We start from the raw sequence: 144,179 nt of genomic DNA, 5'->3' as shown, positions 1-144,179 counted from the left end.
TTATTATGCTTCATGTGTTCCAAGATCCATTTTAAATTATATTTAACCTTTTATATTTATTTTCAAATCTCTTGCCTTCTTTCGATTTAGTATGATTAAACTATTCGCTTTTGTTGTTGTGTTGTTTAAATATGGTTTCAAAGTAGTTCATAGACTATGCCTTGGACTGAGTAGTTCTTAATTTTCATATCATAGCATAGTTTCTCAAAATTTATACTACAATAAATTTTAAAAACTAAAAATAGAGAAAATGTTTGAATAAGAATGACAACCCCAAAAAATTGGTGTTGAGATATCTACAATGTTTTATCTAATAGGTAGAAGTTTATGGGGCTGAATGACCCACAATATGGGGGTTCCTCCATGTGGTTCGTAGATGCTCAACTAAGCTTGCGATTCTACTTGGATAACCTTATATCATGTGGAGTTGAGTTGAAATTTTTCTTTCCTTCCTTTTTTCCTTTTCAACAATCTAAATTTCTTCATGATATTTATTTTTTCTTTAGATAGTTTTATTTTAAAACAATTTTCTCAATGTTTTTCGAAATACATGTACATGTTTTTAAAATCAAGTGAGTATTCCACAAGCATCTATAAATAAAGAAAACCATTTGGTTTTTTTCTTTTTAAAACCAAAACTCTAATAAAAGAAAATTGGAAGATTTAAGAAGAATCAAATAACTCATTATTCTTTTCTATATATCAAATGACTCATTATTGTCTTCTATAATCTCCCTTTATTCATCGGTTTTTGAGTTAAATATATGGTTAAATGGTTACCATTTAAGAGTTCATTTTTAAATGTACTCTATATGCACACATACATAATGCTATTATGAAAGAAATTGAATTGATAATGCCATTTTTTTTATATTTCTATTCTATATTATTGTCAAATAAAATAAAATAAATTATATATGTCTCTATGTATACAACCCTTAAGGCCTGCCTACCTTCTTAACCTTTGTGAAAAGGCATAGTCATGTTTTAACTTGGTTTTGTTCAATCCACAACTTTTATGATATTCTAACATGCTATTATTGTTTAAAATTTTCATTTGTTGTTTAAAATTTTTCTATTCAATGGAGATGACCTCTCATTCTAAATATTTGGGTATGGGTGCTTCTAGGATTGTAGCATCTTCAATAGGTAAGAATTCAAACATGCTATTATTGTTTACATTTCTCATTTGTTACTTCAAATTTGTCTATTCAATGGACATGGCTTTTCACTTTGAACATTTGGGTGATTTCAGAATTGTAGCATCTTCAACGTGTAAAAATTTTGTCTTGTTTCATATAGTAATCTTTAAATCCCAATAGGCATCAAATCATGTATGAGCATACATCAATGCACTACCCCTTGGATGGTATGCCTCAAAGTTAGTTCAGTTAAATGTTCTTAATAAATTTTAAAAATCTAAGGAAGGACATCCTATTTCTGATTATGCTTCATTGGTTTGAAGGTCCATTTGAATTTATATTTAACCTCTTATATTTATTTTCAAATCATTTGCTTTTTTTTTTTTTTATTGAGTATGATTAGACTGTTTGCTCTTGTTGTGTTGTTTGAATATGGTTTCAAAGTAGTACATAGATTGTGCCTTGGTCTGAGTTCTTAATTTTCATGGCATATCATAGTTTCTCAAATATTATACAAAGCTAAATTAAACAACTAAAAATAGAGAAGATGTTTGAATAGGAATGACAAGTCCAACAAGTTGGTGTCAAGGCATATATAATGTTTTATCTGACAAGTAGAAGTTTATAGAACTGAATGACCCATGACATAGGGGTTCCTACATGTGGATCATAGATGCTTAACTAGGCTTGTGATCCTACTTGGATAACCTTATATCATGTGGAGTTGAGTTGAAATTTCCTTTCCTTTTTTCTTTTTTTTTCCTTTTCAACAATCTAAATTTCTTTATGATATTTATTTTTTCTTTAGATATTTGTATTTTTTTAAAAAAAAAAATCTCTATGTTTTCCAGGGAAATACATGTACATGTTTTTAAGATCAAGTGAGTACTCAACAACCATCCAAAAATAAAGAGAACCATTTGGTTTTTTTCTTTTTAAAACCAAAGCTTCAATAAAAGAAAATTGGAAGATTAGAGAAGAATCCAATAACTCAGTATTTTGTTCTATGATATCAAATGACTCATTATTATGTTCTATGATATCAAATGACTCAATATTCTCTTCTATAATCTTCCTATGTCGACTAGATTTTTGAGTTAAATCTATGGTTAAATGGTTACCATTTAAAGTTTTTTTTTTCAATGTACTCTATATGCACACATACATAACATGTTATTGTTAAAGAAATTGAATTGATAATGGAATTTTTTTTCTATCTCTATTCTATGTTATTTTCAAAGAAAAGAAAAGAGATTATATATGTTTCTATGTATATAACCCTAAAAGCCTGCCTACCTTCTTAACTTTTGTGAGAATGCATAGTTATGTTTTAAGTTGGTTTTGTTCAATCCACAACTTTTATGATATTTTAACATGCTATTATTGTTTAAATTTTTCCTTTTTTGTTTCAAATTTGTCTATTCAATGGAAATGAATTCTCATTATGAACATTTGGCATGGGTACTTCTAGGATTGTAGCATCTTCAATAGGTAAAAATTCTAACGTGCTATTATTGTTTCTATTTCTCATTTGTTGCTTCAAATCTGCTTATTCAATGAACATGGCTTTTTACTCTGAGTGTTTGGGTTCTTTCAAGATTGTAGCATCTTCAACAGGTAAGAATTCTATCTTGTTTCATATAGTAATCATTAAATCTTAGTTGGCATAAAATAATGTATGAGCATACATCAGTGCACCATCTCTTGGATGGTATGCCTTAAAGTTAATTCAGCTAAAAGTTCTTAGTAAATTTTAAAAATCTAAGGTAAGGATGTCTTGTTTCTAATTATGTTTCATTGGTTCAAAGGTCCATTTGAAATTATATTTAACTTATTGTATTTATTTTCAAATCTCTTGTCTTCTTTTGATTGAGTATGATCAAACTATTTGCTTAATATGGTTTGAAAGTAGTTCATGGATTGTTCCTTGGTTTGAGTACTTCTAAATTTTCAGAGCATAGCATAGTTTCTCAAATTTTATACAAAGATAAATTTAAAAACTAAAAATAGAGAAGATGATTGAATAGGAATGGCAACTCCTACAAGTTGGTGTTGAAACATATATAATGTTTTATCTGACAAGTTAAAGTTTATAGGACTAAATGACCCATGACATTTATGTGGTTCGTAGATGATCAACTAGGCTTTTGACCCTACTTGGATATCCTTACATCATGTGGAATTGAGTTGAAATTTTCTTCTTCTTTTTTTTTCCTTTTCAATAATCTAAATTTCTTCCAAATATTTTTTTTTTAGATATTTTCATTTTAAAACAATTTTCTCTATTTTTTTTCCAAGGAAATCCATGTACATGTTTTTAAGATCAAGTGAGTACTTAACAACCATCCATAAATAAAGAGAACCATTTGGTTTTTTTCTGTTTAAAAGCAAAGCTTCAATAAAAGAAAATTAAAATATTAGAGAAGAATTAAATAACTCATTATTCTCTTCTATGATATCAAATGATTCATTATTTCCTTCTATAATATACCTTTATTCGATAGTTTTTTTAGTTAAATCTATGGTTAAATGGTTACCATTTAAGAGTTCTTTTTTCAATGTACTCTATACGCACACATACATATCCTATTATTGTTAAAGAAATTGAATTGATAATGACATCTTTTCTATTTCTATTCTATGTTATTGTCAAAGAGAAGAAAATAGATTATATAAGTATCTATGTATAAAACCCTTAAGGCTTACCTACCTTCTTAACTTTTGTGAAAAGGCATAGTTATGGCTTTCACACTTACTACTTCATTAATAGCATACAATCAAATGAAGGACTACATCAGCCATATGACTTCTTTGTTTGTCTCTTTTGTTTTTTTTTTTCCCGGCATTTCTAAGATGTTCCTTTTATATTATTACTCATTAAATTGCATGGTAATAGGAATAACAACTCCAACAAGTTGTTTCTGAGACATAAAATGTTTTCATAAGCAACATTTGTTGTCAACAATCCTATTGATTGGGGAAAGGAATTCTGGTATTTTTTTAAAATCTTCTTTTCCATAATATGGGCCACTTAGTTTGTCTTTGAACTCCATATGATAATTTTTTGAAATCGTCGTGACTTCAAACTCCCCTAAAACATATTGCCCTTATTATGGCTTCTTTAGAATGTATTTTCAACCAGAGAACTATTCTAATTACCATATGGTTAAAAACAATGAAAGTTTGTTGATATTAGTATGGGGCACTTGACAATAATAAATCCTAGCAACTCCATTTACCTTCAATTTGTTGGTGCATGAACTTCTGATGCTAGTTGGTAGGTGGGGTGAGCCCACCAACACCTTGCTTCGATGATCGTGTACCAACCAACTGACTTCGTTAGGACAAACTCCTATGCACAAGGTAGTTAGGCTCAACCTCTATGCAAAGTGGAGAGCACGAGGTTGAGCTTGGGAGTTAAACTAGATGACTATAGGGGAACAAGTGGGGTTTCCTTTCCTTGAGGATCAAGTGTCTTTATATAGTTTCTATAAACCTAACCATGGTTTGTTGGCCACCACTAGTTAATAGTTGCTTGGTTGTAGCTCATGTAAATAAGGTTTAAGTTTATTGGTTACCTCTTATTTCTTCAAACAATGTCAAGGGCATTTGACCTTGGTCATTATTGGTTGATCAAACCTACCTCTTATCTTTCAAGTATAGATGTAAACAAAAGTGTATGATAAGTATGAGTATTAGTAACTTTGTCCATTCAATTGCTTTTGAATCATCTTGAGATTATAATGAACTTGTCATCAATCTACATACTAGAACTGTATTTGTAATACTGTTGAGCTATACATACTTCTTAATTGCTTTGTCTCGCAAGGATATATTATCAGTGGTTCTGGTAAGCAATGTATGGTCTTAAATGTTTTAGCTTGATTTTGTTCAATTTGCAACTTTTATGATATTCTAACATGCTATTATTGTTTAAATTTTTCATTTATTGTTTCAAATTTGTCTATTCAGTGGAGATGACTTCTCATTTTGAACGTTTGGGTATGGATGCTTCTAATATTGTACCATCTTCAATAGGTAAGAATTCTAACATGCTATTATTGTTTACATTTCTCATTTGTTGCTTCAATTTGTATATTCAACAAACATGGCTTTTCATTCTAAACATTTGGGTGCTTTCAAGACTATAGCATCTTCAATATGTAAGAATTATATCTTGTTTCCTATAGTAATCTTTAAATCTCACTTGGCATCAAATAATGCACGAGCATACATCAATGAACCACCTCTTGGATGGTATGCCTCAAAGTTAGTTCAGCTAAATGTTCTTAATAAATTTTAAAAATCTAAGGTGAGGATGTCCTGTTTTTTATTATGTTTCATTGGTTCCAAGGTCCATTTGAAATTAATTTAACCTCTTGTATTTATTTTCAAATCTCTTACCTTCTTTTGAATGAATATGATTAGACTGTTTGCTCTTCCATTGTGTTGTCTGAATATGGTTTCAAAGTAGTTCATAAACTATGTTGTGGTCTGAGCACTTGTTAATTTTCATAGCATAGCATAGTTTCTTAGATTTTATACAAAGCCAAATTAAAAAACTAAAAATAGAGAAGATGTTTGAATAGGAATGGATACTCTAACAAGTTGGTACTAAAACATATATAATGTTTGATCCGACAGGTAGAACTCTATGGGACTAAATGGCCCATGATATATGCTTTCCTCCATGTGGTTCCTAGATGCTCAATTAGGCTTCTCATCCTACTTATGGGCTAGCCTTGTGTGGATCTGATTCATTTAGGAGGCTTGTCTCATTTATTGCCATTTATTCTTGGAAAACAGAGGAAAAATATTCATCCATTGTTTTATTTTTTTTACATTGAATCTAGAATTAGCAAATACGGTCTTATTTTTGTACTAAAACCACATTTGCTAAATCTAGTTTCACTTTTGAATTGAAACTACATTTATTTAACACAATTTCATTTATATATATATATATATATACATATGTATTATTTTGTCATATTTATTTGTATAACTTTATTATTTAAGATTATTAATTTATTAATATATTATTTTCAAAATAAGTGTGTACATGCATTACTTTCTTTACTTCCCTTTTCAATTTTTCTTCTACAAATTCTTTTACATTTTCTTTTAGGTTTAAAGCTCTTACTATTTCCATAGTTTTATTGTTAAACTATTTGGTTCAAAATGATTTATTTTTTGTTTTGTCCTAATTATTGGTTTTTTTCCTAAACTAAAATTTTCAAATTGTTTTAAAAGGTTGTTCAGTTTTAGTTCTTCTGATGCACCTACCTTTTTAGCTATTTGTTCCAAAAGTTTATCTACTTTTTGGTTAACTTTTTCTAATATTTCTTTTAGGCATTGTTGTTCTAACTTTATTTGTTTTATTTCCTTTCTAACAAATTTTTCTTCTTTAACTATTTGTTCTTTAATATAATCTAGGTTATTTCTTAAAAAATTATGGTTTTTCATGTGTAAAACGTTTTACAAGGTCGTCATATTTTTATATATAGTATAGCATAAATAAAAAAAATAAGTTACAAAAAAATGAAATAAAAACTTTCAATTATTTGTAATTAGAAACAAATCATTATATGTTCCATTGTTAATATTTTACTATAAAAATAATTAATTATTTATATTTATTAGATAAATTAATCATAATTAAAATAATTGTATCTAATTAAATTTTTTTATTTATTATTTAATAAACAATCTTATAAGCCTTTATTGGTAAGTATGATTAAATTGGAAAGTATTTCTTCTTAAAATGTCAGGAAATAAAAAAAAAATCTCTCTTTTTTAAATAGGATTTCGTTGGCTAACAAAGGGAATTAATTAGTGCTAAGGGTAATAAATTGGTGTTAATAAGGAGAATGAATGAAGAATGAATATGAGGAATAAATCAGCGTTAATAGAAGGAATGAATGGAGAATGAGTTAGAAAATGAATTAGGAGTGAGCAGATGTTAATCGGAGAAATGAAGGAGAATGAATTGGTGTTAACTTCTTTTGGGGAAATGAATAGAGAATGAACCCTTATTAACTTGTCATGAAAGGCCACTATGGGTTATGAACTAAAAAGTCACAATGGATAAGGGCAATGAACTTTTTCTAAAGGAAAATATAAATGTAGACCCTCTATTTTGTCCTCTTGGCACATTCCATCCATGATTGATTTCTATATCATCCATTGACCTATTATGCATTTGTGGTCATTTTCGAAGCCGTCTTTGAGCTCTCATTGATGGTCCATTGAGACTATATCGATCACTAGTTTTTAGATTTTCAATGAGATATTTTCGAGAGATTAAGTGGATCCCAACTATGTCTACAGTAACCCTTATTTCTTAGTTTAGGACTTTGTTTTTGATTGATTCATAGCATATTTAAGCTTGTTTAAATTTTTAAAAAAACTTTAATATCATAAGATAAATTCATGATTTGAATTAATTGATGATAGATTCATTTTTTTTAAAAAAAAATGTACAATGAAGGTTTGGTATTGAATTAAAAAAGTTTTTTTTTTATGAAAATAATTTAATTTGATTCAATTATTTTTGTTATCATCATTTTATAAATTATAAAAATCAAGATGGTTAAATGGGTAAATTGAGAATTAATGTATTAGGATTATTGGATGCATATTTTAAGTTTTTATGCTAAAATGATATTCTTGAACCATAAAATTTAAATTTAAATTCAAGTTTATTATAACTACTAAATTCATAATTCAAATATAAAATAAGATATATTATTTCTCTTAATAATAACCATATTGAGATAATATTCTCAAAAATTGTAAATTAATATAAGAGTTTGAGTTTTTATATTATTATTAAATCTATGCTTAAATAATACCAAAATTAGTTATTTTTTTATTGATAACAAATATATTATCTATATTATACTTGTAGATTTTAACAATAAATTCTTTCCATTTCTTATATGATCCTACATATTTTAAATAATGAATTTTGATTCGATCATCATGCAAAGTCTATTATCTATCAATCCACCTACCCATAATAACCCCATGCATTCCAAGACCATATTATTCAAGTCTACATCACACCAAAGGCTCATTTTCATTTTTTTTCTCCCAAAAACACACCTTCTCTCACCATCAATTATTCTTTCTTGCTACAACTCATATTTTAGACCACCAAAAACACACTTTAACCGACACAAAACTACCCTAACTTATTTCTGGCATCCCACAGCAAATATACACAAAATCATCAATGGCAAAAGAAGTGTCACAACCCAAATTCCGGATGACCCAAAATTTGGCCCATGACCCCAAGTCAAAGGTTTGACCCTAAGGGTTCCCTACTCCACGCTGGCAGTCAACCAAAACACTCTGAATTTTTTTTTCCACGTATAAACCATACTAGAGTTCTCACCAACTAACAATATTTCAAACATTACTCAAACGCATCAAGATTTAATAATTATCATTACAGTCCAAAATAAAAGTTCATAGTTAATTCACTTAATCAAATTAAGGTCTCATTACACATCCATAGTTCACAATTTATTAAAACAAGTCCCAATATCACAAACGCAATAAATAAGACATGTTCCATTAAACCGCTCCAGGGGCATCCAAAAGTCCTCCCTGTCCCACCTATGGATCCTCAGGAGTGATATCTGCATCTAAAAAGATGTAAAAAGGAAGGGGTGAGCATTTCCACATTGCTCAATAGGGTGTCTAACACCCAAAAGGTTAATAGGAATTACTAAGTTTCAAAGAACACAAAAGAAACAATTCAACAGTATGAATCAAGTCACACAATTTAATATATAATATTATACATAATTCCACAACATTCAACCATTAAATGAATGTATACGAACGTGTGACACACAGTCATACAATGCACTATTGTTCTCGGGCTTTCACTGAAGGATACGCGTCCGCACCCAAATACATTCCCCATTCAGAGTCTTCCTGGGGTAAACTTTTGGGTCTTTCACTCTAGGGATCTCTCTCCCTTCTTAATTCGCCTCACACGGGCTTTCACTTTTCATCACTATTTCATTTTTTTTTTCTTTCTTTTTCCATTTCATACACTTTTCACAATTTTTATCCTTTCTTCACAAAACCATGATGCAAATGAATGCCACAATTCCAAAATTTCTCAATAATTTCAACAATTTCAACAATTCCAACATTTCCAATAATCCAATAAAATAAATTTTCCACATTAAAATATCCCAAAAAAATTTTAAAAATTCTCATATCAATAAACGTGAAATTGTACCACACTTTTGGAATTTTACAATAATTCTAATAATTTCCAATATTTGAGAATAATTAATTTTCCACAATAAAATTTTTCGAAAATATTCCAATCAAATTTCAAAAATTCACATATCATCACTAGACTTGAAATTATACCCTAATTCCGGAATTTTCCCACACTTCTAATATTTTTTAACAACCCAAAATAATTATTTATCAACCAAAAAGAATTCCTGAAATTACAAAAAAAAATCCAAAAAAATTCCTACAACACCAATATTACCTACTTAACTCATAATGACAAGGTTTATAATTTTTTTTTCAATGAAAAACTCATTTAATTAAAGTTTTAGGGTTGGGATCCCCTACCACAAATTTAACAATTTGACCGTTAAAATCACGATCAACCATCGTAGAATTGTTCCTCTCGTCGAATAGAACACCTCCTCAAAATTTGGGCCGAAACGGACGTCGTTCAGTCATCCAAACAGTCGATCAAAGTTCCGACAACAATGAAGAATCTCCACAGTCTTGCAAGTCTCCTTTGCCACTTTTTTTTTTTTTTTTTAAAAAAAAAGTCCACCCTTTCATCCAGCCACCACCCAACCCATGGCCCAATATCCAAGGCCCAATGAAGTAATTCCCTTTGTTTTAACAACCCACAGCTCATGACCCACTATCTAACTTTTTGATTTATTATTTTTTTTCTTTTATTTATTCTCATTTGCTTATTTTTCATTTCCAAATTCTTTTTTTTAATAACATACAATTTAATTTATTAAACGGAAACCCAAAAAAAAAAAATTAAATTTTCCCAATTTTATTAATACTCAATTTAATTTAGTTTTTACTTAATTAATTCTAATTAATTTTAATTAATTCACTTTTCATTTCCGTTTTCGTTTTTCTTTTCCGAAAATTCTCAATTTCTAAAATCCTAAGAAAATTTTTATCGTAACGCTGACGTGGCACAAAATTTTCAACTCGCCTAATTGACCAACACAATAAATCGAATTTCACCAATCCAAAATTTACACGTGTTCTCCAAACACTTTTCTTTTTTACTTTTCAACCACCACACAAAAGAAGATTTTTCAAACTAAAATTTCCAACGTGGCCTAAATTACCCAGTCATTACAAGAAGTGAATGCAATGGCTTCTTCAATCAGCTTTTCACTCATCCCAATCATCAACAAACTCCAAGACATCTTCACCACATCCGGTGGCGACCTCTCAAAATAGCTCACCACTATTGAAAGCATGCTAGTACGTTTATTGAAAGCAATGTTCATCGCGACCATTACAGTCCACCGATACTGAAAAAAGACCATCGGGCATTCATTTTTTTTGAGTTCCAAGATCTTCATATTCAAATATGGAACCCCCATTTTCCCTTGGATATCTATTTTTCTGAGGAAACAAGAGATCGCACCTGCATCACTGCTCTTCTCAACGTCACGGGAGATTTCTTTTTATCATTCCAAATCTTTGCTCACCATTTATTCATCCTCATCTTGTTTACAACTAGAAAGATCATCGATCATACACCTCCATTGGCAAACTTGGATCAAACTAGCAGAGTATCACCGGTCATTTTATTTTTTATCATTATTCTCTTTTGTGGAAAAGACATGTTAGAATTCAATAGAAATAAAATATATTGATTGAATTTTTTATATGGAAATGCAAGTTAAAATGTGATAGAAAATGAGATGTAGAGATTGATTTTTTTTATGGAAATAGGTGTTGGAAGTCTAATAAAAAAATGAGATACCATGACTTTTTTATGTATAAATATTGGAATTTAATAGAAAATAGAATAGAGATATTGAATTTCTTTAATGAAAATTTATGTTGAAGATAATGAAGAGTGATCCACTGAATGAAAAAAAAAATTTCCAATGATCTTATTGTCAACGCTTACATGAAATTTGAATTAATAATATGAAGATTATTGAGAGAATTAGTGTTTTGTTCATATAACCACACATGAGTGTTGTTAGAATATGATATTTAGGAAACTAAGTGATTAAATGCGAAGTATTTGATGAATTATGATTGAGATTGAGTTAATTTTTTCTTCAAATTTTCTTTTCATCTAAGTAAACTACTGGATAATCATATGGCAATTGCCTTTGAATAAACTCTCGTGATTTTGATTCATGGAAATTTGATTTATCTTACTTTTCTAAAATAATTCACACATGTACACTTACAATTTTTTTGTAATCCAAATTTAAAAATATTTGTGAATCGTTTTTCTTTTTTTGAAAGTTGATTTTATACCTCATTCATAACAAAATCAATCTTAGTCTTTTTTTATAATGAATTGTTTTTATATTTAAAATCTATCTTAGTCTCTTTTAAGTATAAAATTTCAATTTCTAAAAAGAATAATGCTACCCATTTTATTCGGTATGCAACTTTGAAAGGTTTTAAAAATGAATTTTTGTTTTAAATACACGTGAATTAAAATTCATAGTTCTAACTAATGGATTCTTTGTGGATGAATTCATGTAAATTAAAATGGGATTTAATAAATACCCACATACAAAATTTTCCAAAAATAAGATTTTCTATAGACACCATTGACAACTCACTGCATATTTGAAATTATAAATCATAATCTGACCATTTAGAAGCTCTTTAAAATTTTTATAATTATTCCATGATATTCTAAACTCTTCAAACTTAATTTTAAGATTTTATATTACTCAAAAATAATTTTTCAATTAGAAGATATAAATCAATCTTTCAAAAGATTCAGCTTTCCTTTTGTTTTTGACACTCAGTCTTATTCTGCAAAATTAAATTACTAAAAGATTTCTTTAAATTGATTGAATATTTTTTTCTTAATCTATAATTCCTAAATTTAATTTTTGATGCATAAAATATTAAGAAACGATTTTTGAAAAGAGAGATATATTTTATTTTTTCTCTTTGAACCTACTGCACCTGTGCTCTCCTGGAGCTGAAAGACATTCACTTCTTTTTAAATGTCATAAATGTAATATTGACTTGAGATTATTTTTCATTCAAAATAAACATGTTTTGATAGTTGAAATAATTTTTGTATGATTTTAGGACACCTCCAACTTAATTAAAAAATCAATTGTTGAATATTTTAGCAAAATGCCCTGTTCAGGACCTACTGATATCATTATGAAATCTGGTACTAAATGAGAGCTAGTTAATTAATTTTATCACTTGGATGATAAACTAGACATATAGAAGATATTCTCTGAAATTTTTCATGATGAAACTTAACTTCTAGATATTTGTTTTAGATTTATTTTGTAGAATCCTCTGTTTTGACCACTTGCTGATTTTTTTTGTAAAGAACCTCACTTGCAAATAAATTTGACATTGATTATAATTCCTTTTTGAATTCATTACTATTATTTGTGAGTAAACCTCATTTCTATGAAAGCGCTTTAAAATGCTAAACCAGGTACGCAAATCTTTTCTTCACATTTATTTAAATCAAAACTTGTGATTGAATATTATCTATTAGTGCTTGCTAGTTATATTGAAATTGTATGACATTAGATACGACTTGTTATGGAGTATGTGATTGTTTAAAATGTAATGTTATATTATTGTTTGCTATTTAAAATTTTTGTGTTTTCTGGAAGCACTTGGAATGCAAACTAGGTACGTCTTTCTCTATTAAATTAATGAATTGTATTGATGTGTTTATTTAGTTCATAGTATCCATGAATCAACCAATTGATCTTCGCTATTATTTCAACTTACGCAATAGAGACCTAGCTTCTAGGGCTTAGAGGGCTGTTACAGTTCTTCACTGTACCTTCCCAATTAGTAACCTAACCCTCGAACTTGAACTCGGGTTTTCAAAGATAGGCATTTCTAAAGAAAAATGAGTCATTTTTAGGTATTTTTCTTTCTTATTTTGTTTGCCCTTTTAAAAAATAAAATGAAAATAAGTGGTGACTCCATTATTTATAAAATTGGTTTTCATAAACAAAATGAGTCTCGCCCCAAGTGGGAACACATGTGAAAATGCGGGATCACAATAAAATAAATAGATAAAAATTCTTGATATTTATTAAAGTAAACAAGTATTAAACTTTTACAAAATAAAATTAATCATCTATCTAACAATATTTAATTTTTTACTTTAAAATTATTTTAATTTATAATGATTATGGTAATTTTCAAAACTTTAAAAAAAATGAAATGAAATGAAATTAATCATGTATTTTTTCACCATAAATTTCAATAATAATATTTAACTTCTCTGGTTAAATTTATTCTACTAAATTATGATTTTTTTTTTTTAAGAAAAACATTATCTAAATCTTTATAGTATACTTGAAAAAAAAAATATGAAACATTATGTCCATTATTTAAATTATAAAATGAAAACTAATCATTGTGGTATATGGTATAATCGTGATTTGGAAGGAACATTTTTGGTATGGTATAATCATGATTTTGGAAGGATCATTCTAGTATATGGTATAACTATGATTTGGAAGATATGAATGGCAAGGAATCCAGACTATGCCAATGTAAGTATCAAATTAGTCAACAATTTCTTAAAATAATTTTTTTTTTCTATGTATAAAACCCCTATAACACTGAAAGTTATACATATAGAGAAATATAGAGAAAACTTCTGCATTGTTCTCCTAATTATTTTTATTTCTCCGGTCACCATTTTACATGGTATCAGAGCACCGATCTTGGTGACCCTTGAAAACTAAGCTTGCTCCCCTATGAACATGACACAATTGAAGAAACAAAGATCGTAGAAACAATGATTTATGTTTAGGATCCTCTTGTTTTACCTCACTCAGACCATCTAGGAATTATTTTAGTCTCCAAACTCTTGAAGGTTACAACTATGGGCAATGCAATTGTGCCATGCGTTTTAGTCTTAACGCAAAGAACAAGATCGGATTCATCAATGGATCCATTAAGGACCACCATCTATAGATCTAAAGTTTCCCATTTGGTGGTGATGCAATGACATGGTGTTGTCATGGATCTTGAACTCGGTCCAACTCGACATAGCCAACAGTGTTATTTACACCATGACAATTGTCAAAGTTTGGAACGATCTCAAAGAAAGATTTTCACAAGGAACTGACTCCAAAATTTATCATATTCAATAAGAAATTATTGAACATAGATAGGAACAACAATTTCTTTCTGTTTATTATACCAAGATGAAAGCACTTTGGGATGAATTGGCCTCATACCATGATCCCCTGCCTTGCACTTGTGGTGGACTAAAGAACCTTGCTAAATGAGAAGAAAATGAAAAAGTCATGCAATTCCTTATGGGACTAAATGAATCCTATGCCACTATTTGAGGATTAATTATGATGATCTACTTATGGAAGGTCAACGTATGTCATCTAATGCCCATGCCTTGGTGCTTCAACAAGAAAGGCAAGCTAATGTAGCCTCCCGACGAGAGCCCAACATTGACCATCATGCAATGCAACTGACTCATTTGTATTAGATGACATAAGTCAACCTTCCACGATGCAAGAAAATGGGACTCCAAGAAAACAACTTAAGTGCAGTTATTGCGATCGAAATGGCCACCTCATTGATCGTTGTTTTTTATTTACATAGGTTTTAAATTGGTCACAAATTGCATGGTAAGAATGTGAAGCCAAATAAACCAATTGCACACAATATTCACACTAATACAATAGAACCAATCCAAGGGCCAACTATAGGCGCAACTACATTTACCACTAAGGAATATGATCTACTCATGGCTTTGCTTCGAATAGAGATGGTAATAATCAACCTTTTGCAAACACTACAACTATAACCACATCCACTTATAATAATGCTCAATATGGTTAACATTCAACTTTACATTAGATTGTGGATAGTGGTGCAATCGATTACATATCTAAGTCACCACTGTCATAAAATAAGTTGAATACTAATCATGATTTTGTGGAATTACCTGATTATGGTCAAGTTGAAATCAAATCGACTGGTCTATTAAGTTGTCATCTGACTTGATTCTTGATGGGGTGTTGCATGTTCCAAAATTTCGAGTTAATTTGTTGTCAGTTAGCAAGCTTACTCAAGCATTGAGATGTAATGTGACATTTTACCTTGACTTTTGTGTGGTACTGGACGTGTCTACGAAGAAGATGATTAGCTTGGGCAAGCAACATAACAAGTTATACTACCTCACATTCAACCAGAATCCTCACCTAGCTCACAATGTCAACTGTACCTCTAAACATTGACATCAACGATTAGGGCATCCTTCATCCACACCTCTTTAGGCTTTATCCAAGACCATTCTAGAAATAATTTTTTATTCTTAGCATGTTTGTGGCATTTGTCCTTTAGCCAAACAAACATGTTTACCTTTTTTCCATATTTTAATCTCACCTAATGCACCTTTTGATTTAATTCATTGTGATATTTAGGGACCTCACAAAGTCTAATCTCATTCTAGGGCACTACATTTTTTAACTATTGTGGACAACTTTTCCCGTTTTACTTGGATTCATCTCATGACTTTTAAATCTGAAACACAATCATTGTTAAAATCATTTTTCTTTTAGGTTAAAACTCAATTTCGTCATGATATCAAAGTTGTATGTATTGGTAATGGGAATGAATTCACCTATATGCACTTTTTTTCTTATAGTCATGGCACTATTTTTCAACATTTTTACACATACACACCTCAACAAAATGAGGTTGTGGAGCGCAAACACCATCATCTCTTAAATATGGGACATGCCCTTTGCTTTCAAGCAAATTTGCCTATAGAGTTTTAAGGAGATAGTGTCTAAACAACTTGTTATCTCATTAATCGTCTACTTACATCTTTGTTGTCTCACAGGTCACCATATGAAATTTTACATAGAAAGTCACCTACTTACTCTCATATTCGCATTTTTGGATGTTTATGCCATGCAACCAACCTCACACCCATGCACACATTTGACATGTGTGCTCATCGATGCATTTTTGTTAGCTATCCTGTTGGGCAAAAAGAATACTGTGTATATGATCTTGATACTAAGAAATTTTTCACTTCTCGACATGTTTTTCATGAACACATCTTTCCTTTTTCAATCTCACCACCCAAAAATCAACTTGATTATCCTATAGTACCCATACCACTTAATGACTTCACAACCTCGATGCCATCAGCCATGGTTGACTCTCTTAATTCTCCTTCATCACTTTCCCAAGTCGAACCCCCATCCTCTATGGAAAGTTCCATTCCTATTGAATCCATAAAAATTTCATCACAACATCAGTTCCCCCCCACCCTTCATCACTCCACTCAATTTACCAAAGCCCCAGCTCATCTTAGAGAATACCAAGTCAACCATGCCTTGTTGCTTGACCAAGGTGTAGTCCCTCCTTCCTCGTCTAATACATGGTACCGTCTCAATTGGTATGTCATTTACTTTAACTTCTGTACTAATCATTGCAAATATGTGCATAATTCTTATGAGTAGACCTGACATGATCTTAAGTGAGTTGAAGCAATGCAAGAAGGACTTTATGCTCTTAGAAATAACAATACATGGACCATGGTCCCTCTTCCTCTAGTCATCGTCCCATCAATTGTAAATGGATATTCAAAATTAAATATAACTATGATGGAACTGTTGAGCGTTATAAAGCCCGACTAGTTGTTAAAGGGTTTACACAACATGAAGGCATCGACTAAAAGGAAATTTTTGCTCCAGTTGCCAAACTAATCACTATGCTTTACCTCTTGATTGTTGTCATTATTTGAAATTGGCATCTCCATCAAATGGACATTCAAAATGTTTTTCTACATGGGGAACTCTATGAAGAAGTTTACATGCATCCTCCACTTGGTTTTCGTCGACAAGGGGAGCAAGTTGTATGTCAACTCAATAAATCTTTATATGGCCTCAAGCAAGCCTCTCAAAGTTGGTTTCATAAGTTCTCTTCTACAATCCAAAATGTTGGTTTCAAACAATCAAAGGTAAACCATTCTTTATTCACCAAGGTTCATGGTGATTCTTTCACTAACATATTACTATACGTTGATGGCATGATTATAATAGGGAACAATGAAGAGGTGGTTAGTGACCTTAAGAAGCATCTAAGCACTTCTTTTCGGATCAAGGATCTTGGACTTTTGAAGTATTTTCTTGGGGTTGAAGTTGCATGCTCCAAAGCTGGAATTTTCATTTGCCAATGAAAATATACTTTGGATATATTATAAGAAGTCAGTTTACTTAGTGTGAAGCTTGCCAAATTTCTAATGGAACAAGATTTGAAGCTAACTCCAACTGACGATAATCTTCTTAAGGACCCAACCCATTATCACAAGATAGTTGGAAAATTAATTTATCATACCATCACAAGACAAAAAATCACATATTCAATATTCACTCTCTGTTAGTTTATGCAACAACCAAGAAGACCACATCTCAATGTCATACCTTGCATCCTTCATACCTAAAAGATGCACTAGGCAATGACTATTCTTCGTGTCACATGGTCAATTGAAATTAGTTGGCTATTGTGATGCGGATTGGGCTAGATGCCCAACTACATGAAAGTCAATCATAAGGTATTGTATATTTCTTAGTAAAGCACTTGTGTCTTGGAAAAGTAAAAAGTAAACAACAGTGTCTAGATCTTCAACAAAAGCCAAATATAGGTTAATGGTAGCAATCATGTGCAAACTTACTTGGCTAAGATATTTGCTTCAAGACTTACATGGAACCTGCAAGGTTGTTTTATGGCAATCAAGCAACCATATATATCGTAGAAAATCAGGTATATCATGAATGCATTAAACACATTGAGCTGGATTGTCATACGATTCATGAACGAATTCAAAACAGTGAAATTGAAACGGTTTATGTGCAAACGGGGAAACAAGTTGTCGACATATTCACAAAACCGTTATGACAAATAGCTTTCAAATCCCATCTTAACAAGTTAGGGGTTCTTGACCTTCACACTCCAACTTGAGAGGGAGTGTTGATACTAGAAATGATCCTTCCAAATCATGATTATACCATATTCTAGAATGAAATTAAATAATAAGTAATATCAACAATTTATATCTAAAAGAGAAAAATAATATAAATACACTCTTCTAAGATATTTTTTTAAAATAAAAAATATATATAATTTTCTATTATGTCTCCTACATAGTATGATAAGATTAGGAAATTTTGATCCACTCTTTCTTCCTTTTCTTTTTCTATAAATAATTTCTTTATTTATATAGAATTATAAATAAGAAGCATAGATAATCACTTTTTAATTAATTTATTTACATGATTATAGAATTCATATAAACAATGCAATTTTTTTTCCCAAAATTAGAATTTTCTCATAATACATTTTAAGAGTGGAAAATAAAGAAATTATATATAGTTTAATCATAAAAGAGTTGAAAATTTTCCTAATTATGAATTAAGATATAAACTTTTCGTAATCTAGACTGTTATTTTTATTTTCAAAGAAAATTTTCTATTTATGAAATTAAAAATAAGAAAATATCAATAATTTGTTATATTAATTACGATTGCAACAAAACTACAAAATTCTATCCAACTCTTTTCTCTTTTTCTTTTTATTTTATTTTATTTCTAACTAATTTCTCTATTTATATAAAATTATAGATAAAGGATACATTGATTTCAAAATTCAAATAATTACTTGAATTTAAAATTTAATTTTTTAAAAATTTAAAACATACTTATTTTCTAATTACAATATGTGTTACACAATTAAGGCCAAGTTTTTTTTTTCAATATTTATAAATGTCCCCACTTTCATACTTAACTTTATTAGGTTATCGAAAAAATTATGATTAAAGTATACTTTCCTTTTGTTTTAGTTTTATAAGAGTTAGAAATCTTATTTCAATAAGATTATTATTTTAGTTTTCAAAATTTAACAAATAATAAAATATGCTTGTTTTATTAATAAAGAATAAATTACATTGATTATAATTATATTCATTATGATTAATTATTTTAATAAAAATATAATAATTACTTTTTATGTAATGTCTAAATTTTTTATTCAAACTATTCACATTAGAACATATGTATATACACATGTCATAATCCTTCTAATTTCAATATTTTTAATCAATCATTATATATTTGATCTCATATTTAAATTTATTAATAAAAAAGAAAAATAATAATAAGAACAAATATAAAAATAAATAATAAATTTATTAAATTATTATTAGACTTAATTTCAATTTTGAATAAAGTTAAATATTAATAAAAATAAATATAGAAAAGAAATAAATAATTTATTAATTTATTATAAAACTTATTTTCAATTTTAATATAGATTGTACATCATTAAATTATATAACTTATTTCCAATTTTGATATGAATTGTATATTATTAAATTAAAATTTGAAATATTTTTTTTTTCAATAATGAATAAAATTTAATCTTATCATCTCTTCAAGAAAACAAATATGATTTTACCTATTAATATACTTATTTAATAAATATAAATATTTTAAAATAAAATATGTTCAAATATAATCATAAAATAGCTCAAAATTAATTTTTATCAAATAATTAAATTTAAATTTAAATATAAAAAATACTTTACTAACTGATGGTTCACATGTCTTGCATGTGTATCAAACCTAGTTATATCTTTATCCTATAAAAGCTAGAATGTGAGGTTTTTGTTGTAACTTTGCTTTCCCTTTTTATCCTTTTTTTATTTAATATTCACCAAACTGCCATTCATGCTTTGCTGGCAAGTTGGATTGTCGTTGTTGCAACAACTGTCCCACTTCATATGTTATCTAAACACCTATACACGCTCCTTAATATTTAATTGATTATCGTTGTTTTCTACCTTACCTTTGTCTTGTTGCACGTACATTTTCTTTTGTGCTATTCTAGGTTATTTTTATGTTCTTTGTTTAAATTGTTTAGCTTTCTGATGTTGTATTTCCCAACAAAACTCAGCCTAGAAACTATTTTTGTTTGAAAAAGGTAAAAAAAAGAAAAATTAAGAAAAATAAAAATCTTCCCTTAATTTTCTCGGCAACCAAATAGGCTAGAGAAAATAGAAATCATGTTACTAAGAATCCCTTGTATAGAAAAGCACAAAACTGTAAACCCTAAAAAGTACAATCAACAAAAGTTTATGGAATATATATAAAAAAAAAAATGGAAATTCAACTTGCACCAAAAGAAACAGAAAACCCTTAGGAGGACCTCCAAAACCCAATAGCCAACTCCTTCGTTCCCCCAAAAGGCCGAAAACTGAAACCCTAGAAAAACCCATATGAAACAGTAGGGATTTGAGCCAAATGAGTAAAACCAGAGATATCGAACCTTCAACTACCTAATCATCTAATAAAGAGAAAAAAAAAATCGAGAGTTGAAATAGTGAATGCAGTGGAGGAGAGACAATGAGAGAATAAGCGTTGATTGTGGGGGGAGTGGATCATGGGAGTGATGAAAGAAGAAAGAAAATAATGGTTGAGAAGAGGAGCGTGGAAGTGGCATAGCAAATAGGTAGAGAGCATTTTGAGGCTTAAAGAGAGAATTAGGCGTTCTAGATAAATAAATTAGATTAATCAAAATAAGTTTATATAATTATTTTTTATGTCTTTTACCAATCAACTATTGACCTATGTGTTGAAGTCTAGCGTCACCGGGGTCCTCGCGGGCACCAGATGGATGCTCCCCCTCAACTAAAGATGATTCATGCCTCAGTCAACCTGCAAAAGATGTCCAGACAGGATGTCCGGGCACACCCTCCGATGGTTTTGTCAGTCATCGTTCTGATGATCAATATGCTCATTTTGCCTAAGTCGGAAAGCTTACCTCCCTCTTCGCATGAGGACCCTTTTATAGTGTTAGAAGCTCTGTCTCCCTTTAATGGTGGGAAAACTTTTTGACTTGTCATGATGGCACTGAGGCAGTGGCAGAGTCATCATCGCTCTACAAGTGGCTGTCAGAAATCATGGGAGATGACTTGCCGTCATCCCTGTCTTTTCGCTCTGCAGACGGCAGAATGCGGGCTGTGACAGGCTGTCTGAAGTGACTCAGTATGGCCCGCGTTTTACGGCCAAGGCTTCCTGGGTCCGGACAACATATCCGGACAAGGGAGAGCACCGTCCAGATATAGGATTTTGAGAGTGTCGTGTGCCCCCTTGAGGGGACCCGGATAGAGAGCTGGCATGCCACGTGTCGCCTGGGGGGATGTCGTGCAGGGTTGTCACATGGGCGTCTGGGGGTGATCCCTACACTATGTAGAAAAGATTGCTCTTTCATGTAACTTGATGCTCTTATTGATCTCCATATTTATTTCTTGTTATTTAAATTTACTTTTTTTTAAATTTAAAAATAGCTTATTTTTGAATTATGGTAAGTGTCATAAAATTGGGTTTACCTTTTTTTATTATAAATAGTACCACTTTCATGCCTAGCATTAATACTTTTTTGGAGAAAATTATGATTGAAGTATAATTTCTTCTGATTCTAATTTGAGAAGAGTTCAAAATCTCACCTAAATATGATTATTATTTTTTTTTTAAAAGTTTAGAAAATATTGTGTGATTAATATTTTTTTATTTTTTAAAATTTGAGAAAAAAAAAAATCTTATCAAACAAACCTTATTTAATTAGATCATATTTATCAACACACGTTTCAAAAAATAATAAGATATATTTTTTTATTAAATAATAAAAAAATTAATTAGATATATTTATATTAGTCATAATTAATTAAAATTAACTATTTTTTTTTATTTGATATGTAGATTTTTATTAGAAAATAAATATGTGCATAGAGTTATCATGATACTACAATATATTTTTAAACCCGAATATTTTAGAGTTTACAAGTTTTATTTCATTTTTTACTATAATATGTTTTAAAAATTTTATTAGATAGTCATATTTGAGCTCATTCTAGCTTTAATATTTTTTTAAAAGAAAATTATAATTAAAGTGTAATTTCTTTTGATTCTAATTTGACAAAAGTTGAAAATCTCATCTAAATATGATTATTATTTTACTTTCATAAAAAGTTTAGAAAGTATTGTCATTAATATTTTATTAATTTTTGAAATTTGAGAAAAAATCTTATCAAACAAATCTTATTTAATTAGATCATATCCATCAACACACACTTCAAAAAATGATAAGATATGCTTGTTTATTAAATAGTAAAAATTTAATTACACATAATTATATTATTTATAATTAATTAAATTAATTAAAATAATTAAAAAAATTTTATTTGATGTGTAGATTTTATTTTTATTTTTTAAAAAAATAGTTAGTCATATGTGAGCTAATGTAGTTGTAAAGGAATGAATGAGGTAGAAAAAAAAACCAAAAGTGAAGCTAGAGGGCATTTCTAGGGCATAAAAGACCAAAAGGCATGGATCTTGAAATCACACTAGCCATGTGTAGATGAGTGGACCCATGATTTGAACACACTCTTTACAAATAAGGCTTTCTAGAGAATTTTGTGATAAATTAGAATAGGAAAACATGCAAAATATATATATCGTTCATCATTATTGGTCATACTCAACTTGTCAAAAACTGACCTTAAAATAAAATTCTAAAATCAACACTGAACTCCAATACCAATAACTCAAAACCTTTAAATATTTTCTTTTTGTTATAATCTCTTAGTAAATGTTGTACAATACATACATGGACAAACCTCTTATTCACCAATATGAGAGAAATTAGGGCCCACTCACTTACTCCTTCATAATTAGTTTTTCATTTGAATTCTTTTTTATCAATTAATAATCAATATATAGTTCATCCCTTTTAATAATAATATGTTTTGCCCCTTGTTATTTTCATAATGATTTGATACTTTGTTGATTTTATTTATTTCTATTAGATTGCATTATTTTATATTACTTATTTGTGAAATATTGTTATATATTTTTTTTTGTAAGATTGTCTGATTTATAATAAGTTTCTTTTATTTACGTTTGTTTATTTGTTTAAATCATTTAATGATTCCAATACATTAACAATTAATTTGCAATTTATTTTCTTTTACTACACTTTGTGTTTCATTTTTTTTATGTTCTTTAATTATTATATGGCTTGTTTCTATTGTTTATTCTTATGTATTTTCTTTTCAAATTAATTCTTTATAATAATGCAGTTTATTCATATCTATTTTGGCTATTTTCTTGTTTTAGGATCGATTTATTGTCAAAGAATATGAACCCAAATTCTTCACAAAAGAAAGATTTAGAAAGTAAAAGAAAAAGTTGGTAGTCAATGTTATCTGAAGCATATATATATGCCGAAAAAAATGAGAAACATATGCTAAAAAGAAGTTGAATGAAAACACATATGATAATATAATAATAATAATAATAATAATAATAATAATAATAATAATAATAATAATAATAATAATAATAATAATAAATAAATAAATAAATAAAAACAATATTATGATTAATGATATAACATGACAGAAATAAGGTATTAACATCTAACTGTTTTAACATTTTCATTCATCTAATACAATCTATTTCATAACATGATTACATTATTTATAGGAATTCCAACCATGAGATTATGATTGAACAATTGATCAAGAAAGGCAAAGGCAGAAAAATGTTTTTAGTACTTTCTAATAGGTAAGATATATGCTTTAGTCAAAATAAAAGTATTATAGGCCTCAACTCTATATATAAAATTAATGAATGTTTCATTTATAGGGTCTTCATCATGCCAAGACGGCTAATATGTTGATAGTTGTATATCCAACACCAAATATAGCAAGTAAAAAGAATTCCTAATAAAAAAAAAGTAATATGGTTCAATTTTTAAATTAATTTTTTATATATTGCAGATACTAATTGTCATAAAGAAAAAAAAAAACAAGATCTATTTTAGAAAATATAAATATTGGGCCCAATATATTGGCGAAAGTGTCATTTTGTAAATCATGTCATGCTAAAAGGTTTGAACATGAACCAAAAGGATTTTGTTGTTTCAATGGAGAAACATCATTAGTTACAAATGATGCTTCTGACAACTTTATGAATTATTCACCTTCAATTCTGAAGAAGCAATTGAATTCCAAAAATATATTAGAACTTATAATAATATTTTTGCTTCCACATCTTTTGGTGTTAAATATGATAAAAACTTATCTAGAAGAAACAAAGGCATATACACATTTCGAGATCACGGTCAAGAGCATATCATTATCGTTAGCCCAAGGTTCTCTAATCATGTTTTGATGATAACAAATCATGATTAAGTTACTAATTGGTTTGAATTATAAAGAATTTCAGGTGTTAATTTGGAAATTCATCAAATGACCTAATGGATGCAAAATCAAGACTTTTGGAAGACCTTTAATCATGGGAAACATATGTAAGATGAATGCATGGATGCACTTAGGATTTACATATCATTTCATGCATCTTTGAAAAACTCGGTTATGCTTTAAAGTTACATTTCCATCAAAATCTGAGATCTATCAAATGAACCTTAGGCAAAACTTTCAAAATTGGCATATAATTTCACCTAAAAACCTTGCCTAAGTGCTAGAAGCAAAAGACCATAAAAAGATAAGTTTTAGGGCCAAAAATGGTGAACCAATCGAGACATTGGCCAAACCGGCTCAACCGACTTAGGTATCAATCAATCGGTTACCCCTTCCCGGTGAGGTCCAATCGAGAGGTGCAAAAAACACTTTCTCTTTTCCAATAGATTTTCTTTCTCAGTCAAGGTATTTGTCTTCCCAGTCGAGGTCCGGTTGAGGGTAACGGTCCCCTGCCAAGCATTAAATGCTCCAATGGCTAGTGAACCAGTCAACGCCAACTCAATCAATTGAGGCTGCTTTTTGGTTTTTTGGATCCCGAGGTTAGACAACCTATAAATAGAGAGTTCCACTTCATTTATGAGTAAGAGAACACTTGCATTTATTTGGTTTACCCACTTGTTCTTGCCTTAAAAGCTCTCATTCTTTTCTTAGTGCATTAAATCTCTATTTACATACTCTTTAGCGCACCTTTGTGATTCATTCTAGTCTTGAGTTGTATTTGAACCATTGTTAAGCTAGGTTGAGAGACTTAAACTTATTATTTGAGACATAAAGCCTTCAAGTGAGTTGAGACTTGAAGAGATTGTGTAGAAGCCCATTGGAACTAGAATCCAAGTGTAAAGGTGATTAGAAGCTTGGTTGAAGCTTCAAGTTAGTGGAACCCTCACTAGGTTAGGAGCTTAAGGAGAGTGGATATGGGCAAGGAAGTGTCAAACCACTATAAAATCTGAGTTTGATTTCTCTAACCTTATCTATTTTAATTTGCTCTTTTTATGCTTAAATTTGTTCTGTTTAAAAAGATTTTTTTTTTTAATCCCAATTCACTCCCTCTCTTGGGTGTTTTCTCTTTTAAGATTTAGCTTTTATTTTCTTAATTGGTATCAGAGCTAGGCCTTTTGTTTAAGACTTAATCATCTAAGATGAAATGGCTAATCCATCAAGCTCATGTCACATTGAAAGTTTTGCAACCAATAAACCTTCATTTTTTGTAGGAACTGATTATCCCTATTAGAAAACTAAAATGACTTGGTTTTTACAATCAACCGATTTAGACGTATGGGACGTCATTGAAGATGGCCCAACTTTTCTTTCAAAACTAGTTGATGGAGTCATGGTTCCAAAACCCAAGCAAGAATGGGATGAGTGTGATAGAATAAATTTTCAATTAAATGCTAAGGTCGTTTATACTTTGCAAGGCCTTTATAGATAGAAATGAATATAATAGAATATGTCAATGTAAATTGGTTAAATAAATTAGGAGATTACTTGAAATAACTCATGAAGGAACAAATCAAGTTAAAGAGTCAAAAATCAATTTACTTGTTCATAGCTATGAATTGTTTTTTATGAAAGATAATGAAACTATTGTTGAGATGATCACTAGGTTCACCGACATTGTTAATGGTCTTGAAGCCTTGGGAAAGACCTACAAGGAATCCAAAAAGGTGATGAAGATCTTGAGGTCACTTCCATCAAAGTGGAATACCAAGGTCACCACAATTTATGAAGCCAAAGACTTGACTAAGCTATCTTTGGAGGAACTCATAGGGTCATTGATGACATATGAGATCAATTTGGCAAAGAAGCAACAAGAAGGTGAAGATAAAAAAAAAAAAAAATCATAGCTCTCAAAGCTACAACTAAGGAAGAAGAAGAAGTTGAAGAAGAAAAACAAAGTGAAAAAGATGAATATTTAGCCCTCATCACAATAAAGTTCAACAAATTCATGAAGGGTGAAAGGTTTAGAGGAAGAAGGTTCACTTCTAGAAGAGACTTTTCTAAAAGGGAATCTTCATCTCATGGTGACAAGGAAAGATGAGAAGAGAAAAGAGACTTAGTGTGTTTCAAGTGCAAGAAACCGGGACACATTAAATATGATTGTCCTCTCTACAAAAGTGAGGCTAGAGAAGAAAGAAGAAGGCAATGATGGCCACTTGGAGTGAAAGTGAAGATGAATCCTCCGAAGAAGAAAAGAATAAAGAAGTGACAAACATGTACTTTATGACAATAGATGAACTTGATGAGGCAAACTCTAACCTTGGTGATGAAGATATACATGATGCATTTAAAGAATTGTATGAGAATTTTGAAAAACTTAGTTTGAAAAATATTTCTCTTAAAAAGAAAGTTCAACAACTTGAAAAAGAACTTGGAGAAGTAAAAGAAAAATTTTCAAATGTTGAGTTTCTAAAACTCTTCTTGAAAAAGAAAATGAGATTCTAAGAAGAAAAATGAATGTTTGACCTCCTCTCTTTCAATATTTTCTGTGGACAAAAATCTTTTGAAATCGATTCTAGCTAGCCAAAAATGTGTTTTGACAAACAAGGGCTAGGATTCAAATCTTCAAAAAAATCAAAGTATTTTAAAAACTATTTTATAAAGGAATCCACAAGTGCAAGTCCTTCCACTACTTGCAACTTTTATGGAAGAGGAGGCACATTAGTGGTACATGCCCTTTAAGAAATGGTTCTCAAAATAATTCAAATGTAAAAGCTAAAAATATTTTGATTGAAAAATCCAAGATCACTAACCCTCAAAGACCCAAAAAGATATGGATACCTAAATCAACTTGAGTTTTATGTTGTAGGGTTCAAAGAAGGATAAGTGGTTATTGGACAGTGGATGCTCAAGACACATGACTGGAGATGAATCCAAGTTTGCTTTTCTTACAAAGAAAAAAGGGGATATGTTTCCTTTGGAGACAATGCAAAAAGAATGATCATTGGTCAAGGCAACATTGGTAATGGCACATCCTCTCTCATTGAAAGTGTTTTATTAGTAGATGGTTCAAAACATAACCTTTTAAGTATTAGTCAACTTTGTGATAAATGATTTAAAGTGATTTTTGAAGCATCTTATTGCATCATCAAGGATATTCAAAATGATAAAACCATTTCATGGGCTATAGATGTGATAATGTTTACGCATATACATATTTCAAAATATGATGGTCATGATAGATGTTTTTCAAGCATGCATGATCAAAGTTGGTTGTGGCATAGGTAGTTGGACATGCTAACATGAACCTCATTTCCTAACTCAACAAAGATGAACTTGTTAGAGGCCTTCTAAAAATAAATTTTCAAAAAGATAAAGTTTGTGAAGCTTGTCAAGTGGGAAAGCAAATAAAAAATTCTTTTAAAACAAAAACTTCATTTCCACATCTAGGGCACTGAGTTGTTGTATAGATTTATTTGGTCTTCTTGGACACAAGTCTTGGATAAAAGTCTTATGCATATTTATTGTGACGACTTCTCTATATACACATGAGTCTTATTTTAAGTAAAAAGAATGAAGCCTTTTATGAGTTTTCAAAGTTTTTCAATAAGTCAAATGAAAAAGGTTTTGCAATTACTTGTATAAGAAGTGATCATGGGAGAGAATCGAAAATATCGATTTTTAAGAGTGTTGCAATGGAGCATGGAATTGATCACAATTTTCGACTCCTAGAACTCCTCAACAAAATGGGGTAGTTGAAAGGAAAAATAGAACTCTTCAAGAGATGGCAAGAACCATGCTAAACAAAAACAACTTACCAAAATATTTTTGGCCGAAGTGGTTAACACTTCTTGTTATGTTTTAAATAGAGTATTATTGAGGCCCATACTTAAGAAACTCCTTATGAGCTTTGAAAAAACAAGAAACTCAACATTAGCTATTTCAAAGTCTTTGGATGCAAATGTTTTATATTAAACACCAAAGATAATCTTGGAAAATTTGATGCAAAATCGGATGTTGAAATTTTCCTTGGTTACTCAACTTCAAGTAAAGCTTTTAGAGTTTTTAACAAAAGAACCATGGTTGTAGAAGAGTCATCCATGTATTTTTTATGAATCTAATAATTCTCTCCAAAAAAGAGAGAGTGTTGATGATGATTTAGGTTTGGAGACCTCGATGGGAAATTTCAAATTGAAGATAGAAGACAACAAGAAAAAAATGGAGAGGATCCCAAGAAAGAATGATCACCATTGGCACCACCCCCTCCTCAACGAGTGCAAGGTGAATCAAGTCAAGACCTTCCTAAAGAATGGAAACTTGTCATCAATCACCCACAAGATCAAATTATAGGTAATTCATCTAGTGGGGTAAGAACTAGACCCTCTCTTAGAAATATTTGCAATAATCTAGCTTTTATCTCTCAAATTGAGCCTAAAAATATAAATGATGCTTTAGATTATGAAAATTGGATGATTGCTATGCAAGAAGAGTTAAATCAATTTGAAAGAAGTGAAGTATGGGAATTAGTACCAAGACCTTCAAATCAAAGTGTTATTGGAACTAGATGGGTCTTTAGAAATAAAATGGATGAAAATAGCATAATTGTTAGAAACAAAGCAAGGTTGGTAGCCCAAGGTTTTAATCAAGAAGAAGGGATAGATTATGAAGAAACCTTTGCCCCTGTAGCTAGGTTGGAAGCCATTAGGATGCTACTTGCTTTTGCATGTTTTAAAGACTTTGTTTTATATCAAATGGATATGAAAAGTGTTTTTTTAAATGGTTTTATAAACGAAGAAGTATATGTTGAACAACCACCCGGCTTTCAAAGTTTCAACTTTCCTAACCATGTTTTTAAACTTAAAAATACACTTTATGGTTTGAAATAAGCACCTAGAGCATGGTATGAAAGATTGAGTGAATTTCTTTTGGAAAAAGGTTTTAAAATGGGAAAAATTGACACAACTCTTTTCATAAAAACCAAAGAAAATGATATGCTCTTAGTTCAAATATATGTTGATGATATCATTTTTTGTGTTACTAATGTCTCTATTTGTGAAGAATTTTCTAAGTGCATGCATAGTGAGTTTGAAATGAGCATGATGGGAGAACTCAACTTCTTCCTTGGACTTCAAATCAAGCAACTAAAGGAAGGAACCTTCATCAATCAAGCAAATTATATAGGAGATCTTCTCAAAAGGTTCAACATGGAGGAAGCCAAAACAATGAAGACTCTAATGAGTTCATCCATCAAGCTTGATAAGGATGAGAAAGGTAAATTCATTGACTCTACTATGTATAGAAGCATGATAGGTTCTTTGCTATACTTGACCACTAATAGACCCAACATTATGTATAGTGTATGTTTATGTGCTAGATTTCAATCTTGTCCTAAAGAATCTCACTTAAGTGTCATAAAAAGAATCCTCAAATATTTGAAAGGGATAATGGATATAGGCATATGGTATGCTAAGAGTGATAACTTTGAATTAATTGGTTTTTCAGATGCCAATTTTTTCGGTTATAGAGTTGAAAGAAAAAGCACTAGTGGCACTTGTCATTTCTTAGGACACTCACTTGTCTCATGGCATAATAAGAAGCAAAATTCGGTATCTTTGTCAACGGTGGAAACCGAATACATAGCAATCGGTTTATGTTGTGCACAAATCCTTTAGATCAAACAAACACTTAGTGATTTTGATTTATCTTTTGAGCATGTGCCTATTAAATATGATAATACTAGTGCCATAAGTATATCAAAAAATCCTGTGAAACACTCTAGGACTAAGCATATAGAGATTAGACATCATTTTCTTAGAGATCATGCACAAAAGGGTGACATAACACTTGAATTTGTAAGCACTAAAGATCAATTTGCCGACATCTTTACAAAACCTCTAAGTGAATAATAATTTCTTGGTATTAGAAGACAACTAGAGGTGATTTCTTTATGATCTAATGTTTGCTTAATGAATTCTTGATGAATATATCTTCTGATTGCATGAATTTCATGTCATATGCACCATATAGACATATACTTAGATAATGATCAAATTTCGACCAAAAATCAAAATTCCCTTGGCATTGAGCATAAAAAATTGGGGATTTCAACTGAAAAGGGCAAGAGGATCATAAAATGAAAAAAATGCGCAAAATTGAAAAGTCAAAGTCATTGACCACGTTGACCAGGCGGTCGATCAGTCCTCTTCCAATCAACCAGTTTGTCGGGATATGGGGATATTAAGGGACTCTTACGATTCATTTTCTGCACCGTTCTCCTCCATTTCTTCAAGGTTCTTCTGGTTTTGGCTTCTAGAGATTGATTTCAATGCGTTTTGGACCGATTAACCTGATTTTAGGAGAGTTTTAAAGACTTTGAATGCTAAGGTTTCCGTTTTTAATGGTCTTCTCTTCCTCTCGTGCGTCACAGCTAGCTCAGGCTTCAATTCCTTTCCATTTTTGCATGCCTAGGGTTTCAGGTGTCTCTCTCTCTCTCTCTCTCTCTCTCTACTAGCCACCACTCCTTTACTCGAGCTTCTTATTCCACATGGTAAGCATCCAGCTAAGCCGTCTCAGCCAGAGGACGTCGAAAGGCGAGGTTTGACACTGCCTTGTTCAGTTCTGTGGAGAACTATCAGCGGTATAAACAACACTTTGCTCAGATACAAGTAGTTCTCGGGAGAAATATTAATTTTCCCCGACTTCAGCACTTCAAATTCGATGGCCTATTCACTAGGATGGGCTGGTTGCTTGTGGTCACTGTTTTGGAGCCAGTTTTCCTGACTTTGGTGCGAGCTTTTTACTTGAGGGTGACTTACGGCATGGGTGGCTTGATCATTTCTACTGTTCGAGGAGTTGAGATCCGTCTATACCCGAAGAGCATCTGTCGTATCTTCGATATTGCTCTGGTTGGACTCAAAATATACGAGTCCAAGATGCGGCCCACTATGCTAGGATTTGAGCCTAGAGAGGCCATTTAGAGGATTTGTGGACTTCCAGATGCCCAGGGGATGGGCAAACCCTCGACATATAACTTGACGATCATCAGTAGAGTGTTACACCATATATTGTGCTCTATCTTTTTACCATGGGGTGAACACCAAGATGAGGTCTCTTATTATGAGACATTCCTTATTGACTCCATTCTGACTGGGAGACGGATTCATTTGGGGTACTCAATGATGATGCACATGATCTCATGTTGCGAGAGCACGACTCACATACTTCCCTATGACCACTTCCTTACTAAAGTATTCAAGGATGTCGACGTTGACTTGAACAGAGAGATGGACTTTGAGGCCCCCAGCACTTATGATACGTATGATGATCAGTCCATAGGGAGGTGAAATTTGAGAAAGCCCTAGATGGTTCTTAGGTAAGGAAAGCAAAGAGAGCGCCAGCACAAGCCCAAGGATAAGGACAGACACATCTCGGAGTTGAGGAGGAGGCAGAGATTAGAGAGATAGAGAGCGGAGTAGACCCTCAGAGTGGCTATCAATAGAGAGTGCTCGAGCTTGGAATTCCTCTACTCCAGTCAGAAGGTCTTCAGTTTGAAGCTACCTTCTCTGAGTCGATTTTTTCTGAGCCAACTTTTACAGCGGGTCCATCTACTCAACCGTCATTCACTAAGCCTTCCTCTAGACTTGCATTAACTAAGCCTCCTCACACTAAGATACCACCTTCCCAAGCACCTCTCGCTCCTAACCATGCTCCATAAATAGATTTATCTGCTCAGATTAGCTCTCTAGGCACTCACATGGAGGAGCTTGCTATGGTCAGTGATACTCATTTCTACTCCATGGAGGATCGTATGGATCAGTATCAGACTAGCTTCACTTCACAGTTTGAGTATCTCTAGCAAAGGATTGCCTGGAGCATTAGCATGAGGAGATGATGGTTTATCTGCACTCTATGTTTCCACTACCACCTCCTCAACCTTGATTCCTTAGAGACCCCCTTTATTCCTTTTTTATGTTGCCAAAAGAGGGAAATATGTTAAGATCTAGGAGTTTACAAGAGACTTACATGCATATCATTGTCATATCATTGTTTGGATTGTACATATTGGATAGTGATACATTTGACTTATATATGTTATGCATATATGTTTGATGACTTACATTGTTCCTTATTGCAAATTCTTTTTAGCATGTCTTGATTTTAACTTCGTAAATTTTGATTATTGACCCATGATTGGTTTAAGGGAGAGATTTTTCTTCTCCTAGATAACCAATGTTTGTCATCATAAAAAAAAAAAAAAAAAAAAAAAAAAATGTTAGCCCAAGGGTTCTCCTAATCATGTTTTGATGGTAACAAACCATGGTTAAGTTACTAATTGGTTTGAATTATAAAGAATTTCATGTGTTAATTTGGAAATTCATCAAATGGCCTAATGGATGCAAGATCAAGACTTTTGGAAGACCTTTAATCATAGGAAACATATGTAAGATGAATGCATGGGTGCACTTAGGATTTACATATCATTTCATGCATCTTTGAAAAACTCGATTTATGCTTTAAAGTTACATTTCCATCAAAATCCAAGATCTATCAAATGAACCTTAGGCAAAACGTTTTAAAATTAGCAAATAATTTTACCTAAAGACCTTTCCTAAGTGCTAGAAGCAAAATGACTAGAAAAATATAGGTTCTGGGGCCAAAAATGGTGAACCGATCGAGCCATTGGCCAAACCGGCTCAACCGATTAGGGTACCGGTCGACTGGTTACCCCTTCTCGGTTAAGGTAAGGTCGAGAGGTGCAAAAAACACTTTCTCTCTTCCAGTAGCTTTTCTTTCCCAGTTGAGGTATTTGCCTTCCCGGTCGAGGTTTGGTCGAGGGTAACGGTCACCTACCAAGCATTAAATACTCCAACAGCTAGTGAACCGGTCAACCCCCAGCTCGACCTGTTGAGGCTGCTTTTTAGTTTTTTGGCTCCCGGTGTTCGCAACCTATAAAGAAAGAACTTCACTTCATTTATGAGAAAGAGAACACATGCATTTATTTGTTTACCCACTTGTTCTTGCCTTAAAAGCTCTCATTCTTTTCTTGCTGCATTAAATCTCCATTTGCATACTCTTTAGTTCACCTTTGTGATTCATCCTAACCTTGAGTTGTATTTGAGCCATTGTTGAGCTAGGTTGAGAGACTTAAACTTGTTATTTGAGTGATAAATCCTTCAAGTAAGTTGAGACTTGAAGAGATTGTGTAAGAGCTCATTGGAGTCGGAATCCAAGTGTAAAGGTGATTAGAAGCTTGGTTGAAGCTTCAAGTTAGTGGAACCCTCACTCGGTTAGAGGTTTGAGAAGAGGCAAGGAAGTGTCGAACCACTATAAAATCTAAGTTTAATTTCTCTAATCTTATCTCTTTTTATTTGTTCATCTTGTGCTTAAATTTGTTGTGTTTAAAAATAATTTTTATAAATCCCAATTCACCCCCCTCTTGGGTGTTTCTCTTTTAAGATTGGCTTTTATTTTCTCAATTATATAAATAAGTTATTACCATTAGATAAACATTCATCATACTTACAACTATATTTTTATGAAATAGAACACGAATTAAAAAATCGATTATTTGTTTCAGATAAAATGAATTCATCTATCTTAGAAAAAAATAATTGATATATTGAAAATCAACCCATATAGTAACTTCTTTTGTCCTTTACAAAATATACCTGATTTAGAAAATTATAAGATCCATATAAAATCAAATGTTGGATTAGATCAAAGAGTATATAATACTCCTTCAACATCACAAGTAGCTACAATATGGGTTGAAAATCATGATTTTGAGGAAAATTCTTTGCAAGAAAAAATAAAATGAGAAATTATTGTTTATAATCATTCAACCTATTGTCATAGAGTGGAATACTATTACAGTTGTTACGATCCTTTACAATATCCTTTATTATTTCCTTGTGGTGATATCGATTGGCATCAAGGAATTGAAAGAGTGGATAAAAGAATTGAAGAACCTTTTTGCAAAGACAATTTGTTAATAAACTCATATAAGACGACTTTTGTCGACAATTTATTTGACAAAGAAATTAAAGGTCCGAATTAAAACAATTCCTTATTATTTATTTACTTTAACAATATTAATAATTTGAATCTTATATTAAATTTATTTATTTATCTGTTTTGTACAATTTTAAAAGGCCAAAAGAAGATAACAGAGGTCCCTTGTCCAGAGTATTGTTGTTACAAGTTACAAATCAAGCTATCAGATAAATCAATATTATTCCATGCTAGTCATCCTTTACAATAATATATAGTAGATATGTATATCAAACTGGAAACATTGAGATTAGATTATTTTTGTAACAAATAACATGAGATTCAAGTTGAACTATACCAAGGAATTGTCGATAGTATTCATATTGGTGAAACACAAGGTAACAAAGATATGTGAAAACAACATATGGATGCAATAGCATTAGTTCAATGATTTGGAAAAGTAGATATCTTCCTTTCAATGACATGTAATCCTAATTGGCCAGAAATTAGGGAAGAACTAGAATCAAATCAAGAAACGCAAAATATACCTAATTTAATTACACGTATATTTAAAGCAAAAATAGAAGAATTAAAGATATAATTATTCAAAAAAACAAATATTTGGACCTATAGTTGCATATGTATATGTAATTGAGTTTCAAAAAAGAGGTCTACCACATGGTTACTTTTTAATTATTTTGAAAACAAATGCAAAACTAATTGCACCTGAATCTTTTGATAGAGTTGTTTGTGCTAAACTTCCAAATAAAACCACATATGAAAACTTATATTTAGTAGTCGTAAGACATGAGTTCCATGTTCCATATGGTTAACTAAACTTAAACAATGTTTGTATGAAAAAAAATGATAAATGTAGAAATGACTATCGTAAACCTTTTTGTTCTATAACTACCCAATGGAAAAATTCATATTCAAAATATAGACGACATAATGATGGTCAAAAAATAAGGATAAGAGGAGTTGATTTAGATAATCGATGGGTTGTACCGTACAATCCATATTTACTTACAAAATTCAATTGTCATATTAATGCATAAATATGTTCTACCATTAAAGCTGCTAAATATTTATATAAGTACATTTATAAAGGACATGATCGAGTTGCATTTATTATTAGTTGTGAAGAAAGTTCTGAAAACATTGATGAAATTAAATACTTTCAAATTGCAAGATGGATTTCCCAACCTAAAGCAATGTGGAGAATTTAAAGTGTTCCATTAAATGAAATACAACTATTTGTGAAAACAATACAACTACATCTTGAAAATAAACAAGTTGTCACTTTTTGAAAGTCATACAATTTAGATCATATAATAAGCAAAGATTTTTCCATAAAATCTATGCTTACTGAATGTTTCTTAATGAATAAAATAATTGATAGAGCTCAAACATTTTAAATAAGCAATTTCTAGAACATTTTGTGTGGAAATCAATAAGACAAAATATGGACTATACAAAAAAAGGTAATGTCATTGGTAGAGTGGTGACAATTAATCCTATTGATGGTGAAAGATATTACTTGTGTTTATTATTATATCATATTAGAGGTGTAACATCATTTGAACACTTGAAAAACATAAACGACATTCAAACATCATCATTTCATGAAGCTAATTTATTACATGGATTATTAGAGGTAGATAACAACATAGAATTATCTCTAAAAGAAGCTTCTGTGTATCAAATGCCATATACTTTGCGTCATTTATTTGCCACTATACTAATATACTATAAACCTAACAATCCTCGAAAGTTATGGGAAAATTTTGAAAAAACGATGTCTAATGATTATCTTTTATTATACAGCAAATCAACTGACATAAGATCAAAAGTATTAAAGCATATCAGTTGCATTCTAGAATCAATGGGAAAATCTATGGATGACTACCATGTAGTATATTATAATATAAATTTAAATAATGAAGAACATACATTCAAAGAAATTAATGAAGAATTACAAAATTATTGTTGATGAAAATGACATTGTTGCCACAAAATCACTAAATCCTGAACAAAAATATACATACGATTAGAAAAAGTTTTTAATCAAGAACTAGGAGCATTTTTTATTGATAGACCTAGTGGAAGTGGAAAAACATTTTTATATCGAGCAATCCTTACAACCATAAGATCTAACAATTTAATTGCACTTGCAACAACATCATCAAGTGTAGTTGCATCCATTTTACCTAACGAACGAATAATATTTTCAAGATTTAAAATTCCACTTAATATTGAAGATTCAAGTGTTTGCAATGTCAACAAACAATTTGGATTAGCTACACTTTTGCAACTGCAAAAATCATAATTTTGGATGAAATATCAATGTCAAAACGACAATCAATTGAATGTTCAAATAGAATGTTGCAAGGTATAATGATTGTAATATTTTATTTGGTGGAAAATAATCGTACTTGGTGGTAATTTTCGGCAAGTCTTACCTATTGTTTCAAAAGGAACAAGAGAAAAAATCATTAATACAAGTTTACTAAAATCATATTTATGATCAAAACTTAAAAAATAAAATAAAATAAACTCAAAACATGTGAGCTCAACTTGACCCATCATTTAGTAAATATATATTACGAATTGGTGATGAATTAAAAAAAATGTTATAATGATTGTGTTAAACTTCCATCCACTATGATTATACTTTATATAAAAATAAATAAATGTACTAAATATCTTAATAGATAATGTCTTCCCTAACATCAATGAATATTCTAACAATTTAGATGTTATGATAAATCGAGTTATTTAACTCCAAGAAATGATTACATTGATGATATAAATAACTTGCTTATATACCAATTTCCAGGAAACATTACAAGATATTAAACTTTCGACGAATCCTTAGATACAACTGAATATAGTGTTCATGAAGGTTTCTTAAATAGTTTAACACCTAACGAATTCCACCTCATGAGTTAATATTAAAACCAAATTGTCCTATTATACTATTATGGAACATCAACCTTTCAGAAAGGTTATGTAACGACACTCATTTGATTTATCGTAGATTTGATCAAAATGTAATAGATGCATAGATTAGTACTAGTCATCATCATGGCAATAAGTTTTTTTTATCTTTTTTTTTTTTACCTAGAATACCATTCATACCTATTGAAAACGAAAAACATATCTTTCCATTCAAACGAACACAATTTCCAATTCGCCTAAGCTTTATAATGACAATAAACAAAGCTCAAGGTCAAACACTAGATTATGTGGGGATATATTTACTGGAACCCGTATTCTCTTATAGACAATTATATGTTGCTTTATCTAAAGCAAAAACATCAAACTCAATTAAAATTTTGATTAAACTTACTTTTGTTGATAAATCAAATTGTGATTGTACAAAAAATATTGTTTACCATGAATTATTAATGTTAATCAATTCTTATTAACATAAATCAACCTTAAATTTTTAAATTATTTCTTTAATTCTTTACTATATTTCATTATTATAGGTAATTAATGTCATCTTCAATGTTAACATTTCTTCCTCTGAAAATATGCATTTGTATGTGTGAATATCTCTTACATTTGATTCAATGATTTGTATTGAATTTATTAAAATCTTAATTTTAAACACTAATTCTTTATTTTTATATTATATATCTTTTTTTTTCTTTTTTTTTTATTTGTAGCTACAATATGAGGCAATAGTACAAATCAATCAAAGAAATCAACCCTGCTAAAAAAGCATGGATAGAGAAAGTCATCGTTGCTAAAAAATCAATGGCACGAACATCTTGATATAGTACCACAAAATATCAAAGACTTGTATTAATTGATTCTGAAGTAAGCTATTTTTATATTTTGTTGTTTAAAATATTCTATCTACTATGAATAAATGTTTCATAAAAGAAAAAAAAAACAGTGAAAAAATACTTTCAATAAATCACTTTTGAATTTTTATATGTGGATATTTCTACATAATCATTATTTACTAAATAATTCCTATGTAAATATAGGATACTAAAGTACAAGGTTGCATATTTGGAGACGATATTTTGTTATTCAATGACACTCTTAACATCTTCGAAAGTTACCATATTACCAATACATATGTTCAATCGATCAAACCAAAATATCGCATTGTAAATAATGAATATCAATGGATTATCAATGAAAGAACATTAGTTGAAGAAGTTGAACAAGAAGATGAGATGTGATTATCAATTACACAACTTTGTTGTTTTCAATGATCTCCCGAAATATGTCAATTGCATTGCTGAAGTTGGTAAGATCATATATATTTTCAATTTGTTTTTATTTTAAAGAATAAACTATTACAAAAATATCTATTATAATTTGATTGTAGATATTATTGCAATTGCCCTAGATGTGAAACTAGCTAAAGAACTGTAGACGAAAAATGGGTCATCTACAATCCATGAAATCATCTTGATTGGTGAAGGGTATAAACAACTTAATTTTTTCCTTTTTTTCATTAAATAATTATTAGCAACATTTCTATTGAATTATAATTTGTTTTTCACTAAAAAATCATGATTAGGCTATCTAAAATTTTTTAGCACTACTTTCCTGCTTTCTTTTTCAGGTTAAAGCCTTTGACTTTAATCATGTGGGATCAATTCGTGAACGACAAATGCATTCTCATTGCAAATATTATTATCGCAATGCCCATCATTATCGGAATGCATCTGAAAGTGATTTTGTGTAATGGCATTTTTTATATAATTCCAACATTATTAATTTATTCAAATTATCATTATTTAATAATTATTATTATGTCTCTTTTAGGTATATCATTGTCGACAAAATTATTGAGCTCCTTCATTATCAACCCAAATAGTTCAAAGGGACTCGCTTTACATACTTGGTAAATTGGATATCATTTTTTTACTTATTTCTTTAGCTTGTATTTTTTTTTTATTTAACTTCTCCCAACTCAAATACTATCTGTTAAATAAATAGTCATAACCAAATCAATATATTCTATTAAAAAAATTATTTAACAATTTTTTTTCTTATATTTCATCATTAGTAGTGTAATGAGAATTAGATGGCCTAAATGAAATCATTGCTCAAAAATCATATTTCGCTTCTTCATCTAACTCAACACCTTTACCCGATAGTAGTGTTCTACAAATTAATGCGATATCAAATTTAATCAACACAATAAACTTTCTAAATTTCTATCATTCTACAATAACAGTTTTTTATACTAGCATATACAAATGTTGCCCTGTCTTACCAATCAACTTTTGATACACCAAATAACCTTTTGGATTAAGGCATCAATTTCCATTCCAAATCTATATCAGAAGTTTTGGCATATGGATTGCAACAAATGCAATAAAGGCACCGCTACTGTATTTGAACAATCATTTACTTGCATTTATTGCAAAGATCACGACACTACTACTACCCCAAGGTTATAACTCTTACATATTTTTTACATTTTATAAAACAACAGAATTGATATTATTATAAATTACTTAGCAAACTCATAATTACTCAATATATTCAACTTTTTATATCTTTGATAATCTGCAATTATATACTATCAATATAGGTGGTGTGTCGAAGTCAAACTCTCTGATAGTTTTGGATCATTGCTTGCAACTTTATTTGGAAAAAATGCAAAGAGGGTCCTATCATGTTTTGCAAGAGACTTAATGGAACATACTTCTAAGGTAACACTTATTTTGTTTTTAATTTTCATTTCTTATTATCTATGCAATTTAAAATTTAAAATCTGATGTTCCTTTCCTTCTTACAATAGGATGAAATCAATAATATAAAAAGTTTTGCTACATTATCCAATGAGAAAACTTTTTGATCCATGTTCCAAATCTGAGTTTTGTGGAAACACCATATGTAGGTTTAATATCGTCTATCTTCACAAACATATAGAAACAACTACTCAACCTGCAAAAAAAGTTGAGTAATTAGTTAAGTCTCTTTTGTAAAACAATGAAAGCAAAAAATGAAAACTATATGTAATAGTTTTACATATATATATATATATATATATATATATATATATATGTAAAACTAAATAAAACATTTTGATTTTATATCTTTTTTGAGAAACTTAATGTTATCTTTTGTAGAATATATCACTTTACAAATTTGCTTATGAAGCTTAAAGATGTTGCAGACTATGAGAACATCTTTGGAAGTCTTCTCTAGAAACTTTATTTTGTATTTCTTTTGAGTTAGGGTCATAGTCACTGATCTTATCATGACTAAGGTCTTGGCATGATTCTTTTCACCTACCTAGGGTCCCAAAGATTAGTCATATTCTTCAAAGGCATTGACTTCGTGTCCAAGCTTCATGTAATTCTAATGCTTTGGCCCTTCAATGAATGATATGATATATATGTTTGTTTGGTACTAAAAAAGAATTTCATAATGGAGTAAGAGAAACCTCTATGTAACAATAGTGTGACAATGTTCAACTCTGTAATCCTATGGCATCATTTGCATCTTTTTAGGGCATGTTGCATTAGAATTTTAGGTTGGGTCATCCTAGGTTATGGGTTAGAGCCAAGGTTCTACACATGCAAGGTGTGAAACTAGCAAGTACTGCAGAAATGTGCAGTCCTCAGGCCCATTCAATAATCTGCTTGAGATGATTAATGAGGTTAGGGAGGAGTTTTGGCTTAGCCATTTCCAACCTCCCAAGCTAGTGCAAATGCAAATTGATTTTGTAGGAGCTGCTTCAAGGTCTTCCATGTTGGCTTGACCAATTAGTGTGGAATTTGAGCATTTAGATGTTGAGGCTTCATTCAAAGATGAGAATCCAGGCCTAGCTAATGAAAGGAGTGTTAACCAAACTTTCATAAACTTTATGCGGAAATAATTATTTTTGAAAACAATTTTGGATACATAAAACAAAATAAATGGAAGTACTAAAGTAATGATCATATTCTTACCTTGATCCATGAAGTGAGATTGAGTCACCTTGTGAATTGTATTGTCAAGGTCTTCAACTCACTACTCTCATATAGTAGATGGGTCACTTGTGTGGTGTATGTTGTTAAAAATAAACAACAAGAAAGAAAAAGACATAAGAATGAGAGTGTGGCTTGGGACCTCAATTTATAATAAGTTGTACATCTCTTAGTCTTCCCATCAAAGATTATATGGGAGTTATACTCATTATTTACACCCATTATGTACAAATTAATGGGTAATGGTGGGTTATGAACTTGAATACATCTATATAATTGCATAGGTTATACTTTTCCATTTTCCTCCATTACCCAAACATAATGTACAAAATAAATTTCATAATGATGGGGTTACAAAAGTTGTAACACCACATTCATATAAAGTAAATTTTCTAATTCCACATTTGTAATTTGAGTTTTCCATACATAAGACTCTTGGATGCCCAATCAATTGATTCACCTACCTATCAATTGATACCTTTAAATAATATTCATATAAATATAATTATATATGGCCACACATTATAGGAAAAAAACTAACAATCTCCCACTTGGCCTACATAATTATATTTGTAATAGATTAAAACATAATATGGTCATAACAATTTCTCAAAATAGGCATCCTTTACTTTAAGATTATGTTTCATGGAACCACTAACACCAAATCATTGAAATGATTGGATCACGCAATGATCCAATATTCTTCAAGGATTATAGTACTAGCACTTCCATTAACATGAATCAATGACTTTTATGACATTAGCAACATTAAGATGATAATGTTATTTCATTCACATAATGGTCCCATCAACTTTTAAACATCTAGATAGTGCACAAAAAAGATGTATAAAAGTAACATAATAATCATCAATGTATCATAATCAAGAACTTTATTCTCATTATAATGTGATCACATACATTATACTCTCAATTAATCTAAAATTGACAAACTTGCCACCAAGCCCATGCGCGCAACATAATCCATAAAAAGCTTAAGTGGAAGACCTTTTGTCAATGGATCTGCCAACATGAGTGTATTTTTAATATGTTCAATAGAGACAACTCCATTTTGAACTTTCTCCCTTACAACCAGATACTTAATATCAATGTGCTTTAATCCTCCTGTAGTCTTATTATTTTTAGAGAATCCCATAGCAACACTATTATCACAATATTTTCTCAATGGTCTCATTATTGAATCAATAACATGAAGCCCTGAGACAAAGTTTCTCAACCATATTGCATGACATGTGGCTTCATAACATGCTACATATTATGCCTCCATTGTAGAAGAAGCTATCAATGATTGCTTATGGCTTTTCCATGAAATAGGTCCATTTGATAACATAAAAATATACCCAGATGTAGACTTTCTAGTATCCTTACAGCCAGCATAATCAGAATCAGAATAACCAATAATCTCCAAATTATCTGTTCTTTTGTATGTAAGCATGTAGTCCTTAGTCCCTTGCAAGTAACGCAATACCTTTTTAACTGCTTTCCAATGATCAATACCTGAATTACTTTGGTATCGACCAAGCATGCTGATTCATGCCTAATTGGTGTCTCAGCTGATTCGTGTCCAGCTGGTGCTCCTTGATTGAGGGATTAATCAACAAAATTTATAACCTATTACACCATATACTAGGGTAGCAAAGACAAAGCTACTATAGCATAGTGGCTCTAGGATCGTTCACTGGGATGGGTTTTCACTTCACAAATGATATTAATTCAAAGTTGAATTGGTGCCTTTTCATTTCAAGGTTAGCTTTAAAAGAAAACATAAACTTTGGTGGAAAAAGGATTGGTTTTAAGCTAACCAAAAATAGTAACTGATTTTAATTACAAAGAAAAGTGTTTCTTGGAGTTTCAGATCACTAGGCTCAGATTCCTCATACAAAAAAGGAGTTCCGGTCGCTTGTTTCTTTTCCTCGCATTAGAGAATTAACATATAGTTCCTTCTCCAACCGGTGTTGTATAGATGCTTCCCTTTAATGAGTTCAAACACTAAATCCCTCTCACTGATGCACTTTGCAATGGCTCATACCTCTCACCTAGCACTTGCCATTCAAGGTGATCTTTAACCTTGGATTACCCGTCAAAAGCTCGCAAGAGATAACTAATGGATGTCTCCTTGGAGTCCAAAAGCTTACCAAGTGTTGGCTATTCTAGAAAATCCTACCTTCAAGTCACCTCCCAGAGGCTCGCAAGGGGTAAACTAGTGAATCTCCATGGACAGAGATCACTTGCCTTACCAAGTGTTGGCCCAGGTGATTTAAAGGCGTTTTAAGTTAACTAAAAAGATAAAAACCATTAACGGGTCACACTTTCTCTTCATTAAACACTAAAATAACAAAACTTCCAATTTATGCATGTGGAAACTTACCCGGTTACCTTAGCTCCAAGAGACAAAGAGTCTAGCCTCTCATCCTCTGAGGAAAAATCCTCAGAGTTTGATTGGCTAGAAAGAAAAATAAAGAGAAAACAAAAATATATATGAAAAGCAGAGCAAGTGCTCTGTATTATATATTCCTTCCCAAAACTGTACAAAGGATGCTCTGTAACCACCCTCTCAAGAACAAGCTCCCTAGAGATATATATAAAGAAAATTACAAAACAAAATATCTGAGGTTATTCACCCCTTTTCCAAACTTAATAACTAAGGAATCCTATAATCGGTGGGATATAAGGAGAAAATGGGGATTTAGACATCAAAAATCTGAAGAAAAATATCTCTAAGTGTCGGTTACAAATATCGGGAAGCACTAAGGACCATTTCACATGTGAAAATGAGGTCTGCGAGATTTCGCAGATGTACCAAAAGGGCTGCGAAATTACTTCACAGCAAAAGGCTGGTTCCGCACCGCTGCGAAGTTGGCTTTCATTTTGTGGTGTTTGGCTTCCATCGCGGTGTGAAACTTCAGGGGAAAACCATAGCACTGTGCAAAAAGGCTGCGAAATCATTCCGCAACAAAAGGGTGATTTCGCAGCACTTTTCTGAATCCTTCCTTCAGCTTGAATCAGTTGTCTTCCAAAGGCTGTAACTTCCTCATTTCAGCTCCAAATCATACACGGTTTGAAGCATTGGATTCTTGACTTCCTGAGCTTTGAAATGGTATATAGAATGTAGAAAATGGACTTCGGGAAGTGCTCCAAAAGTGTGAAGGAAGACTGCAGCTATTGTCCTCTATTTTCTTCACTCTATTTTTTCCTCTTTGCTTCTCTCCTTGCATTCCGGATTTGCTTATGGCAAAGGACTTCAAAGATTTGGTTCTTCATGTTTCTGAGCTCTTCATTGCTTTGCCATGGATTCCAAATAACTCTCCTCAATCTCGGATTGCTTTGGTGATCAAAAAGCTATCAAAACACCAAAACTTAACACAATTTGATTAGAATTGATTGCAAGGGTCCTTAACATGTTAATTGGGTTAAAAGGCAATAACTACTACTCAAAAGTGTTTAAAAGAGTTAATTACAAGCTATAAAATAGCACTTTTTGAGTAGTAATCACATGCCTACCACATAAGCTATGTCTAGTCGAGTGCAGACTTGAGCACACATGATACTCCCTACTGCAGAAGCATAAGGAATTTTGTTCATTTGTTTTTTTTCAAGATCATTTTTGGGACATTGAAGTTCACAAAATATGTCCCCTTTCACAACAGGAGCAATACTGCTATAACAATTTTTGCATCTTGAATCTTTTAAGAACTTTTTCAATATAGTTCTTTTGGGATAATCCTAATAATCCACGTGACCTATCTCGATGAATTTCAATTCCTATCACATAGGCTTCACCAAGATCTTTCATATCAAAATTCTTGGATAAAAATTGTTTGGTCTCCAAAATCATTCCCATATTGTTGCTAGCAAGCAACATATCATTAACATACAATACAATAATACAAATTTTGCTCCCACTGATCTTAAGGTATATACATTGATCCACTAGATTCTCTTTGAAACCAAAAGTGATGAGAATTTCATGGAACTTAAGATACCATTGTCTAGAAGCCTGTTTTAGACCATATATGGACTTTTTAAGTTTACATACCATATGTTCCTTGCCTTTATCCTGAAAACCCTCAAGTTGATCCATATAAACCTCTTCATGCAAGTCACCATTCAAAAAAGCAATTTTAACGTCCATTTTATGTAACTCTAAGTCAAAATGAGCTACTAAAGCCATGACAATTCTTAAGGAATCTTTCTTGGAAACAGGAGAAAATGTTTCCTTATAGTCGCTTCCTTCTTTTTTAGTGTGTCCTTTTGCAACTAACCTGGCCTTGTATCTTTTGACATTGCCCTTAGAATCATGTTTGGTTTTAAAAATCCATTTGCAACCAATAGTTTTAATTCCTTTAGGCAATTCTACAAGATCCCAAACTTCATTATCTTTCATTGATTTCAACTCTTCTTCCATAGCATAAAGCCATAGAGTTGAATTTTCACTATTGATGGCTTGATTATAAGAAGTAGGATCACTTTCCAAGCCAACATCATAATCACACTCATTAAGATAAACTTCGTAATCATTTGATATAGCAGGTTTTTTCTCTTTTTGTGATCTATGTAAAGATAATACTTCTGTAGTTGGGACATTCTCATTTTCATTACGAGAAACCTCTTGAGTCACACCATATTCTATCATTGGTGTTGATGCTTCATCAGAGGTCAACTTTTTAAGCTCAATTCTCCCACTAAAATATTCATTTTCCAAAAACACAGCATGTCTAGTTTCAACAATTTTAGGGCCTTGACCATGACAATAAAATCTAAAATCATTTGATATTTCAGGATATCTAATGAAATTGAAACTTATGGTTTTAGAATCCAATTTCTTTATTTGTGGGTTGAAAATTTTAGCTTCAGCTAGACATCCCCATACATGTAAATAATTCAAAGTTGGTTTCCTACCCACCCACAACTCATAAGGAGTTTTGGGTATAGCCTTACTAGGAACACAATTGAGAATGTGAACAACAGTTTTCAATGCTTCACCCCACAAAAATTCAGGCAAGGTTGAGTTACTCATCATACTTCTCACCATATCAATTAGAGTACAATTTCGTCGCTCTGCTACACCATTTTGCTCTGGTGTTCCAAGCATTGTGTAGTTTGCAATGATACCATGCTCTCTTAAAAATAAGGCAAAAACACTAAGATGTTGACCTGATTCAGTGAACCTACCATAATATTCACCACCTCTATCAGATCTTACAATTTTAATTTACCGATTGAGTTGATTTTCAACCTCAGCTTTATAAATCTTAAAAACATCTAATGCTTCAAATTTTTCACGAATAAGATACACATAAGAATACCTTGAAAAGTCATCAATAAAACTAATAAAGTACTTATGTCTGTTGATAGTTGGAATTGAATAAGGTCCCCAAATGTCAGAATGAATACATTCTAACAATTCAGTAGCCCTTAAGGCACCCTTTTTCTTAACCTTAGTGTATTTTCCCTTTATGCATTCAACACAACTAGTAAAATCAGAAAAAACAAGTGAAGTCAAGATTTCATCTTTAATAAGATGTTCCATCCTTTCTCTTGAAATGTGACCCAATCGCTTATGCCACAATATGGATGAATTTTCATTCACTCGATTTCGTTTTTTAGAGAATTCATACACATGATAAGATAAAAGAGACTGTGAATATTTGCAATCTAAATTCAATGAATAAAGATTACCATGTAAAGTGCCAAAGCCAACCAAACAAGAATTATAGAACAAGGAAACTCCTTTATTTCCAAACTTTAATTCATAACCATAAGAATCAAGTCTTGGAACTGAAATTAGGTTTCCAATAAAAACAGGAACATAAATTGTATCTACTAAATCCATAACGAAACCAGTATCCAAAATTAAACGAAAAGTGCCAATAGCCTCAATTTCCACTTCTGTTCCATTTCCCAAAGTAATGGTTCGCTCTCATTTACTTAGTCTCTTGCTTGTAAGGTATCCCTGCAATGAATTCATTATGTGAATGCTTGCACCAGTGTCAATCCACCAAGAGTTTGGTGGTATATCAACTAAATAAGATTCATAAGACACTAAGCATTAAGTTTTACCTTTCTTTTCCAACCAAGCCTTAAAGCTAGAACAATCTCCTCTTTTATGACCTTTCTTGTGGCAAAAATGACATTGTATCTTATTTTCATCCTTTTGCCCATTGTGAGATACATCATTACCTTGCTTCTTTTTATTACCTTTACCTTTCTTGAAGGATTTTTTATTTGGACCAATAGTGAGGTGAGCCATATCGGGCTTTTCCACTTTAAGCCTTTCTTCTTCTTGAACACACATGGCAATTAGTTCACTCATTTTCCACTTATACTTCTGAGTATTATAATTAATTTTGAAAGGACCAAATTGTGAAGGAAGGGAAGTCATTATGAAGTGAACAAGAAAACCTTCAGAAATTGCCATGTCCATTCCTTTCAATTGAGAAGTCATGTCACTCATCTTCATGATGTGCTCACGTACACCACTATGACCATGATATTTCATTGTTATCATTTTGATCATAAGAGTACTTGCCAAGGACTTGGAAGTTCCTAAGAATTGTTCTTCAACTGATTTAATATAGCTCATTGCATTATCTGAATCTGGGATTGCTCCACGAATTGCAGGAGTGATTGAACCTTTCATAATCATTAGACTCATGCGATTAGAGCGCTCCCACTTTTCATATAAAGCCTTTTGTTCATTAGTACTTTCGGAAGTAGGCTTTGTGGGTGTAGGCTCTCTTAAGGCATAGTCTAAATCCATGCAACCAAGAACAATTCCAATTTGTTCCTTCCATTTTTTAAAATTTGCCTCACTTAATTGTTCAATACCAGACAAATAGCTTGTAATAGTAGTAGGATTCATTGCTGCAAAATAAAATTTAATTCAAAAGGAAAATTATTTTATATCATGACAATATTTAACACCATACTTTACAATAATCTAACTACAACAAAAATTAAGTTAGATATCACATTAGTCATAAACATAAGAGATCATATCATAGTTCTTTCGTTGGACCGAACTACAATCGCATAATCCAAAAGTATATTATTATAATCCCTCTGTTGGGTGATTATAATAATTCATAAATCATATAGATATGACATAAATATTAAAATAAAAGTATTGAAACGTAAAGAAGTTTAATACTGTTGGGTAAAAACTTCATCAACCTTTTATTATTAAACTCTTGTCATATAATCAAACATGGTGATGATCCTCTGTTGGGTTGATCAACACTTGTTTCATAAGTTGAACAACACACACACACACACACATATATATATGATCATCTTCAAACAAACAAGTAAATAAACATGCATACTAGAAAAACTATTTCTTGAGATTTCCATAATCACACATTTAAATTACTAATCATATTTTTTTGCAACTTTCATAAAATCATGCAAATATGATTGAAATCATGAAACATTGAAAATGTGTGTTACTACATCATTCATATGCATCACATCATATATATTTTAGTTGTCCATAAGATCAAACAATAATCAAAAAACGAAAAAATATGTTTTATGATCCAAAATTGGTTGGCTCTGATACCAATTGTTAACCAAACTTTCATAAACTTTATGCGGAAATAATTATTTTTGAAAACAAGTTTGGATACATAAAACAAAATAAATGGAAGTACTAAAATAATGATCATATTCTTACCTTGATCCATGAAGTGAGATTGAGTCACCTTGTGAATTGTATTGTCAAGGTCTTCAACTCACTACTTTCATATAGTGGATGGGTCACTTGTGTGGTGTATGTTATTAAAAATAAACAACAAGAAAGAAAAAAACATAAGAATGAGAGTGTGGCTTGGGACCTCAATTTATATTAAGTTGTACATCTCTTAGTCTTCCCATTAAAGACTATATGGGAGTTATACTCATTATTTACACTCATTATGTACAAATTAATGGGTAATGGTAGGTTATAAACTTGAATACATCTATATAATTGCATAGGTTATACTTTTCCATTTTCCTCCATTACTCAAACATAATGTACAAAATAAATTTCATAATGATGGGATTACAAAAGTTGTAACACCACATTCATATAAAGTAAATTTTCTAACTCCCCATTTGTAATTTGAGTCTTTCATACATAAGACTCTTAGATGCCCAATCAATTGATTCACCTACCTATCAATTGATACCCTTAAATAATATTCATATAAATATAATTATTTATGGCCACATTATAGGAAAAAAGCTAACAAGGAGGCCTCGGAAAAGGGGTAAAAAGCCAACAAATGGAAGAGAGCAACCCCTCAATCACATGGAAGTAGAGAGGCAGAGGCGTGAGAAACTAAACCAACGGTTTTATACATTGTGAGTCGTTGTGCCCGACATCTCTAAGATGGACAAAGCCTCCTTGCTGGGAGATGCAATTACATGTATGACTGAGCTTCAAAAGAAACTCAAGAACATGGAATCAGAGTAGGAGAAATTTGGGAGCACTTCAAGACATGCATTGTCTTTGGAAACTAACACTGAGGCAGAAACTCATATATAGGCTTCCGATGTCAATATCCAAGCAGCCAATGATGAAGTTATTGTGAGAGTAAGCTACCCACTAGATACCTAACCCATATCAAGAGTCATCTAGACATTCGAAGAAGCATAGAGGTAGTTTTTTGAAGTGGTGCCCAAGTGATAGAGGAAGGTTTGAAAGAATTAATTCATAAAGCATATTTTTTATGAAATAATGGTACGTGATGTTGTTTTCTGAGCAAGTTGAGAAGTTTGCAATAGATTAAGTTTGTTACCTAACTTCTCCATGTGCCTTGCACGTGGCACCCACCTAGTATTGTATAGATACAGCTGTTATGTTATATCCTGTACCAAACAAGGCTTTTTATTTTCTATTTTTTTCGAAAAAGAACAAGTGGAAAATTAAAATTGAGCTTTAGCCTTTAGCAGAGAGAAAGAGTCACGTGATGACGAAGTCCGTCTCCTGCCAATGTTCCGTGGCAAGCCCGAAATCCTCGTGACTTGGCCTCCAAGTTAGAGCCCCTGTTCATCTAGAGTTCTCCTGAAAAGTCAAGGGCATTATGGTCTTGTGAAACGTGGGTTTATAAAATTCCCGACCATGACCCGATCTCACCTGCCCTTCACATTTTTTTCTCTCTCCACTGTCCAAACCCCATTAATAAAGTGATCAACGGTGGATAAAAGGACAAGCAAATTAAGATGGTACTTCACTAACCATCAGATACTCTCTCCTTGTCTCGGCAGTTCTTCGTCTCTCTCCTCATGTCATTGTCTTGAACCCCTCCCACAAGTCACAGCACACGTCTTATTTTTCTCCCCAAAACCCTAATCAACTTTTAGACTCACCAGTTTTGTGGAGTTTCCCAATTTGTTGGCAGCTCTGAAGATGAATCAGTTAGTTGCAAGATCACTGATGCGAGGCCTGATCAATGGCGCCAAATGCAACCGTTCCATTTTGTGCTCGGTAACCAGAGTAGAGTTGAGGGATGAAAAGGCAGCGTTTGGGAGGATGATGAGCACGGAGACAGCATTGGCGGAGAAGAATCAGAAAGAAAAGTCGGTGGAGGAAGTGGAGAAGCAGAGTAAGGTTGTGTTCTCGAGCTACTGGGGAATTCAGCGGCCTAAGATCACCAGAGAAGATGGGAGTCCGTGGCCTTGGAACTGTTTCATGGTATCCTTCTTTTCTGTTCATTTTCATTTAATTTGTTCATATTAAGTCTGGTGTAGTTGTCAGTTATGGAGCATTCTCTGTTTAATTTGGACGGTTTCTTCAAGATCTAGGAACGGTACTTACGCGAGTGATCTGCTATTTTTTTTTTCTCTCTCGGAAAAAGTAAAATGAAAAAGAAAAATTTTCAATTGTTCGATCCATATATCTCACAGATTTTTGTTATTATATTAGTTGCCCTGAGTCCTAAAAATCTGCTCATAGATGTGATTTGAAGAGATTGAACTGATGAAATAATTCTTAAAGAACCTGTTTGGTTGGTAGTAGAAATAAAACTGTTCTTCTAATCTTTCTGCATCTCACTCTCAATTTCAAAAAAAGAAATAGGTTTTTAGATTTATAAGTATTACATTTCCAATTCCAAATCCAAACATGCCCTAAGACATTTCATAGCACCAAGACGCATTTCAAGCTGTCTACACTTCCATTTCCTTCAGGCTTGGAGTCCAAGCAACCGCAGTGTCGCAAATCCTCATGAAAAACAAGGGCATTTTAGTCTTTTAAACAAGGTCAGGGTCCTGATCTCAACCGCCATCCCGGACTCTCTACTTCGCAAACCACCTTTTTAAACTCTCATCTCGCCAACTTATCATCGCCACCGTTAAAAAAACCAAATCAGTAAATATTCGACGGCCTAAATAGACCGCCACTAGGAGCAATTAAAAACAGCACCTCACGAAGCACGCACAATACTCCCTCCCGCCCTCTCTTTGATGACCGAACTGGCTCTTCATCTTCTGCCCAAAACCCTCCCACGACCTCATGTTCAACGTTCCAAAACCCTAATGTGCAACGCTTGAAGACGAATCAGTTGCATGCAAGGTCGGTGTAATGGCGGCAACTGCGGCCGTTGCATCTTCTCCACCACGGTGGTGAGGTCTTTGCGGTTCAGAAACCATGCTGCGTTTTGGAGAGCGATGAGCTCTGAGATGGCATTTCCACATAAGGAGATCAAGGAGAAATCTGTTTCGAAAACAGAGAAGAATGGGGAGGTTGATGTCTCAAGCTATTGTGGCATTTCAAGGCCTAAGATTGTGAGGAAAGATGGAACTGAGTGGCCTTGGAACAGTTTCATGCTAACACAGATTTTATTTTGAATGTATGTATATTCCAAAGTTAATGAGTCTGTTTTGCTTATATTTAGTTTTTTATCGTGGAATTTTAGGACATTTTTGTTTGTTTTGTGGATTGCTACTTACTTGAGTTTTGTTGTGTGCATTAGTTAACCGTTTGTGTGTGGAGAGCACTCAATTCATGATCTCCAGAATTAATCTCAATTATTTGGTAGTTGCACTGTGAATTATAGTGGGTCTTTTAATTATCTACTATATTTCATCATGATGATTTGCTTTGGAATTGGCTCAATTTGTTTGTCCGTAGGGCACCTTTTTTTTCCTCAATCTGAATTGTTGATGTATTATTAGCTTCTAGGAGCTTTTGTCCTTTAATTTCTACTTTTCTTCCCTGCTGAATTTCTTATTTACTCATCAAAATTAACTAAAACCATTAGAGCAATCGAGTTTATCAGTTTTCCACTGAGTTGTTGTTTCTATCTAGTCTTTTAATCTATTGCTGAAACTTTTATGTCGAAATTTAATTATAGTGTTTTAAGGCAACTGTTCTGAATTAGAATTTGGGTGACTAATTGCCACTACTTACCAAATCCAAAAGTAAAGTAAATTTGAACAACAATCTTATTGTGGAAACAAATCAACTTTTCACAGTTCTATATGATATCTATATTTCCTACCTTTGGCTTATTTGGCTGCAGTGAATTGGTCATCTTTAATCTGTTTTCTGTCATCATTAAGCCATGCTGAAGGCTATGTGCAGAGAATTGCCTTCCTTTTTTGTATTTATCATTCAAGGAATGAATATGTAATGGAATGATGAGAGAAGAAAGGGGGAGGAGAGAGTGAGAGTGAGAGTGAGAGATTTGTGAAGAAAAAGATAGGATGTGATGATGAGTGATAAGGGCTTGTGAAGAAAAACAAAAACAAAAAAGATCCAGAGAGATATGTTGCAGTCAAGGCCAGAGTAGTGTATAGAGAAACAGAGAACACTTTTCTTCTCCCTTTTCTCTTTTTTCTCTTTTTGTCTCTTTTTCCATATTCTTTGAGTTATGAATAAGAGTTATGTGGAGCTGTGTTGAGGTTCCTGACAAATGAGATGAGGGAGCTAGGCCTGAATAGGACTTACATGCATGACCAATGTAAGGATCAGCCCCTAATTGGATAGGATTTACATTCTGTCTCCATTTCTAATGTGCCATGTTAATAATTCACAACGCAATTGTTTTTAAATCAAACCCACCATGCTAATCAAAATTTCCCTCTAGTGCTCAAGAACATGGGTATATTCAGTCTCATACCTAGGTTTGTCATAGCTGCATGAAAGGGGAGTGTAGAATTGTATCTTCCACTGTAGGAAATGTAGTGACTGAGCACATTTTTCACAAGTACTTTATTGTGCAAAATTTTTGGTCTTCAATTTTGTGGTCATTTCCTCCTATATCATTGAGATCTGGTGCACAAAACAATTGTATTTTCAAGTTGCTTTCTAATTCTATTTACTTCATTTTCTCTTTGTTATGGTATTGGCACATAACATAGATATAACATCTTTTGTTTCAAGTTTACATTCAAATAACTTGTTATTACTTTATTTTTGTTTTGCAGCCATGGGAAACGTATCATGCAGACACGGCAATAGATCTGAGTAAGCACCATGTGCCTAAGACGTTTGTGGATAAAGTAGCATACAGGACAGTGAAACTCCTTCGTATTCCAACTGATATATTTTTTCAGGTGTGCTATCTTATTTGGTCTTTTCTTCCTCTTTTCAAGATGTTTTTATGGTTATTGGGTTACATGTTGTTCCAAGACAATGAATGATCTGCCCATGTGAATCTTTTTAAAAAGATGTAATTCTTCTCTTGGTTATCCTTGGTCTTTGAACTACAAACTCGAAAAAAACCTTGACCTCAGAAGAGATGATGGAACATCCATCAGGACCAGCTGGAGTGCTACTTATTTCCTCTTTGATCTTGACTTTAGTCAATTTTTTTTGCCATTTTCTTTTATTGGTAATAGTGTGATTTTCAACATATCAACATGATGGAAACCTACCACAATGGTAATACTTTAAAGGAGTGTACTTTGTAGCTTGTTTAGGATCTCCTGATTAGATTTGTACCCTATGAATTGAAGAAAATCGAACTGTTTGAAGTTTAGATCTTTTGAACATTGAATTTTGAAGCAAAGAATATTGAGTCTTCAAATTGCATTCTTCTTGGTTTTGAACTGTGGACAATGGAAACCTGAGTGGAACTTTGACCTTTTGACTCCAAATAAAGTCCCATAATTACCATTCTCTGCTATAGGGAGCATTTTTCTGTATTTAGTTACTGTCAACTGTGTTTGAACTGCTAAGATCACCTGTTGAAATCTTCAACAAGTGTAAAGGGCAACTATGAATTAACTCCTAGTATGTTCTTTTATTTTATATTTTTAGTAAAGATAGATTTTATTGGTGGCACTGATCATTGGATCATTTTCTTTTGGTGTATCAAAGTTCAAAGTTTCCAACTAGCTGTATCCTCCTGTGTTTATGGAAAGTATGTTTGAAAGCCATCTTGTGTATATACTCAGGGCTTTGAGGTAATATTTGAATGTGGATGGAATTTATAGCTGACAATATCGACTCAATTATATATTTTACGAATTGCATTGCCAAGGCAAGAAAATAACTATATAATGATAAAATAATTATCCTCTTAATTACCTACCATATTATATCAATGGCATGGATTTTTGGGATTCTATTTGTATTTAATGAAATTCTCCTTCCCACTAAAGTAATGCTATCTGTCCTCTACTTCCATTTTGGGTGGTTTCAACTTCTAAAATGGTGTCAAATTCTAGTGAGTAAGAAAATTTCTGGTTCTTCCTTCATGTACATTCAAATAAATTATGATATATTCTTTGTGCCAAATGCTGCAATGTTCAACTCCACTCCAACATCTTTAGACACTTCAGGTCATCAATTTTCATAGGTGTGGCAGCCTTGGCCAACAAGGCCATGAAAGGTGCCTGTTTGTTAGAAATTATATAGCTGACAGTACTATTTTCATTAGTTTTTTAAACTTTTGCATGGTTTCTTAATGTCGATTCTTATATCGTGTCTTATTTGAGCTTTTACACCTTTGCCACTTTGCCTATCAAAAAAGGAAAATAACCTTGGCGTCAAAGTGTGAGTAGGATGCAGAGTTTAATTTTCATGCACATGTGAATATACTTGGAATATTTTACTTAACACTATGGGGAGAAAGATGGTTAATCTCCCTGCCAGCAGTTTGGAGAGGATTTCTATATTTTTATATGAAACAAGAACGTGAGCATAATGCGTTCTGTGTTGCCCGCTTTCTCTTAATGGCAGAGTTTGTAACATGAAATAAATGCTTGTTTTGTAACTTACATTTTCTGTATTGCAACAAATGATAATCTACCAAATTTTCTGTGAAACTTAAGAAGCTTTAAAGCTACTGTCTTGCCTACTCTTTTCTGCATGTGGTGCCTGCTATTGATTATACTAGTTTTTAAGTTATTTTTTCTTCCATCATACTGGTTCTTGGTCCAACACCGATGGTTGAAATTACATTGCAGAGAAGATATGGGTGTCGTGCAATGATGCTGGAAACAGTGGCAGCTGTTCCTGGTATGGTGGGAGGGATGCTACTGCATCTAAGATCTCTCCGCAAGTTTGAACATAGTGGTGGCTGGGTCAAAGCGTTGCTTGAAGAAGCAGAAAATGAACGGATGCACCTTATGACTATGGTGGAGCTTGTGAGGCCCAAATGGTATGAGAGGCTGTTGGTCCTCACTGTGCAGGGAGTCTTCTTTAATGCCTTCTTTGTGCTTTATGTGCTCTCCCCCAAAGCGGCACATAGAGTTGTTGGGTATCTGGAAGAGGAGGCTATACATTCATATACAGAGTTCTTGAAGGATATTGATAATGGTGCAATAGAAAATGTCTCAGCTCCTGCTATTGCTATAGACTACTGGAGGCTTCCCAAGGACGCAACCCTGAAGGATGTTATAACTGTGATCCGTGCTGATGAAGCTCACCATCGAGACGTCAATCATTTTGCTTCTGTGAGTACTGCTAGCCTTCTCCATTTCAATGCATGTTTGTGGTTTTTTCTTCTGATTTTGGTTGAATTTCTTATGTACTTCGTTCTGTTTGAATGAGCCAAGTACTGCAATGCTATTGTCAAAATAAAATCTGGGATCAATGATAGTGACATTTAAAGTAAGGAATGAAACCCTGAGGTAAAATGTAGGACTTCAGCTCACTTTAGACATCAGGGATATTAAGTTAACAAAATAATATTGATCATCCCATTAGATATTTTAGATTTTGCTGCTCCAAATTTTTGGGGTTTGATGATGGATATGGGAACTTGTATGGGAATGACAGAGCAAAACTGCAATGAGTGTCATTCTTGCAGTTACAGCTCTCACCCACTGCATTCTTGCTGTTTTCATATTAGGGAAAGCTAGATATGGGAAATACTTGCAAGAGATATATGCTGCTATTTTCTTGAGGACATGGTATAAAATTCTCAAAAATGTAAGGTACATATGAGAAGAGAAGAGGGATTGAGGCCCAAAGAGAGGAGCAGAAAACTGAGTCCCATGGTGACTCCATAGATCTAGATCTCTACTAGAATATACTGGGATTTCTTTGTAGCTAGGTCACCCCAAAGAATCCCAAGTACTGCCAGTCGCCAGAGAACCTTATTCCTAACATTGCATCTGGATCCTGGATGGGTGACCATCAGATTTGGTGCACTGCTAGGAGGGATTCAGACAGTTCCGGTGTGAAATAGCTGTGCATAATTATATCATATTAGTTTTGTCTCTTGCTTGCTGTTTGTTATCTTTGCTTTAATTTCTTTCAGTTCTTTGAACATGTGATATTTTATAACTCATCTTGATTGGCTTAAATGGATACTGCAAATGAATTAAAATTTTGAATTATGTAAATTGATTGATGGTTCCTGCAAGGTTATATAGAAGTTAGGAATAACCATTCCACAGCTTTGGCCATTTCTGGAATGATATATATGTTTTGGTTCTATTAATAATCTATAGCTTTTTTCTCACTATTTTTTTTTCATACTATGTATATACGAGGGAGCAGATTATTTTGTGGAATTGGTTAAGAACGTAACGAAGATTAAAATAGTTTAAGACAATTCAATTGGCAAATCAAAAAATAAACTTAAATTTACCTTATAATCTTCCAGTCGACTCCTGTAAATAAATATGATTAAGATGTTTAATCTACATTTCACCCGGAAAAGGGGAGGTGGGGGGATGCTATGCTATTTGAACGTGAGAATTTCTGATGTAACAAATGTTCTCTGCTTTCCGAATGAAGGTGGTAGATGATGCTCCATGGTTCTCAATAATGCATTTTCCATTTTTTTTTTTTTTTTTTTTGGGAGGCTAACATGTGAGCGTGTCCTTGCTCTGCAGGATATTCATTTCCAGGGAAAGAAATTGAATGAGGCACCAGCCCCTATTGGTTACCATTAATGACGCCTATCAAACTTTTGTGCACAGCATTTACTATGAAGGATATGGATGTTTATATGGTTGTATGAACTTGGAGAGGTGAGAGATATATACAACCTCGAAGATTAGAATAAAATGTATTTTTTTACCAGTAAAATATCGCATCTCGAAACCGCATTTTCAGACTGTTATGGGAGATGGCACATTGTTACAGGCGGTACGAGGGGTCCCCTCTCTTTGGTAAAACGAAGGCTAGCTTAAATAAGAGTCTTTTCCTTTCATTTTTATAAGGTGTGAGTGCACCTTGCGAATGTAGGGCATGAAGTCGACCCTTTATCATCTTGTTCCTCGATTCCCATACAAAACCGCCCCATTGGGTGGAGACTACTACCAATATCTGATTGCTAATGACTGCCTTCTTTTCCTTATGCGCTATCTTCTTCTTATGGTTGTTCATCTACATAAGTGGCTTATAACTTTCTTTGGAATGCCCTAACCTCCCTTTAGGTTTAAGGTCACCACTAAAGAACTTACTTGGCAAGAACCTAAACGTGGTAGCTTGAGTGTTCGTGCTCTCTAAGATGTATAAACCAATCCAATGAACCAAATGAAACCACGCAAGGATTTTGATCATCAGGTTGATGGAAAGTGGAACTATCTTTCTTTAATGACTGTTCCTCGGGTTCGACGTGTGCTTCCTCTATCTATAGATATGAATTAAAGTATTGATTATACCGCAATAAAGTTAAAAGTGTTGATTGTACTGTATGAAAAACATACGATTTATTTTCCACGTCTTGCAATGCTTAACTTAAAAAAATTGGACGAGGGTTGACCTATATATGAGTTCAAGCTTTACCATGAGCTAAACAATTATATGACACGCTTTACTTAAGGTGAAGTCGTTTTAAAAGTAACTTTGCATGGGGTATAATTCCCCTTTTTTAATGCACTTTGACATACTGACAACCCCATTATAGTTTTGATGATATATAGGTTAAGATGTGTAATTGATGGAAGTATTATTATTCTTAAATTAGGAATAGGGAGGGACCTTTACCTTATCTATTTTCTTACTGGTATTTGTAGGTTTTTGATACATGGTACACTTTTTACCTTATGGTTGGGATGATGATCAATGTTGTTCCTATACCCCTCTTTATTGAGCCAAGTAGGTATCTCCGCCTCAAGGGTGGAGCCACTAGTTCTACTTCACCTCTTGTGGGTTTTTAAGGGTCATTTAGCTAGTTAACTTCCCTCGTTTTCCCCTATATGGATGTTAAAAGAACCTTAAGTCAAAACTTCTAACTCTCAATTTATAGTGTTCAATTTCAAAGGTCGGAGAAAGACCTTCTATTAATGGATAGGAGTACTTTGCAAGTGCGCAACAAGAGGAAGATACGAGTCTCCTCAAGTCACTAAGAAAGAAAAAAGTGAAAGCAAGAGGAAGTGAAAAGCCAATTAGGGACTCAAAAGGGAATGGAGAATTAGAGTGACAATGGCTAGGGATACATAGACATCTAGGTCTCGTAGCAAGACAATCGGCTCGAAAAAGACCCCACTTGGTACAACTAAGGCCAGCTTATGTAACATCTCTTTTATTCTTATAATTCACCTTGTAAATAAGGGGAACAAATGTGGTTGTTTCTCTCCAAGAAGCTTTTTAAGGTAAGAGCAACTTTCAAAAAGGTAGTTAAGTTGTTTTGGTGTTTATAAGGTTATAATTCCTTTTGAAAGAATTGGATCAAAACCTTTATCAAACAATAGTTCCCGAAGATTGTTATTCCAAGCAAAATGAGGTAAGGTCTTCAATAAAAAGAGTAAGAGATCATATTTGACCTTTGACTTTAAGGTGCCTTAGGAGCTATCCCACTCTAAACGACACCTTAACAACCTTTATTGGGTCATCTTATAACTCAAGGTTTCCTAACAACCCAGTCCCCTTTATAGTGCCTACGTCACAATATGACCTACATAGTCAACCCCCATAACCCAACCATTTCCGGATCATTGTCTAGCAAACATACAATCATTCCTTTATTAGTTTGTTCAAACACCAACAATTTATCGCCTTTTCTTATATGTTGTATATCAATGTTAAGTGGCTTTTAGCGTTTTTGCAAGGTGGGGTTAATTTTACTTACTATTCCTTAGGTTTTGGGGTTTTAGCTAATTACACTCGATTTCTATTAGTTTGAAATTCTATCAAATACTTCTCATATTCTTTTCGTTTGTTATTTTCACTCACCTCTGCTCAAAATAAGAGAGGTATTTGATGAAATTTCAAAGTAATAAGGGTTAAGTATATTTAGCCAAAATCTCAAGAGAAGTGAATGAGAATAACCCTTTCAGAATGCTCTAACACTTTCTTTTAGATAAGATCATTATTGAAAAACCAGCTTGAGGGTAAGGTAATTACTAAAAAACTAGCTTGGTGAGAACCCTAAACATGACAACTCGAGTGCTCATGCTCAACATATTTATTTGAAATTGATATTGAAATTAAAATAATTACAAAAAAATTATAAACACTTTTTATACAGTTTCACTAGTATTTCAATTTAATCTTAACTTCTTTGTTTAAAGTAATGTTAACTCCAAATTATGTTGAAATGTTAAGTAGCTGATTGTGTTAGGCTTTTTCATTAGAAAATGATACAAAAAGCTTGTCATTTAAGCACGTGAACATCATAATCTCAAATAAAACTTATACACATAATGGGTAATGTCTTATGTTTATCCTATGAGCTTTTTTCACGCATTTTTTATGGGAAAAAAAAAAGAAAGAAAAAGAATCCCTAAACCTTTTATTATAATTTAGGATTGAATTTGCTTTAAAATAGTTTAGAAATTAAATTAAAGCATAAGTGAAAATATAATACTTATATTATATTGAGAGGGTAATGTTAATATTATAAAAATAAATATGTAAAATTATAAAAACGAAAAGTGGGTTTTGACTCACTAATTTTAAAAAAAAAAATTATATATATAACTCTAAAATTTATATAATGCATGATCTTCGAGGTAAATAATAATGTATTAACTCATTACAAGTCATATAGATATATATTATAAAACTGAAAGTTTTTACCTAATGACTTATTTATCTATACCCATGAAAGGTTGTATGAACTATTGTGCAAATTATTATTTTGATGAGACAAATTTTCCGCCATTAGAAAGAGGAAGCTAATTCTAGGAGAACAACGTGAAATTTCTTGGAAGTTTTTTTATACAAGCGTTAATATCCTTGAAGAATAATTAACATAATAGTAGATACATGCCTAAAGCGTAGTAAAATAATTGACAAAAAATTATGTCATGGTAGGATAAGTAACTATTGTAATGATAAATTAATACAAGGTTTGCTTGAAGCGTAGTTGATTTGTTGGCTCAAATGATGTGATTCCTTGGAAGAGAGAAACATTAGGAATAATATATGAAAAACTTGATATTCTCAAAGAGGTCATAAAATGATTGATTAGTCTAAAATTAAGGAACTTATAGCCTTTAAAGAGGCAACTATAAAGTAGATACCCCCCAAAGAGGTGCATATTCAACTAATAGCTCTTAAAGAGACATATTAAACAAATAATCCCTAAAGAGGTATAAATTGAATGAATAGCCCCTAAAGAGATATAAGTATCTCCATGCCCAAAAGTAAAAGTGACCTTTATTAGTTATGATTATAATAGGATGATGATGATATCAAAATAATATTTTCATTAACAATGTATCTATTTTCTTTTTAAATGGCCTTTGACATCATGAGGAATGACAGTTTTCAAATCATGAATTATGCAAGAATGCCAACACATAAATAAAGTGGCCAAAATGGAAGATGCAATATAGACAAACTAGACTCGTTGATAAAACGGGGAGTATTTGGACCTGTAGTCCAAATGTTAGATGACATTGAGCTTGTTGAATATAAATGAACCTAAAGTCTAGTGTTTAAAGATAAAAATGTCATTTGATACCAATATACAAAAGTGTATTTGAGACAATGCAAAAATTATAGCCTAAGGTTTCCTATAGAAACCCTGTCTTGACTCAATCATATTCCTAAATATCAAGATTGATAGTCCTTTAAGGACTTAATATATACTATGAAATGTATATGAATCCATAGATATGTTAAAACCCCCGAAGGATTCAAAATGCATGAAACAACCAAATCCATGAAGGATTAACATGCCTAAATCAAATAATTCCTTGAGGAATTAATGTCTCATAAAATATTTTAGATAATGTTATATAATATACTTGATTAAGTTATGTCCTTATATGGATTAAAATAGAGGTTTATAAGAATTACAATCTTATTGGAACTCCTTGAGAATTTATAAGTGTAGTTAATTATCTAATAAAAGATCTTGAAAAACCAAAATTTTGTCTCAATTTATAGATCGAGTACTTTCCAAATATAATGTTAGTCCATTAATAAGCATACACAGAAAGTCTTGAAGTGCTTTCATATGAAGATATCACATTTATTAAGCTTTCTAATGTAGTTCATTCACTTAAAGTAAAAATGACTTTTTTTTTTTTTTTTTGTCTTAAAGAAGATAATAAATAACTACTCGGTCCAAAAATACATTTATTTCAATGTCATTAGTGTATTGATACATATTGTAGATTGTTATATGACTAGATGTAATATTTTGTCTACTTGCTTTCAAGATAAAGTTTTTTTAACCAACACAGAAATTGGAATGTGGAGATTGAGAGATTTATCGGTTGAAGCATTGAAAAGAGCATGATCATGTTATATGAGGGGGGAAAGGGTATATATATATATAGGTTTTATCCCACTAGATTTTATTGGTAATGTTTTTAACAAGGCAATCATAATAGTTTAAAAGAATATTATACTTTTTTTACTTTACTGAGATTTTTCCTATATGGTTTTTCTTAATAAGATTTCAATGAGACATATTCTTATGAAGGATTGTTATAAATTATGAGAATTTATCGGATTATAAGAATCTCTTTGTAATTTTTAATTAATGGAGAATAACTTTCCTTTAATGAAATATTGAATCAATTTCTTTCTTAGAATTCTATTTTTTCTAACCATTCCTATTATTCTCCATTCTTTCTTTTTTTCCATTCTTTTGTTTTACAATAAGTGGCTTTTATTTTATTTTATTTTATTTTATTTATTTTATATAAGGAGAATTACCCTTAAGGGTAGGCTGGGGAAAAATATGACTGATGAGGGAGGGTAAATTTGATAATTATTGTGAAGGGTAGGGTAAAATTACGATAATTCCTCCAAATGCCTTCTTTTGTTTAAATGCCAAGACTACCCTTAATAAGTGAAAACCAACAGCAAAGTGAAAAGTAACTGGAAAGAAAAAAAAGTTTTCTTTAACCTATATGCAACTTGTCGATGTTGTAGAAGAAAAAAGGGAAAGAAAAAGGTCCAGCACTTCAGGTCATTATCTGCAACCGTTTACACAAAGCTTGTTTTTTTGTGTGAATCTAGCAAGAAATCCATTAAAGGTAGGTTTTTTTAAAAAAAAAAAGTCAGTTTATGGAAATAAATAAATAAATAATTTAAAAATCGGATTGAATGAACAAAAAGTTAATAATTTTAACAATGTAGCTGTAAGATATTATATCTAAAATATTGAAGGAGGTTTTGAGAAAAAAATTACATTTTTTTTTGTGTAAAATGTTATTTAAATTTATTATTTTGAATTTTTTTATATTATTTTGGTCATATTGAAGATGTGTTTTTATTTTTAATTTATTTTCCGGGTGGGTTGTTTGATATGATTATTATTGATTTCCATTGAAAATGTTTGCACTTTAGTTTTGTTGTTAAGACTTTTTGACATGGTTGAAGAAAAAATGTTCTCAGTTGTTTTATGCTTGTTTGAGACCACTTTGTTTGTGTATTTATGAACATATTTGGATTTTCCTTGAAAACTGAAATCCCCTTTGTATGAGACCACTTTGTCTTTTATTATGAATTTGTTAAAGAGTTAAGATCACTATATTTTTGTTATGAATTTGTTACCTTTTTGTATAAGTATTATTTTGGTATGATGAGTTGAATGCCTAGTAGTTTGAAGGTTGTGTAAAAGAACCATTACTTCAGTTATAAAGTATAAGTACTGTTGGGCTTTGTGGAGCCTAGTTTCGTTTGATCCGGTTTGACGACCCAACCCGAATAATATTGCATGGCTTTTTAATGGGAGATTTATTGAGGCCTGTTGGGCCTGTTTAGCCCATTGTGGAACCACCTTTTGTAATTAGGGTTTTTTAGTGTGCTGGGGTTGTCGTGTTATATATATAGAGAGAATATTGTAGCCGCCAGTTAGTACTCTGTATTCTTCCCTGATAATAGTGATATCCCTGCAACTCCGTGGATGTAGGCAAATTGCCGAACCACGTAAATACTGTCTTGTGCGTGTGATTGTTTTTCTTTGGCGTTTGTTTTTTCTCTAATTTTTGTTTCTCACGGGTTGGGAATTCGGTTTAATTCCCTACAACTGGTATCAGAGCCTAGGGTTAGGTTTGAGTGGGAGCAATGGCAGAGGAAGCAGGAAAGGCGTTTGGAATAGAAAAGTTTGATGACACAGACTTTGCGTATTGGAGGATGCAGATTGAAGATTATCTCTATGGGAGGAAATTGCATCTGCCTCTTTTGGGGACAAAACCTGAGAGTATGAAGGTTGAGGAATGGGCGCTTCTTGACAGACAGGTTCTAGGAGTTATTAGGTTAACTCTGTCTAGGTCTGTTGCACATAATGTTGTAAAGGAGAAGACCACAGCAGATTTGATGAAGGCTTTGTCCGGTATGTATGAAAAGTCGTCCGCAAACAATAAGGTGCATCTGATGAAGAAGTTGTTCAATTTGAAGATGACAGAGAATGCATCAGTAGCACAACATCTGAATGAATTTAATACAATCACAAATCAATTGTCGTCTGTAGAAATTGATTTTGATGATGAGATTCGTGCTCTGATCGTCTTGGCTTCTTTGCCAAACAGTTGGGAGGCAATGAGGATGGCAGTAAGCAATTCAAAGGGAAAGGAAAAGCTCAAGTACAATGATATACGAGATTTAATTCTGGCTGAGGAGATTCACCGAAGAGATGCAGGTGAAACCTCAGGATCTGGTTCTGCCCTAAACCTTGAGACAAGAGGCAAAGGTAATGACAGAATTCAAATCGGGTAGATCAAATTCCAGAAATTCTAATCGGAACAGAAGCAAATCTAGATCAGGCCAACAAGTACAATGCTGGAATTGTGGGAAAACAGGTCATTTTAAAAAGCAATGCAAAAGCCCTAAGAAGAAGAATGAAGATAATTCTGCTAATGCTGTAACAGAAGAGGTACAGGATGCATTACTTCTTGCAGTAGACAGTCCACTTGATGATTGGGTTTTGGATTCAGGAGCTTCGTTTCATATCACTCCACACCGAGAAATGATACAGAATTATGTTGCAGGTGATTTTGGTAAGGTGTATTTGGTTGATGGTTCAGCCTTGGATGTTGTGGGTCTGGGAGACGTCCGAATATCGTTGCCCAATGGGTCTGTTTGGTTACTGGAGAAGGTTCGACATATTCCTGACCTGAGGAGGAATCTGATTTCTGTTGGACAACTTGATGATGAAGGACATGCAATACTATTTGTTGGTGGTACTTGGAAGGTTACAAAGGGAGCTAGGGTATTGGCTCGTGGAAAGAAGACTGGTACTCTGTATATGACCTCATGTCCAAGAGACACAATTGCAGTTGCTGATACAAGTACTGATACAAGCATATGGCACCGCAGACTTGGTCACATGAGTGAGAAAGGGATGAAGATGTTGCTGTCAAAAGGAAAACTACCAGAATTGAAGTCCATTGATTTTGACATGTGTGAAAGTTGCATCTTAGGAAAGCAAAAAAAGGTGAGCTTCTTGAAAACTGGCAGGACACCGAAGGCTGAAAAATTGGAACTAGTACACACTGATTTGTGGGGGCCTTCTCCGGTTGCATCCCTAGGAGGTTCAAGGTACTACATCACTTTTATTGATGACTCAAGTAGAAAGGTATGGGTTTATTTTCTGAAAAATAAATCTGATGTATTTGAAACTTTTAAGAAGTGGAAGGCCATGGTTGAGACAGAAACAGGTTTGAAAGTAAAATGTTTGAGGTCAGATAATGGAGGAGAGTACATAGATGGAGGGTTTAGTGAGTATTGTGTTGCACAGGGAATTAGGATGGAGAAGACCATTCCTGGGACACCACAGCAGAATGGTGTGGCTGAGCTCATGAACAGAACTCTCAATGAGCGTGCTAGAAGTATGAGGTTACATGCTGGACTACCAAAAACTTTTTGGGCTGATGCTGTTAGCACTGCAGCTTACCTGATAAACCGAGGACCATCAGTTCCCATGGAGTTCAGACTTCCTGAGGAGGTTTGGAGTGGTAAAGAGGTGAAGTTTTCACATTTAAAAGTTTTTGGTTGTGTTTCTTATGTTCATATTGATTCTGATGCTCGTAGTAAACTTGATGCAAAGTCAAAATATGTTTTTTCATTGGCTATGGTGATGAGAAATTTGGCTATAGGTTTTGGGATGAACAAAACAGGAAAATCATCAGAAGTAGAAATGTGATTTTTAATGAACAGGTTATGTATAAGGACAGGTCAACTGTAGTGTCAGATGTTACAGAGATAGATCAAAAGAAATCTAAGTTTGTCAACTTAGATGAATTGACTGAAAGTACTGTCCAGAAGGGGGTGAAGAAGATAAGGAGAATGTAAATTCACAGGTAGATCTGAGTACACCTGTAGTGAAGTTTGCAGATCTTCCAGGAATATTAGACCTCCGCAGCGTTATTCACCTGTTTTAAATTATCTCCTGTTGACTGATGGCGGTGAGCCAGAGTGTTATGATGAAGCCTTGCAAGATGAGAATTCAAGCAAGTGGGAGTTAGCCATGAAGGATGAGATAGATTCCCTGTTGGGGAATCAAACATGGGAACTAACTGAATTACCAGTAGGAAAGAAGGCTTTGCACAACAAGTGGGTATACAGAATAAAGAATGAGCATGATGGTAGCAAACATTACAAGGCCAGATTAGTTGTTAAAGGGTTCCAGCAGAAGGAGGGCATTACTACACAGAGATATTTTCTCCAGTTGTGAAGATGTCAACAATTAGACTTGTACTTGGAATGGTGGCTGCAGAAAACTTACATCTTGAACAGTTAGATGTGAAGACAGCATTCCTTCATGGTGACTTGGAGGAAGACCTTTACATGATTCAGCCAGAAGGGTTCATTGTTCAGGGACAAGAGATCTAGTCTGCAAACTAGAAAGAGCTTGTATGGCCTTAAACAAGCTCCTAGACAGTGGTACAAGAAGTTTGACAGTTTTATGCATAGAATTGGGTTCAAGAGATGTGAAGCTGATCACTGTTGCTATGTTAAGTCTTTGACAATTCTTACATCATATTACTATTGTATGTGGATGATATGCTTATTGCAGGGTCTGACATTGAGAAGATTAACAATCTGAAGAAGCAATTGTCCAAACAATTTGCAATGAAGGATTTGGGAGCTGCAAAGCAAATCCTTGGTATGAGAATCATTAGAGATAAGGCTAATGGTACATTGAAGCTTTCACAATCAAAGTATGTGAAGAAAGTTCTCAGCAGGTTCAACATGAATGAAGCTAAACCAGTGAGCACACCCTTGGGGAGCATTTCAAACTAAGCAAAGAACAGTCACCGAAGACAGAAGAAGAAAGGGACCATATGAGCAAGGTGCCCTATGCCTCAGCTATTGGCAGCTTGATGTATGCTATGGTGTGTACAAGGCCAGACATTGCACATGCAGTGGGAGTTGTGAGCAGATTCATGAGTAGGCCTGGAAAGCAGCATTAGGAGGCAGTCAAGTGGATTTTAAGATATCTGAAGTGTTCATTAGATACATGTCTTTGCTTCACAGGTGCTAGTTTGAAACTGCAGGGTTATGTAGATGCTGATTTTGCTGGTGATATTGATAGTAGAAAGAGTACTACTGGGTTTGTTTTTACTCTAGGTGGTACAGCTATATCATGGACTTCAAATCTACAAAAGATTGTTACTTTGTCTACTACAGAAGCTGAGTATGTTGCAGCAACTGAAGCTGGAAAGGAGATGATTTGGCTACATGGTTTCTTAGATGAATTGGGTAAGAAGCAGGAGATGGGCATTCTACACAGTGATAGTCAGAGTGCAATTTTTCTTGCCAAAAATTTGGCTTTTCATTCAAAGTCGAAACATATACAAACAAAATACCACTTTATCCGTTATCTTGTTGAGGATAAACTGGTAATACTTGAGAAGATTTGTGGATCTAAGAACCCTGCAGACATGTTGACTAAGGGTGTCACTATTGAGAAGTTGAAGCTGTGCGCAGCTTCAATTGGTCTTCTAGCTTGAGGACAGGAGGATGAGTTGTAGGGATAAGGGATTGTTTCTTGGAGGATAGTGGTTTGATGTTGGTGATTGGACTAGTCTCCAAGTGGGAGATTTGTTGGGCTTTGTGGAGCCTAGTTTCGTTTGATCCGGTTTGACGACCCAACCCGAATAATATTGCATGGCTTTTTAATGGGAGATTTATTGAGGCCTGTTGGGCCTGTTTAGCCCATTGTGGAACCACCTTTTGTAATTAGGGTTTTTTAGTGTGCTGGGGTTGTCGTGTTATATATATAGAGAGAATATTGTAGCCGCCAGTTAGTACTCTGTATTCTTCCCTGATAATAGTGATATCCCTGCAACTCCGTGGATGTAGGCAAATTGCCGAACCACGTAAATACTGTCTTGTGCGTGTGATTGTTTTTCTTTGGCGTTTGTTTTTTCTCTAATTTTTGTTTCTCACGGGTTGGGAATTCGGTTTAATTCCCTACAAGTACAATACAAATACAATATAGTTACAATGAAAAAACATTAACATTACGATACCTTACAATATACCAAAATGACAAAATATTGAATTGTTTTTTACTAAACTGGCATTTCTAGGCTATCATGTTGTATTCTTATCATAAATCATCCTTGCAAGCCAAAATTATAAAAAGGCAACAAAAATACACTATTGTAATTCAATACATGAAGTTGTTGATGATAATCCAATGATGGATAAAAAAAATCTATAAAGCTAATTCTTTTCGTATAAAAATATAGAGGTATAATAAAAATACACTACAAATACAATAACATTACGATACATTACGATAAGGTAAAATTTTGAAATTTTCAAATTTCTTATGAAACTGGGTAATTGTGGGTTCTTTGGCATATCCCTAACATGTCTAATATACAACAAATATTGTCATTTATTATATAAAATATGTCTCAATTGATTATAATTTTCATTTGTTTATTTTGTATTTGTTGTAAAATTTTCCTTGATTGTAATATTGTGAAATAGATTGATTTGATTGTCGGTGAAAGAAGACGTACTTCTGAATTTGTAAATGGACTTGGAAAATTCCATTTATGGCTACTTTCATGAAGGAGGGGAGATTGTACCAAAAAATGATGTCCAATATACCCTAAGACAGTATTGGAAACACAATCCTAAAGAAATAACCTTAGCCATTCGCGCTACTTAAAAGGTCTATTGTCATACGAAAATGAGAATCAAGGACTATAATAATTCCCCCAAACTAGAATAAAACAAAAGAAAAGAATATGCAAATATTATAATTAATTAAAGACCAAAATTTTGAGTTAACTAGTAATTGCATATTATGCCCTTCCATGGCAGTGTTTTCCATTATCCTTTTCTGCATGAGGAAATCAGGAGGCTTAAAAAATATTATAATGCAGTAAGCCAATAAAATTTGCCAAAATTACCTCTGTGTTATTTTTTTTTAAAAAAATGGAAGGCTTTAACTTTTAATTTGTATTACTTTTTTAAGAATTTTCGAGAGTTTGCATGTTTTCACTTATATCAAAATTCATATATATCATCCAACTATATGTATTAGGAATCCATATAACTATAACTGACATTTGAGACTCCTCAAAAGCCTTATTGGCACTTCTTCCTCTTACAACAGCCTGCCTGCATGTTTTCCATCTATAGATTGCCCCTATTTTCCCTTTTTCTACACCTAAAAGCCAACTGCATCAGTCATACCAACCTCATTTTCAAGACACTACTCAAAACCTAAGTTTTTCATTGCCATCCAAATACTTAAAATGCATAATTGATCTTCTAGCAACTTATTAGCATAAATCCTAGCTCATTCTAACCTCATTCAATCTATAAACCATTAATATCCTTTTTGTCCACATACCCTGTTGATATAATGCCCTAAACGAACTAGTGGTCACAAGGATCAAGGCTAAAGCTGCATTATTTCTACCCTGAACACTTATATACAGAAAATCCATGCAACCTACAAACAATCATGTGAAAGAAAAGTAACGTTTAATTACAACCACTAGAAACTTAGTTGATATTTCAACAAATTAGACTGCCAAAGCTCCATTTGATTTATTTGGTTTCCATGGAAAAAGTTTCTTAGAGATATCTGTCTAGGTTGTGTTGAGTTTTTCAATTCCATAGGCCACATTTGATTGCCGACAACAGTAAATAAATAAGAAAAGGTCTTGCATTTTTTTTCTACTTCCACGTGTTCTAACTTCTAAAGGAATTTTAACGTTTTGTAGGAAGTTGTTTACAATACTTTGTGCGGTCAAATTGTGGGTTTGTGGGAACCAAAACGGAGGACACGTGCTTTCAATTTTTCTTTCTTCTTTTCTTTACTCTTTATTGTTTTCTCAGTAACCAAACAATGCCTTAGGAAAAATCTAAGACTCCAAATTTTTTTCATTTCTAAAATTGTTTAAGCAAAAGATAAAGTCTTGGAAACCATTTTGCTAGCTAAATCCATTTAAGTGAGACAAGAACAATTTATCCTTGGGCCTCAGTTTGGTTTGCAACAAATGAAAGACAATTAAGTATATAATTGTCTTCATTTCCTGGAAAATGAAACATCTCAACTGAGCCAAATACTTCTATATGGTTTTCCAGGTCCCAGAAAATGAGAAACCCAATATTCTAAGACATCAATTTCTTTTCTTTCCTTACCTTTACGCCACCACTCAAGCAAAGCACAAAACCACTCTTGGCCATAGAAAAGCCTCGCAATCGCACAGTGTTTGGTTCATGAGAAAACGAAAATCAAAACAAAAGAAAAACCCTGGTGAGTTGACTTTTTTATTTATGTTTCTGGGTTTCCTTGCACTCAAAAATTGAAAATGAAACCCCAAGTTTTTTTTTTTCCCAAATTTTCTCAGCAACCAATTTATTTCTGTTTCTGGGTTTCCCCGCACTAAAAATTTGAAAATGAAACCCCAAGTTTATGTTTTTTTTCCCAAATTTTCTCAGCAACCAAATAGGCCCAAACCCAAAACACCTAGGGCAAAGCATGAAATAAGTAGAATGTAACAAATAAAGATCTGTACTGTTTCTGATCTCAAGGTGGAAACGTCATAAATATAAATATGGGGGCTTTGAAATGAATATTTTGGGGAATTTGGATGGATTTGGAAGGCTTTGTGAGGACTTTACCTTGGACTAGTGGGGCTTTCAGATACGATGAAAAAAAATGCGGTTCAAGATGCCGTCGAGGCCATAATATTCAAAATGGAGACACGCCAACAATGATGCCGAATGAAGTCTTCAACGGAGTCACCACTGGAACAATGGAACTATACACGCCTACACGAGATTCAGTATCTCTTAAAATATCATACCACCGTGAAAACACTCAGATCATGCGAAAGGGAAGCCTTGATGAGAAGATGCGAAAGGAAAGGTTTCAAAGGAAAGGCATTGAAACGACAGTCTTATCCTTTTTTTTCAATTCTTTTATTCTTTATAAATTATAATTTTATAATTTAAATGAGGGTAAATTGGTCTAATAAAAATATTAGACTTCGGATTTTCAAATCTACCCACCCTTTTGGTAATTTTTTTCCTTGGTCTAATTCTCCCCTTTATATATATATATATATATATATATATTCAATTTAAAAAAACGAGGAAAGGAAGGCTGACAACGTAATAACAGCAAACTTCCTTGACCATTGACCATTGAACTGCACTCCGCCCACCTGAACAAGTCAGAAAAGATAAATCCGCTTTGAACCTTGCAGAAGCAGCAGCTGACAATCGAAAGGCTAAGGAAAAGATAAGAAGACAGAGCGGCATTCAGCTTTGAAACTCTCCAATGGAGTCAACACTCTGCACAATGTCCAAAACCCTAGCCTCCACCTCCAATACCTTCTTCTTTACCTCAAGCCTTCACCGCCGTTTCCCCAAAGCCCTCTTCTCCCAATGCCTTCGCTCTCGCCTCACCTCTCCAAACCTTTCCTCCCCTTCTCTCAGGGCCTTGTCTGCATTCCGTTCTCCCCTGCGCTGCATCTCCAGCTCCGCCGCTTCCTTTGCGGCCGGAGGAGGTGGTGGTGGCCCTAATGGAGAATTCGGCGGTGACGGAGGCGGCGGCGATGGCGGCGATACAAATCCGAAGGTTGCTGCGGCTGAGGAGGTTACTGGTTTTTCTCCTGATGTGATAATACTCGACGTTGGAGTGAGTGTTTTTGTCTTGTTTTGCTTCCGTTTTCTTTCAAAATGCTGTGTTTCTTTGGAATGTCGGATCAAAATTGGGAAAATGGTGGTTAGGGAATGACGTGTGGCGGATGTGCAGCGAGTGTGAAGAGGATCCTGGAAAGTCAAGTGAGTATTTTGTTCTCATAAATCTGTGTTTGGTTGCTGGAAAAAAAATACAGGAAAAGGAACTAGGACTTTGAGGTTTAGATTTTTCACCCATTTGGGCCGGATAATAAAACTTTTCTGAAAATTGAGCCTAATTAAAACAGAGGTTAGACCTAGTTGAGTTGGGTCTTTCAATTGTGAAACATTATTCTTTTACTGCTGCCACCAGGCAGGATAGAAAAGTTTCTGATGTCCTTTTTTCTTTGAAGGATCTTTTTAAGCTGAAAAGATGAGGTACTTTGGTTCCATTTTCCCCATAAACAGATCTTTGGTCCTTAATTTATGAATTGGGGAAATTCTATTAAATATTTATAGGAATGATTTTTTAAATTTCATTGCAATATATGGAAGAAGATATGCACTGTTTTTGTTGAATCGGATGTTAGTTATACATGTCATTTGTACTTATTGACAGCCACAAGTGTCTTCAGCCAGTGTCAATCTTACCACAGAAACAGCAATTGTGTGGCCTGTATCTGAAGCCAAGGTTATACCAAACTGGCAACAACAGTTAGGAGAGGAACTTGCAAAGCATTTGACTAACTGTGGTTTTAAATCGAATCCTCGGGGTAAGCAATTTTTGGAGTATCATACTTTTGATTCCCATCCATTATGTTGTTACTCATTATTTGTGTTGTTTGCTTATAATAATAATGATTATTGTTTTATTTGATTGTTACTTGTGTCCTTATGATCTACTGTAATGTTGCGTGTATGGTTGGGAATTTTCAAGCCACTTTATGGTAAATGATAGTGGGAAGGAACATGTTTCTGAACATTTATATTGTAATAATACGGTTATGTATAGGATGACATAAAATTGGACCTAGATGTGATATTAAATGATTGGCAATAATGCAAGTTTGAGACTTTTTTTTTTGATAGTCGAGGAATCTTCCATGGCCAAGCCCTTAGGACTCTCCATGGGGACCAAAACCTCGGGGTGTTGACTGCCCCGCAACAACCAACATTGGGTAAATTTAGGGTATCATTAGTGGTAGGATTCGAACCTAGGACCATGTGCCACTTACTAGGACCACACTTTCCAGTGTTCGCTCTGACCAACTGGGCTACCTTGGTGGGTGCAAGTTTGAGACATTTTAGAAATGCTTGTATGGCGATAATTAGGATTCTACCATCAATACTATTTTATAGAGAGATATTCCGTTGTATTGGGAATTCTAATAATGGAAGGTTTTGTTCTAGTGTTTGACTAGTATCATAATTCAGGGTATAAGGTTTCTTCTATGAATGGTTGAGGTTGAGCTATGAGAATCCATGCATGTCATGCTCACTTGGTATCTCATTATCGCTTAGTTCCAAGTGTTAATTAGTAGGTCAGAGTGCAGAAATCATCTAGTGGTGGCTTCTTGACCACTACATTCTTCTTATTGACTTGAAAACATTTTTGAAATAAATACCCTGTATATTGAATCTTAAATTGCTGGTTAAGGTCTTGATCTGACTTTATTTTTTAGTCTCAACTTTTACTGTCTATTGGATTTATTTAAAGATTTGTAACCAAGGTGTTGAACTTAAGCTTCTTTTGGAGTTTGGGCTGAATTTTGGCTTCCCAAAGTATAAGTGTAATTAATACCTGGAAGTTTAAAACATTTAGGTAGCCAAGCTTCAGCAAGATGGACAGATTAATTGATAGGAAACTTGTGCTAATTTGTTAAATACCATGATTATCATCTTTGTCTAATCAGATAAAAAGGATTGATCTGGATGCATTAGTTTTCCAATGAGATGAAAAAGGTTATGTATCTCTAACTAGTAGTCTTGAGCACCTCTAATTTAAATGAGAGTAGACATACCATTTTTTTTTTTTTTGATAAATAAGTAAAATTAGGAGAGTAGACATACCATATATTCAGGCTTTCATATGATTTATGTGAAGCTTGGTGGGTAAGTGGCAGGTCAGGAAGCTATTGAAGGAGAGATTTCACCATAGAAATGCAAAAAAAGATTTCTTATTAGGAGCAACCATGCTTCTTTGTGGTATGTCCCTGCTTCATTAAGTTTTTTAATTCACAGTGAATTTTTTATATGAATATCATCTTAATAATCTGATATCCTCTATTTTAGATGTGAAAGAATAGGTCTAAGGGTCCTCTTTAATTTAATAGTTTCTCCCTATAGGTGAGTCTCGGCGGCAAGTGGTGGATTGGTTGGAGAGAGGCATCTCTGTCACCGGGAAGCCCATTCGTTTGGATATTTTGCTGTTGCACAAACTGAGATGCTTATCAATTTGTTCATAATTATCGACTGAGGACATCTATTATTCAAAAATTTGAATGTATCAGTTGTCTTTTGTAGTGGCAGTTGACAGTTGTACTAAGTTGAAATCTATATGCATGATGCTGGTGTTGAATTTTTCTTTTCTCCCCTTATTCCTGAAGGAATATTTGAACGTTCTATTCTTCCTACATCTCTGTATTCTGCACATGTATTCAACATATTCTAGTAAAGGCTTTGTGCTATGCTTCTAATAAGATGTATAACTGGGAACCTATTTGAGCTTTTAGTTTACCTCTTTTTCTTCATTTTGCCCCCTCCTCTTTTGGTTTACTTTGTTCAATTATCTCCTGTTCGTATGTTCTTGAGTTCTTTGGTCCTGTGGTATACTGTGCAGAACGCCCTTCATTTGCCCTTCATTTTTCTTGTCCTTTTTTTATTTTATTTTATTTTATTTATTTATAAATATAGTACTGAAATCAGAGAGAATAATTCTTTTCTTATTTCTTCTAAGATCTTGATACAAGGCTATATATTGAGTGACACTTTTGAGTTTTGACTCTAGAATCTAAACAAGGAAACAAATTAATATAAGCAAAATTTTAGGATCTACATAATAATGTACAATTATGAAATACTTAACTATGGAAACTATATTACATGGTCAACAACCTAATAACAATTCTTCCAACTCTCCTCTTCAAGCTGGTGCAAAAATGTTTTGCATTTCAGCTTGCCATCATTTGTTGAAATGCTAAACTTGGGAGTCCTTTAGTGAGATCATTGGCCAGCTGATTAGTAGTACACGTATATGGTGTGCACACTTAACCACTATCCAACTTTTCCTTTATAAAATGTCTATCAACCTCCACATGCTTGGTTCGATCGTGATGGATTGGGTTGTAAGCTATGTTGATGACAACTTTATTATTGCAATACAATATCATAAGTTCTTGAAATTTGATCTTGAGATCCTTAAGTATGATTTTCATCTAAAGAAGTTCACAAATACCTTGTGGCATAACTCTAAATTCTGCTTTCACACTTGAATGAACTACTATTGATTGTTTTTCACTTCTCCAAGTGATAAGATTACTTCCTAAGAAAGTTCAATATCTGGTAGTTGATTGTCTATTCATAATAGATTTGACCCAATCTACTTCTATGTAGGCTTCCAACTTCCTCTTTACACTTCTTAAACCAGAGACCCTCGCTAAGAGTTGCCTTCAGATATCTTAAAATTGGTACACAACTTCTAAGTGGGGTTTAAGTGGAGTATGAATAAATTGACTTATCACACTCACAGAATATGCAATGTTTGGTCTCGTGTCCAACAAGTAAATTAGCTTTCCAACCATCAGTTGGTAGTTACCTTGGTCAATCAGTTAACCTTCAAATTTCTCTTTTAGTTTGTGATTCTATTTAGTATGTGACTTGGTTGGTTTACACCCATGCATACCTCTCTTTAAGTAAAATCTTGTATGTACTTCTGTTGAGAAATCAATAATCCTTACTATAATCTACCCACCTCAATGCGAAGGAAGGATTGATGCTTGCCCAAGTCCTTGATTCCAAATTTTTTAGCTAAGCATGATTTCAGTCCTATAATTTCTTCTTGGTCATTTCCAGTGATAACAATATCATCAACATACACAATCAATGTTTGTAATTTTCCCTAGATTAGAGTGTGATAAATAATGTGTGATTACCTTGGCTTTGATGATAATCTCTCTGCACCATAGCTTTCATAAGTTTTCCAAACCATGTTTGAGGCGATTGCTTAAGACCATATAGTGAATTTTTTTGAGTTTACATACCTTATTTTTCCATGACTTGGAAGGATATCTTGGAAGGATATCCATGTATACTTCCACCTCTTGATCTGTATGGAGGAAAGGAATTTTTACACTAAATTGTTGTAGGGGCAAGTCAAAATTTGTTGCCAATGAAACTAGAATTCTAATAGTGTTCATCTTGGCTATTGGAGCAAAGGTTTCTTGGGAATCAATGCCATATGTTTGTGTATACCCTTTAGCAACCAATCTTGCTTTGTAGCTCTCCAAGGTGCCATTGGCTTTGTATTGAATGTTGAAGATACGTTTACACCCTATAGTTTTCTTCCCTGTTCGTATCTCCACTATCTCGCAAAGTTCAATTTTTTTCCAAGGCTCTCATTTCCTCATCCATGGCTTTAACATGATAGCTTCTTGGATGGTAGAAGGAACTTCATGAGAGGATATTTGAGTGAGAAAGGCCTTAAACTGAGGTCAAAGATGCTGGAAAAAAAAAAAAAAAAAAGACAATTGAGAGATAAGGTGATGGGTGCATGACCTAATTCCTTTCCTGATGACCATAGGCAAATTCAAATCATTATTAGTGTCAAAAGCTTGAGTTTCATTTTCATTACCTGTCACAAGGTCAAAGATTGGAACATGTGAGGTGATTGTAGACTTCTTCCTTTTGGAATACACATTGGAGACAGGAGTTTTAGGTCTCTCATTCTTGATCTTCGGAAACTTTGCAGTACTTGAAATCTTAGTTGGTTCAATGGACTCAATAGATGGATTTTGGCTATGGGAATCATGACTGAAAGACTCAATGGGACCATAATTTATGCTTGTACCAAAAGTGGAACCGAGTGTGCTATGAATGGAACCAGGACCAAGGTTAGTACTAACACTAACACCAGAATGTGTACTTGTACTAGTACCAGTACTAGATTGTGTACTTGCACTAGACTTGGAATTATGACCAGTATTTCTACCTAAATTAGAAGTAGGACTCTACTTAGGGCTATGTACTAGACTTGGTATGGGTAAAGGTTGATTAGACTCCCAGCATCTATTTTCTCCTAGTTTGCTCTCCCTTCTAAGGATAGGTGTTCCCAAAGTATGCTTGAATTTCCACAAAGGTAACATTCATAGTGACATATTTTCTTTCTATTTTTTTGGAGGATAATAATATTTGTATCCTTTTTGCGTGGATGAATAGCCTAGAGACAAGCACTTAATAGCTCTAGGATCAAATTTCCCCCACTAGTGATTATGAATGTGCACATTACAAACACACCCAAATATTTTTGAAGATAGAGTGACCCAAACCCTTGGAAATTAGGAAACAAAGTTGAGAGTTTACTCATGGGAGATAGGCATTCAAGAACACGAGATGACATTCGGTTTATCAAATATGCAGTTGCAAGAATAGCTTTCCTTGAATAAATTTTAGGACTTTCATTTGGAAAAGAAGTGGCCTAGCAACGTCAAGAAGATGTTGGTTTTTCCTATCCACTACCCCATTTTGAGATGAATGATAAAAAATGGCCTCCTTTTAAAGATAGGTGATGAGGTCTTGATTAAAGTATTCTTTGCCATCATTGGATCTTAGTGTATGTATTTTTGCCCCAAATTGAGTGCTTATGAATTTATGGAAGGTAGGGAAAATTGTTGAAACCTCAAATTTAGATTTCACCAGGTATAATACCCAAGTAGTTTGAGTACAACAATCATATATTAAGGTGACAAACTGTCTAGAACTAGAAGTGTTATTAACACAAGGATGCCAAACATCGGAATCTATTGAACTAAATTGAGATAAAAGTTTTGGAGTTTTCAAAGGAAAAGATACAAGATGATGTTTGGCAAACTCACAAATTTTACAATCGAAATTTTCTACATTATTGTTTTCAAACAAGGAAGCGACTTTTTCTGCATAGAAATTAGAGCATGTCCTAAACATCTATGCCATAGCCAAACGTGATCTTTCCTCTTTTGATAGGTAGTATAAACGAAGCCTTGAGACCTTAGATTCGTATTCACCAGATTTGCTTCTAAGTAGTAGAGCCCATCTTTTAACTCAACATGCCTGATCATCTTCCCTGTAACAAAGTCCTGAAAAATGCAACCAGTGGAAATGAATAGAACAAAATAATTTAGGTCTTTAGTGAATTTTCCTATGGACAACAAATTGTAAGATAGATTTGGAATATGAAGGACAAGTTTTAGAGATAAAATTGATGATATTTGGACATTTCCTTTCCAACTATAGGAGAGAAGGATCCATCGACCACTTTGATTTTTTGTTTTCCTAAACAAGGAGAATATGTAGAGAAAATTTTTGAGGAGCTAGTCATGTCTGAAGTAACTGAATCAATGATCCATGTAGTAAGAAAGTCATTTTCGGAGGTAACTAAGGTATAGCTATTACCTGATTGAGCCATGGAACAAGAACTCAAAATTGGAATTGAGTTCAAGGCTTGGTTCTCAAACTAGTTTAACAACCTTCTTAGCTTCTCAATGTTGCTTTGGCTGAACATTGTAGCCTCTTGAGAATACTCTATAGCAGTTGTTTGGTGGGCTTCTCCAGATTTTGCTGTGTGGTATTCTCCTTTGTTGCTAACTCCATTCAAGTTTTGAGGTTTCCCATGCAATTTCCAGTACATCTCTCTAGTATGTCTTGGTTTTTGACAATAATTACTCCATAATTTATCCTTGTCCACCATCCTCTTGCTTTCTCCCTTATATTTTTTAGCGATAGAAGGGGTGGTTTAGAGACTCTTAGAGCTGAATTTTCAGATATAGGATTTCTAGAATTTCCAACCATTATTTCCTTACAACTCTCTTCCCCTCGAACATGAGCAAATGCTTCATCCATAGATGAAAACAGTTCTCTGCCTAATACTTGACCACTGGCCTGATCAATCTCTTGACTAAGACCTACCAAAAATTGGGGTACTCTCTCTCTCCCTTTTCATTATTTCTTTCAATTTCTTTGTATCAGTGGTTGATTCCATGTACAGGTTCTGGCATAAATCTAGTTCCAGCAACAAGCCTTTGAGAGTATTGTAGTCTTTGTAACACCTGAGGACCCTTGCTTGGTGTTAATTATCTGCTGTTTCAACTCAAATATTTGAGAAGAAACACATGCCTTGGAGTAGGTTTTTGACACTGCTTCCCAAATGTCTTTAGTAGTAGGTAGGAGCAATAGGTCTTATTGATTTCTGGTTGCATAGAGTAGGGCAACCATGACAGCACCATGGAATTCTCTGCATGCCAAACTTCATATTTCAAGTCATCCTCTGCTAGTGGTTTTGCAGTCCCCGTCACATACTTTGTTTCTCTTGCTCTTCAATGATATCTTTGCTGATTGTAACCACTCCATGAAGTTTCTCCCATTCAACTTGGGAGTGGTGATTTGAAGGGTTGAGTTTTCATTGAGGATGAAAGCTTTTGGTTGGAGGATGACATATTGATTAACGTAATAGACTTAGATGTTTTAGACATGAGTGATAATGGTAGATCAAATAACATTGTGAAATAGGTTAGGAAAACCTTCCCAAACAGTGCTGAAAGTGAAAGCGATAAAGGCTGCTAAGGTGAGATGTGATGGCAATGAAGGCCACCAAAAGAAAAATTTTAAATAGAACTCCTAGAAACCATAGATGGGCTTTGATACCATGTTGAAGTTAGAGGAAACAAGAGAGAAACTAAGGGTCTGTTTGATAACTGTTTTTGATAATAGTTATCTGTTCTCCAAAACAAAAATACAAGAAAACACGTTTGGCAATCAAAAACTGTTTTTTGTTTTCTGTTCTTAAGAACAGTAAACAATGTTTTAAGAGAAATTTTTTTAATTGTTTTTTCTTGTTTTTTAATAATTGTTTTAAAAAATAATTATACAAGCATGTAGAATGATTAAAAATAAAACATTAGATGTAAAAATTATTTTTAAAACATATTTTAAAACATTAAAAACATTTTAGGTTTTCAAATAGATTTTTGTTCTACAAAACATCAGAGAACAATTTTCAAAAATTGTTTTAAAAAACAGTTACCAAATAGGTCTTGATTCTTTTCTCATTTCTTCTAAGGTCTTGTTACAAGGCTAAATATTAAACAAGCTTTTGACTCTAGAATCTATACAAGGAAACAAATTAATCCCAACAAAATTGTAGGTTCTACACTATATTGTCCTAATATAGTAGGACCATATTAGGACATGCCCAACTGAGTCATTAAATATGCTAATAAATGTAAATTACACAAGTGCGTGTAGCACTGCAATTACATTGACATCCAATATTTTACCATATTCAGTTTGGGAAACATTTGTTTTGTTTTACTTTTGTTTAACATTTGAAATCTGTTTTACATTATGAATGTGACTTCGGTCTGTTGTTATTGTGAAGCTCATCAAATCATGGTCTTGTAGAATTTGAAGATCTAACTCTGTGCTTAAATTTGAAGGCATAAATTGCTGGAATTTTGACTGATAGATTTTCTGATAGATTTTCTAATATATGTCCTAACATACTCTTCTCCATGGAGAATGAAATTTGTAAATAGTAATTAGCAATAGCTGCATGTTCTCCAATTAGTGTAATGTTTGTTAACAGTTTGTCAAATGTTGCAAAATTTGGTTTGTGTAAATTCTCCTGTTCTGTTTTTGAATTTCTGGTGCTTCTTTTGATTATAAGATGACTGATTTTTTTTTTTTTTAAAATTTTTTAATTTTTCGGTCATGGGAGAATATCTGATACACCAGGCAAATTTTGGTTTTGGTCCTGTGTTGGAGGGTGAAAGATAAGGGCAATATTTTTTTTTACTACTTTCTTTGTGACATATTTATAAGTAGGGACACTTGGCTTTATTATGTAATATATAAATTCGAAATAAAAAGAAAGCTCCATGTGTTTGGGTTTTTTATTTTTGCATGATGTTTAATCCAACTATAAAGTGGTTTCCATCTTCATGGTGATAAAAATAGTTTTCTTTATCTGAAGATGCAGGCAGTATTTTTAAAGTTTGGATCTAGAACTCTATTTATAATTTGGATAGTCTAGTTGAAGATATGCCCTGGATTGCTGTTTCATTTTCTGAGTATTTTTTGCTCTTGTTTCTTTCTTTTTGGGTTAAGGATGCCTCAGATTCTATCCTCTTTCTGTTTCTCTGGAGTCTCTCATTCAATATTATTTTTGGTGTTCAATACCTATTTAGATCAAAGATTGTATACCATGCCTTTGTTAGGAATAAGTTAAATCTCATGATAAGGAGAAGTAGGGACAAGGATTTTCTTGTGAACTTTCCTTTGTCTGATGCAACAGGGTTTTGTACTTTCCAAAACTACCATAAATATTCATACTTAAGGGCTGTATGAAGTTTATCTGTATGAAAGATTAAAACCTTCCTACCTAATATTTTATTAAACTTCTTTAAACTTCCTCTAGTTGCTCCCACTTTTGGATTGATTGAATTCTTAAAAAAGCCAAAAGCTTAAAATTTTGCTTGCACATAAGGTAACCTGTCTTTCATCTGCATTCCAAGTGGATTTAACTTGGTTATACATTAACAACCTTATCAAGGGATGTATATAAAAGCTTGAGAGATTGTTAATGTGCAGATTCTGTGAGAGACAATTTCTTCAAAGTGTTTGAGAGAAAGATGGATGAAAAGCGCAACAAGTTAAAAGAAAGTGGTAAGCTTCTTTTTATTTCCTTTATTTGGCAAAAGGGCACATTTTTGTTTTACTCATTTAACTCTCTCTAGAGCTTTATGGATAGCTCTTATGAAACTTATCATGATCTGATATCAATACATCTTCAGCAACCTGTGAGGCTAATTGCTTGAAATTTTATAGGTCGTGAGCTTGCCGTCTCCTGGGCTTTATGTGCCGTATGCCTCTTTGGTCATCTTTCTCATTTCCTTGGGACCAAGGCTTCATGGATCCATGCATTTCATTCCACAGGATTCCATCTGTCCTTGTCTTTATTTACATTGCTTGGCCCTGGACGTGGACTTATTCTCGATGGTCTGAAAAGCTTTCTTAAGGGGGCTCCAAACATGAACACATTAGTTGGTCTTGGCGCTGTATCATCATTTTCCGTCAGTTCATTAGCTGCCTTGATACCTGAATTGGTAATTAATAATCCATGTCTCTGATAGTTGTAATTCCATATATTTGGCGTGATTGCATATCGATTGATGAGTATCTAGTATATAATGTGACAAGTGACTTGGTAGTTTTCCCTATTGTTATGTATCTTCTGGGTAAATTTTATTGTTTTTGAAACCACAGTCCATCTTACATTCTTTGTTCTGGATGCATCATTATTTTCTGAAGAAATAGTATTGGAGAATCTTTGAAAGGCTAAATGTTTCAGAATTAAAGTTGAAAGAGACATTCCTGAATCTTGGACAATGTTTGGTAGCTGGAGTGTGAACTGTTTTCTGCTGTTGAAAACCAAAAAGTGATGACACAAAACACCCATTTGATAGCATTTTTTGGAAAATCATCGTTCAAAACATTTCTTGAAAATGACCTATTTTGATGTTTTCTAAAAATGCAAGAACTTTTTAAAGTTGAAAATGTTCCAAGAAAGAATTAGTTTTTATAAAATGAAAGCTTTTTCCAAAGAATCATTTTATTTCTACCACTAAACTGGTTCTTCATTTTCTTGGTGTCAAGACTTCCTCGGGAAGGGAAGTTTGTCAATTATAGATTTCATTGATAGGCTGGGGTGGCCTAAGCCTCTCCTTGATGGCCATTTGCTCCCATCCTTTACTTTGTTTGGGTGGTCCATGTGCACATCCTATGTATTTGGATTGGGCCCCATTGAGGCATTTCTAATGGATCATTATTTTGCTCTCTTATCAAAAGTGAAAAATTCTGGTGCATGTAATTTCATGCCGTATATTTTGTAAGTTCATTTGGCCATGTGCAACAATGAACTAAAATTGTGTGGGCATGTGTAACAAAGAACAAAAAAATGCACGGAAGAGTGTTGATTGAAATGATAAGATCATATCAAGAGCAAAAAGGATGTGGGCAGAGATGGTGATATATGACTTGATTGTCAAGGATATGACTGTGCATATGACTATAGATAGAGCTCAGTGTTGAAAAATAATTCATTTAGCTGATCCCTAGTAGGTTTAAGGCCTTGTTGAGTTGATTTTGATTATCATTGATTCAATGAGATGGTATTTCAGTGATCTATGTTTAACTTGTCCCAATGACAACAAAATTTTCATTGTAACATAGGTCTTATATGATCATGTTATCATCATGGACCTACTTATCAAAAAAAAAAAAAAAATGTTACCATCATGGACCTAGAATGAAGGGTTATACTAAATCATGTACTAAATTCCCCTTTTTCATCTTGCTATTGGAATTGGATTTGTTGAGGCAGTGTTAGAGAACTTGAATTTTTGTATTTCATGTCCTTGAATAAAGAATGCATTCTTCATTTCATTCTTTAGGATATAGGGTAGTAGTTGCCTTGAAATGGAAAGTAAGCTTGTGGAAGACAAAGTTGATTGATGCTGTTGTCTGTTGAATGAATATGTTGTTCGTGCAGGGCTGGAAGGCATTTTTTGAAGAACCAATCATGTTAATAGCATTTGTCTTGCTAGGAAGGAATCTGGAACAGAGAGCTAAAATTAAAGCTACCAGTGATATGACAGGCCTTCTGAGTATTTTACCAGCAAAAGCTCGTCTTTTGATTAATGGAGATTCAGAAGAATTTAGTTCTACTGTTGAAGTTCCTTGCAACAATCTTTCTGTTGGTGATCAAATTGTTGTGCTACCTGGTGTAAGTAAGATGGATACTCTTTATGTATTTATTTTTTTTCCTTTTCCATCTTATTGTGTGTACTTTCCTCTTCTTTTGATCTTTTGTTCCTTGTGTTTTCTTGCATTGAAAGGCTCTAAGAAGAGTTATTGTGTTATATTTTTTCGTGGTTGTTGACCTTCATTTCTGTCTGCTTTTATGCACAGTTTTGTTGTTCCTTTACAACTAATGCAGAAACTAGGTTACTAATGGTTTTTAACTTTATCCAGTTCAGGATACTATATTTCTAATTTGTCTTCATGATTCTTTTCCTGTGACCTACAATTTGAATCCTTTGAACATGTTTTCTCTGTTCAGGACCGTATTCCAGCAGATGGAATTGTCAGGGCTGGTAGAAGCACAGTTGATGAGTCAAGTTTCACAGGGGAGCCTTTGCCTGTGACAAAACTACCTGGGGTACTAATCTATTACATATAACTACTGTTTTCTGCAAAACACCCCTAGTTGGATGCTAAAGAAAAATTAGAAAAAAAAGAAAAGAAAAGAAAAAAGTTTATATTTGAATTCAGATGGCACCTAATAGCTGGGTGCATGCTAACATGCTTACTCTTCTTGGAAGTTGGCTTCTTTCTTTTGTTTTGTGTTTTTGTCATTTTATTTATTTATTGTTTCATAAGTAGGGGCACTTAGTTTAGTGTAAAAAATTGGTCTCTTTTTTGCACAGTCATATTATCATGGGTTTTTTTTTTCCTCTCTCTGCAAGGCTGAAGTTTCAGCAGGGAGCATAAACCTAAATGGAACTCTTAGAGTTGAAGTGCGGAGGCCAGGTGGTGAAACTGCTATGGGAGACATTGTCCGCCTGGTGGAAGCAGCACAGAGTAGGGAAGCTCCTGTACAGCGGTTGGCTGACAAGGTCGTTTTTCCTGTCTCACTTTACCTGTGAAGAATACATGTTGTTACTCTAATGGGGTTAGATTAAAGATATTTTCATTTTCACATCTTGGTTTAATGAGGCATATACTTTACCTAAGTGTAATTATATTTTTATTTACATTTGTTATATAGCTACAAAAGCTGTCATTTTAACAATTTTTTTACTTATTTAAATTAAGTGATGCATGCATGTTTTTTCCCCTTTTCTTGTTCTATTCTAATATTAGGTCTGAAAGGTCTGGTGGTCTTTGTGAAATGGGGGAAATAGATCTTTCTATAGAATTTGGGTATTTAAATTTAGAGGTGAAACAAATTCTGTTTCACTTGAATTGTATTGAATTGGAATACAATCTGGACATTCTATATATGCACAATTACCCTAGACACCAAAATAGGAAAGCTGCACCTTCCACCTATGATCCTAGAATCTCTCCCATAAATCAGAATCTGATTCACCTTCCATCTGTCATTCTACAATCTCTCCCATAAATCAGGGATCCGATTCTTCTAAGAAAAAAAGTGGAAAGAAAAAAATACAAAATCAGTTCATTGGCTAAGATCACAATTAGATTCCTAAGAATCTGCTAACACTCCCCCACAATTTGGAGAATAGATGTTATCCATCCTCAGCTTGCATGTAATCATTTGAAATTGATGACTAGCCAATCCTTGGGTCAACACATCTGAGAGCTGCCCTTTTTGTTGAATCATAGGGTATGCAGATCATACCACTATCAGGTTTTTCCTTGGTGAAGTGTTGATCTACTTCTATTTCCTTTGCTTGGTCATGCTGTAACGGATTGTAAACAATATTGATTGTTGATTTGTTGTCCTAGTATAACTTCATTTTCCCTTCCCACTTAATTCTTAGATCATCAAGGATAATCTTAATCCATAATAGCTCACAAATCCCATGTGCCATAGCTCTAAACTTTGCTTTTGCACTTGATTGGGCCACCATGGATTGCGTCTTACTTCTCCATGTCACTAAGTTGTCACCTAAGAGTGTACAAAACTGGAGGTATATATCTTTGCTTACCTATAAAAATAAAAATAAAAATAGTAACCTTTAATAACAAAAATTGACCCTTTGACTTCTAATTTAATAACAACTTTTCCCATCCAAACCTTTGATATTTTCAATCTTGCCATAAATTGCATATTAATGACTGCATCACTTGGGTGTAGATGTTATGGGTTCAAAAAGTTCAAGCAAAATTACTAGAGAGAAACTTATCTTCATCTAAGCTTTCCCCTTGAAGATAAGCATTAGGAAAAAATGATTGATTTTAAGCAAAATTGAGATAAATGGTCTTGAAGAATATTCAAGAACCCTTTTTGATTTGGAGAGTATCCCACAAATACCCATTTTAGAGCTTGATGATGGAGTTCGATGTGATTTGGAGGATAAATATGAACAAATGACATGCAACCAAAGACTTTAGGAGGAAGTCTACTAGAGTTAATGAGATGTGGGAAAAAAATTGGAGAGTGTCCAATGGAGTTTTATTTTCAAGTACTTTTGAGGGTAATTGGGTAATCAAATGAGTTGTAGTTAGGATAACTTTTCCCTAATATGATATAGGCATATTTTTTTTTTTTAAAAAGTAGGGCTTTGGTGATTTCTAACTGTAGAAGAATGTAATTAAGAAAGATTATAACTATATGTTTGTGTAATCAAGGATAGGATTATGACAATCCTATAATCAAATTGTTTAGATATAATTAGGTTAGGAAAGTTTCTTTTTTCTGTGCTAGGAATGCTTGTATAAATAGGTGGGTTTGTACATATTGATGTTAAGGAAGAACTTTATATATTTTATTTCTTCCAATCCTTCATCTTCTACATGGTATTAGAGCCCTAGGCTCGTACATCTAGGAAGAGAAGATTTTTTCAGCCTTCATTGTTGAGTTGGAGATCATAGTCGACCTTAAGAATTTGCCTTTTGTTTTCATCATGCATTGTTGCAGTCAAAGCTTAAAAAAAAAGAAAAAAAACAAAAAAACCAATTGTAAACTCATTGTGAAAGCAGTCGAAGACCTCCGCAAAACCGTTGTTGTCACCCCCTTGTCTCAGCCTTGTCATCACCTTTGGATCTTCCTCGCTGTTAGCCTTCTCTTTACCTAGAGCTTCCACCCTCGCACCATCATAAACTCATCATGAAACAAAAATTGCACCTTCGCCATTGTTGTTGTCTCTGCCAGCGATGATGATCCTTGCGTGTGATGTCTTCGCCTCACACTGAATCTCTTTCTTGCCTTTACTGAATCTCTTTCCATGATCACAAAAATGTTATGTTTGGTAAAACTTAAACTTCAGTCTTAATTTTCAATACCTTTTTAAAGGAAAAATATAAGAATGGAGAAGATTAGATGCTAAGCTAGCCACAACCAAGATTAGAAACCAAACTAGCTAGCTTTCCTTTTCAATCATTGGAATTTGCTTGTTATTACCTAGAAAAGAACCTCGTTTAGAATTTTCAAATATGCTTTATAGAACCAAGATGGTTCATTTAAAAAGTTGGTTGTCTTGAGGTCATTAACTTGTGGTTATTAGAGATTGTTGATTTAGTAATTGGCTAATTACTACCATTAAAAAAAAAAAAATGAAATTCTGTCACACGCTGATTCTTCCATTTCATCCAAGGTACTTGTGTTTGATACCACATGGTGAAGAGACATGGGTGTGGGATCTATATTAGATATGGCTCTCTTAGTTCAGACAGGAAATTGGTTATTCAATTGATTTTTCACTTATTAAAGGACATAGTTTGCACTCTAAAGTTAAATGATAGTGAAAAATGTTTATCCAAAAAAGGAAGCTAAGAAGGATAAAGGTTTTTGGAAACATTAAAAAGGGAGTTTCACTTTGTATTGGAAGTAGCAAGGGACAAAGAAAGAAAAATTAATGGTTTGTATGGAGAACTTAGGGTGGGGAAAAGTAGAATTGGAAAGAAAAAATGGATTTGCATGGTGAATTGAGGTGAGGAAAAGTGAGATGTGAAAACAAGTAGAGAGAATTTTGAATATTTTGATATTTAGGATTAAATCGTGGATTTTTTTTTTGTTCTTTTGGACAAAAAACATATCAGATCTTTTCTAATAATTAAAAAGATAAAAAGGCATGAGACATCCTTCCACAATATACAAATTTGGTCAAAATAAGATTTAAAAAACTCCTTAAAAAGGAGTCATGCAAGCAGAATAGACAAAAAAGCTTATGAAGATTCTATAGTGAAACATCATAAACTCCAAATTACAACTCAAGGAGGGAAAAAGTGTCCAAAAAGGGAAAGAAAAAAAGACGCCAAGTGGTCTGCCCATTTTTGGTAGAAAGGTTTTTTGCTTGATTGGCTAAGCGAGAAACTCAACAAAGGGAGCATCCTAACTTTCTAATAATATCAAATATTTGGTAAAGCCACTCGTCAAACATTCATGAGTCTCTTTCCTTCTTAGCCACTCATGAAATGACAACAACAAAATCATCTTTCATTACAAGATTTGAAAAGACAAAAGCTTTACTGATGCCCTCCAATAGAGTTAGAATCTCAAGCTTAATAGCAAAACTCTTACTTGCAGTTTTAGAATAGGCCTTCATCATTTTTGTTTTTGTTTTGTTTTTTTTTTTTCGGATTAGAAACCAAAGATGTATTAATTAAAGATAATAAAACATAAGAAGGATGATAAATCCTCATGAAATACAAGCATGATCAACACACCCATGAAAACCTCCGTTTTACAAGGAGATTTGTACAAAAAAGAATAAATAGACTATAAAAAAATACAACTCGAAAGCATAACTTAACTCCCCACCAAGTAGGCCCAACCCTAAGGAGTACATACCGAGAGCCAACTAAACTGAATAACACTCAAAGGGAAAGGTTTGAAAACATCAGTGCAATAGGCCCAAAAAGAAGCAAAGAAATGAATCAAGTCTTACATCATCTTAGGCGTCTTGCAAGTATCCTAAAAAATCCTAGCATTCCTCTCTCTCCATACAATCACTCCATCAATTCTAAGTTCTCCTAGGGTGTCCAAAAAACATTTATCAAAGTTCAATTTGGCGAAACCTTTAGATGGCAATAACCATAACTGAGAGGTCTTCTTAGCCAACCTCTTGGATTTGCATATAAGGTATCGATTTAATAATATAAGGCTCAAGGGAATACCTGTGAAAGCTTCACTAACGGAGGCTTAAAGGGAGGAAGAAGAGTAAAACAAGTCTCAAATTGCATTTGTTCTCTTAAGCATCCTAAAAAAGCCTTATAAGAAAAAAAAACCTTAAAAAATCCTTGTATTTCTTTCTTACCGTATCATCCAATTTAAATTGAGGCTACCAATTTTTTGTAGAACCTTGCCTCTAGAATGACCAATGAAGCCTTTGAAAGAAATTCTCGTCATTTGAGCCTTCTTATAGGATGAGAACTAGTTAATCCTAACAAGGCTAAACAATCTATGCCACAACACAAAGTGGTTGAATGAGAAAGGAAAAGATGATCAGTTAATTTTGCACTCTTCTTTTACATGACACACCACATAAGATTAAGAGCTTTGAAAGGCATCTACTTCTAGAGCATATCTTTGGTATTAACCCTGTTAGTAGCCATAAGTCACGCAAAAGCCTTTACTTTAAGAGGGACTTTAGATCTCGAAATAAAATTAGTCATAGCAAAAACGATAGAGGTAGAGAAAAAGACCTTTAAAGAATGAATTAACTAAGAACAAGCTAGAAGAGGTAAGGACCAAATTCCTTACTTTCTTGATCCATAAGGTTTTGCCAAATTAAATTCCAAGAAGTAAAAGGAGAGGAGAGATGGAGGCGATTTGGTTATGAAAAAATTATAGTTTATTCAACTACTTCTCTTCTTTATTTTGTTCCGTCTATTAAATAAATAAATAACTAACTTGTGAACAATCAAGAAATACTATTTCTTGTATTAATGGAGGAATTTACAATGAATATATAAAGGGTTTATCGGGAAAATAATAAAGAAAAATAATCATATTATACATTGAATGTAGACGCTATTAGTCAATTATACAAACAAGGAAGGAATCCCTAATTTATAACCTTAATTTTATTATTGATTTACAGTCTTAATTTACAACTTGTATAAACGGTAAATTTCAACAAATCACAATCAGTCAAGCTGTCAATCAATCATAATTACTGAAGCTATTGATTTTCAAAATCAGCCAACGAATTAAAACAAAAAGCTATAATAAATGATAAATAAATGTGTAACTATAATTATATTATTTATTTCATATTGACTCGATTTAAGGATTTGAAGTTTTTAATTAATTTAATGAGGATAACTGAAATATATGTATCTAAAAAGTGAAATTGCCCTATTATTCCCATCTAGAATCCTCAATATAATAGTTTGCTTCCATCTATGTAGATATTGTCTACTCTAGGTCTACGGAGTTCTCATGGTTTTAAAATACGTGTACATGGTTAAGAGCCCATAAATATATAGTGCCAAGAGCTTTATTTATTTATTTTTTTTCCTATTCGATGTGGGATATCACAATTACACCCCCACCCATGCAAACATAACATTTCCTTGGACCCAAAGCGGACAATATCTACATGGCTGAGAGCCGGTCATTACAAATGGTATCAATGCCTATCCTCAACCTTAATATGGGAGTTTGTTTTAGCCTCATAAGGGATGTCTGTTTGTTTGACCTTGTAGGGGAAAAAGTTCGTGATGATACACTTGCACCCTATCCTTGCCCCCGACATGGATATCTAACACTTGATGCTCACACCTAACACCAGACACTTGACAATCACTCCCTAAGCTGCATATGGGACCTTCCCATGGCATATGAGGATGCATATTTAGTGTATGGTGGTATAGAGTGTATGCGTTAAAATCTTAATTCTAGATGTTTTGTTTTCATACATTTAAAACCTTGTGCCATATGCTATGGTGTCTTAACTATACTACAATTTTTTTTTTTGATAGGAAACGACAAAGAAATATATTAATAGAAAAAAGAAGTACAAGAGAAGGATGAGAAATTCTCCCACCAAAGAAAACTAAACTACAAGAATACGAAAACAAAGAAATACAATGTAATATCGAACAAACACTCTAGATTAAATCAACCTAAAGGAATTATACGTCGCTAGCCAATCAAGTTGTAACACAATAAGAGGAGTCCCCTTAAAGACCTTGGAACAAAAAGCCTAAAGAGAAGCAAGGAAATGAATGGAATCCCAAAGATTCTCTGAATTCCTTGCTTTATCCTCAAAGATCCTCGTGTTTCTTTCCTGCCACACAACCTAAATTATAGCTATGCACGCAGCTTGCCACAAAACCGTCTCGCCCATAGATAAACCAAAACCATTGTAATTGATGGACAACATGTCGGAAATGCTCATTGGGGGAACCCAATCCGTCTTGGCTAACTAAAATAATCTGTGCCATAACTCCATCGTCAAAGAACAATGTAGGAAAATATGATTTGCTAATTCTCCATGCCTTATGCACAACTTACAAATATCTGGACTAAGAGCTTTGTAGGGTCTTCTCAATTGTAGCAAGTCATTAGTATTTACCTTCTTGTGTGCCACTAAGACAAAGGACTTGACTTTGAAAGGGATTTGAGAATTACAAACAAACTTAGTAGGGAAAACTGGAGGAGATCCAAAATATTGGGATAAGGCAAGAAAGAAAGATTTGATTGTAATAAGCCCTGAAGAAGATAAAGACCAGGATCTCACATCTAAAACCAAAGATGTCAAATGCAAACAATCCAGTGACCGCATGAGGCTTTCTAAATCTTCTATCTCAGAATCGGATAGGTTGCAGCGAAAATTAAAGTTCTAAGATAAGGGACAAGTAGATCCGAGGATTGAAGAAATAAGAATATTTTTATCCGTGACTACTCTAAATAGTCTTGGATATTGGGATCCCAAAGGTTGGTCCCTCCACCACAAGTCTTCCCAAAACCGAATTCTTTCCCCATCTCCTACCACAAACCAAGTAAACTTGGAAAAATCCTAACAGACTTGTGCAATAGCCTTCCAAGGACAACGATGTGACCATCTGACTATGGTGTTAGCATCCCAACCATTAAAGTGTGATCTGTAAATGCTTAAAATAACTTGATGCCATAAAGCTGAACCCTCCCTAGGGTACCTCCACAACCATTTCCCTAAGAGAGCCGCATTGCTTAGAACAATCTTTCCAAATCCCAAACCCCCTCTTGCCTTCGACTTACACACTACATCCCAACTGACAAGATGATCTCTTTTACCTTCCCCAACCCTTGACCATAAAAAATCCCTTTGCAATCTCTCAATTTTTGCAGCCACTGAAGCGGGTATCTTAAACAAGGAAAGAAAGTAGCAAGCATGTGGGTGAGACAAGATTGGATAAGAGTTATCCTACCTCCAAAAGATAAATAAGCCTTTTGCCACCCATCTAATCTTCTCGAGATCCTCTCAATCACTAGATCCCAAAAGCCACAAGCCTTGGGATTCCCTCCCAAAGGAAGACCCAAGTAGGGTATATAGGCCAACCAGAAGCCTTGCAATCTAGCAACTCGGCCAACCTAGAAAGATGATTTAGTTCAAGATTGATGCCATAAATATTACTCTTGTCAAGATTAACCTTAAGCCCCGAAATATGCCCAAACACTAGCAATAAACTCTTGAGAGTCTGCAAATCTTCCTCACTAGTGTTAGAAAAGAAAACGGTATCATCTGCAAATTGCAAATGGGACACCCTTGTACTGTTCCTACCCACCCTGAAACCTTCCAACGAATTTTTTTCTTTTGTTCTCAATAACATTCTGCTCAGTACATCTGCGATTAAAGTAAACAAAAAGGGGGACAAAGGGTCGCCTTGTCTTAAGCCTCTAGATGCCTTGACCCACCCTTTAGCGTTTCCATTTACTAAGATTGCAAAAGATACCGTGGACAAACAACCTCTCATTCATTTCTTCCACCTAGGACTAAACCCCTTCTTTTCCAACACATAATCCAAAAAATCCCAACTCACATGGTCATAAGCCTTTCAAAGTCGATTTTGAATACAACTCTTTCCTCCCCTGAACGTCTTTTCTCATCCACTATCTCATTGGCTATGAGAACTGCATCCAATATTTGTCTTCCTTGAACAAACACGCCTTGAGTAGAATGAATAGTTTCATGAAGTACCCCTCTTAGACGCCCTGATAACACGTTGGCTATAATCTTGTAAAGGCTAGTGATCAAGCTAATAGGTCTAAAGAAAGCTTGTTTTAGCAGGTCGGTTGCCTGCTCAACAAAATGCAACTGTATGTTCATATTAATTTCATTTAGAATAATCCTTTAATCTTGAAAGTGTCTCTCTCTAGGAGGTATAAGAGAGGCCTGGTAATGGAAAGATTTGACGTGGAAAGAAAGGCTTTTCAGGTTAAGTTTGAAGGCATCAATGGGGGAATGTGGATTTCATTAACAGAGAGAAGCCGAGGTTATGCTGTTTCATTAGGCTTTGGTGAGGAGGAGATGGATTGGTTGGTGGAACATTTGAAGAAAGCTGTGGAGTTGGAGGCTTCCAGGGGTTTTACTCGGAAGATGAGGGGCAAAACGAGGACGCATTTGATGGAGATTTGCATCAATGGTAGAGGGAGATTTATGAAAATCACAGAAATTGTTGCAAAAAGAAAACCTCTAGTGCTAATTGTTCCTGAGGGTGTTAAAGGCAATGGGTGGGAAACCCTTAGGAAGGCGATTTCTAGAGTCCAAGATGTGTCTGATCAGGCTATAAGAGCCTCGAAGGAGAAAGATAATGAGTCTCAGGTGAGCAAAGGAATGTACAGAGAAGGGCGGTCCTATGCAGATGTGGTTGCAGAGGAAGGACATAGAAACCGAGCTTCGGTGCCAATTGGAAAATGGGCAAGAGCTGTAATCTGTGAGAGTAAAGGAAAAATACTTGATTGGTTTGATGTAGGGAAAGGTATTGCGAGGATGATGGGCACGAAAGGGATGGTGTCGGTAACTCCCATTTCCGAATACAAGGGATGCTTTTTTGTGGATTCTGCAAGGAGAGCTATGTGGTTTCAAGACCAAGGGAGTTTAACAGCGAGAGGAGGGGTTGTTGCGTTGAGGAGATGGTCGCCAAAAGAAAACTCGGTTGTGGGTGGAAAGTTTAGAAGGGGTTGGTTAGAACTGAGAGGCCTTCCGTTCCATTTATGGGATGAGATTCAGTTGAGGTACATTCTGCAGAAATGGGGGAGGGTAATGAAGGTGGCAAAGGAAACTTTGAAGCTCGTAGACTTGTCGAAGGCAAAGATGTGGGTGGAGATGAATCCAAATGTCGTGCTACCAGCGTTGCTAGAGGTGGAAGATGGAGCCTGGTCATTTACGGTTGCAGTTTCCGTCATCGGAGAAGCTGAAGAAGACGCTCTTCTCAGGCCAGAGTCAAATCGCAGCAAGGACGAAGTTACGTCAGCGGAAGGTTGCGTCTACCAGAGGCCAAAGAACGTTGAAGGGCTACGAGCTACTGCTAGGGATAATGAGTACCACAGATGGAGGCCTCGTCAGCGCTTTCGTGCTCAGTCTTCAGCTTCAAATGCAGCTACTAAAGTGGAGAAAGGAAGGGGGAAGAACTGTTTGGGCCCAACGGCGGGAAGTGTTGACGGGCCAACAAATCCAGAAGCCATTTTTAAAGGCCGCTTGGCTAGGGCCCATTTTGAGGAGAAGAACATTGGGCCTTTTGCGGGTGCGGGTCCAGTCCACGAAACTGAAGCAGGGTCTTCTAACGATGGCCCAGCAACGCCTTCGTCTTCAAAGCTTCAGCGATCAGGAACCTCTGCAAAGGAGGTGTTGCCGAAAACACATTCTCATGAGTCAGCAAAGCTAGAAGGCAAATCAGTTACCGCAAGACGCAAGGCGAGGAGTTGGCCGCCGAGCCTAAAGGTGTCGTCTTTTGACCCAAAGAGCAACCTAGATGGGGATGACGCATCGGAAGCAAATCGAGGCTTTATTTGGGGTAGATCAGTATTCAAGAAGGGCGCCCTTTCTCCTGTTTCAGAAAAATCCCGACACTTCACCGGGGGGACAGAGGGAGACGAAGGGATCTCGCCTTGCAACTGGGTAAAAAAGGTTCGTCCTCCTTCCTTAGCTTTCTCTGAGAAGGGTCTTCCTTTGGCTGGGGCTTTTAATCCAAATTTTCTTTCCGAATCCTTTGTTTCTTCGGTTCTTCCTTCTCGATGTCAGGCTTTTTCTCCGATTCCTTTGGAATCAAGCCCTGTCTCTCAGCGTAGTCCCTTTCCGAAATTTGCTGTTGTTGAACCCAGTCGTCATGTTGGCGTGTCCCGTTCTGAAGGAGTGGAGTTTCCTCTAGAAACCTCTAACCGAAATTCTGAAGACTGTCCTTTATCTAAGGATGCTCTAAGTAGCCCAGAGAAGCTTTGTGTCTCAGGGAAGGCTCCGTCCCCAAACCCAAAACCTCCCATTCTCCCTTTGGAAGGTTTTCAGGTTGAGGGACTCACGCCTGGAAATATGGTCAAGGTTCAGTCGGTTTTGGAGAGTTTGAGGATCAGAATAGTCAGAGAAAATGGAAAAGATGCGGAAGAAGAAAACCAGAGTATTTCTCTTGCGGACAAGGTTTATTCCAGAAGGAAAAGGAGAAATGCTTCTGGAAACCGAGGAGAGGATTAGGTTTGAATGCTGGTTGTACTGGGTTATCTTTGGTTTATATGAAGATTTTAAGCTGGAATACGAGAGGATTAGGATCTAAGAAGAAAAGGAGGACTGTCAGAAGGTTTTTAAGTACTCACAATCCAGATATTGTGATGCTTCAGGAAACAAAGAGGGAAACTTGGGACAGGAGGTTTATGAGCAGTGTTTGGAAAGGCAAGAGTTTGGAGTGGGCTGCTCTTCCAGCCTGTGGGGCCTCAGGGGGAATTGTGATTTTGTGGGATTCTAGTAAGTTTGAGTGTACAGAGAAGGTGTTAGGATCCTTTTCTGTAACTGTGAAGTTTAACTCTGGTGAGGAAGGACCTTTTTGGTTAACTTCAGTGTATGGCCCGATTAATCCGTTGTGGAGGAAGGACTTTTGGTTGGAGCTTCAAGACCTATATGGTCTAACATCCCCAAGGTGGTGTATAGGAGGGGATTTTAATGTTATTAGGAGGATATCTGAGAAATTGGGTGGGACTAGATTAACTTTCAACATGAGGTGTTTTGATGAGTTTATAAGGGAGAGTGGCTTGCTTGACCCCCCTCTAAGGAATGCGGCTTTTACATGGTCAAATATGCAAGTTGATCCTATTTGTAAGAGATTGGATAGGTTCTTGTTTTCTTCTGAGTGGGATACCTTTTTCTCTCAAAGTTTTCAAGAGGCGCTTCCTAGATGGACCTCTGACCATAGCCCTATTTGTTTGGAAACAAATCCTTTAAAGTGGGGTCCGACTCCTTTTAGGTTTGAGAATATGTGGTTGCTCCATCCAGAGTTTAAGGAGAAGTTTAGAGTTTGGTGGCAAGAATGTACGGGTGAAGGGTGGGAAGGTCACAAGTTTATGAGGAAATTAAAGTTCGTTAAGTCAAAGTTGAAAGAGTGGAATATAATGGCCTTTGGTGATTTAAAAGAGAGAAAAAAGCTCATTCTGACGGACTTAGGTAGAATTGATCTAATTGAACAAGAAGGGAATTTGAATCTTGATCTGGTGTTAGAAAGGACCTTAAGAAGAAGGGAGTTAGAGGATGTGTTATTAAAGGAAGAGGTTCAATGGAGACAAAAATCTAGGGTTAAGTGGATTAAAGAAGGGGATTGTAACTCTAAATTCTTTCATAGAGTGGCCACAGGAAGGAGAAGTAGGAAGTTCATTAAGTCTCTGATTTCTGAGAGGGGGGAGACTTTGAACAACATTGAGGTTATTTCTGAGGAGATTGTTAATTTCTTTGGGAATCTTTATTCCAAACCGGTAGGTGAGTCTTGGAGGATTGAAGGAATAGACTGGGTCCCTATTTCTAGAGAGAGTGGAGTTTGGCTGGATAGGCCTTTTACTGAAGAGGAGGTTCGCATGGCAGTTTTCCAATTAAATAAGGAAAAGGCCCCTGGTCCTGATGGTTTTACTATTGCAGTTTATCAAGAGTGTTGGGATGTGATAAAAGAGGATCTTATGAGGGTGTTTATTGAGTTCCACACCAATGGGGTAATAAACCAAAGTACAAATGCGACCTTCATTGCTTTGGTGCCTAAGAGAAGTCAAACTTTTAAAATCTCAGATTATAGACCGATTAGCTTGGTTACAAGTTTGTATAAGATAATTGCTAAGGTCTTATCAGGGCGTTTACGCAAAGTTCTTCATGAGACAATATCTGGTTCTCAAGGAGCCTTTGTTGAAGGGAGACACATTCTAGATGCTGTGTTGATAGCCAATGAAGTGGTGGATGAGAAAAGAAGGTCAGGGGAGGAAGCAATTGTTTTCAAAATCGATTTTGAGAAGGCCTATGATCATGTGGATTGGGGCTTCTTAGATCATGTGCTTCAAAGGAAGGGGTTCAGCCAGAAATGGAGATCATGGATAAGGGGCTGTTTGTCTTCTTCTAGTTTTGCAATCCTAGTTAATGGGAATGCAAAGGGTTGGGTTAAGGCTTCTAGAGGTTTGAGACAAGGAGACCCTCTCTCTCCTTTCCTTTTTACTTTAGTGGCAGATGTTCTAAGTAGATTGTTGTTTAGAGCAGAGGAAACTGGGATTACTGAGGGTTTTTCTGTGGGGAGGGATAAGACAAGAGTGTCTTTGTTACAGTTTGCAGATGACACTATCTTTTTCTCTAAAGCCTCTTTGGATCATCTTCAAAACCTCAAGATTATCCTTTTGGTTTTCGGGCAGGTTTCTGGTTTAAAAATCAATTTAGAGAAAAGCACCATGGTTGGTATTAACACTAGGCAGGAGCTATTGTCTTGTCTGGCTTCGGTTTTTGATTGCAAAGTGTCTGAGTGGCCTTTATCTTATTTAGGTCTTCCTTTGGGAGGGAACCCAAAGACAATAGGCTTTTGGGACCCAGTGGTTGAGAGAATTTCGAGAAGGTTGGATGGTTGGAAAAAGGCCTATTTGTCTTTGGGAGGGAGGATTACTTTAATTCAGTCGTGTTTGTCTCACATCCCTAGTTACTTCCTCTCCCTATTTAAAATCCCAGCTTCAATTGCTTCAAAGATTGAGAAGATGCAAAGGAATTTTCTGTGGTCTGGGGCAGGGGAAGGGAAGAAAGATCATCTTGTCAGATGGGAGGTTGTTAGCAGACCAAAGGAGTTGGGAGGTTTGGGTTTTGGGAAGATTTCTTTGAGAAATATTGCTCTCTTAGGGAAATGGCTTTGGAGGTTCCCTAGAGAAAGGAGTGGTCTTTGGCATAAGGTTATAGTGAGTATATATGGGACACATCCTAATGGATGGGACGCCAACATGGTGGTTAGATGGTCACACAGATGTCCTTGGAAGGCTATTGTTCAAGTTTTCCAGGAATTTTCCCCTTTTGTTCGTCTAGTGGTGGGCAATGGGGAGAGAATTCGCTTTTGGGAAGATCTTTGGTGGGGTAACCAATCTTTGTGCTCGCAATTTGCTGATCTTTATAGAGTTATTTCTGTGAAAAACCTCACTGTTTCAAATGTCCTTGGCAATTCCTTTCCATTGGCTTGGAATTTAAATTTTCGCTGCAATCTTACCGACTCAGAAATTGATCTCCTTCAGAGATTAATGTCCTCCCTCAGTTCAGTGCGTTTCTCTCCTTCTTTGGCTGATTATAGAGCGTGGTCTTTGTCTTCATCAGGCCTGTTTTCAGTGAAATCTTTTTTCTTGGCCTTGTCAAAAGTCTCTAATCCTATTTTGTTCCTTCCGGCCAAGTTTTTGTGGAGTTCAAAAGTCCCTTCAAAGGTTAAGGCCCTTGCTTGGTTAGTAGCTCATGGGAAGGTGAACACCAATGACAAGTTGCAGTTGAGAAGACCTTACAAGTCCCTCTGTCCTCATTGGTGCATTCTTTGCAAAGGAAATGGGGAGACGATTGATCACCTTTTTCTTCATTGTCCTATTACCATTGGACTCTGGAACAAGCTGTTCAAGCTAGTTGGGCTGGTTTGGGTCCCTCCAAGGAGCTTTGTGGACATGTTGGTTATTGCTTTTAAAGGCTTGGGGAACTCCTTAAGAGGCAAGACTCTTTGGCAAGTTGCTTGCCTCACTTTGGTTTGGATAGTGTGGCAAGAGCGAAACAATAGGATTTTTGAGGATAAGGGGAGATCGGAAGAGACGTTATGGGATTTGATTTTGTTCTATTCCTCTCTTTGGGCTTCTTGTTCTATAGCTTTTAGAGGAGTTCCTTTAAATGTGTTACAACTCAACTGGAGTGAGGTTTGCGCTTCAAAAGTTTGAGTTTGGGGGTTTCTCTTTGTTTTTAGCTATTGTTGGGGGTTTTTATGTTGTTCAGATTGTGTAGGAAGGACCTCTCATCCTTCTTGTGGTTTCTTTTGTTTCTTTTTTCTTTCTTTCTCATGTATCTTTCCTTCTATTAATATATTTCTCTTCGTTTCTGATCAAAAAAAGCTAATAGGTCTAAAGTCTGAGATTTTCTTTGTCATGCTTTTTTTGGGCAACAGAACTATGAAGGAGGCATTAGTGCTTTGATTGATAATCCCGCTACTGTGAAACTCTGCAAATACTCTCACTAAATCCTCCTTGATCACATCCTAACAATCTTGAAACACTGCAATGGTAAAACCATCAAGACCCGATGGCTTATCCCTATCCAATTGAAAAATGGCCTTATAAATCTCTTCTTCAGTAAAAGGGGAATCCAACCTAAACGCATTCTCTTCAGATATAGGGGATCGATCCAAACCTTCAACTCTCCAACACTCTCCAGTAGGACCCGAGTAGAGCTTTTCAAAGTAATGTAAAATCTCCTCTGTGATGCTCTTTGAATTATTCAACACTATTCCTCTTTCATTCTCCAACCCCTTGATAACTTTCCTATTTCGCCTACCATTAGCCACTTTATGAAAAAACTTTGAGTTACAATCTCCTTCCTTAACCCATTTCACCCTAGCTTTTTGTCTTCAATGAATTTTTTCCCTCAAAATTAATTCCTCTAGCTCTCCTTTTCTTAAAGCTCTTTGAACTAAAAGTTCAGAAGTGAGACCCCCTCCTTGCTCAATGGCATCAAAGTTAGCTATTTCATTCAGGATGTTTTTTTTCCTTTCGTTTAGCACTCCAAAAGGAACTTTGTTCCACTCTTTCAAATTGGCCTTAACAAATTGTAATTTCCTCATGAACTTGTGACCTTCCCCCCCAGTTCCTTGAAAACCTCTCCACCAACTTTTAAAGCACTCCTTGAAAGTAGGATGTTGCAGCCACATATTCTCAAACCTAAAAGGAGTTGGGCCCCACTTGAACAAGTTGGTTTCCAAAACTATCGGCTAATGATTCGATGTCCTTCTAGGAAGAGCTTCTTAAAGGCTTTGAGGAAAGTGATGCTCCCACTCATTTGAGTAAAGAAATTGGTCCGATCTTTTACACATGGGAGACTCTTGCATGTTTAACCAAGTGAATGGTGCGTTCCGTAAAGGTGGATCAAGCAATTCACATTCTCTTATAAAACCATCAAAGTCCTTCATGCTTGAAGTTAGACTAGATCCTCCTAATTTTTCTGAGCTTCTCTTTATTACATTAAAATCACCGCCCACACACCATAACGGAAAAGATAGACCAAAAATGTCTAACAACTCTACCCAAAAATCCTTCCTAAGTAAGGGGTCGTTAGGGCCATAAACTGCGAACAGCCAAAGAGGTCCACAACCATCCAAAGCAAACTTGATTGAGACCGAAAAGGATCCTATTACCACCTCCTCACTGCGCAATTTGTTAAGAGTCCCAAATAATCAAAATCTCACCTGAAGCCCCGCACGTCGGGAGAGCAGCTTATTTCTGACCGACCAGATACCATCCACAAACCTTTTGTCACACTCCACCTTTTTTGTTTCCTGGATCATCACTACATCCAGATTCTCTAACCTCAGAAAATCTTTAACCACCCTTCTTTTTTTCCTTGATCCGAAACCTCTGGTATTCCAACTAATTATTTTCATGGAAAAACACAGACCCTAAACCCCCAACCAATTCCAATAGGCCTCACAAACCTGTAGAGCGTTTGTTCTTCCTTCTGGAATATACCTTAATATCCAGAGAGCATAAAACCTCACACACTTTAGCCATTTTCCTAGGAGACAGGCCTTCAATTTGGAACTTGCCTGATGGGGAGACCCCAGCATCACCCTGGCTACCTGTAACCCGGTTGGATACCTCACTGGGCAAAACGGGTTTAGTCTTTGTTAGATAGTGTACAGTTATTTAGGTTATTTACCTTTCCTTTCCTTATTGTATTGTGGGTCCCACTAACATGTATATATATATACCCAAGTCCAATGTATATTCTACACAGTTTTTCAATAACAATAATTAGTGATTCTCCCTTCTCTCTCTTTTCACATGGTATCAGAGCCTAGAGAGAAAAAAACCCTAATTATTTCCGATTTATCCGTGAATTCATTCTAGGAAATCTTTCAGTGGCCGTGTTTCATTCCTATCACCCTTCCCATCTCCTAAAGTTTTCTGATCAACCGTATCGCTGTCAGAAAACCCTCACCGTCGTCGGAAAACCCTCATCGCCGACGACTTTTCTGGCGAAGCCCTTTTTTGACATCGATCATACCATCAGGTGCGCCAGGAGGAGATCTTCAAGTTTTCTCAAAGCATCGGAGGGAGAATCTCAGCCATGCGCTGGCCACGCGCGTTTCTTCTGAATCTCACACGCCGGCGCCTGAGGGTGCGTGGAGCACTTTCCGGCCACGCGCTTCCACCTCCAGCCTCGCCTGACGCCGTCTAGCCATCCTCCATCTGTGCTTGTGTCATCCGAGCCCTGAAAGTGCATTTTTTTGGGTTTTTTGTCTCCGTCGGCCCTCTAAACAGCCTTTCCGATGACCTCCAGTGACTTCCTCTCCACCCCGAGCCCTGCATGTGTCTTAGGAAGTGTTCTTCTACCCTTCCAGTAGTGCCACATTTGTTTTTCTTTACTATTTGGTCTCTCACAGCCGTGAATCCTCGGTTTTTCTTCTTTCAGCTGCGATCTGAAGCCGTATTAGGGCTCTCTTCGATCCAAACATATTTCGTTCTCCAGATAAGTGGATATGGTTACTAAAAGTTCCACTTTTTCCTCTATCATATCTGGATCCCCTATGATTACTTCGGAGAAATTGGTTGGTAGTGAAAATTATTTGTCCTGGTCTGCCTTTGTGGAGCTTTGGTTTATGGGTCAAGGTTATGAGGATCACCTTGTTACGCAGGAGGCGGATATCCCTGAGATTGACAGAGTACACTGGAGGAAGATAGATGCACAGTTATGTAGTGTGTTATAGCAATCAGTTGATCTTAAGATTCTGCTTCATCTTCGGGCCTACAAAACATGCTTTAAATTTTAGAATCAGGCGAAAGGGCTATACATGAATGATATCCAAGGATGGAACGGAGGAACTGCCAAGAATCTGATCGCGGACGGTGTCGAGATCTGGACGGAGGCTAATAAGCGTAAGAACCATGAAGAACTTGTCAATCTGTATTCGTTGATCCCCAACATCAGTAGTAAGAGGCATCATGGTCAAGAATTCCTCCTTAAGAGAGACAATCTGACCAATATAAGTAGATAAATCCATGTTTTGTTATCTGAGATTACAATAGAAGAAGCCATCTTATAAAGACGTTGGATATCATTCGTGTATAGCCCTTTCGCCTAATTCCAAAATTTAAAGCATGTTTTGTAGGCCCGAAGATGAAGCAGAATCTTAGGATCAACTTTCTACCAGAGCCACAAAATGCATCTTCTTGGGATATTCCAGACTTCGAAAGGGTTATCGTTGTTATTCCTCTGAGACTCATCGCTACTTTCTCTCCGCTGATGTCACTTTCTTTGAGGACTCACTGTTCTTCTCTACCTCTGAGTCTCTTCCTGTTTCTGAAGTCTTACCCCTTCCCATTATCTTCCCACCTGATGCAGTGCCTTCTCGCCCACTTCAGGTTTATCATCGCCGTCATCGTGTCGCTGTTCCTCCTTCTTTGGCCGAGGTACCTGCTGACTCACTTCCTATCCCTTCGGCTTTTCCTGCCTCGGCTCTGCCTCCTTCTGCTGACTTACCCATTGCTCTTCGGAAAGGTAATCGATCTACTCGTAATCCTCATCCCATTTACAATTTTTTGAGTTACCATCGATTATCTTCACCCTATTTTGCATTTGTTTCTGCTATATCTTCTGTTTCTCTTCCCAAGAGCACCCCTGAGGCTCTTTCCCATCCAGGCTGGCGATAGGCAATAGTAGATGAAATGACTGCTTTACACTCCAATGACACTTGGGATCTTGTTGTTTTACCCTCTGGTAAATCTACAGTTGGTTGTCGTTGGGTGTACACAGTTAAGGTTGGCCCTGATGGTCAGGTTGATCGCCTTAAGGCCCGCTTAGTTGCTAAAGGCTATACTCAGGTTTATGGTTTTGATTATGGTGACACTTTCTCTCCTGTTGCCAAGATAACTTTTGTTCGTCTATTGCTCTCCATGGCTGCTATGCGTTCTTGGCCTCTTTATCAGTTAGATATTAAAAATGCTTTCCTTTATGGGGATCTTGCTGAGGAAGTTTATATAGAGCAACCACCTGGTTTTGTTGCTCAGGGGGAGTCTAGTTTAGTGTGCAGGTTACGCCGTTCTCTATACGGCTTGAAACAATCTCCTCGAGCATGGTTTAGCCGTTTTAGTTTTGTTGTTCAGGAGTTTGGCATGTTTCGCAATACAGCAGACCATTCCGTTTTCTATCATCATAACTCTTCGGGGCAGTGTATTTATCTGGTAGTTTATGTGGACGACAGCGTCATTACAGGCAGTGATCATAATGGTATTCAGAAACTAAAGTAACACCTTTTCACCCACTTTCAGACTAAAGACTTGGGGAAACTCAAGTATTTCTTAGGGATTGAGATAGCTCAATCTAGTTCCGGTGTGGTTCTTTCCCAAAGGAAGTATGCTTTAGACATCTTGGAAGAAACTGGTATGTTAGACTGTAAACCGGTAAACACTCCTATGGATCCAAATGTCAAACTTATACCAGGACAGGGGGAGCCTTTAGGAGATCCTGGGAGATATCGGCGACTTGTAGGTAAACTGAACTACCTCACCATTACTCGTCCAGACATTTCTTTTCTTGTAAGTGTTAGTCAATTCCTACAGTCACCATGTGATAGCCATTGGGATGCTGTAATCCGCATTCTTCGATATATCAAAAGCACACCAGGCCAAGGTGTGTTGTACAAGAACAAAGGTCATACCCAGGTTGTTGGTTACACAGATGTAGATTGGGCTGGCTCACCCACAGATAGACGTTCCACTTCCGGGTATTGTGTTTTTATTGGAGGTAACCTAATATCCTGGAAGAGTAAGAAACAAGATGTAGTGGCCAGATCTAGTGCTGAAGCCGAGTATCGAGCTATGACTCTGGCAACATGTGAACTCATATGACTGAAACATCTTCTTCAGGAGTTGAGATTTGGAAAGGATGAACAGATGAAGCTCATTTGTGACAACCAAGCCGCTTTGCATATTGCATTCAATCCAGTCTTCCATGAAAGGACCAAACACATTGAAGTTGACTGTCACTTCATTAGAGAGAAGATCGCATCAAGATGTGTGACGACTAGTTTTGTCAATTCAAATGATCAACTAGCAGGTATTTTTACTAAATCTCTCAGAGGTCTTAGAATTAAATACATTTATAACAAGCTTGGTGCATATAACATATATGCTCCAGCTTGAGGGGGAGTGTTAGATAGTGTACAGTTATTTAGGTTATTTACCTTTCCTTTCCTTATTGTATTGCGGGTCCCACTAACATGTATATATATATATATATATATATATATACCCAAGTCCAATGTGTATTCTACACAGTTTTTCAATAACAATAATTAGGGATTCTCCCTTTTCTCTCTTTTCATAGTCTTAATGGGATTGAAACTCTCGGGCAACTGGTTTGAACAAGCAGACTGGGACCCCACCGCAACATGGTTAGGATTGCCAACATAGTTTTGACATAAAGAACCCACATCGTCTTTTTTGGAAAAAATTTCAGAAAATACTTGATTTTCCATAGGAAATTGAGACTGAATGATTGGTATAGGGAGATCGGGAGCAGAAGGGCTCAACAATGGAATTGCCAACCTAGAAGAAGTGGGAAAAGAAGACAAGAGTGATTAAGAAAGAGAGGACGAGTTTACCTCCAAGTTTTCCGCTACCGACATTCCACAAATCCCCGAAAAGTTAAGCCCTTTACCTCTGGTTTCTGGATTAGAAGGCAAGAACATAACTGAAGATCCACGAACATCGGACCTTACTCGGCCCAAGAGTCCTTCTCTGTCTTTTTTTTTTTTTTTATTGGAAACGACACAAAGATATATAGATAGAAAAAGAAGTACAAGAAGAAGGATGAGAAATCCTCCCGCCAAAGACAACTAAATTACATGAAAAAAAGCAGAAAACAAATGAACTCCCTATAAGGACCAATCCTTATGGAGTACACACCGCTAACCAATCAAGTTGAATCACATTAAGAGGAGTCCCCTTAAATGTCTTGGAACAGAAAGCCCAAAGAGAAACAAGGAAAACAATAGAGTCCTAAGGAAACTCTGAATTCCTTGCTTAATCCTCGAAAATCCTCCTGTTTCTTTCCCACCACACAACCCGAATTAGAGCGATGCTCGTAGCTTGCTACAAAACAATCCCCCTCTTAGAAGTACCAAAGCCTTTAACTTTGATGGACATCATGTCAGATATGCTCCTCGGGGGAACCCAATCCATCTTAGCTAACTGAAATAACCTATGCCATAACCCAATTGTCAAGGAACAATGAAGAAAAAGATGATCTGCTGATTCCCCATGTTTCAAAGAAAGGTTTGCGCACTTGTAGATCACGCACAACCTCTGAGTCTCTAGATGACGAAGCTCCTTCCCCCAAACATCGAATCCTTGGCGATCGGCAAAAGAAGATAAGACTCGCACTGAATCCTCGTTCCCACTGGGCTCCCTCCCTGAAATCCTCCTCCTTTGGAAGTTCTTCGCTATCTGACGAAGGCTTCTCGAGCAAAAGAGGCTCGCTGTGACTTTGAGAACTTTGTCAGCGATTGGAGCTTGGAGGAAATAGGGTATTCCACAGCTTCTTTGAACCAAACTTCACTTGCTTTTTCGTGGATCCTCTCATCTAAACATTATGATTTTCTGAGAAGGCCTCGTCCCCGTCGGTCGTAGCTATGCCCGTCATCTCTGTCCCAACAGGCCCAAAGTTTAGTTTTTTTGAATTTGAACTGAACCAACTATTCTCCATAGCCTGACCACTCTTAGCATGTGTCCTCACTGGAAGAACATCAGCCGACCTCCTTTCTTCTCCCTTCTTCTTTCTGCCAACTTCCCCAACACGAAAACCACCTCCAGCCGTTGATCTAAGTCTCTCCTCCCGCCTTCCACCACCTGTCCCCGAGTGAGATTCAAGAACCACCCGGGTCGACTCACCATTGCTCTGCCTTTCCTGACCTCTTCATCTCCGATCACTGCGATAAAAATAGTGAACACCCAATCCCTATCTATCACCTCAATCAAAGCTGGGAGAACTGACCGATCCTTCATTGCAATTCTTATCGTCGCCTTGCTAAGATAAAAAAATTTCAATGTTTGCCAATCAATTTTAGTCACCGTCCCCCACTGCTCCACTATTTTCTTCAAATGTACCTCAGACCAGAGATGAAATGGCAAACCCCGTAGCTCAATCCAACCTCCTCTGAACTTCCCCTCAACTTTTGAATTTTCCTTTGGCGACCACCTTCTCAACTGAACTAAATTCCCTCCCTCATTCTTAATAAACCTTAAATCCTGGAGAAAGAGAGCTTCCTCTATCGTTTCTACAAAAAAAAACTCCTTTTCCGCCTGAGAAGGGCACAATTGTAGCCACTCCTTTCTTCCTTAAGCTTCTCGCCACAACTCGGCCAACCTCAACCCATTTAACGCTATCTGCACTGCATTCACACACCACGGCTCGCGCTCATCTCCCAACAGGAACAAGTCCGCCTCTCCTTGGTCCTTCGTCTCTAACTACGTTTGCAAAAGACTGGTATAGAGGACCCACGTGATTGTGGGTAACCCTTTCCACACTGTAATGTCTTCCTTTTTCATATGCATTCGATGGGGGGACCACCGACATTGAAGACAAAGCACTTTTTAGAATCTCCCATCCTCTGCCCTTCTCGCCCTTAGGAATAACCAGAAAAATTGGTTTTCTGTTGGTAGTGAACTCTGAAATCCTTATAAACCTTCCGTGGTTGTTGAAGCAAACTTCCAACAAATGGACGCAAAATTTTCCCTTGAACTTTCTGTTGAACCCCTAGTGACTCTTCATTTCGATGGCTTTCGTTAAATGTTCGATCAACCACCCGACTTCTTCCTTTTCAAATCCTAAGACATAAACAGAGCCTCTGCTGTGCTCTGTGATCGAACACCAATTTCCTCTGTGCTCGCCTTCCAACCTAACCAAGAAGGTCTTCATCTCCACAGAGACCTTCAACGTCCTTACCATATTCTCTAGCCAACAGATAAACAAATCTAGTTTCTAGGAAATCTTATACTACAATTTTTTTCAGTATTTTGGTTCCTGGAAAAGGTGCAAAAATTGAAGAATCTGCTTAGAAAAGAAGTGTATATAGAACCCTAGCCTATCTTTTCTTCCATTGATTACTTTTGAGGTGCCAAATGGAGCCTTAAGGAATATACTCCTGCCTTTGTGTAGTGTATGATAAGAACTCTGACCTACAAGATCTCATTCGCCTTCTTCTCTGGAACAGATTCTAGCCTCATCGGTATCAACTTTGCACTTGATAACCTCATCAGTATCAACTTTGCATTTGATTGGTCAACGCCTTTAGGTGTGTTATCCACATAACTGGAATGTACATTAACCTTTTAATAATATTGACTTTGTTCTACCAGGTGGCTGGGCACTTCACTTACGGAGTAATGGCACTCTCTGCTGCTACATTTATGTTCTGGAACTTGTTTGGTGCACGAATTCTACCTGCTGCTTTTCATCAAGGAAGTTCAGTTTCATTGGCTCTGCAGCTCTCTTGCAGTGTTCTGGTAAGATAATCTGAATTTATATATGAACTTAAGTTGGGTTTGTTCAACTGCGCCAAGGAAGTTTGTGTTCCTTTGGTTGATCCTCATTATCCGGATCAGCTCCAGTAAGCCTTACCTTAGCTATCATGCGTTGGCTAGACCAATTTATTATTCTACTTTTCTACTGTTCTCTAATTTCCCTTGTATTTCAATGGTTTTTATGGTTGGAAAGGATTGATATACAGCATTTGGTAAAAGTATAATTTACAGCTGCATAAGTTAAAACCACTGAAGCAGTTGGGAACCATGGCTCAGGAACCTGAGGTCCCAGGTTGGAGCCTACTCAGGATTAACTAATCACATGGCTTCTGGATGGTTACATGATCCATATGGATTACTCAAGTGCCACAGACTCGGTGGGAATCAACTTGGGGATAACCTGCATTTATTTACAAATATTCTGTTACTGTTCTTCCTAAACAGTATCTTCTTTCTTCTTTTTCCTAGAGAATCCATTTCCAGCACTCTTAGCAAAGTAGTATAATTTATAAAGAAAATCTGAATTCAGTGGGCCCACTTTGTCCATTATGGGGTATGGTAGCTGAGTGTTGGCCTCACTAATTTTAGGTAACTAGTTTTTAACAAAAAAATGTTTAATAGAATTCTTTCTCAATCTCAAAACGGTACATCTTAGGAATATATATATATATATATATATATATATATATATGTATGTGTGCGTGTGTGTGTGTGTGCGCGTGTTTAACAACTTCTATCCAACTAGGAAACTCTTATCTATCAATCCCTATAAGGATACGAATCCTATCCAACTAGGAAACTCTTATCTCTCAATCCCTATAATTGAGGGATTTGATTTTATCATAATAAGTACAAAACATACACTCTGTACACAAATTAGTTTTCATTATATAGAAAATACCGAGATTTTCAACACTCCCTCTCAAGTTGGTGAATAGATATTATCAATTCCTAGGTTGCCTACTATAGCATGAAACACTAAGCCAACCAATCCCTTTGTGAGAACATCAACTAGTTGATTGCTTGCAGGAATATAGGGAGTACAAATCAAAACACTTTCCAACTTTTCCTTTATGAAGTGTCTATCAATTTCAACATGTTTAGTTCGGTCGTGTTGTACGTGATTATGTGCAATACAAAGGCTGACTTATAATCACAATAGAGCCTCATAGGACTATCCCATTTAATTATGAGATCTCTAAGAATTATCTTCATACACAACAACTCACAGATGCTGCATGCTATAGCTCTAAATTCTGCTTTCGAGTTTGATTGTGCCACCACATTTTGCTTCTTACTCCTCCAAGAGGAGTTTCCTTTAAGAAAGGCACAATATTTTGTTGTAGACCTTTTGTCCATAATCGATCTTTCATAATCAACACTGGTATAGACCTCTTGCCTCATTTCAGAGCCTTTTTTGAACAAAATTCCCTTACCTAGAGTACCTTTAAGGTAGTGTAGAATCTAGTTGACAGCTTGAAGATGAATCTCCTTTGGATTGTGCATAAACTGACTAAACACACTAAGAGCATAAGCAATGTCTGGTCTTGTCTGCAAAGAGTAAATCAGCCTCCTAACTAATTGTTGATAAAGAGTTCCATAAATGAAATAACCAGAAATGAATTATGTTATAAAAAGAGAAAGAGAAGATTAAGTTGGTCAAGATTCTTAGATAGTTAGGCAGTAATTTGTTCACCTTCTTAAGCTATGTTGTAGTCTTCTGATGCAGATGAGGAATTTCTTTACACATTTTCTCTAAAATTCTGAAGTTCATTAGTGATATCTGAAAGTTTAGAGAAAAAAATTGTGATATTCAGCTTAATGTTATTCAACTTAGTTGAATATCAGTTTGTAATTCGAAACGGGTGGATAACATTTGAGACAGTTTGATTTTGGTTTCTTGTGATATTTTGCACGTCTTCATCATAATTATCATTGTATAGTGGAGTGTAGTCTTACTTTGATTAGGTTTTGTATTTTGTAGGAAGGACCTCTCACCTCTCATCCTTTTCTTGAACTTTACTATTATCAATATATATTTCTTTTCTGATATAAAAAAAAAGGTTTAGGATTACAACATATATATATATATATATATATTATATATATATATATATATATAGGACTACTCTTGAGTACATGCAAAATTAAAAAAAAAGAAAAGATACAGCTATGCAAATACTCACTACCCTAAAAACAGAAAAAAAAAAAAAAAAAAAAAAAAAAACTAAATTAGAAACATTAACTCAACTAATTCTATCCCCCTAATTTACTCCACTAAATCAAAACACATCTCATTTACAACACTAAATCAAATCTCCCATATACGAAATAGAAGAATGTGAAAGACTAAGATTTACATTATCATCCAATGTTGGCAAGGGTAAAGACATTTCCGAAAATAATCTTCCTTAAACACACTCTTCGCTTGAAGAGTGTTTTTGGTAAAGTAGGGTTGATTTTCAAAGAAGGTTACATCCATGTTAACCAAATTTTTCGTAGAGATAGGATCATAATACTTATACCCCTTTTGTGTAGGCGGATATCCCACAAAAACACACTTAGTGCATGAGGATCAAGCTTCGTTTTATGTTCTTTATGAATATGAACAAATGTTGTACACCCAAAATTTTTTGAAGGAATTGAGGAAAATATTTTTGTATGAGGATAAACCTTCAAAAAATGATTAAGAGGAGTTTCAAAATCAAGAATTTTAGTTTGTATTTTGTTAATTAGATAAGAGGCCATGAGCATAGTTTCTCCCCAAAAACTTTTAGGTGCCCCCGATGTAAACATGATGGCTATGGCAACCTCCTTTAAGTAACAGTTTTTCCTCTTTGTAATCCCATTTTGTTGTTAGGCATCAAAACAACTAGACTGATGTATGATCCCATTTTCAAGTCGATAATCTCCAGAAAAGGAGTTAAAATATTCCTTTCCATTATCAGTCCAAGGTACTTGAATTTGAGTTTGAAATTGAGTTCTTATGGCATGGAAAATTTAAAAAACCCTTTTTTTCCTCAGATTTTACCTTCAACAAATAAATCCAACAAACTCTAGTGTGCTTGTTTATGAAAGTGATAGACCGCCTAGTTTCGGTTAAGGTCACCACGTGTGAGGATCCCCAAATGTCACTATGTATCAATGCAAAAGGTTTCTTTCTGAGGTTGTGCAAGAAAGTAGGCATGATGATGTTTAGATAGTTGACATACCTCACATTGAAACATTCAAGGATTTTTATTCCTAAACAAAGATGGAGACAACTTTTTTAAATATGAAAACTAGGATGACCTAACCTATGGTGCCATAACATTATTTGATGTTCAATAGAGGAAGAAAAAACATAATTACTCGCAACTTGAGCTTGTCTATTCTTGATAGGATCCTTAACAAGGTAATAGAGCCCATCAATCTCTTTAGCATTGCCGATCGTTCTCCTTGAGCATAGGTCTTGAAATTCACAATAAGATGGGAAAAATTTAGCAACACAATTCATGTCCTTTGTTAGTTTACTAATAGAAAGAAGATTACATGAAAGATTAGGGACATGACGGATGAATTCTAAAGTCAATTTTTGAAATAGGGATTGAACTCTTCCCTGCAACAGATGAAAGTGATCCATCCGTAATTTTGATTTTAGCAACACAATTCATGTCCCTTGTTAGTTTACTAATAGAAAGAGGATTGTATGAAAGATTAGGGGCTTGAAAGATGGATTCTAAAGTCAAAATTTTTGAAATAAAGACTAAACCCTTCCCTGCAATGGATGAAAACTTTGATTTTCTGGATACCTGGACAAGGACAAAATGTTGAAAACAAATTTGACAAGCTCATCATATGATCAAAAGAACCATAATCTAAGATCCATGGTGTAAAATTTTTAGAATGACCACTTAAAGCACTGAGAGATTTCCTGGTTTGTGCTAAAAAACAAGATGATAAAGAGTTAGAAGATGGAGACTGATTGAATAACCTATACAGGTGTTCTGATTGCTCTTTATTGAATGAAGATGCTTCAGTTATGGTTTTTGGACTCTTGGTTGCAACATGCCTTACCGTTTCTCTCATGAAATCTGCCACTGTTTTTCAAATTTTGTGGCTTCCCATGCAGGTTCCAACAGTTCTCTCTAGTGTGTCATTGTTTGTTACAATGATCCCACCATATCTTCCCTTTACCCCCTGCTTTCTTTGAGATCCCTTGACCACCAGCATTGGCAGTAGCATTGCAGCAGCAGTTGCAACAGTGCTGAATTCTCATGAATGATTGAAGAAGAGCCTCCCAGCATGACTGATCTGCAGTTTTCTTCCCTTTGAACCTCAACAAACACTTCTTGGATAGAGGGTAAGGGCTTTTTACCAAGGATTCATCTACAAACTTCATCTAATTACTTATTCAGCCCAAAAAGGAACTCCATCACTCGTTCATTCTCCATCATCTTTTTAAAACAGGCACTATCTGAATCACATGCCAATTCAAATCCATAAAATAGGTCCAATTCTTGCCAAAGACCTTTCAAGATGTTGTAATATTTAGTCACACCTTAATCTCGTTGCTTTATATTATAGATCTTTGATTTCAACTCAAAGATTTGTGCTGAATTCCCAAGATTAGAGTAAGTTTCCATAACCGCTTCCTAGAGCTCTTTTGTTGTTGGTAAAAACATGTAAGTCTTACCTATCTCCGGCTCCATAGAATTCACTAACTAGTCCATGATCATGGTTTTTTGAGTCCCATGTTTGAAAGCTTGGATCATCCTCTTTTGGGGCCTTTGTTGCACATATCAGACATCCTAGTTTCCCTTTCCCACAAATAAACAATTTAACGGATTGAGACCATCAATGAAAATTCATTTTGTTTAGTTTATGAGTGGTGATGTGTGGTGAAGGATTATCACCGGTGGCATGGGGTGAGACTTGAAATGGAGGCATTGATACCTGTTGTGAAGAATCTCCAAAATTCTCCACCTTGTTGATTCTTGATGTCAAATCCTCCTACTAGCAGCCTAATAGTTCCAGAAAAAAAATCTGGTACTTGAAACTGGAAAGAAATGTATCATTTCCAGTAGGAAACTGGCTCTGATACCATGAAAGTTTAAAGAAAGAAATTGTTCCTTTATATCTTTGAAGTTTAGGATTACAACGTATATATAGGACTACTCTTGAGTACATGCAAAAGGAAAAAAAAAAACTAAGTTCAACTGATTCTATACTCTAATTTACTCCACTAAATCAAATCACAACATCCCATTTACAACACTAAATTAAATCTCCCGCATATTTTATGATTTTCCACAATATCTATGGATAATAATAATAACTATCTGCCTAGTAAAGTTTTTCCATTACATTTGTTTTGATTGGTTTTCCCCATGCTTTTGTGCTGTCCTTAAATCACTACCTATTTTTTCTATGCAGCAGTTGATCTCTATTTTCTGAATTCAGGTTGTTGCTTGCCCATGTGCACTTGGCTTGGCCACACCTACGGCTATTCTGGTAATTGTACACTCATGGGGAATATTTGATATGGTTCATGTGTTTCATGTTTATATTTTGTCACAGATTTTAATCGAATCTAGAAACATTCCAGGTTGGGACTTCACTAGGGGCAACAAAAGGGTTGCTTTTGCGTGGTGGAAATATTCTAGAGAAGTTTTCAGAGATGAACACAATTGTGTTTGACAAAACAGGGACCTTGACCATTGGCAGACCTGTTGTGACAAAAGTTGTTACTCCTGGATGTGAGAAAGATACAGATTCAAGGTTGAGTCAAGGCGGAAATATCCTTTCTTATATCAGATCATTTTAAATAAAAAATTAAAATTAAAATTTTCTTGTTTGCAACATTGAAATTATATATATATTATAAGAGTGAAGCCATAAACATTGGAAGGAAGGTCTTGATTTTCAATTTCTTTTACTGCTTTTTTTTGGATCAGTATATAGATTGAAGTTTGTCTAGATGAGATTTCTTGTTCATGTGCACTAATTTGAATAGAATTCTCTCTTTCGATATTGTTTTCCTGTCTAGGTTAGCTAGTTCATGTGGACCCATTTTAGTGTATGTTTGAGTCTATTTACATTATTAGAGCCCATTTCTGTGGAACTTATAATGTTTTGTCTCGAGCTACAAGTTCAAAACAGTTGAGAAACAGGAGAGACGATAGCAAGAGGTATGAGGGCAGCCCTATCATAGATGGACTGGCAATTATTTATTGTGGAAAACCTCCTCAACTAAACTTCACATCTCTATCATTATCAACTATATTGCCTTTAAAAATCAGTTCATAATTTTATGATACTTATCAATTGAAAAGGAAGCTATCATTTAGGATTTCATAACAGTACAATGATGGTCATATAATTTTTTACACAGTAATGATAAATAACAATCATAGTTTTTTGAGGTAAAAATCACTAATTTTTTAGTAAATGCCTTCAGAATACATGATAGGTGCTTCCTGGCTGGAGTTTGTTGACTTCCTTCATTGCTCTGCTCCCAGCCCACACACATTCACTTGCACATACTAGATTGATGGTGATAAATAGGCTTCTGATTCTTTTTTTATTATGTACATAGCTAGAGATGATTTGTTTTCCTCTCACCTTTTGTTCACAAAGGCTGTCTCATACCCGTACTTCTCTCCTTTATGTTATCGAGATATCTTTTTGTCTCCTATAAATGAATAACTTCTTTTGAGATAGAATTGATTATTTTTTTCCCTCAAAAGGATACTTGGATGTTTTACAGATTTTTTAATTTATGGCACTTAGTATCCTTAAGAATATCTTTTGCAATATAAAGCAGTATATATGTTGTGGCTATTGCTGTGAAAGATAATTAGTAGCTTGTTAGCATAATATATAGTGTGGGCCCATATCCTAAAGGCTTAAGTTTTTAGATAGTTGTTAACCTAACATAATATCAAAGTATGGTTAGCTAGAGCTCTTGAGTTTGAGTCTCTACTACAGCTACCGTCCCTATCTATTTATTTGTAATCTGTAACTACTGTTGTGTCTCTCCCTAACAGCTTAACCCTTTAGGAAATATTCCTGAAATAATTTGATGTCTATTGTTTGCTAGAGTATAACAAATTAGAAAAATACTGAAACATTGTGTTTTGCTACAGGAAAAGTTCTAAATCTATTTGGTCGGAAGTTGAGGTTCTGAAGTTAGCTGCTGGTGTTGAATCAAATACCATTCATCCAGTTGGGAAGGCCATTGTAGAGGCTGCTCGTGCGGTTAAATGTCAGAATGTGAAGGTACCTTCTCTCCTAGTTTCCAAAAAATATCCTCTTTTTGGCTAGCTTGATGGTCAATTACTTCTCCTTTGAATTTGTAATACTTGGAAATGCTATTTTTCATGAATCCTCCATCTTGAATCCTCATCGACTTACATTTGAAAAAGATTTTGAAATCACATGCAGAATGATTGTCATATTGCTTTAAAACAGAAATAACATTTTAAAGCTATCGTGTTTGCTTTGAAATAGATATAAAAGTGATTATCATGCCATTTTTCTTGGAGATAAGAAACAAGCATTTTATTCCCATGAAATATTAAATTAAATAAACGATGAGAAATCTTTACCCCATAACAATCTGCTACACAAATCTGATCAAAAGAAGGAAAAATTGTCTCTTCTAGAAAGCGAAGGTAATTGCCCAAATGTATGACTCCCTATTCATCAAGGTAGAAGTCCTCTAAAAAAGAGATCAAATGTATGACTCCCTACTTTACTAACTGTTAGAATATGTGGTTGACTTAACAGATCTGATTATATTTGTCCTTTATTTTCTTTGATTTGATTATATTCTATACTTTAGGTAAATATTAGATTTTGGAGTGATTTTAGAAATCGTATACTTTAGGATCAAACTTGATTTAGTTTCTTATTTTTTTTTATTTTTTTTTACAATTTGTTTATATATTACCTTGTAATCCCTTTGATCTAGAGAATACAAAATTATTCAAAAACTTCATATTCATTTTTGGCAATTTACTCTCCTCTGAAGAAAAAAAATCTTCATTCTTGGCCTTCATTGCCAACATTAAATTTCTTGTTTTTGGCCTTCATTGCCACTAGTTTTTCATACCTTTTTCGCTTTTTCTTCCTTCACCATGTCAAAAATCTTTGAAAATACCCCTATTGATGTCTCTTCATGTCATACTAACTCTATCACTCATTTAAACAATCTCGTGTTCATTTTCATTTCATGGTATGAGAGTTGGAAAAGAAATTTTGGCAATTTGCTCTCTTTTGAAGAAAAAAAAAAATTCGTTCTTAGCCTTCACTGCCTAGATTAAATTTCTTATTTTTGGACTTCATTGCCATCAGTTTTTTTATTCCTTTTTTTGTCTTGTCTTCCTTGACCATGTCAAAAGTCTTTGAAAATATCCCTTTTGATGTCTCTTCATCTCAAACTAAATTTGTCACTCTAAACAATCCGGCGTTGTAGCTTACAATAGAAAAATTGAATGGAGAAAATTTCTTTAAGTGTTCACAATTAGCAAAATATTTTCTCACAAGTAAAGGAAAAACGAAGTATTTATGGGGTCCCATTAAGGAACTAAAGAGGTTTGATTTATGTTATGAATCATGGGAAGCTAAGAATTCTATGATTATGTCATGGTTATTGAATTCTATGCTACTAGAAATTGGAAAACCATTCTTGTATCTCTCCTCAACTAATGAAATTTGGGATGCTATCTCGGAAACCTATGCAATGCTATGTGAATTTATGAGTTGAAGAATATGATCCAAAATACAAAGCAAAAAGATCTCACTATAACAACCTCCTACAATACCCAAAAATTTTGTGGCAAGAGTTGGATCTTCATCAACAAATTAAAGATGGTGATAAGAGAAGTGGTGGCTAAGTTTCAAAATACTTTTGTGGGGGGAGACAAATTTGAGAGTTGAAGTGGTGGCTAAGTTTCAAAATGCTTTTGTGGAGGGGAGACAAATTTTGGATGCAACTCTCATAGCGAAGGAGGCAATCAATTCCATGTTGAAGGACGACACTAGTGGTATAATTTGTAAATTGGATATTAAAAAAGCTTACAACCTTGTCAATTAGGCTTTCTTGCTAGTAATTCTTATGAGAATGGGATTCGATCAAAAAAAGGATTGGTTGGATTCACTTGTGCATATTCATTACAAAGTTTTCAATGTTTGTCAATTAGACTTTTTTTTTTTTTTTTTTCTAGATCTCAAGGGGGCTGAGACAAGAGGACCCTCTTTTGCCTTATTTATTTGTTTCGGCTATGAAGGTGTTGCATTGCCTTCTAGAGAGGGCTAGGGAGGGGGGCTACTTGTTAGGTTTTAGGGTGAGGGGGAAGTGGAGATGGTGTGGAGGTGTCTCACCTTTTGTGTGCATGTGATACTTTAGTTTCTTGTTAAGATTCTCATGATCAAATGGTTCACTTAAGTTGGTTGCTCATGTGGTTTAAAGTAATTTCAAAGCTTAAAATTATCCTTGAAAAAAGTGAATTTATACCATTAGGTTGGTTGCAAATGTAGAAGATTTGATGATGACGTTCTGTTGTAAGGTAAGGGAGATTCCATATACTTAGGTTTGTCACTAGGTGCCCCTTTCATATCAATTTGTTGTATGGGATGTAGTGAAAAAGAGGTTTCGTAAAAGGCTATTTAATGAGCAAAAGACAATATATTTCCAAAAGGGGTAGACTTAACGTTGATTAGAAGCACATTGTTCAGCTTACTAATCTGTTATGTGTCCTTGTTAGTAGTCCATCAAAGGGTCAGGGTAAGGTTAAAGAAGATACAAAGAGATTTTCTTTGGGGAGGTGGAACTTTGGAGAATAAGCCTTATTTCGTAAGATGGTCTATTGTTTGCTTGGATAGGAGGAAGAAGGGAATAGGCATTAGAAGTCTCTCTCTTTTGAATTGAGCTCTCCTTGGTAAGTGGTGTTGGAGATTTGTTTTTGAAGGGGAAGTTTTTGAGAAGCAGATTATAGAGGAGAAGTACAAGAAGGAGGAAGTGGGTTGCCACTCCTGCAAAGCAAGAGATGGTTACAGTGTTAAAAGAGTATGGAAAGCTATAAGGAAAGGGTGAGATCTTTTCTTTAGTAGAGCCTCCTTTGATGTAGGTAATAGTAGGAGTGTTGAGTTTTGGAAGGACAGATGGTGTGGTGAGGAGCTCTTATGTGTTTCCTTCCCCTCCTTGTATGATGACTTTGTCTAAGCAGGCTTGGGTAACAAATTTATTGGAGGATTTAGGAGTAGCGGATCAATGGAATTTGTGCTTCTATCAGCACTTTCATGATTGGGAGCTAGACATTGTTGAGACTCTTTTCTCTAAACTGTTAGTGATTTTGGTTAGGAGGGAAGAGAATGATAGGGTGATATGGAAGGATGCTAAGAAGGGTGTGTTTTTAGTTAAATCTTTCTATTTGGTTTTGGAGCCTAGGAGATCACTCCCCTTTCCAACGAACATCATTTGAATCTGTGGTCCTATTCAAAGTGAGTTTTTTGCTTAGGAAATAGGGAAAAGTTTTAACTTCAAATTAGTTCTAAAATAGAAGGTGGCCTCTTAATGAATAGATGTTTTCTTCGTAAACTTGAGGGGGAATCTATTGTGTAAGGATTCTATGACATATGTTGTTCTTTTTATTCGGTGTAGTTTGGGTGATCCCCTCTATGGTGAAAGAAACTTTGTTAAGCATGGTTCCTTTATAGGGAGGGAAAGAAAGGCGTGGAGAGCCTCTCCTCTGAAATTTTTTGGACAATTTGATGGGAATGAAGTTGAAGAGTATTTGAAAATGGGGAAAGACTACCAAAAGTTAAATCTTTCATTCCTCTACAACCTTTAAGCTTGGGTTAGCATGTACATAAGAGAAGGTTCAATGCCTTTGTTTGATTTTATAGACTAGGTGGGGTCTCTTTGAGAGTTTTTGTGACTTCTCTTTCAAGGCCTTTCTTTTAGGTTCCTCATGTATACTTCATGTGTACTTCACTATACTTTTTTGTTATTATATTATACATACTTTTCTTTGCCTATCAAAAAGTAAAAAATAAAGCAAACAACCAAACACATTAGAAGGGATATGAAGACAAGTTGGAATAAGGTGTATTTGGACAAGGATTGGACAGGGGTCCAAAACTGAAGGAATTTTCTTTTGGAATCTACGGTCCATGAAGTAAATATTTATTCTTTTGTCCAGGAACCTTTAATTGTTTCCTAATGGTAAAACTACTTAGATTTTTCTTTTTCTTTTTTTTTTTTTGTTTTGTAATTGAACTATTTGGATTTTTGATAATGTATGGAATATTCTTTGCTGAAACACTTTATATCATCCACCAATTTGATTAGAAAGGTTTAAATGTTGAGACAACTGCAGTGTTGCTTAATGTCTAAATCATTTGAAGCAGCCAAAGTACTTTAGATCTCCCTGCAGAATAAGCTAGGTTGTCTGAAACAATGTTGTGCCACAGTGCATTGCTGCTTTAGATTATATCTTTTTTTTAATGCTAATTTATTTAAGAAATTCATTTTTATTTTAAAGAAATTCAAGAAAATAATTTCTCAACAGCTGGGAACTTGCATTTTTTTGTGGATAACACTAATAAATAGTTTTGAGTCATTGTAATTGATTTTGGGCAGTTCTACAAGGGGAGAAACTTAGCCATTTTTGTGATGGTGATGGTAATCTTTTAGCTGCTTTTCAACCACATTGTGTTGTCATTGTGTTTACTATCCCTATTTTTAGGGGATCTTCCCAATTTCCTTTTATTCTCTCTCCAGTTTTCTTTAGTCTAACTATTACTAGGCTGACTCATGCTTTGCATATGGACTTTCTTATGTTATAAAAGTATACAATATTAGACAAATAGTATCAATATTTATGTTTGAAATATTAATTCTGCACTACAGATTCTAAAAACTATATGCAGGTTAATATTTTGTTGTATCAAACAATTTGATAGCTTTTGTGTCTATCTTACACAATACTATGAAGTGATTCAAGCATATTAATATCTAAAAAAAAGTTGGAAGATAATATTGGGTCATGCGATTGCCGATTAGCTATTTGCTTTAGAAAGTACTTCAGTTTTCCTAAGTGAAAATCTTTGACCAATTGGTTTTTGAGATATAGTGGTTTGATAAAATGTTAAGTATCTCAACTTTTGTTTTCACCTTGATTAAATCTTTCCTTGTTCTTATTTTTATGTAAAATCTAAATGCCTAACCATCATTAAAGTTTTGTTCAAGTTTTTAACATTTGTTAAGGCTTTAGCCTAAGTTGGCTTATATACATAGTTGGCCTTGTATCTAACAAAAACTTCAGCTTTTAGGTTAAATTGGTAGCTTAATGTGGAATTAAAGCCTTAGCTTAGGGAGCTCATGAATTTGAGTATCACCAATGTTTATTTCCCCTATTTATTGAGCCCATGTAAAGGCTCAAAGAAGGCTCCCTGTGAGCAGGTGTTAGGGGCCCAAGTTGGCTTGAAATCTATTTTTGGCCCTTCACCAAATAACTTGAACTTTTGGTTTAATCTAGTAGCTTAACAATATCCTTCAAGGAGTTGAGAAAATCCAAAAAGGTTTCTCCTGGCCACTTTAGGCAAGTGTATATCATCCATTTGGTTGGTTAAATTTAGGTATATAGATTGAAGTGAGAGGGGAATTTGGTCTAAAGGTATCCTTACAAGGAATAGAGCTCCCACTAAAAAGTGGTCATGGTGTTTTACCTCCACTTCTCCAATTGGTCTCCAAGATGTAAAGTCCATCTTTTAGCTTACCATGCCCAATCGTCTTCCCCAAATGATCTTGAAAATAACAACCTGATTGAGCCATGGAACATGAACCTGAATTTGACGAGGGGTTTGCATTAGAATCCTCGAATTGGTTCAACAATCGTTTTAGCTTCTCAATATCAGATTTGTTGAATCCCAACTATGCTGATTTTTCTTCAACAATAGCTGCGTGATTGTCTTGTCCCAATCTAGTAGGCTGATTTCTTCCTTTGTTGCCAATTTGTTTCAGGTTTTGAGGCTTTCCATGTAGCTTCCAACACATGACTCTTGTGTGTCTTGGTTTGTTGCAATAGTCACACCACATTTTATCCTTGTCCATTGGTTTCTTGTTGTCACTTGCATTTTGATTTTGTTTGGTTACTGCTAGAGCAGAATTTTCTGTTGTAAGACTTCCACAATTTTCAGTTTTGTTGCCCATCAATTCTTTTCGACTTTCCTCCCTACGAATGTGTGAAAAAGCTTCATCAAGATCAGGAAAAAGGTCTTTTCCTAGTATTCTTTCACATGCTTTGATCAAATTCAGGATTAAGTCCCAACAAAAATTGAAAGACTCGTTCCATTTCCATCATGTCCTTCATCTTCTTTGAATCAGCAGTAGATTCCATCTCCATGTTTTGGTACAGATCTAACTCCATCAATAACCCTTCGAGAGAGTTATAGTATTCCGTGACACTTGAAATCCCTTGCATGGTATTCCTAATCTGTCGCTTGATCTGAAAAACTTGGGCAGTGAAACCAACCTTTGAATAAGTCTTATTAACAGCCTCCCAAATGTCTTTAGTCGTGGGAAGAAGTAGATGTCTTACTGATCGCAGGTTGCATGGAGTGTAGTAGCCAAGACATTACCATTGAGTTTTCTACCTCCCAAATCTCATACTTAGGATCACTTTCAAGTAGTGGTCTTGCTGTCCTAATAATGTATTTGAATTTCCCTTTGCTTCTCAGAGAAATTTTTACAGATTGGGACCACTCCATAAAGTTCCTTCCATTTAGTTTTGATGTGGTGATTTGAAGGGTAGGATTTTCAGGGTGTATGGATGCTTGGGCGCTGAAAGAAGCTACTGCAGAAGTGGTGTTGGTGGGCTTAGGTGCTTTAAACATGGTTGAAGGAGAATATGATAGTAGGAACTGAATGAGAAGGAGATTTTCTTAGGTGGTGACAAAAAAATAAAAAATAAATAACAGCAATGAAGGCTATGAATTGAGAAATAAGTGGAAAGGATAATGACAATGAAGGTTGTGAAGTAGGACACAGAATGGTGGCAATTAACTCCACCTAAACAAAACAACAATGAAGGCTACGTGTAAACCCAAGAGCCTAAATGGCTTTGATACCATGTAGACTTGTGAAAGAGTGATAAAAAAACTGATTTGTTACCTATAAAAAAATATTTCAAGATATATAGAATACACTAGTTGACTTATAGAGCTCTAAACAAGGAAAAAAATCCTAACATCCTATACATGGCAGAACACATCAATGGGAATAATATAGCTGTAAATATACAACTAATTTATAGAAAAAATGTCTATTTCAACTAATTATTGCCTATTTTAACATTGCCTTGGCCATTGAAATTTTCAATCAATTCATGCATGCACCAAATGAAGTACATATGAATGCAATGGTGAGAAATTTTAGATATCTCAAAGGAGCACTTAGGAAAAGATTTCTATTTTCAAAAAACAGCAACCCAAAGGTAGAGGCATAAACTGATGCTAATTGGGTAGGCTGTATTAATTAAAAACAATTTATTTATAGGTACTGTACATTTGTTAAAGGCAATTTGGTGACACAGAGAAGCAAAAAACAATCAGTTGTGACAAGATTTAGTATAAAAGTTGGATTTATATCAATGACCTTAGGAATTTGTGAACTCCTATGGTTAAAATCTCTTCTAAAGGAACTAAAGACTACGAATGTCAGTTCATGGGGGGACTAATGCAATGGATAGCAAATCACGGATCCGAGCACTTTGCGTCTTGTTATCATTTACATAGGGTATTGGAGTGCAATTGATAATCTATAGTGGGATGTTGAATTAACTTTAAAATTGAATTCTAAGAGAGCTAGTTGTCACGGGCCTAGAGTTCCAATGCAACGCCACAACCTGTGTTGTGACCCCGTGGGCAAGAATCAAAGGGGCTCAACCTGCACGTCGTGCATTTCAATGCCATTATGCTGACTAGTTTCATTCTGCCATGGACTCATTAAGGGAACAACTCTAGCTCCCGACCAATTTGTGTAGGAGATGGCCAAGCTCCTCTTCATTGTCAGATCCTTGACTAGTGACAAGCTTCTCAAACTTAACCGGGTCGGCTTGCTTGAACTCTAAAGAAACATCCAACATTACATACACAGTCTTTCCTTGGAGCAATTTCCATTACATTTACCTCAAACCAATCAACATACTAATCTTGATCAGCTCCTTCCCTACGGTCATAGACACCAAACAAACAATCCATGACGCTCCCCAACTCAATCTCTTGCACGCCCTCATGTAAGGCTTTATGTCTTCACCAAATGATGCCTTCGAATGCTGCTGCTCCCCACGAGCCATTAATCACCAGAGGTTCGTTGCTAAAACCCACTGGGCGGCTGGGCCAAAGGGGACGTCCATGCCTCGGACACGACATCCATTCGTCGTGTTAACCCGGTAACACCCCAGAAGTGTGCACCCAAACACTAACTTCCACCCCTAGTAGGCGACACTCGTGTGCACTACTAGAACAGCCAGCAACACCTCGTGATCTAGAGGCACCCATACTCTCTCACGGGTCCTCATAAGTGTAGCTTCGATTCATGCCACAGGGCCTACCTTTGCACTGTCGCCACGTTAGGCTTCATAGGCTACTTGTATTGCCATCGGGAGACATAACTCGTCGGCCATAGACTGTTAGAAGGGAACACCACCATGCTTGACCTCCTGCCTTGCTCTGATACCACTTTTCACGGCCTAGAGTTCCAACACAATGGCACGACCCATGCAGCGACCCCATGGGCAAGAATCAAAGGGGCCCAGCTTGCATGCTATGCATTTCAATGCCACTATGCTGATTAGTTTCATCCTACGATGGACTCATTAGGGGAATGGCTCCAGCTCTCGACCAGTTTGTGTAGGAGATGGCCGAGCTCCTCTTCATTGCCAAGTCCTTGACTAGTGACAAGCTCCCCAAATTTAACCGGGTCGGCCTACCTGAACTCTGAATAAGCATCCAACGTCACATACACAGCCTATCCCTAGAGCAATTCCCATTACATTCAGCTCAAACCAATCAACATACTAATCTTAATCAGCACCTCTGCTATGCTCACATACACCAAACAAACAATCTGTGACACAATACTGTCTTATGACTCTCAGTGGTCCTCATTTGAGTTCAAATACCTTGTTGACACAATTTATGAGAGTTAGATCGACTTTTGGTTCACTTATGTGTATAAGGGCGTTTTGGTTAGTACACAAGGTTGCACCAGGGTTAGTGAACAACATCTCTGAATTGGGCTAATTGATTAATTGGATGGTCTTGTGGGGTTAATTCATTAATTAGGACCCAATTTGAACTAGATTAGGTGACCTAAGCCCATATGGCCTCCAATCAATTAAGCCTAGTTAAGAACCCTATAAATACTCCCTAGAGGCTAGGGTTTCCACTTTTGTCTTCCACCATCCAGAGAGAAGAGAGTCCTAGCCTCTAGCCTCCCAAACTACCCATCATTTGTGTACCAAAGAATGAGGTTCAGTCATTGAATGAAAGATTGTGGGTTTATGAGACTTCCGAGGACATCGATTTAATTCTTCAACACTTGAAATTTAGTTTGTGTGGATAAGAAGAAGGGAGGCTTAGGAATTTGCAGTATAGCGACCCTAAATAAAGCCTTGCTTGGTAAGTGGAATTGGAGATTTGCAAAAGAAAGGGAGCCTCTTTGGAAACAAGTCATCATCGGGAAGTTTGAAGTAGAAGGAGGGTGATGTTCAAGAGGAATGAGGGGAGTTTATGGTGTGGGGGTGTGGAAAGCCATTAGAAATGATTGAGAAGGCATAAGGTGTAGATCTCGCTTTATGGTAGGGAATGGGAAAGGGGTTAAGTTTTGGAAAGACTTGTAGTGTGAGGACCAATCCTTGAAAGAAGCTTTCCTTAACTTATTTCTTTTGGCTGTAAATAAAGACGATTAAGTGTTAGAAGCTTGAGAGGAAGGTGGGGATTTAGGTTGTTGGAATCCCTGCTTTTCAAGACACCTAAATGACTGAGAGATGGATGAAGTGGAGTCTTTGTTCAGCAAACTACAACCCTTGGCAGTGAGAAGAGGAGTGGAGGACATTTTGAGTTGGAGAGAAAGAATGGAAAATTTTCAATTAGGTCCCTCTATTGCTCCCACACGAGGGTCTCTAAAGTTCCTTTTCCATGGGATATGATTTGGAGGTCTTGGGCTGCAGTGAGGGTATTATGGAAGGAAAGAAATGGAAGAGCTTTCAACAACGTTGAGCAGTCTGACCAATCGATTAAGTCTTTATTTATGTATACTTTTGTGAATTAAGTTAGGGTTTATATAGAAGATCATACTGTATCTATGATTGATTTATAGATTGGTTGCTTTTAAAGTAAGGGGAAGTTGTCTCTTTACTATTTCGATTTTTGGGGCATTATTTGTATACTTCGTGTTTATTGCTTTTGCCACTTTTAAGCGTTTCTAATGCAAGTTTTTTTACCTAAAAAAAAAATAATAAGGTTTGGGAACACCCAAACCTATAGATTAGTATTTTAACCCCAAAGATCAATTTTAAAAAAAATTGGTATTACTTCTATTGCATAGATCTAAGATGCGAACAAAATTAACTACACTCCATTGCCCTATGTAAATAACAACGAGATACTAAGTGCTCGGTCTGTGACTTGTTATCCATTGCATTCAATTCCCCCATAACTAGTGTCCATAGTTTAACGAGGTGAAAACTATCAGCCTCTCAAAACTACCTCTACTATCATTGAGTTACAAATTCTCCTATTATGTGATCATCTGACATATCTTAGCTCACAAAGAAATTATGTCAAATTCCACTTAAGGAACCATTATGGCCATAGTTTACATGAACACACCTCCTTAAGAATCACGCAAGAGCACATTTTGTTTCAATCCTATGAGATATTATGGTGCCTCTATTGAGAATACCTAGTGCTACCAGCTTCCATTAATAGTGACCTAATCCATAAGGAAATATATAATCATTTTAGGACATCACCTATATGTCAAAGCCATTTCTAATTTTGACACAAGCTCGATATTCTCCCAAGGTTGAAAAACAACACAATGAAGCAATTTGGTGAAGTCATGACTACTTGATTACCTTATGTTATGTCTTATTGTAAGTCCTATCCAATATGTAACTATATACACTAGTGCACTCACCATGAGAAACCGATCCCAATGGCCAAGACCAACCCTCCCTCTAATTAGGAGGTAGTGCACTATAACCTTTAGTGGGTTACCCAAGCCCATAACCGATTGTGAATTAATCATATACTTGCAAGGAATCCATGATTTGGATCTTTCATGCAACTTCTAAATGCACCCAAATCACAAACAAGGCAAGAGATGTGGGCGAAAATGTTCACAAAGTATAATGCATGGAATAAGGGTAGATAAAAGTGAAATAGAAACTTTATTAATAGATAATAAGTTTCAAAGTTTATTACATTATGTCATGCTTTTAAGGGTTTTATCCTAGCACTGGTTGCATCGAGTTCCAAAACCAAGACATTATCATTGAAACATCCTCATCCCATGCAGCAACTTTGGGACTTTTGGGCTTGGTACCAGTCTAAATGAATGGCTTAGCTTCCCCTTTCCTTTAAGGAATGACTGAGTTGATGACAAACCAAATAATTCCAGCCAACAAGTCTGAATGACGCTTGAAGATCTTGGTATGCACCGATAGAAGAGTGGGTTACTGTTTGATCAAAATTTTGGGTGGAGGGAGATAGATAGACATTAGTAGATATTTCAAACATATTGAGAAAGCGAATAAAAGTAGAGGAAGGGATTAGAAGTAAAGAGAACATGGGAGAACCAACAATGAAGGTTGTTTTTCTCTAGGTCGATTTCAGCAATGAAGGCTAAGAATCATTAAAACTTCAGCAAAGAAGACTGCTCTTGGTTATGACAACGAAAGTCAAAGAACAAAGAAGGAATTTTAACCAAAACCTTGCTTTGACACCATGTGAACAATCATAGAATTGTATTTCTTGTATTGATGGCAGAATTTACAATGAATATATATAGAGTTTACAGGGAAAACAATAAAGGAAAATAATCTTAGAATTCATTGAATGCAAACACCATTAATCAACTATACAAACGAGGAAAGAATCCCTAATTTATTGTCCTAATTTTATCACTGATTTACAACTCTAATCTACATCTTGTATAAGTTGTAAATTTCAATCAATCACAGTCAATCAAGCCATGAATCAATCATAATCAGTCAACACAATCCATGTTGCATTGAGATATTTATTTTGATGCCATAACTATATTTAGTGGCAAAATGGATTATGATTTTCCTGGATTGTGTAGTTCATCAGCTAGTCATTATCTTATGGTAATGATATCAAACATGCAGATATCTCACGCAGGAAATTATTTATTACAGGTAGTGGATGGAACATTCGTGGAAGAACCTGGGTCTGGTGCTGTAGCAACTGTTGAGAATAAAAAGGTTTCTGTTGGTACATTTGACTGGGTTCAAAGGTATTGTGGTATTGATCTCTTCATACTGGGCACATGGCTCATATATCACAAAATCTGATTACCCTAAATTGGAATTTGTATTTTAATGAAAAAATGTTTTACTTGTGTCATAAGTCTGTCTTGACACAGGGCTGAATGATTTTTATGAGGCTTATGGATTTCCTTGATGCATAGCAAGAATTATTAGCATTTTTAGATATATATATTTTAATTTTGGCTTTCCAAATTTTCTTTCTTTTCTGTTGACTAGGAAGCTTATATTAATTGTTTGGTGGCTTCAGTCCAAGCCTTCTTGGACATGAGAACATAATTCTAATCTGTATCAGGATATTGGAGTGCAAAGATCCAATGAAATAAAATGTCCAACATAATGAAGATCAGTTCATTTATCATTTTGCAAATGGCAAACTTGTCTGTTTTATACCAAGACATAATTCAGAGTTGGCATCATGCTGTTGGCACCAGTGCAGGGATTCTGGTTTATATATTTACTTTGAGGGCTAGTGTTAAATGTTAGTTTTGTTTATAATGCTTGCTAATGTGTTAGGTGACAATTTGGTTTATTCTATGGGAAATGGTAGGAGGGTTAGATTTTGGAAGGACAAGTGGTGTGGAGATGATCCTTTGTGTACCTCTTTTCCCTCCTTATTTGCTATATCCTTGGATAAGGAGGTTTGGGTGGCGGATGTGTGGAGCCATTCTGAAGGGGGAGTGTGGGCTCCTACGTTCTCTAGGCAGATTAATGATTGGGAAGTGTTCGATGTGGAGCGTCTTCTCTTAAGGTTGCAAGGGAGGAGGGTTTATAGTGATGTGGAAGATCAAGTATTTTGGACTAAGGCAAAGGACAGAAGATTTTCTGTTAAGTCTCTTTACAAGGCGTTGAAGCTGGAAAGACTAGGAGATTTTCCTGCAAGAGTTATTTGGAATTCTTTGGTGCCTCCGAGGGTGAGTTTTTTGCTTGGGAGGCTTCGTGGAAAAAGGCCTTAACCTTGGATCGTATTCAAAAAAGAGGGTTCTCCTTGGCTAATAGATGTTATTTGTGTCTGGTAGAGGAAGTGTCTATTGATCACATCCTCCTGCATTGTGGGTTGGCCAGAAGTTTATGGAGCTTACTTTTTTCCCTTTTTGGGGTTTCGTGGGTGCTACCCTTTTCGGTTAGAGAGGCATCATTGGGGTGGTTTGGGCCTTGTGTGGGAAAGGAAAGGAAGAAAGTGTGGTTTTCAGCTCCCTTGTGCCTTTTTTGGATTGTTTGGAAGAAAAGAAACAGTAGGGCGTTTGAAAATGAAGAGCATTCGATTCATGGGTGTAAATCGTTTTTCCTCTGTAATCTGTGAGCGTGGACTAGGGGTTTTTTTGGTTCTAGTCCCCCTTCTATTGTAAATTTTGTTGATTGGTTAGGCCCTGGTTAAGGGTTTTTTCTCTCTTTTGTATACCTCCTGTATACTCTGGGGTGCTTCCTTGAAGTGCCTCTTTTCTTTTAATATATTTCTCTTTATTCATCACAAAAAAAAAAAAAATGTTTGCTAATTTCATAATAATTAAGCTTTTGGGCTACTTGATAGTTTAACATGAATCCAGAATTTTTGTTCCTGGAAGTTTTGTCTCTGAGTTTCTCTCTGTTTATTCCCCCATTTGTTGAGCCTACATAGGAAGGAGGCTAGCATGAAGCTGATATGCATTGTTAGCCCATCCCTAATTAGCTTAATGTTTTTGCTTAGGTGTTTATTCAAAATTCTTACCTAGGCTGATATACAGTCCAAGATTCTTGCCTAGGTGTTTATCTAAAAGGACTCAGAAGTAGAATAAAGATTCCCCCATAATGGCCACAAGTTTCTTGTCTTCCTTATTTCCTAAAATGCATGACATATCTTACTTTTAGATTATGAGGATTTTCTTTCTTTTGTTCCTTTTTTTTTGGTCATATTTTCCCCTTCTCCAGGCATGGAGTTCAAGAGAATCCATTTCAAGAGGTGGATGAGCTTAAGAATCAGTCTGTTGTTTACGTGGGAGTAGATGGCACACTTGCTGGTCTTATTTATTTTGAGGACCAGATCAGGGACGATGCACGACATGTTGTTGAATCTTTGTCTAGACAAGGAATAAGTGTGTACATGTTGTCTGGTGACAAAAGAAATGCTGCTGAACATGTTGCATCAAGTGTTGGCATCCCGAAAGACAAGGTACGATTTCGATTAGTTTTATGTTTTAAAATCAACCTTTTAATGAACCCTTGGTATCAGTCATGATGGTTATGTGTGAAGCTCTATGTATATTACTAGAAATAATTGTAAGATTCTTGGAACAGAGTAGTACAAAATATAACTGCATGAACACAAAAGCACATAAATGAATGATCATTGCTAGGTTGGATTCTGGACCTACTCCAGATTAAAGCAATAGGTTTGAAAAAAGACACAAGATGAAATACCTACTGGTGTGGCTAATTATCTAATTTGCTGCCTTGAAGAATTCTTCAACTCTTCCAACACGAGTCATGTGCTGTAGAAAGTTGAGCCCACAACCTGTATTATGCAGCTTCACCAGTTTAGAGTCCATAAGACCTATTCTTGAATCTATGAGCAGCCATTTGATTCCACAAAAAAATTATGAAGCACTTGATTTTGCAATCTAGATAATTGAATCTGCAGGCAAACTGAATCCATGATTAATGGGAAATTGTCTGATGTCTCTACATTATCCACAGATTTTTTTGTATATCTAAGGAGTTTGAGAATACTTAATTGTCTTTAAAAAAATGTGTCGTCTCCTTAAGCATGGAGCAATTTTTACATTGTGAAAATAGTTGGTCTCTCTCACTAATTCTCTTTCAGATCTGACATTAACAGAGAGAAACTTGAACTAGAATAGAATTCTAGAGAAATCAGAACATCTGAAGGTTAAACCTACTAGGTTTGGCCACTTCAGTGGGGAAGATCCATACAGTAATTACTCGGTCAATCTGACCTAAGCTTTTGCTCAAGTAACTGAGCATAACATACATTAGTAGCACCTAAAATGTGTCTCTGGTTGATCCAAGCATAAGATTGATTACTTCAAGTTGAAGTGCCAGAAACTTGCTTGTTTTGCTCCAATTTGAATTCTAATCCTACTAAAACATTAATAGTTACGATTTGATTTATGCAGTTTACTTCCTAAGGTTTCCAAGCCACTTTCAATATCTAAATTGATTGGAAACCTTATGCTTGAAATATTAGTTTTGTGAAATCAGTGGTACAAGTCTTTAAAGTATTTTCATTACAAAATAGGTGATTGTGCTGTTGACTTTGATTTTATCATTGGGACAAGTGCCTTTGATGGAAGGCCCATCTGGGAATTAAGTCATTGGAAGAGTTTTCTGGAGGAATGGGAGCTTCCCTAACCCTTATGGCTTATATTTTGGTTGGAGTATATAGTCTAAAAGACAGGATGTAAACCAGTCAATAAGACCAGCTAATCATTGGCTAGAAGTGCCAACTCTACAGTCAAGAAGCACACTGGCACAACAGGTTATTGTGCTGCTGACTTAGATTTTAGCATTGGGACAAGGACCCTTGATGGAAGAGTTGTCTGGAGGAATGAGAGCTTCCCTAACCATTATGGCTTGTATTTTGGTTGGAGTATATAGTCTAAGACAGGATGTGTACCAGTCAATAAGACCAACTAATCATTGGTTAGAAGTGCCAACTCTACAGTCAAGAAGCACACTGGCATCATCACAAGATCTGCCAGAGAACTTGAAATTGAGGCTCCTTGTATTTTGGTTGGAGTATCATAGTCTAAGACAAGATCTTTACCAGTCAATAAGGCCAGCTGATAATTGGGATAGAAGTGCCAACTCTACAGTCTAGAAGCACATTAATATCAGAACAAGGTCTACAAGAGAACTTGAGATTAGGACTTCCTCAAATCTTGGCTATCATCATGAGTTTGTTGACTTCCAATTGCACACATCCACACTGCACCTCAAATTGAATACATAATCTGTCCAAGCAAAACTATATCCAATTTGGAATCTTTTGAATCTCTTGAGTCCATGGGCACAGCTCGAAACTACAAGAAATAAACAATAGCCTGGGGTTTTCTAGTTCTACCTGTTGATATCCTGAAGTACTAAGGGATGAAAATCCAAGTCTTACTTTTTTTCTCACAAACTTTCTCGTTCAAGATTTTCAACAATAGGTTGTCATAGACTTCACATAGTCCTTAAATGGACTTTCATGTATTTGATCTGGAGACTCAAGTTTCTCTGATTGTGTTTCTCTTTTTCTTATGTCCAATCTCGATCATCTTTATTTATAGAGGTGATAGAGAACAGTTGGATTAAACAGAATTGGATTAAAACAATCTCTATCATGAAAAAGCAAGGCTCTAGAAGTCTCAAGAACAGTTGGATTAAAATACATGTTCCAAACAATAAGCATGGCTTGATTGATTAAAGGTACTAGTTAGATTGATTGAGTACATACCCTTCAATTGATTGATTGAAGCTTTAAATTTTTGAAAACTTTAAAAGTTGAAGGGTACTTTGCATAGTCCCCTTCAATGAATTGAAGATTACTTGCAAAGTCCTTACATGAACTTTCATCCATTTGATTTGGAGATTCAAGTTTCTCTAATTGTTGTTTCACTTTCTCAACAGTGGTTAGATTGAAACACAAGTGTTTCAACCAGTAGACATGGCTTGATTGATTGGAGAGTACTAGTTAGATTGGTTGAGCACATCCCCTTCAATTGATTGATTGGAGCTTTAAATTTCTAAGAACTTTATTGCTTTTGGCTTTGAATTTTCAACCAACTTCAAATTGCTTTAGTTAAGACCTTTAACTTAAAAATAAGTGACCAAAAGGTCTGTAAGTCACTTACCAGATGCAATGGTCTCTTCAATGTTATATGGATCCTGGACAAATCCTCAAAGATTTCTCTTATTTAATTGGTTGATGTTAAATTTGACTCTTCATCACATACTTGTGGTATGGAATTTGCCACCATATTTTAAGCACTAGAATCCTAAAAATCTCATGCTTCAGAAAGGTGGATTTTTGCATTAGACAAATTAGTTTGAAGCTGTTAAACAAACCCATGTTTCAGAACAAAAAAAATATTTGAACATTAGAGGATTTACATGATTAAATGCCAGAAATAATTTGTGGATAGCAGGTGCTATCTGGAGTTAAACCAAATGAAAAGAGTAAGTTCATAAGAGAACTTCAGAAGGCTCAGAACACAGTAGCCATGGTTGGTGATGGAATCAATGATGCTGCTGCATTGGCTTCATCAGATATTGGAATTGCTATGGGTGGGGGTGTTGGAGCTGCTAGTGAGGTGTCTTCTATCGTCCTGATGGGCAACAGGCTTTCACAGGTATTTTCTGTCAATGTATCCTTTCAATTTGACAAGCTCTTCCTGGTAATTGTATGTTCTTTCACTAAGAAATTAACGAAACAATATAGAAGAGGAAATTAATTCCAACCAAACATGATAAAAAACAAAGCCTTTTCAGAAAAAAAAAAAAAAAAAAAAAAACCTACATATATTGCCCAGGGAACATGACTCTTGAAAAGGCAAAAGCGGTTACTTCAAACAGAAAGGAATACAGACTCTTCTCTTTGATTGGGCCAGGTCTGAGGCAATTTTTTGTGGGTGAGAAAGAAGGATTGATAATGATTTAGTAAGGAAGATCTACACATGTGTCTTCATATGTAGGTCTTTCTGCTGTTTTTCTTTATCTTTTTTTATTTTTTCTTTCAAAATATTTATTTATCTCAAGCTTCTTTTCTACCTCTGGTTTGATGTGGATGCTTCTCATCCCCAACCCTATCCCACCAAAAGGGGGAAAAAGGATGTTTACAAGCTGATAAAGAAAGAAATAGAAATATACAGGTAGTTATAGACTAATTTTTATATATTTCCAAACTAAAAGGGCTCGTATTCTTTATAATATTGTTAGCATCTTAAATAATGTTATCTTTTGCATTGCTATGTTGCAAACTTCAATCATAGATGCTCCTGTCATTTATTTGGGCTTGGTATTGTAAATGAGTTTCTGGATTTAGGGCCCTATACTGTGCTATGAAAAATTGACCTGGATCTCCTAGTGCAGTTGCTTGATGCTTTCGAACTAAGCAGACTAACCATGAAGACCGTGAAACAAAATCTTTGGTGGGCCTTTGCATATAACATTGTAAGTTCTTTTGCAACATACAAGTATATTGCATTTCTTTTTTTTTATGCCCAAACCTATTTTTAAGAGGTAGAGAATTTGTTGTAACTAGCAACCTTTTGTTATTGCCAAATGATTAAAAAGCTTTTGTAATACTTTTGAGGGGGAAAAACCCAAAAGTAGGACTATGAAATTGATTATAGGATTTCATGTAGCTAAATTCAGTCCTCAAATCTACTGGTAAACCCAATAAGATTTAAAACCTGTGATCACTCTTTGCGTCTAATGATCTGATCCATATTACTATTTACTCTCAGTGGTTTCTTTTCTAGAGGAAGTTCATGAATAAACCTGAGTTTCTCATCTAATGATTCTAGTTATCTGATTGTTATGCTTTCCTATGAGCTACCCTCTCTGTAGAAGTGGACTGTTAGTTACACATCTCTGTGGACATATGCTTCCATCATACAACAATTTCATCTACTCATTTCTCCTTGTTGAAACCTACCCAAATAACAATGAATTGTTTATTTATTTATTTTATAAGTGCCTTGAAAATAATCAAGCAGTTCACATTTCTCCCCTTACCCTTTTTAATCTTCTTTCTAGTGTTTAATTTTCCTTATTTCAGAATTGGAGCCAAATCAATACTTGTTTATGAATTAGGATAGAATTCTTATCGTGACAGAAATAATGAGTTTACTGAGATTATGTATGCTGTTTAGCTTCCATATTTTGCCTTTCTTTTGAAACTTCTGTTCTCTAAACCCATTAGAGTTGAACTCCACAGTCCAGAAATCTTAGATGATAGTTGTTTTTGAGATGAAACATTTTGTTTTTTGTTCCCATTTTTGGTTATTTTTTGGAAAAAGAAAAGGTATTCTTGAAAATAGTAATTAGAAAATGGGGACAAAATTAGAAATAAAATTGCCATGCTTTTCATCGAGATAACTGTTGTGCTTCGATTTATGAACCCAATATAGATTGGGGTCAAATTGTGCAATGAGAAAATCAATCTAGAAAGAGAATTGTAAGGAAGATGAAAGGCTAACTAAACTGCTTATTCATTATTGAGGCACTTAAAGTGAAGGTTAGCTTAATGTATTTTGATTTCAAGAACGACATTTACTAATGAAGCTGTTATATGAGGGAACCTTCTGTTCACAGGGATGTTTAAACTGAAATCCACATCAAAGGTGAGTTTAAAATCACAAAAATCAGCTGATATGAATCATCAGATGATAAAATCTTTTTGGTTTGCTCATGAAGTATAGTTACAATCCACAAGGTGCCAAATGATCTTCATGGATCAAGCATTGTCCTCCTTTCTCAGGGAGAGGGATGTCTGAAACTGTTTTTTGTTCTTCATTTTTCATTTTTATTCATTTAGGTTTTTGATAATTAAGATAGATTTGCTACACTTTGAACAATAACTGGTCTCACACACCAAATATTCACTTACAGGTTGGAATTCCAATTGCTGCTGGGATGTTGCTGCCTATAACTGGGACCATGCTGACTCCATCTATTGCTGGAGCCCTCATGGGTTTGAGTTCAGTAGGGGTCATGACAAATTCGTTGCTTCTGAGATCCAAATTTTCCGCAAAACAGAAGCAAATTTATGAAGCATCTCCAAACTCCAAGGCCTATTTAGTTTCTGATCGTCCTGGGGACCAAAAGGAAAAACTGAAGCAGCACTCTTATTCTCCTTCTAGATAGAGAGGCAGACAATAGTGAAGAAAAACTGGAGTATCCAGGTTGCTAGGTGGAGATATACAAAGTAACACAGCTTCTAATCCTTGATTTCCTTTGCAGATTATTATATTGGTACAAAAGCTGTGTTAACTTCTGTGCATGCAAATCAGTGTTTACCAGAAGGTTAGAGCTTTTTGAGGCAAATCCTCTTAAAGTTAAATTATTTCAGTTAGTTTCCTAGGAATAATATTCCCTCAAAACATGTAGACTTTTATTGAATCAGAGGGTTAACATCATAAGAGAAAAAATCCTTTGCAGGTGAAATTTCTGTAGTATCTAGGCATTCATTTTATTTAGTGAGATTGAAAATTTTTAGATAAAAGGGAATAGTTCATCATCCCTGTTGTGCATGTCAATACCTATTTCTTATTTTTATTTCATTTTGGATGCCTATAGGCTACCAACCAAGTTTCATCTATGCTTTTTCTTTTCATTGCTATTTAGCATGCTACTCCCTTTGAACTTTAAAGTATAAATTGACCTCAACACTGCAATTGAGGTTCTAAAGAGTCAGTTGGAGCCTGTAGATTCATATTTGTGATCTCAAACTATCAAATTAAATTCAAAAGTTTGAAGTTATGTTTTTCACCACTTTTGGCCATAGAGATGTAGTCTTAACTTGTATCAAACAAACATAACACTAAGTTTACAACACATTGGCAAAGGTGGTGTGAGAGTTCCAAAATTCTTGACAGGGAAGATGGCCTCAAAACTCTAGATTCAAAAGCATGGAGAATTTTTGGTTTCAATGTTGATGTTGGGCTGTCTCAAGTGTAGACAGAAATGTTGTTCCAACAACATGGAGTTTACTAGTACCAAACACCCAAGTTTGCTGTGGCCATGATTCCCACCTTTTTATCCTCTATATCAACATGATGAACTTGTTTTTAATCTATCTTCACCGAGCTTCGTCTTCTAGTCATGATATCATTGTGATTGATCTTGAGGACTCATTGCAGTGAATTCCTACACTATTTTCTTATATTGGAAATGCCTCTTGGGCCATGAAATTGCAACATATGCAATTTTACGTCTATACTTCTGATTGCTAAAATTGCTCACCTAAAGAGCAGATACTTAGGATTACTAAAATTGTTTGATTAAAGAGGGATTTGACACCCTATTAGTCCAAACTTCACCAAGTGGTTGACCTAACAGTGTTCTTTAACTAATAAACGATATAGTTTTTGTTCGTGTTTTATATTAGGTTGATAATTTTGTTCCAGTTATGCCCTCTTTACTTCATTGGATGAAATGAAGAAATGACATTGAAGATCACAAGAAAAAGCTGAAAATAGAAAGTTGCTAGGGGACATTTTTGAACGCCTCCCTCAGAACGTCTGAATGTCCTACCAGTGTTTGAATGTTCCCGTGAGGAACATTCAAATGCCTTCTCAGAGTTCAAACTTGCCTCTTCAATGGTTTGAACGTTTGAGGGTTTTGTTTTTTTTTTTCCCCTTCCTTTTTTGTTTATTTATTTATTTATTTATTTTGGAAAATTATGGTTTTAAATGTCATAAAATTATCTTTTGGTAAAATTACACTTTCAAAAGCTCTACCTTAATAAATGAAGCGAGTTAGCAATTGCTCTACCTTAATCTTCAAACTTCCAAAAGCTTTCAAGAATGAGTCTTGGAAAATCTTTTGGTAGAAGGCAAATCAGTATATTTATCCACATGCCTTAGCATGGGGTTCAAGTAATCCATTAAGGAGCACAAGATGTTGCATCAAGAACATGAGAAAAAAAGTGTAAGTACCGATCGATGGTATACGACACTTGGTATTTGGTTTGTCTACTTTCTCTTTATAATTAGTGTATATTACCTCTAATTGTTGGATTCATGGTGTTTCACCTATAGAGTTTCTATTGAGACAATGTAGGAAATTTTCCACATAGCTTACCTCATTTAATGTAACCTTCTATTAGTTGTGGAAAAAAAAGGCTTATAAAAATTTTGAAATTTAACATTAAAAAGCTTATACTAATTATTCACCCCTCACCTATTTTCCTCCTCTAGGTATTTTTGTGAATCAAAAACACACTTTCAATTAGTATCATAGCAACAAAACATTTAAGGAACCAAGGCCTTGTTTGAGTGGTGCTTTCTTATTTTTCATTTCTAGAAAACTAAACTCAAAAAATGGGGGAAAAAATGAAAACGCCAATTTGATGTTTTCAAAATTTTCTTAAAAAAAGTGAAAAATGTTGTCTTAAAAGCTAAAACCAAATAAGGGAATAAAATCATATAGAAGACTTCATGGGACCTACAATATAAAAGGAATATAAATATGATATATATTAAAGAAAAATATTGATTAAATAAAACATTATCTCATATATATATATTTGAAATCAAATATTATGTATGTATAAGTATTTTATTTATTTAATGATTATAAAATGTTATAAATGAACATATAAAATAAGGTCATATAAAATAAAATATATAACACACACACACAAAGCTTCTACTAAAGAAAAAAAGTAGAGTTTGAGGATAAAAGTGAGTGAGTTCTGACTTAATTAGAAATATCTTGTTTGCTAAAAAATTCAAGACATATATGAAAACTTCAAAAGAAAGCAAACAATAAAGATAACTCTAAGAAAGGAAAGAAGAATGCAACTAATTCAAGATATATATGAAACTTCAAAAGAATGAAAACAATAAAGATAACTCTAAGGAAAGAAGAACTCAACTAAGAATAAGGGAAACAAGAAAACTTCATCCAAATCTAATAACGTAGAATGTTATAATTATAGTAGATAAGGACACATTTCTCTAAGGGAAAATTATTGAATAGGGTGGGCTGGTGGTGATAATGACTCGAAAGGGTTACTTATCTCTTAAATTCCCACGAAGGACTAAAATTATTATTGGTCTTTTTTACCCTTTGAATGACTTTTTAAACTTTAACTTATTAGAAATAAGAGAAGAAGAAAAAAAACTTTCTTTGCTTCACTTTATGATTTAAATTTGCTACTCAACCAGCATATTACTTGTTATAAACAAGAGAGAAGGAAACCACAATAAAGCTTTAAGTTTTCACTTTTTGATCTTCTTGCCATTGTGGTCTTGTTATCCTATTTTATAAATGGAAATATAGAGAAGTTCAAGAAAACTCTTCTTCAAAAGGTATGCTAATTTATTTCTCTCTATAGAGATTTTCATTTTTGTTTAAGAAATTCCTTTTACAATGACTTCAATTTCTAGGTTTTATTTTGAGCATATGAAAATCTCCTTTTATAGTGATTTGAATTTCTAGGGTTTCATTTGGGTATATTAGAAATTATCATCAGTGATTTTAATTTTTAAGGTTTCATTTTAAGTATTTAAGAAATCCCCTTTTCTTAAGATCTATTATAAAATCAAAGTAATGTCGTTAAAAAATTTTGAACTTTGATTCTTATATTTACAAAATTGATGGTTTTATAATGTAAACCTCAAGTTTTTATATGAATAGTTGTATTGTCTTTTGTTTCATGGTTTTTGTCATACTGTATATTCTTACTATTATCATTTTATCTTTTGTTTTCTCTTCTTACTTCAACCTTCAATACCTTGATTGGCTAAATCAGATAATAGAATGGAAGTAGACACTAACTAACCAGTATGCTCTATAAGTACATTAAGTGTCATGGAACTTGTCTTATAGATAGTAAAAATGAGAAATAGACAACACTAAAAACTCATTATAGAGAGTATGAGCTAATACCAAGATGGTTTGCCTAACTCATATTGGTATTAACTAGATCTGATTTAGATTTATAGTATGTATAAAATAAGTAGAAAGAAGAGAGAGAGAGAGACGGAGAGGGAGAGAGAGACAAAAACAGATAAGGGGAGAGAAATAGAGATAGAGAATGCCTCAAGCAAGTTCTCAATACTTAAAGGCCATAATAATTTATGCAAATACCAATATTATCCACTAACACATTCTAATACAAGGAAAAATAAAACAATATTAAGAGCACTAGATAATTTGTGAGCAATAATAAAAAGATCCATTCTCAAATCAACTCATCAATGATTTAACCCCAAGTGCTTGAAGTAAGATTCTATCCTCCCCAACCCCCTCCCTTAAACTACTGAAACAAGAAAAGAAATTGAAGATTCTTTGAGAAAATTGAACATCATTATTTCAAAATGATTTCCTATCTTGAGAAAAAAAAAAAAAAAAGACAAGATGCTTGTGATAATGAAGGAAGGTCAATTTGGTTTTTAAAATAAGATGCCATACATATGAAAATATTCTAATAAAAGCTAGCCCCCAAAGGTGTAGCTAAACCATAATGCACTCTAGTAATGAATTAGAGGTCTTGAGTTCAAGCCGCCCTAGTATTTAAGTGGTGTAACATAAATGGGTGAGCCAATGTCACCCAAAGTATATTCACTAGCAGTCAAGATAAATGTCTTGCCATCAAGGTGGATCCCTCATTATTAAAAAAATAACAACTAATATTTGTTATTTAAATATTATATGTTATCGTGATTCAAGATCAACATTACAGTGCATAGCTTGAGCCTTTTACTCCTCTTTTATACGATGAATCGAAAGTCTTAACCAGTTTTAGTTTGTTTTTGTTTTGTTTTGTTTTTTTGTTTTTTTTTTTGTTTTTTTTTGCATTTTTTACTACTATTTCATAACTCATAGCAAATCAACTGAGTAATGTCACTAATCTTGAGTTTTGATGATACCATGGCCAAGATCAAGTCTCAAGCTAAACCTAAGTAAATAAATGACTTTGTTGTTCAACAAGAAGGCACCATGATAAACTTGAAAGTACTTGATAGTAGCACAGTAATGGTTTTTAGCAAATCATTATCTATTTGCGACTCATTATCGGTTGAACAAAAATGTGAACCCTGTAATTATAACAATCACTTGTTAAGGTAACAATTATTAACACGCTATAATATTTGAAAAAATGGAAACTCTTCTTATTGGATGATCATGATACTTCCCAAAAATCAAATTTTTTTATCAATGGAGGAACAATATCCCTGTTTTTGTTTAACAAAATACCAAAGAGGATGATTGACTCATTTTATAGTAGAAATAATTGTAGGAAATCCTTTGATAACATGGATTCCTATTTGTCAATGATATCCCACAATCAAAACAATTCATTAAATCCCATGAAACCATTTAATAGAAGTTCATTGATATTTTCTTTTTATAAAGAAAATCGACTTCAATTCTTGAATAATCCACATTGCTTCTGCTTCTATTACAACAAAATATTCCTTTTTTGTGTGGAAAAAGCCCATATAGACTATTCCTTAATATTTTGTTCATTCACAAGAAAATATTTTCTGTGTGGGGTGGTAAAAAAAAAAAAAAACATGTTTTTTTTGGAGAAAGAGGCTATTTCATTGATTGAGTCACAAGTAAAGTATCACGCTTTATTTGAACCAATTTCTATTATGTTTATCATACCAAGATCACTACCATAAGGAAACAATGCATTTTTAAGATACACTACTCCATTCATAGCTATAGCCTTTCCACTATTGTTATTAACTCATGAAGTGAAACATTAATATGAATAGTCAACCAATCTAGAACTACACAACACAATTGGACAAAGCATGACATGACATTTCAACCCAATTACAGACATTGTTTTAATCGTACTTTCAAATGTTTGAGCATAGAACTTCTTCAACATATCAATAATATTTTTATATTTATGGAAAACAACACAAAAAGATATAGGGATCACAACACAAAACAATGAGAACTAGATGAAATATTTCTTTAAACAAAATCTATTAAGCTTTGATTCATGCCTAATTGGTGTCTCAGCTGATTCGTGTCCAGCTGGTGCTCCTTGATTGAGGGAGTAATCAACAAAATTTATAACCTATTACACCATATACTAGGGTAGCAAAGACAAAGCTACTATAACATAGTGGCTCTAGGATCGTTCACTGGGATGGGTTTTCACTTCACAAATGATATTAATTCAAAGCTGAATTGGTGCCTTTTCAATTCAAGGTTAACTTTAAAAGAAAACATAAAGATGCTGGAAAAGGTTGGTTTTAAGCTAACAAAAAATAGTAACTGATTTTACTTACAAAGAAAAGTGTTTCTTGGAGTTTAGATCACTAGGCTCAGATTCCTTGTACAAAAAGGGAGTTCCGGTCACTTGTTTCTTTTCCTCGCATTAGAGAATTAACATATAGTTCCTTCTCCAACCGGTGTTGTATAAATGCTTCCCATTAATGGGTTCAAACACTAAATCCCTCTCACTGATGCACCTTGCAATGGCTCATACCTCTCACCTAGCCCTTGCCATTCAAGGTGATCTTTAACCTTGGATTACCCGTCAAAAGCTCGTAAGAGATAACTAATGGATGTCTCCTTGGAGTCCAAAAGCTTACCAAGTGTTGGCAATTCTAGAAAATCCTACCTTCAAGTCACCTCCCAGAGGCTCGCAAGGGGTAAACTAGTGCATCTCCATGGACGGAGATCACTTGCCTTACCAAGTGTTGGCCCAGGTGATTTAAAGGTGTTTTAAGTTAACTAAAAAGATAAAAACCATTAACGGGTCACACTTTCTCTTCATTAAAAACTAAAACAACAAAACTTCCAATTTATGCATGTGGAAACTTACCCGACTTTCCTCACTCCAAGATACGAAGAGCCTAGCCTCTCATCCTCTGAGGAAAAATCCTCAGAGTTTGGTTGGCTAGAAAGAAAAAGAACGAGAAAACAAAAATATATATGAAAAGCAGAGCAAGTGCTCTGTAGATATATTTCTTGCCAAAACTGTACAAAGGATTCGTCTCGACCTCCTCAAGAACAAGCTCTCGAGAGATATATATAGGAAGGTAATTTACCCTTCCTTGGATACTTCCTAGCTAAGGAATTACATGAGTGGCTGAATACAAGGAGAAAATGGAAATTTAGACACAAAAATATCATAAGAAAAGATCTAAAAGAGCCAGTGCACAACTATTGGGAAGCTTCAGGACCGTTGCACTGTGCAAAATGGCTGCGAAATCATTTCGCAACAAAAGGGTGATTTCGCAACCGAGCAAAATTCTTCCTTCAACTTGATGCAGTTGTCTTCCAATGGCTGTAACTTCCTCATTTCAACTCCAAATTGTGCACCGTTTGAAGCATTGGATTCTTGACTTCCTGAGATTTGAAATGGTATATAGAATGTAGAAAATGGACTTCGGAAAGTGCTCCAAAAGTGCGAAAGAAGACTGCAGCTGCTGTCCTCTGTTTTCCTCTTTGTTTTTCTCCTCTTTGCTTCTCTCCTTTTTGCATTCCGGATTTGCTTATGGCAAAGGACTTCAAAGCTTTGGTTCTTCATGTTTCTGAGCTCTTCATTGCTTTGCCATGGATTCCAAATAACTCTCCTCAATCTTGGATTGCTTTGGTGATCAAAAAGCTATCAAAACACCAAAACTTAACACAATTTGATTAGAATTGATTGCAAGGGTCCTTAACATGTTAATTGGGTTAAAAGGCAATAACTACTACTCAAAAGTGTTTAAAAGAGTTAATTACAAGCTATGAAATAACACTTTTTGAGTAGTAATCAAGCTTATGTTTTCTACTAGCCAAAACACAAACTTGATTTAACAAGGAAAAAATAATCCATAGCTAAATCATAACACATATTAGGAACCCAACCTAACTTTATGCAACATAGAATGATAGACTAAAAGTACAATTCTGAAATGTATCTACCGTAGTGCCTTTATTTGCTATTTTAAATTTTTTCTTCACAAATCCATCCTCAATAAATAGGAGGTCTAGGGTTCCATATTATAGCCTCTTATAATTTTGGCAAAGAGAAGCCAACATAAGTTTCATATAATATGTTATTTGCGGTAAGTAAGAAAAACTCACTTCGCTACCTGACTCAAAAGACCTCAAGGTAGGTGCATATAGGCCATTACATATGCAAATCACTTGCATATGATACCATTCAGTAAATTGTTGATAGAAATAATTATTAATTAATTAACAACCAATGATTATTTTGATACTATAAGTCTTGACAATGATGTAGTTTTATGCCCATT

General features: G+C 34.5%; 2 protein-coding genes across 3 annotated transcripts; both read left to right on the top strand.

Moving 5' to 3' along the window:
• The first annotated feature begins 50,841 nt into the window (after positions 1-50,841).
• Positions 50,842-58,369, top strand: LOC117926987 (ubiquinol oxidase 2, mitochondrial-like). The gene is made up of 4 exons (XM_034846330.1): positions 50,842-51,303; positions 54,039-54,167; positions 56,025-56,513; positions 57,903-58,369. Exons 1-4 carry the CDS (start codon positions 51,019-51,021, stop codon positions 57,960-57,962), a joined length of 963 nt encoding a protein of 320 aa, XP_034702221.1. The 5' UTR covers positions 50,842-51,018; the 3' UTR covers positions 57,963-58,369.
• A 13,650-nt stretch (positions 58,370-72,019) lies between these two features.
• Positions 72,020-136,550, top strand: LOC117925843 (copper-transporting ATPase PAA1, chloroplastic). Of its 2 annotated transcripts, XM_034844951.1 has the most exons (17): positions 72,020-72,538; positions 72,631-72,684; positions 73,139-73,292; positions 82,357-82,431; positions 82,594-82,871; positions 84,317-84,550; positions 84,887-84,985; positions 85,293-85,442; positions 108,524-108,670; positions 114,131-114,181; positions 114,276-114,448; positions 115,816-115,948; positions 128,122-128,219; positions 130,159-130,399; positions 133,377-133,580; positions 134,320-134,400; positions 135,844-136,550. In XM_034844951.1, exons 1-17 carry the CDS (start codon positions 72,179-72,181, stop codon positions 136,096-136,098), a joined length of 2,787 nt encoding a protein of 928 aa, XP_034700842.1. In that variant the 5' UTR covers positions 72,020-72,178; the 3' UTR covers positions 136,099-136,550. The 2 variants fall into 2 exon arrangements, with proteins under 2 accessions (XP_034700842.1, XP_034700843.1); XM_034844952.1 differs by lacking the exon at positions 133,377-133,580.
• The last annotated feature ends 7,629 nt before the right edge of the window (positions 136,551-144,179 follow it).

This window comes from Vitis riparia, chromosome 12 (assembly GCF_004353265.1).
Source record: "Vitis riparia cultivar Riparia Gloire de Montpellier isolate 1030 chromosome 12, EGFV_Vit.rip_1.0, whole genome shotgun sequence".
NCBI lineage: Eukaryota > Viridiplantae > Streptophyta > Magnoliopsida > Vitales > Vitaceae > Vitis > Vitis riparia.
The sequence above is the reverse complement of the archived record's forward strand: the minus strand, read 5'-3'. Positions and strand labels throughout refer to the sequence as shown.

What these genes read in the sequence shown, in the direction of transcription:
- LOC117926987 (XM_034846330.1), top strand. Translation starts at nt 51,019, where the DNA reads ATGAATCAGTTAGTTGCAAGATCACTGATGCGAGGCCTGATCAATGGC. An exon ending in GGCCTTGGAACTGTTTCATG is followed by an intron (nt 51,304 to 54,038) that starts GTATCCTTCTTT and finishes TTTGTTTTGCAG; the next exon opens with CCATGGGAAACGTATCATGC. An exon ending in CAACTGATATATTTTTTCAG is followed by an intron (nt 54,168 to 56,024) that starts GTGTGCTATCTT and finishes ATTACATTGCAG; the next exon opens with AGAAGATATGGGTGTCGTGC.
- LOC117925843 (XM_034844951.1), top strand. Translation starts at nt 72,179, where the DNA reads ATGGAGTCAACACTCTGCACAATGTCCAAAACCCTAGCCTCCACCTCC. An exon ending in CAACAAGTTAAAAGAAAGTG is followed by an intron (nt 82,432 to 82,593) that starts GTAAGCTTCTTT and finishes GAAATTTTATAG; the next exon opens with GTCGTGAGCTTGCCGTCTCC. An exon ending in AGCTCTCTTGCAGTGTTCTG is followed by an intron (nt 108,671 to 114,130) that starts GTAAGATAATCT and finishes TTCTGAATTCAG; the next exon opens with GTTGTTGCTTGCCCATGTGC.